We start from the raw sequence: 144,179 nt of genomic DNA, 5'->3' as shown, positions 1-144,179 counted from the left end.
CTATCCAGAAAAAGAAAAGCATTTTCTGTAATTATTATTGACATATTTTATCCTTTATAAAAGTCAATAAAAAAATCAATAACATTTGTCTTCCCAAGAAATCTTTCAGATAAATTTTCAATTTATCAAGAAAATCTACTTTTATAGAATAAGCTGAGTCCTCATTAGGTATAAGTGATAATAAGTTCATTTCTACTGCTAAAGTAATCATCATCTAAAGTAACCATCAAAACCTTAATAAAAGGTATGACTTAACACTCTGGAATCCAGTTAGAATTTATTAAGCTAAAAGAGTTGAGGTGACTCATTAATTCACAGAATATACCCTCTGAAATACTTATTTTATAATCAGCTAAGTAGATTCAACCTTCAAATATACATGTCATCAATCACTCAAAAGGTATAAATAAATAAGGACTTTTTACTTATTGGGTTAATATAAACTTTCATCTGCACGTTCGTGATGCAATTTTGTAAGCTCAAGTCCACAATCCATGGGCAATTTAGAAGTTTCCCTGAGGTGGTAAATGAAAATCTCCAACCAGTTATATTGATTTACCATATATCTATTTTATTTAGTTAAAAATTGGTTTGCTTTATAATCAATATCTACATGTATGTTTCTCATATTTTTCTCTTCTTCATCTGTCCTACAATTACCCTTGTATAGACCTTCATCATTCTCAACTAGATTATTTTCCTTCTAAGTAGTAAAATTCTCTACAGCTTCTTCCCTTCATCATCCACACAGCATATTCTGCCATATCGATCTTCTTAAAACCCTGATTTTAAAATGTAACTCCTCTACCAATGGCCTTTAATTTTATGTCAAAAAAATCATCTTAAAACACTGAAATTATGAAATCATAAACACTTTGGTCGGAAGGAATCTGCGCTATCTAGTCCATCCATCCAAATCATCTCTAGTACATGCTTTATCTATTCCACAAATATTTACTGTATACCTACTATGTTTCAGACATGGGTGTGGGCCTAAAGATACTGTGGTGAACAGAACAGATTATAGTTGCTTCATTGGAATTTACATTCCAGGAGAGAGAGAAAATAATAATCAAGGAAACAGGAAAAATAATCAAGTAGTAATAAGTGCCACGAAGACAAGAAGAAACACGATTGCTTCAAATAAAGAGTGCCATGGTAATTATGTGAAGACTTTACATCCTTATTGCAAGAGTGACAGATGGCTCTTAAGGTTTCGTAATGACTAAGAGGTATGCACACAAACAAGCCTGGAAAAACTCAGTGCAAATTATGTGTTCCGTTACATTGTCCCTCAACTGCAACTCATTTTGCCCAACCTAACGATTCAGAAACCAGTTGAAAGTTCCATTCCAAGCAGCAATGCTGCAGCTCTTACAGAATCAGTGTGCTAAAGCCCTTCCCTTTTACTCTCCCAGGTGAAGAGCAGTCAGCCTCAGGCCAGTACCCATTGACTTAACCTTGAGAATAAAATTCGGTTTAGTAATTAAGCAGCCTCGTCTATCTGATTTGGTCTGGGACTCTTCAGTTTTCCTTCTGTCTCAGGAACCATGAGGCAAGATTGTTTCCAGGATGGGCAAACTGACAACATAAAATGCACAAAAAGCTATCAATGTGGGGAACACTTCGTTACAGAAACAAACAGCCCTGTATAACTTAGCTGTCCCCAGGGTCATCACTGTAGGAGAGCAACTGCAGTCTTCAAATCTGCTGCTTCTCTCTGAGAAACCCCAAATACCTGGGTTTTGAATCTGGCTCTACTACCTAGTAGCGTGTGAATTTATAAAATTTGCTTAATTTCCCTGAATCTTAACTTTGTTTTCATCTGTAAAATTTTAGTAACATCACTTACTTCACAGGGAGATGGCATAATGAGTTGAAATATGTTTGTATTGATTTCTGTCAATTATCATCAATATTAAAATCCACTTTTGCAGATTCTCAGAGAATTTGAGTGCACTGACATCAGTTTTAGGAGCACTGGTTAAAAATAAAATCTGGGGTGGGGGGGCTTCCCTGGTGGCGCAGTGGTTGAGAGTCCGCTTGCCGACGCAGGGGACACAGGTTTGTGCCCCGGTCCGGGAGGACCCCACATGCCGCGGAGCGACTGGGCCCGTGAGCCATGGCCGCTGAGCCTGTGCGTCCGGAGCCTGTGCTCCGCAGTGGGAGAGGCCACAGCAGTGAGAGGCCCGCATACCGCAAAAAATAAAAATAAAATGTAATAAATAAAATAAAATAAAATCTGGGGCGAATGATCCAGGGAAAGGTGTTGCATTACAAAAGAAGGTCATAAATCACCACCACCACCCCTGCCCCCGTCCCACCCTGTCACACACACCCCCGCCGAGGGAAGAAGAGGTGGAAAATGCATGGAACCTTTAGAAGAGGGAAAGAGTGCAGATCTTGAGAGGAGATAGAAAAACTTAACAGTGTCTTACTGAGGGTGGCTGGTCTAAAGGGAATTGGGCCACTAGAGAGACAGTACATTGAGAAGTGATGAAATACAACTGTAGAAGTCTGGAGGAAGGTTGTCTGCTTAGAATTCAAAGAATATCTGTCCACAAAATTAGCTTAGCCTTAGTCTGTGTATGGACGAAAAAACAAAAAGCAGTAATATCAAGGTCAGCTTGAAAAATGGTAACATGTAGACCTCTCTAGATTAATCAATATTTCTGGCATCATCAGTCTGTTTGAGTAAGTTGAGATGCATACTTTAAACTTACCTCAAGTATATCTGATATGGGCCACAACATTTTTTCCACAACAAATATAGGCGAGTTGTGAATTTTTCACTAGCGAACTGTGTAATCTATAATAAGATAAGAACACCATGGGCCAAAGGTACTTCGGAAAAAATAAACAAGAAAAAGGTGCAAATTAAAGATGTTTACGGAGGCAACATTGCCCTGATCTTTCACGAGCCAGGAATCAACCAACCAAACATAGCACCGAACTTGAGAGTCTCCTCTTTGGAAGACTATCCAAAGAAGAGTGAGAGAGACATGTATTCTCAGGAAGGAAAATAAAGAAAGTGTTTGGAGAAGGCATCACATTTTTTTGCGCCCAGATCTTTTTGTGGTCTGCTATTGTGTTATCTAGCATTATGCCATTAGCTAAATTCAGAGCTAAAGGAGAAAATGGTATTACGTATACTTACAATTTTAGTGCCCCAGAGATCCAAATCTACTAAATGAAGTGGAACCAGTCCTGTCTCAGAGACAGTTCAGTAATTTGAGAAAGGCCAGAAGTTCCAAGTGAAATAATGATCACAGAGGAAGGAGGATGAAACAGATTGTGGCCCACAGACATATGGATAGGCTGATTTGTTTTTAACATCACCAATGAATTCAGGATGTATATATATATATCTGAATTGGGAATCATCTGCCTCCTTTCCAGATAATACTCTGTAGATTCTTAAATAATGAAAGTAATAAAATTAATTTTTCATGTATTGGCCCAAGATCAAATAAATTCTATAAAATGACCATAGGAAATCAGCCTAATTGTATTAGCGCTCAGGTTATGCCTTTGGTACCAGGGGCTGCAGTCTTGATACTCCCAAGGCCACAGCTGCTTAACATGCCTTTGTCCCATTCAGTGTAAACTTGGATGCCTTCCCAAGAATGATGTCTGAGAACTTCATTTTCTTCTCCCCTGAGTCCCTCTCCTCTTGAGTAAAACCTAGGACATAGGCAGCATTCCTCTCTTCCTGCGGCATTGTTCAGCATCGTGCTTTACCCCTGAGCTCTCGCCCTGGTCCCACATTTCCATTGTAACTTGAACCCTAACCCTAACTGGATGGTAGGTTTCCATTAATTATCACTTAACTTTGATTTTTTGGAAAGAACCTGGGCTGTAGAGTAATTTCTAACTGGACTGGAACACTATATCTATCCTTTCCTGGCTATGAGGTTTGGGTTAAACCATTTCCCTTTCTCCAGGTCTAAGTGGACCTTCGGTATTTGGGCTCTATTTTGCTTATCCCAAAGGTACTCTGTTAGTGATTCTGGTTTCCTGTATGGCTACCAATGGAACAAACTGGAAAGAAGATGAACATTGTCTCTGAGGGGAAATAATGAGTTCAAGTTTGGACATGCTGAACTTGAATAGACATGAATGGGACAGCCAGGTGAACCCATTATTGTTTGCAGTCATACCTGAAGCTTAGTTGTGGATGTAAAATTGAATATCCCTGGAGTGGTACGTCCATTACCTGAACTTGTTCTATGCTTTAAAACCTTCCATGGCTCCTTGCTTTCTTCAGGCTCAAGTCTAAATATGGCATGAAACTTAAAGCTATCTGTGTGCCTTACCTCCTCTCTCCAGGTGTGGTTATGCAGGGTTTGACCTGGACCTTCCCTTCCTGGAGGTTACAGCATAAAGCAGATACTCACCTGGGTACACACACACAAACCAGAGAAGAAAGGTCCTTGGGAATCAAGGAAAGCAACCCAAGGGGTCACCCAATCCTTAATTTTGAAAAGAAGAAAAATCTCTTATGTTATTCCTTTAAAACAATGATCTATGTATCCTCTGTATTCAACATCTTTGGAGAAGAGTCTTCCATTTGCCATGTATAAAGTTCATTATTTATAATCCTTCTGGGGTACAATGCTTTTACTAATGTCTAATTTAAACTTCTTGCTGTAAGTCTCCTCCCTGCTATACTTAGTGAAATGAGAAATCTGCTTAAATAACATTCCTTCATATGTGTTTATATTATATGAAATAGTCTTCTTGAGTCTTCCACAGGTAAAATCTACAAACCCTATTTCTTTAGCTCAGTAATATAGCTTTTAAAAACTTTTTAGTGGAAGTGTTTCTTTTTATCTGAAGCCTCTATCAAAACCAAGTTATATTTTATTAAAAGTAGATATCACATATTACAGGTAATAAAAAAAGATATATGAAAATATGCCTTTGTTTTCAACAAACAAACAATATTCTGGGGAAGCATGATTTCTCATATTTCTTGTCTATGTGGAACCCTGTGGCCATCCTATGTCTACTTCATCCTGCCTTTTGGTAAAAATGCTAAACTTCCATATTTGTCTTTTCTTAGCCTAATTGTTACACATTTCAAGAAAGCGTTAGTCAACTTTATCTTAAAATCTTGGTCTTTGCATCATTCAAATGTTGGTACAGATGACGTAGGTTCTAAAATAAGCTCGTAATGGTTATCTTTATTATTTAAAGTAAAATTATTTTAAAATCCATTCTGTTATCCTTAATTACAGGCTGGGAAAAGGAAAGTAATCTTGTCTCAGAGGGATCATTTTGATTTCCTCTGCGAATAATGGAAACCTTAATGATTTGTCCAGGTCATTTAGGGGCGTGTGTGTGTGTGTGTGTGTGTGTGTGTGTGTTTCATACTTCTACTTGACATTACGGGAGTCCTCATTTGCTCTTTTAAAATATTGTCCCTAAATGTATTTTGAACTGCCTTAAATTCACAACACACCCATCAATACTTTTGACCTACCCTAGTGTTTCAGATAAATTCTTTATCCTGATGCAAATCAATAATGAAATGCAGTTTAGTTAAGGCTTCCATTAGGCCTGATTTTCGTAGGGATAATGTATGATAAGGTAGTCAACCTCTTGCTTTTGCTTATGTGATACTTCTGGGAGCTGAACAGTCTGCCCTCAGGCAAATGTATCTCAAGCCAAGGAGGGATGCACCCTCATATTCTGTTAATTGATTGAAAGGGCAAATGATCTATAGGAAAAGTTGCATCATTAAGTTAATTGAGGGCAAAGCCTAATTAGAGGGGAAATAGAGTAGACAGAGCCAGAGACACAGCAGGCCTTCATCTGTGATGTCAACAAACAGAGCTTGTAACTAGAACCAGACAGAGACTGCAGGCCTTCATTTACATCTTCAGTTTCAATGTGAAAAAAATCCACTCTGTGTGCATGTGTATGTGTGAGTGCATGTGCGCATGTTTGGCCAGGGGAAAAGCAAAAGTTTACATACTTAGATAGAAATCAGTTCCTCCCAGGTGGAGCTGCCTACTGGGAATCAGTATGTTTTAAACAAGTTAACTGAATCATATGTATTTGAGAGGGTAATCTGAAACACATTTGAACTTGAAATTTGGAGGAGAGATTGATGCTATTCTCACTTATAGAGTGGCCTTAGAAATCAACAGAATAGAAAGATCCTTTTTTCCAACTTGAATGCAGGCAGGTTACAGTGGGAATTTATTTGGGGCCTGATCATACTACGGTCAGAACAGATGTGAAGTATTTGAACACATTTTGATCAACATCAATTTACCCTATAATAAATAGCCTTCCTGAAATAGGTTCAAAATTATACTGCATTACAAAAGGTGAGATATTAATTCCCCTACAATGCAAGTTGAAAGTAAAGATATCCACCTTCTATATTCTGTAACTGAACTGCTTTTTAGCAACCCCTGGTTCTTTGGGGATCTTCTTAGATTCAGAAGCTACAGTAGCATAAGTGGCAGTATTAAATTTTAGATGCTTCTTAAGTGTTTCAAATTTGGGGTTCAGATCTGAGCTGAGAGAGGTGATGATGGTCAGAACATGTGCTTTTTATTCTTTCAGAAAACTTTCCATGTCCAACTTGCCATTGAGTGTACTTTTCTCTGACTGTAGCAATGCAAACAAAATCTTTCATAAGAAATACCACTTAAGAGAAATAAAGAATGCAAGCAGACACGTTTAGGCACTAGTTGTTAAAATACATGGGTATTATTTCTCAATTCAACTGTAGTCCTTGACTTTGCAAAAAACTGGGCCCCATTTCTTATTTCTCATGCATACACAGATTTCTATAGTTAAATAAGAAAGTCATAGCAATGTTAATAAATACAAAAGGATGGCTAATAAAATATTTTAGCTAGGAAAGAGAAAAGGTACACATTAACTGATAATTTGCTGAGCATACCAACTAGGTGCAATAAAATCAGACCTTTTGTACGTAAAGAAGAATCCTTATGACGTTGGACAGGAAACTTACAACAATTTGCACCAGTAGAAACTTAAAATTGTATTGATACATTGTGTTATTAGATCAAGAATGATATTTTCAGACTTGGTTAAGAAATTCTCTTTTTCTTCCCTTTTTTATTGCTCTATTTATTGCTTTTCTGAATATATTGCTTTTCAAGTCAGATTCAGGTGCAAACCACTAAAGATTTTCAAATTGTCAAAACCAGATCAAGAGAAAGAACTAATCACAAAGTTTGTTCTTAGAGGTCATGTGGTCAAAAAGAACAAATCTAGTTGCAGCCACTGATCATCAGAAGAAACACGCTCGCTTTTCTTCCAGAATCTTTTCTTCGCAAGTGCTAAAACCACAAATTTCATCCAAAAAGTAACAAAGGAATCCGTGGCCTATGTTTTGATGATTTCCCTCAACCATAGGTATCATAGGTCTGTGGGCAACTGGACTCAACAGTTGAATAGAGTACTTTTTTTTAATACAGAGATAATTTCCTTTTCCTCTCAGATTGCATTTACTGAGAGATTGTTGAGAGGCAATACAATGAATAATTTTTATAATAATAATAACAGCATATTCATTTTCTCAAACTTAACCCAAGGAGTATTGGCTTGTTATGGTTACTAGTAGTGTTTTCGCTACAAATCTATAAAAATCTTGACAGACTTTTAACATTTTTCTCATCATGCCTTTGAAAGTGAAAATGTAGATCTGAGATAATATTTGAGACTTCTGCTAGAGTGGTGGTTTTCTTTGGTTCTAAATCATACTGCATTTGCTTCTGGAGAAATACAGCTGTGGGCTTTTGCCACCTAAAGGGCCTTGGAAAGGAATGGAAAGTCTGGATCTCCTTGTGGCTTTGATTCTATTGCCTGAGCTGGTAATAAACGCTGGATGGAATTGGGTAACAAAGAATACATGACATAGGCCTTCCAAATCGCAGGAGTCAAAATCCTCCCAGAGTCTTGGGTTCCAAATTATAGAATTCAAACACCATCACCAGCACTATGGAAAAATATCCATAGCTTAAAAGTTTTTTTAATTTTTTAAATAACTGGTCTACATATTGTCAAAATCTATAGGATTCATATTTTTATTTTCTTCTAACTTCTTGATATTAAGTAGTCATAATGCTTATCCTCATATTGGGTCCCCATTCTTGGATTTTAGAGGAAGGGGTTGAGATTTTTTTATTGGGAAGACCTGGACTTGAATCTGAGTGCTGTCACTCTCAAGTCATGTGTTCTGATCCTTTTAAAATTTTCATATGTAAAACTGAAATAATAATATATATACCTCCTTATAAAATTGTAAGACTTAAAGAAAAAGAAATGAGCGGGGGTGGGGGGACTTGGGAGTCAACATTTTATTCTAATCACAAAGTCTGTGTCTCCTGAGTCAAGACCCTTGCCCCCAGACCGCACTGAAGAGACTTAAGGAAGTGGAAAAGAGAGTAAACTGATAACAATAAAGGGGAAGGCAGGGAGTGGGTGTAGTCATTAGCAGATAAGAGATTTCAACAAATTCCGGGAGGTTAGGAGCAGCTGAAAGCTGCTGACCAGAAAAACCAGAGGAACAAAGGCGGGTCTACATTCTAGACAGAGCCCAGGTGGGAGCTTGGTGGACGCCAGTCTTCTTGGCAATGGCACCGTGGGCTCAGAGTTGACAGCACGGAGAGTGGGAGTGAGGAATGAAGCTAAAACGGGGGGAATTAAAAGGACTTCCGCCTGCAGCTCGTTGCACCTCTCCAACCCCACTCCCTCATCCTCACTGCAGGCAGAAAAACTGGAATTGCAGCCCAGCATTTACCTCCAGGTGAAAACAGTGTAAAGCTTTATCTGGAAAAAAGTGAGCAAGTTTTCCGTGTAAAGCTCAGACTTCCAGTGTGGATGAGGGTAAAACTCTCCTCACTGGCCTTGCAAGGCCAGGTGAACCTCTGGCTTTCTCCCTGCACGCTGCCCTGTAGTAAAGTGAAGTCTGTCCAATGAGCTGAAGTACCTTATTTGCATCCTGAGTAGTTTTCCTGTTTGGGAGAGAAGCCCTTGTGGAAGCTGACCTAGCTGCATTATAGCTCCCTATATCCACACTGGCTGCCTAAAATAAAGTAGACCTTCATTTTTCAGTTAGAAGGGAAAACTGCAGATCACCAGACCAATGTGGATAACCAATAGTTTCAAATGAGTAATTACTATATAACAGATACCATTCAAAATCTTTACATTCTTCATTTATTTAATCTTCTTAGAAATAAAATCTCTGTCAGGCAGGCACTATTACAATCCCTATTTTACAACTGAGGAAACTCAGTCACATTAAAAGTTGAATCACTTGTCCAAAGCCACAGAGTTAATAAGTGCTAGAGCTGAGGTTGAAAGCCAGAAGTCTGGCTTCCAGAACCTACGTTCTTTTTTTTTTTTTTTTTTTTTGGTACAGGGGCCTCTCACTGTTGTGGCCTCTCCCGTTGCGGAGCACAGGCTCCGGACGTGCAGGCTCAGCGGCCATGGCTCACGGGCCCAGCCGCTCCGCGGCATGTGGGATCTTCCCGGACCAGGGCACGAACCTGTGTCCCCTGCACTGGCAGGCGGACTCTCAATCACTGCGCCACCAGGGAAGCCCAGAACCTATGTTCGTAAAAGCTATGAAACACTACCTAACCTTTAAAAAAAAAAAAAATTCTTTTAATTTTTATTTTTATGGAGCAAAATAAATATAAATCAGAGAACAGGAAAAAAAGATTCCATCTTTATTCTGTTCAAAGAGATTTGAGAGCTTAATTCATGAAAATAGAAACAGCCAGAGGGGGAAAAAAATGAGTTTTTAGAAATTAAAAATATGATTGCCAAATTTAAAAACTGAGAAATAAAACATCAGAAAAAAAGGAAATCAACACAGAGAATCATTTCAGAAAATCCAAAATTCAATTAACAGTAGTTCCAAAAAGATAAGTTATGGGACTTCCCTGGTGGCGCAGTGGTTAAGAATCCGCCTGCCAATGCAGGGGACGCGGGTTCGAGCCCTGGTCCGGGAAGATCCCATATGTCGCGGAGCAACTAAGCCCATGCACCACAACTACTGAGCCTGCACTCTAGAGCCCACAAGCCACAACTACTGTGAGCCCACTAAGCCCACATGCCTAGAGCCTGTGCTCCCCAACAAGAGAAGCCACTGCAATGAGAAGCCCGCGCACCGCAATGAAGAGTAGCCCCCGCTTACTGCAACTAGAGAAAGCCCGCGCACAGCAACAGACCCAATGCAGCCAAAAAATAATTAATTAATTAACTGATTGTTTTAAAAAGCTATGGAAGATGGATGGGAGAGAAATTATTTAAGATTTATTAGAACAAAATTTCCCAGTAGTAAATATGCAAAATCACAGCATTTACTTTATAACTTTCCTAAAGATTAGCTTATAGAATGCGACTATTTCAAATATTAGAGTTGACACACTGTGGTTTTTGTATTGGTTCATAGGTACTTGTCAATCTTGGAAGAATATGTTATCATGGGAAACATATCTAATTTGGGTCTGCTATTCTGCTCTAAAGATGGTGGTTTAAATATAATGCAGAAGACATCCACGGTCTGGAAGAGTTACAAACCACTAGTCTGCAACAAAGTATTGGCAATTAGAAAAGTTGGATGCTGTTAACGTTTCTATTTGAAATATGACTCTAAAAAATTATCAAGGTCATTCCTACACACATCATTTTTTCAGAGATGACCACATACTAGCTACCATATCTTAGTGAAATACCCTTCAATTCAATTTCATTGTAAGAGGATATAATGAACGTATTAGCTTCCTTTTATTGCTATAACAAATTACCACAAACTTAGTGGTTTAAAACAACACTAATTTATCATTTTATAGTTCTGGAGGTTAGAAATCTGTAACGCGTTTCTCTGGGCCAAAATCAAGTTGTTGGCAGGGCCACACTTCCTCTGAGGCTCTGGGAGAGAGTCATTTTCCTTGCTTTTCCAGCTTCTAGAGGTCTTCTGCATTCTTTAGGCTCATGGCCCTTCCTTCCATCTGCAGAGTTGATCACTTCAACTTCTGCTTCCACTGTCATGTCTCCTCTCTGACTTTTGTCCTCCCACTTCCCTCTTACAAGGACTTTTTTGATTACATTGGGCCCAAAAGGATAATCTAGGGTAGTCTCCCCATCTCAAGAGCCTTAATTTAATCACATCTGCAAAGTCTTTTTTGCCATATAAGGGTAAGATATTTGCAGGTTCTAAGATGTGGATGTCTTTGGGAAACTTTTATTCTGTCTCCCACACTGAAGTATGAAATTAATGTCAATAACAGAACCTAAAGAAAACACTCATCTTGAAAGACACCAATAAATTTAGTCAAAATGAATAAGCCAATGATACACACAGAACCAACCTTATTCTATGACTAACACCGAGAAAAGAAAACATTACTTGACATATAATTATTATATTTGATTGGCATAGTGACTCAGGAGTTCATATTTTTAAGAAATACTTTACCTTTATGGATGCAATGTATTAATGAATATGTGGGATGGAAGAGGAGGATGGAGAAGTTAGGGAGAGAGGGAGTAAAGCATGACTCATTTATCATTTTACATCAAAGTGGCTCATGAAAGTCATAAAATGGAAACTTTGTTATCCACTGAAATAACCGAATTTGATAAAGCAATCCGAAGTAAAGGTCAAGAAAGCAGACCTTTAATAGCATATAGTGGAAAGAGGAGCTTTGGATCCAAGTCCTATGTCTTATATGTGACCTTGAATAAATAACCTAACCTCTGTGAGCTTTATATCTGTTTCTTTAAAATGGGTTCCGTAATATCTGCCTGATGGATAGGTTGTAAGAGTCTGATGTAATTCTGTCAGTCTCGTAGGGAACATGAGTTATATGTGGTCTTCACAATCTCTACCAATACATTAACCCTCAATATAATATATAACCATCCAAGTTTACCTCTCATAAATTATCTGTCTTCAGGAAACTACATCTAGTTTAGGAGTCACTAAACTGGAGAGTCATCTTTATTATTTTTTATGGTGTCATTGATTTTCAACACATATTTCTGAGGTTAATTCTAATCAATCACCCAAAATTAATGTAAAAGCCTGCTGTCTGATTCAGACACATGAAACTTTACTGTATTTGTTTTCACTGGCTGCATGAAAATTTAGGGCTAGGTGATTTTAAATCAGTAAATGACATGATCTTTTCTTCTTGAAGCACTGTTCACCACCATTTCTAGGATTCCCTTCAATTCTCTAACTTACGCCCATATTTACTTCAATATAATACAAGACACATTATACCTAATGTAGTCCGAAGTATACAGTCTCTGCATTTCTTTCTTTAAATTTTTTAGACAAATGAGTATTATTCTTTCTATATGCATAATTGGAAATTATTTGACCTATATCATTGGTTTGGACCTTAAGATCTCAAGTAGATATTCAGGAAAAATACATTCAAATGAAATCATAAAATTTCAGCATTTAGTCCTATCTCTTAGAAATCTCTAAATTCTCCATATGCTGATGGTACAAATGAGTATCCATTTCTTAATGAAATGTGTGATAATTAAGGCCTATTGAAGACAAAGCCTTCTGACATTGTCCATCTAACACACTTTTATAAAATACCACAATTGTGTGGTATTTTAGATATTTCTCAAGTCATACCCAATGTATGACATACTATCTACATGCATATTTTAAAGCTCATTGTAACTTGAAATAAGGAACAAACATTTGCAAATAGGATTTGACTCATCCATCTCACAATATCTGAAATGATTTACCATTTCATAAACCTGTAGTGTGGAAAGCAAATATATAAAGTTTGGTAAATAGCCTTAATTGAGTGTGAGAACTTTGCGAGTGTCTGCCCAGGCCCAGCGGAAGCTGATGAGTTATCAAGTTCGAAGGAATTTGCCATTTCGTCTTGATATTTTAAAAAATTGTTTTCGTTACTCACTGATAATTACATTCATTTCATCCCATAACATTTATATACCCTCTGCTCAGAAGGTAACTAATTCACATATTAAGGTGGATTTTTCAATATCAAAAAAACAACTAAGGCACTGCAATTTTTGTCTTGAGGATTAATTAAAGTACAGTTAAGGAGAAAAATTATCAGAGAGGTTTTTAAAAAATTAAAAACACAGCAGTTTTTCTAATGAATGGGCTGAGGACTGCCAGCAACAGATGACCAAGGGTACTTGTTACAAATGCAGCTCTGGGGCTTCCCTGGTGGCACAGTGGTTGAGAGTCTGCCTGCCGATGCAGGGGACGCGGGTTCGTGCCCCGGTCCAGGAAGATCCCACATACCGCGGAGCGGCTGGGTCCCTGAGCCATGGCCGCTGGGCCTGCGCATCCGGAGCCTGTGCTCCGCAACGGGAGAGGCCACAACAGTGAGAGGCCCGCGTACCGCAAAAAAAAAAAAAAGAAAAAAAAAAGAAAAAATGCAGCTCTGTGGACTGCTAAACCCACTAAATCAAATTATGAAGGTTAATATTAGGAATTCCTGTTTTAATAATTGAATATGATTCACAAGTACACAATAATTTGCAAACTATCCATTAAATCACAAATATTTGGATTGAATACTTACTATATACCAGGCACTATTCTAGGCCGAAGATTGGCGAACTGCGTATGGCCTGAAGACCAAATCCAACCTGCCAGCTGTTTTTATACAGCCTGTGAAACAAGAATAGGTTTTACGTTTTTAAATGGTTTTAAAAAATTTTAAAAAAACCCAAAACATTTTGTGACAGATAAAAATTTTATGAAAGTCAAATTTTAATGTCTATAAATGCAGTTTTATTGGCACACAGCTACTCTCATTAATTTCCATATTGTCTGGCTGCTTTCTTGTTACAACGACACGGTCGAATAGTTGCAACAGGGTCTATATGGGGTGCACTCATTGTTTTCACACTGCTGCTAAGCACAGTACAAACAACAGTGACACAGTTATAACTCAATAGCATTTCAAGTGTCATGCGTGTCACTGTACTGCATTTTATTTTAATTTTATTACCAGTGTAACGTCACATCATAACAAGCAAATAAAAAAGTGGATTTTGAATGTCACACTTTCAAGGCACAATTAAATTTGGATTATTTTGTTATGAAATTGGATGACAAAGCATTGTGTTTATTATGCAAAGACAACATGGCTGTGCTAACAGAATACAATGTGCTTCAACACTACCAGACCAAGCACTCATCCCAATATTTCCAACTGGCAGGAGAGCAGAGATTGGGACAATTAGAAAAGTTAAAACAAAACATCTCATCTTAGCACAATTTCTCCACAAGAATAAGGAATTAAAATGAGCTGCAATGTAGAGAATGGACTTGAGGACATGGTGTGGGGGAGGGTAAGCTCTGACAAAGTGAGAGAGTGGCATGGACTTATATATACTACCAAATGTAAAATAGGTAGCTAGTGGGAACCAGCTGCATAGCACAGGGAGATCAGCTCGGTGCTTTGTGACCACCTAGAGGGGTGGTATAGGGAGGGTGGGAGAGAGATGCAAGAAGGAGGAGATATGGGGTTATATGTATATGTATAGCTGATTCACTTTGTTATAAAGCAGAAACTAACACACCATTGTAAAGCAATTATACTGCAATAAAGATGTTTAAAAAATTAAAAATTAAATGAGCTGCAACCAAAAACATTACATTTGTTAGCCATTCCAAGAAATCTGTTTACTGATGGTGATGTAATTAAATCATGTTTGACACACTAACCAAAGAAACATGTCCAGAGAAAATAAATTTTCTTAAGATTAGTAGCCTATTGGTGAGAATTCTTGGGTAAAGAATTGAGGACATTGAGAGGAGCATCAATAGCCAATTAAAATACAAGGCAAATGACTTTGAATAGTTTTATCCAGCTCTTGATGAATTGACGATGTTAAAGTTGATGCTCAGCTGTTGTTTACTTGAGCAGGCAATGCCCAGTTTGAAGTGACTGAAGAATTAGCCACTATGAATAGTCTTCATTTAAAAACTATAGGCACTCAACACTAACACTCAAAGGTGTTAACAAAATACTAATTCTGTACAACCTGAAGTGGAATCTGCTAAGATGTGTTATAACTAATAGTAGTGAAAATATGAACAGAGCAGAGAAAGGTGTAGTTGGAAAAATTTAGAAAGTTTGTGACAATGCAAAGTGTTTAAAGCCCATGATTTTTCATCAGCAGGGCTTTGCAGAAAATGTATTAATCTACTGTGTGGTTTTGAACCAGTAATGTTGACAGAAAACTCCATTTAGTTTTGTGGGCTAACCAACATCAGTTCCGTGAGTTTTTGTCAGAAATAGAAGCTGAATATTCTGATTTGCCCTACTGCACAGTAGTTTGATGGTTCAGCAGTGACAAAGTTTTATTGTGATTTTATTTTTTAGCTCAGGGCGAAGATTAAAATTTTTCTGAATGACAATTACCCTCAACCACTATTTTCAAATACTGAATGGTCTTGGAAATTAGCTTTTGCTGAAGAATTGATGTTGTTTCTTTATGAACTCAAGCTAAACTTACAAGGTCAAACAACACTATAGGAGAAACTTGTACTGCAATAAAGACATTTCGACAAAAACTAACATTGTTTGAATCACAAGTAATGCCAAGCTACTTTATACACTTCCCATTCTGCCGAATGTTAAAAGTAAGGAGTGAGATCTCCATTTCCACACAAATGTGTCATGGATATATCTTCTGACCTCCAGTAACATTTTCCAAACATGATGTAAGTGTGAAGGAAATTTCCACATTTCAAAATTCATTTAAATGTGTAACTGAGGAGCTTCTATGTAACGTTCTCCTGGAAGTTAATGATCTGTAATGTAATCACATGCTAAAATGCAATATCAAGAGATGAATCTAATAGAATTCTATAAATGCCTTCTAAATGATGAATACACTCAATGGAGGTCAGATGCTAATGGATACCTATCTGTCTGAAAGGACATTTTCAAAGATGACATATATAAAATCTCATACACATTTTACAAATCAGCATTTGTAAATCAGATAAACATTTACAATCAATTTTGATGATAGATAACTAATTTTGAACTAATTTTGAACCCTAATTATGTGAATGTTATCAACCCCTCCAAAAAAGAATTGTGTTCTCCTTGTTTGTAGACTTGTATTACAAAAAATTTACTTTATTATTATTACTATCTTAAATTTTATCGATGCAGAATTTGTAGAAATTTTTACTCTCTTACATAATACCCTTGATTTTGCCACTGCTCACAACATCTAAAATATTTACTATTCTGACCCTCTCTTTTCCCTTTCAGTTTCTAGGTAGTACTTTATCTTCAAAGGTCTTGTCCTCTAGATATCTTTTCCTTAGTCTATTCTCTCTGCCCCCAAATTATGTGCTTGCCCATAGTCTTATCACACTGATGCATAAATATGTGTTTATTCATCTGGTTCCCCTACCAGACCATAAGCTCCTAGAATATATTCAGGAGGAATATGTATCACTCCTTTACACATCCATTTATAAGTATTGTGTTCTCATACTTATTATAATTTCTGGAATATAATTGGTTCCCTGGTACCTATCTTCTCAATCAAAGCTAGGCCATTGTAGGTAGCAAGGCACTGAGCTCAATGGAACAACAAAAGTAATTAATATTTATCAAATGCTTTCTGTGGTTAAAAAAAGAAAAGCCTTTCACAGTTTATTCTCACAGTAACACTATTACGTAGGTATCATTGCTCTTTCTTTTTTTTTTTTTTTTTTTTTTGCGGTATGCAGGCCTCTCACTGCCGCGGCCCCTCCCGCTGCGGAGCACAGGCCCCGGACGCGCAAGCTCGTCGGCCATGGCTCTCGGGCCCAGCCGCTCTGCGGCATGTGGGATCTTCCCGGACCGGGGCACGAACCCGTGTCCCCTGCATGGGCAGGCGGACTCTCAATCACTGCGCCACCAGGTATGACCTCCTTTCTTTTTCTTTTTTTTTTTTTTTTTTTTGCGGTATGCGGGCCTCTCACTGTTGTGGCCTGTCGCGTTGCGGAGCACAGGACCCGGACGCGCAGGCTCGGCGGCCATGGCTCTCGGGCCCAGCCGCTCCTCGCGGCATATGGGATCTTCCTGGACTGGGGCATGAACCCACGTCCCCTGCATCGGCAGGCGGACTCTCAACCACTGCGCCACCAGGTAAGCCCCATTGCTCTTTTTTCACAAGAGAAGGAACTGAGATTAAATTAGGGACTCAAGGTCATATTTCAGGGAAATGTTACAGCTAGCTTCTAAGCTACGTCTGTCAGTTACACCTCTGTGCTCTACAAATCCACCTACAAAGCAATGGACTTCCACCAGAACCTGTTACTTTTTTCCTTGGTTTCCAACTTCCTAAATCTAGCTAATCTCATGAACTAACTCCTACTGTGATGTTAATGGGTTCACATGCTGCCACTCATTCTCACTCCCCAGAGAAAATATTTTGTCAACAAGGAAGTATTCTAGGGAAGATATTTTCCACCAAACGTATTTGGGGATTATTATGATCTTTCCAAGGTTTAAGGCATTAGGAATGAAGCTACCTGGTTTAGTTGGTGGGTTTCAGGTATGTGACTTTACACAAAAATTCACCCTAGGAGCATATATTGACATTGTTACTTATAAATAGTAATAGAGGTACAGTAATGCTCCCCTTATCTGCGGTTTTGCTTCCCACAGTTTGTTACCCTAGGTCAACCACAGTCTGAAAATATTAAATAAAAAATTCCAGAAGTAAATAATTTGTATGTTTTAATTAGGCACCATTCTGAGTAGAGTGATGAATCTTGTGCTGTTCTGCTCTGTCCCACTGGGACTCACCTCTTTGTCCTATGGCCCCCCACCCCATATCCTCTTGCCCCTTTAGTCACTTAGTATCTAGCTCAGTTATCAGATCGACTGTCAACTGTCTTGTGTTCAAGTAACCATTCTTTTACTTAATAATGACCCCAAAGGGCAAGAGTAGTGACAGTGGCAATTTGGATATGCCAAAGGGAAGCCATAAAGTGCTTCCTTTAAGTGAAAAGGTGAAAGTTCTTGACTTATTAAGGAAAGAAAAAGAATTGTATGCTGAGGTTGCTAAGATCTGTGGTAAGAACAAATCTATTCATGAATTATGAGGAAGGAAAAAGAAATTTGTGCTCGTTTTGCAGCTTGCTCCTCTAACTGCATAAGTTACAGCCACAGTGCATGATGAGTGCTTAATTAAGATGGAAAAGGCGTTAACTTTGTGCAGTAAGATATTTTGAGAGAGAAAGAAAGACTATATTTATACAGCTTTTATTAGTTTACTGTTATAATTGTTCTGTTTTATTATTAGCTATTATTGTTAATCTTTTACTGTGCCTATTTTATAAATTAAGTTTTATCATATGTATGTATAGGGAAAAACATAATATACATAGAATTTGGTACTATCCACAGTTTTAGGCATCCACTGAGGGTCTTGGAAGATATCCTCTGTGGATGAGGGGGCACTACTGTAATATGCAAACCTCAGGCATAGTATTTTTTTTTTTATAGTTTTAGCTATTTATTTATTTATTTATTTATTTATGGCTGTGTTGGGTCTTCGTTTCTGTGCGAGGGCTTTTCTCTAGTTGCGGCAAGTGGGGGCCACTCTTCATCGCGGTGCGCGGGCCTCTCACTATCGCAGCCTCTCTTGCTGCGGAGCACAGGCTCCAGACGCACAGGCTCAGTAGTTGTGGCTCACGGGCCCAGTTGCTCCGCGGCATGTGGGATATTCCCAGACCAGGGCTGGAACCCGTGTCCCCTGCATTGGCAGGCAGACTCTCAACCACTGCGCCACCAGGGAAGCCCAAGCATAGTATTGATATATAATCGATACAGTTGGCCCCTGAAACAGAATAAACAAAATTCCTGATCCTCAGACCTGTTTGCTAAGAACCCAGGGAAACTTGTGTAACTATATTAGAGCAAAAAAACTAATCATAGCTGCCATTTATATAAATTTTGTAAAAATAAATGAATAATATTTATTTCATTCTTTGCTTATTGAGCTCCATGTGCTAGGTAACGTGGTGGGCGTTTATTTTTCACACAAACGTATATGAGAGGTACTACTACACAAATTACTTTGAACAAGTATAGGCAAGTTTAGGTATAGGCAAGTTTCCGTTTTAAAATGTGTAAAATTTGTATAAAGAAGAAAATGCCAAGATTCAGAGTCAATGCCTGAGTCCTTTCCACAATTCATGCTATAGGGTCCTAGACTTCTTACAAAATGATGCCCCATCCTCTCCAGACATAACTTGACACAGGGATCAGGTCAGGGATTTTGCATCTTTGGAAGAGGAAGGAGGGGGAATTTCATTTGTGTTTGTGTGCTTGTGTGTGTGTATATGTGTGTGTGTGGAGGTGGAGGGTTGAGGACACAATAAAGAAGCTCTGAAGTAATGGAGTGTGATTGAGGGCAGTGAGGTGATGAGATTTTTTTTTATCCAAACTTCTTCCAGATCCCCATTCTGAGTATGGAGGAGACACTCACACGCTCTCAGAAGTTCAGGGTTATTTGCTGCTGTGGAATGCAGCCAGTACTCTCAGTGTCCTTTTCCACTTTTTATTAGAGGGGAAGATGGAGTGAAGGAAGACTTAGGCCATTGTTGGCAGGTTTCTACAGACTGCCTCAGAGAGAGGATGTGCCCCAGAAAGCACCCCCTTACAGATTTCTCATAAAGCAGAATTAAAATATTATTGAAGATATAAAAGATTTGCTGACACAGACACACATCAAAGATGCAAAGGCCTAGATCACATTTAATAATTATTATTATTTTTAAAAATATCTAAATGAGCAGTGCTTTTTGAAAACGAGCAAATTCTCCCAAGTTATACAAGGCAAATAGTGAAAAAGGTCTCCCCACCTCCTTTCCTGTGTCCCCAGGAACAACCTGTTCATATGCTGATGCATAACCCTCTGGGACTCTTCTGTGTTTACATATGCTTATACAGTTGTATTTTTTTAATGATATTATTCTATACATAGTATTTGCTACTTACTCTTTTCATTCAAAAATGATCATGGACATCTTGCCATGCATCCATCTTCCATGCAGGATCAACCCCTTTCTTTCTCTCTCTTCCTTTTTTTTTTTTTAAATGGGTATGTAGAATCCCATCGTTTGGATATGGTATAATTTGTTTAACTCTCCCTACTGATTATCTGTTTTGGTTGCCGAAAGTACTTTATAATTTTTTAAAAGTCTGGACAGAAAATATTCGAGGATATAACCAAGTACCTGTAGATGAAATTTTCTAACAAGATTAATTCCTAAAAACAAAGAGTATTTGCAATTAAGATAAGATTTTCGAAGTTGTTAATATCAACTGTCTACATGAACATTAGAAAAAGATCTGTGAGAACAATTTAAAGTCCACAAGGATTATTCCTGTGAATATTTGGGGATACAATTTTGATTAAAAAATTTTAAAGAGTGCATAATAAAGATATGTATACAACAATTAAAAACTGAAAACATGGAGTAAATAACTTAAAAATCAAGTCCTTGTTACCATTCCAATTTTTTTCATTCTCATAATCTACTTTGCTCTTAAAAACCTATAGCTTTCATGAATCTTTAAGATTTGATTTCTAAATGTAAGAATAGCTTTTAAATACAGAATATATTCTTGAATATAGTAGTACCACAAATCAAAAATACTATATTTGTATTTTGGAGATTTAGAATAGTACAAACTATATTTGAAAAGATCTCTTTGAGATGATTCACAATATTTATATTAATTTTACCCGAAGAAAAACATTATATAGAAGTTGTTACCAAATCTGCTTAAAATGAGCAAAATATCAAGTATTCTAGAAAATATTTTGTTGGAGGTCTACAGCAAGTATCTAGTTTTTACTGTAGCTACTATGATATTTTGCACATTATTTAAAATTATATCCTTGCTGAAATGTAAATTATTTTCTTATTGTTTTCTTAAATTTTTTTACCACTCCCAATTTCAACCACTGAACTAAATCAAATCATCAAAAATTGCTTTCATTTTTTTTAAAGCAAGAACTGTAGAAGCTGTGTACGATGAAAAGATTTTAACGACTGTTAATGAGAAAAAAGACATTGCGTGGTTTATTTTTAAAGTGTGCGCATGCACGGACGTGCACACACACATACACACACAGTAGAGGAGTTGAAAGGAGAGAAAAAAGAGTAAAAGTTCATTGGAACCTGGTGATTTATAGGGAAAGGCCCAGCGAGCTCACATAAAAACCAGAGGAGGGAAGTGGTCGGACATTGGGTCAAATCTCCATTCACAGGTTGTGTAATAAAAGGCCGACTGTAGCCTTTCAGGCTTGCTTCTAGTCATAGACAATGGCAATTGCAGAGCAAGACTAATAACAGGATTTAGCATAAATCCACCACAGGAAGTGAACAGTTGTACTGGCAAATAATTAGACAGGAAACATTTTATAGCAGCATCAGGATGCGTCCGTGAGCTTTCAAACTCTCAAAGCATTTGTGATCATGAAAACATAATTAGTTCTCAGTGATTGTAATTTTTGTGTGTGTTTGTTATAGGATAGTTCTTTCCCCACTCCTTTCTTTTCTCAAGCAAGCCTTCTTTTTCCTGTCCTAATTTAGCAGCCCCAGCGAGGGTTTTGAAGTCTCAAGGGAGGGGTTTAGAATGTTCTCTTTTTTTCTCCTGCTGATGCTTTTTTACCGCAAGGTGGATGGTGTTTATTTTGCACGGCTAACAAGTGAGTTCAAAGCAACGCGTTGCTCTTGAACTCCTGCCAGACTCCCAAGGCTGAAAGCCCCCCTGCTTGGTAGAGCCGACCTGTACTATCAAAGCCTGACTAATTTGCAAAGGAATGTCAAAATGACTGGTGCACCGCATTTTCCACCACCCGCTTCATTTGACACTTAAAGGAAAGCTAAGTGGGAGTGTAAAAGGAAGGAAATTCATTCAAGGCAGCACACCCAATAATGTGAATTAATTTCACAAGAAAATGGGAGCTCTTTGCTGAGGACTTCCCGTTTTCATCTTCTTTGCTCTTTCTTTGAGCTACTGTTTTAGTAAGGGCTGCTAATAAACATTATGTTTCTGTTCTCACACCATCCATATTAAGAGTAAATGCTGTCATTAGACGTGGCTTGGAAATTCTTTGTGTCAAAGTGTCTGCATGGGGCTGCTTCATCTGATTTAGTCACACCAGTTAAAGAGCGGCCCCATGAAGACAAACCCTTGGTCCAGGCCAGAATTTTTCTCCTTTCAGCACTCTAAAAAAATCATTTCAATCAGAACCAAGAGATCTATACTTACGAATAAATACAAGTTGTTGCTGGAGGAAGGAACACTCATAAAACAAAGTCCTGGACTGGATTTTTGAAAGTGTAATTCAGAGATGATGTGTGGAAATTCGACTCAGCTTACATAAGATGCATCCATGCTAAAACAAAGGGCACAGAGTCAGAAAACCCAAATACAAGACTTTGACTTGATTTAGTCTGATTTTAATCTCTGTGTCCTGTTTGCATTTTATAATCTCGAACTTCATTTAAAACTTATATTGAAAACATGACATTGGCATATTCTCCCCAAGTAAGATCATCTACAAATTATTTCCCTAGGCACCCACCCTAGAACTTCATTAACATTCTTGATTGTTTTCCCAGTGAGCTTGCATGATTTACATGAATTGCCATCGTCACCTAGGTGAACAGTAATCTCACTTTCAAAATGTTCTTCTTGCCTGAGTTTTGACCACACATTTCTTTACGGTTACTCTTTACCTAACACTGAACTCCATATCCAAACATGCTATTGGCCATTAAAAATGGACCTCATCTCTGTTATCAGAATGTGAAGTAATCTAGACGGAAAGCTTCTGGCAGTGCCTCGGTTGCTTGGAAGTGAGTTACTGAGGTACAGTCATGCAGTAGTTGTCCAAAAAGTGAGTTCATGTCAAACTGAGTGCCATGCTGCTAGAGGATGAGGGTGGAATCAGACGAACTTAGGTTTGGACTACAATCAAAGTACTTATGAGTGACGTGAGCAATACTAATTAATGAAGCTTTCAAAGCCTTAGCTTTCTCGTGTACAATGAGGCTAATAATAGCACCTACCCTGTGGCTTATGGCACTCAGTGCTGTAAATGTCAAATAGTAAGCACTCAAGAAATGTTAGCTATTGCAAAGTCATAGCAGCTTGGAAATGAAATGCTGCAAGAATCAGGAATCTCCTCAAGTGGGCATATGAAATAGGAATCACCTTATAGGAACAGGAATCTAGAAATCAGCCAGGTTCCAGGTTCGGTAGTATCAAGTCTTCAGTTTTATCTTGGCAATGCTCTTGGTCCTCTTCTCTGGGTTAGCTTTATCTTCACGCTGGCTCCCTTCATGGGTGCAAAACAGCTGCCAGCACAACTGGGATAACCATCTTCTTTGCTCAAGTCAAGCAGAAGAGATAGAGGAAAGTGCTTCCTCAACCATGAAATAAAACTTCTCCCTGCAGTATGACTGGGGACACCCTCAGCTCTGTGCCCATCACATGTGACATGAGGGCAGTCACCAGGTAGCCTAATTATCTTAAGCCTAGTTTTGGTTCAGCCTAGTTTCTAGCAAGGGGGAAGAGAAGTCAATCAAAGATGTTCTGCTAGAAAGAAATGCATTAATTCAGTCAGCAAATATTTTTAAGTACTGACTGTGAAAGGCAATATGGGGGGTACTTAAAACCTAGAATTTGGAGCCAGTTTCTCTGATTTCAAAGTCTGAAGGCACCATTTACTAATTGTGTCTCTTTTTCTTCATCTGTTTTTTTTTTAAAATAAATTTATTTATTTTATTTATTTATTTTTGAGTGTGTTGGGTCTTCGTTGCTGCACGGGGGCTTTCTCTAGTTGTGGTGAGCAGGGGCTACTCTTCGTTGCGGTGCACGGGCTTCTCATTGCGGTGGCTTCTCTTTGTTGCGGAGCACGGGCTCTAGGCTCGTGGGCTCAGTAATTGTGGCTCACGGGCTCCAGAGTGCAGGCTCAGTAGTTGTGGCACACTTGCTTAGTTGCTCCGCGGCATGTGGGATCTTCCCAGACCAGGGCTCGAACCCATGTCCCCTGCACTGGCAGGTGGATTCTTAACCACTGCACCACCAGGGAAACCCTTTCTCCATCTGTTAATGCTACCTTTCTGATAGGACTGTTTGAAAGTTAGATGAGCTAAAACACATAAAGCACTTCAAACTGCCTGATATTTACTAAGAGTAGAATAGATGTTAGCTTTTCTTATTACCTCGTATTGGGCAATGTGCTGTGTGTTCTTTTAAATCTTATCATCATGGAACTTACTTTCTAGTAGAGGGACATAAAACCTATAAATAAATAAGCACAATAAAATGTTGCAGTGGTATAGTTAAATTTTGGCCATGCACAGATGGGTCAGAGGGAGAAGTAGTCAATTGGTTTAGACCAGAGGTTTATACAGGGGGTAACCTTTGATTTGAGTCTTGAATGAAGATTAGGAATTTGCTGGGCATTTTGGGGTATGGAAAAAAATCATTCCAAGCAGAGGATGTTACATGAAAAATAAAGATGTGAAATCAAAAGGGATCTTAGTGTGACTGAGTCCTAAACATGGGGGAAGAGGAAGGAAAAGGGGGGAAAGGGTTGTAAAAGCTGTAACTGGAAGGACACACTGAGGGAAGATGTCTTAGGTGTTTTGCTAAAGAGATTGTCATCCACTACCACCCCTTTTTTATCCTTAAAGCACCAGGAAGCCAGGGGAACTTTTAAAGCAGGAATGTGACCCAATCATATTTGTATACAGAAAAATTCACTATGGATGGATGATGGAGTTTTGTGACCACTCTTAGGGGATGGAGTGAACAGGGAGCTACTAAAATTTCAAGTAAGCTATGGCGGTAGTCTGGACCAGGGTGCTGGTGGGGAAACGTACGTGGATTCAAACAATACTCAGGAGGTAAAATCAATGCATTGATGACTGATTGGATGAGGATGGGGGAGAAGGGGTTAAGAATGATGCCCAGGTGATACTGAAAGAGGAATAGGATTGGGAAGATCAAAATTTTGTTTTGGAGCCGTGTTGAATTTTTGGTGCCTTTGGGAACTAAAGAGGAGATATCAAATAGACAGTCAAATGATGGCAAATACACCCACATGGGATGAAAATTTGAAACTCAGAGGAGAGGTCTGGGCTAGAAATACATGTTTGTGAATCAATTTTGCGTAGCTGGCAGTTGAATTCTTAACGCATGGAGAAAATAGCAGGGGAGAGAGAGGAGTGTCGGGCAAGAAAGGTGTCGACACTGAGGAGCTACAATGTTTAATTCATGGTGAGTAGAAGAGGGTGAGTTTGTTAAAGGTCAGTAAAGGAGCAGCTAGAGAGGTATGAGAAATACGAGGAGAGTCATCCAAGGGCCGTAAGTAGAATGGAGTTAGAAAATTAACAGAAGAACCTTGAGGACTCTGGACAGAAAGAAGTGGAGGAAGTACTATTAGACAGTTACAGAAGCTGAGAGAGGAGAGAATTTAGACAAGAATTAACGGGTAAAGAGTTTTGAAACATCTTACGTAGCACTTATTTTGTGCTTACCGCACGGCAGACGTTTCCTCAAGCACTTGAGATGGATAGCTCAAGGAATTCTCCAGCAATCCTGGGAAAATCACATTTGTAAAAATGGGCTCCATTCTACAGATAAGAAAACTGATCCACAGAGAATTAAATCACTTTCCCACAATTACACAGCTTCTAAGTGGTGAAGACAGAATTTAGACTCAGTTGCACCTAATTCTAGAGTCTGTAGTCATTGTGCCTCTGTTGCTGCAAAGAATCCTATGATTTGGGCTATTGGAAGGTTTGGGTGACCTTTGCCATAATGTCTTCTTTGGTGACTTACGAACAGAAGTATAGGGTATAATGTGTTAAAAAAGAAATAGCGCAGGCAGTGAAGAAATGAAGATTGTGACTAATTTTAATAACTAGCAAATGGAAACATCACAAATGCTTGGAATAGGGGAATTATTAAAGTAAGAAATGACAGTGTGATGAAATATGGCAAACCTGTTAAATTTAGATTTTTTGAAGGATATTTACTGACTCACAGACTTACTCTGCAATACCAAAGTGAAAAACTAGAATAAAAATGACATATATGATGTGACCCCAATTATTAAAAAACATTTTCATATAAAAGAAATTCCGTGATATGTTAAAAATGATTGTTTACTCTGGATGGAAAAATTTTGAGTGATTTTCATTTTCTTTAAATGTGCATATAACTTCTAATTTTTCTACAGTGAATATGTGCAATTTTTATAAACAGAAAGTAATAAAAGTTACTTTGTAAAGATTGTTTCTTTTTATTGAAATTCTCTGTTAATTTTCTATAAATTATATGTGTGCATATGTACACATATACAAACTTATTCTAAACTATATTTGATGCTTATAACAATGTTCCTGAGATAATTAGGAAGAAATGTTTTTCTATTCAGTTTATGAAGGGTAAAAAGTGCCTAATTTTTTTCTAAGAGGCATTTATTTCAGGAAATAGTTAATATTATTTAAACTCAGTGATTAAGATTGTCTCTATTAATTGTTGTTTTCCCAGCCCTCTTCCAAGTTTACCATACTTCTTCCTTTAAACCACTGCAGGAGCTGTTTCTCTCAAGATTTAGGTTCTTGGGAAAGGATGAACATCTCTACATATACTTCTAATAATCAAGCCCTGGTCTAAATTGGTCTCTTCACAGCAATCAAATACCTAATTTAGTCATTGTTTTCATATGTTTATCCACAGAATTTATTGAATTCATTTCTGCCATATTCAATTCAGTAAGCAATTATTAGATGCCTTTTATGTACCAGCAATGGGATAACAAGATGAAAAAGACAATGCATTATCTTTAAAAAGCTCACACGCATGTAAACAAACGTGGACACATATGTAGTAGTGCACATACAGACAGTTGAATTGGGAATGGGATGAGAATTCAGGAATCAAGGAAAAGTTCAGAACGTAGAATGGCATCCAAGTGATTCTTGAAGCCCGAATAGTAGCTCATCGTGCAAACAAGGTAGAGAGGGATATTTTAGTGGGTACCAAGAGCGTGAGCAAAGATGTTAGACACATAGAAATACATGATGTGTGCAGGAGATGGTGGTGACTTTGGTGAGATCTTGGGCACAATGGGAAGGTGTAGTATGAGGTAAGCACCCCTTGTATTTTCACATTACAAAGTGGGATTTATACACTGTGAGCAGTGAAGACCCATTACCAGTCTTTAATCACCAAATCAGATGATTACAGATTAGATTTTTATTACAGAAAGAAAATTCTGGTGGCACTAGAGGAGAAAACTGGGAAAAGGGAGAGTTTTCCAGAGGCTTTCTGAGAAACAGATAGTAAGAGCCTGAATCAGGATCCTGGCATGGAATAATGTAATAAAAGGGACCCATTTGCAAGATGTTTCTTTTGATGAACAAGGGCAAGGAAGAAGTTAAGGGTGGCACAGCTCTCACTCAACCCATTGCTTCTAAGAGATATCCCCCAATCATGGGGTCAGCTGTACGTACCTGTTTGTGTCTCCCAGACTTACATATACAGGACAGACGAATGTTATCCAGCATCTACCTGTATAACCACCTGGATGTCCCATGCGCACTTCAAAGTCAACAGGTTGGATTAAAGTAGAAATTGTAAACTCCTCTAAATGCATTTCTCAGCTATGTTCTGTTGCTCAAAAGGTGGCCCCTCCCAGGGATCATTTGTGAGTCCTTTCACTCACTTCCACCCATCCACTTAATCACCAAGTCCAGTTGATTTTTACCTTTGAAATATATCTATTTTTTTCCAAATCTGTCCTTGCCTTTCTGTCAATATTGTCACTACCTCCCAGTAATCCATTTCCTTAAACACGACTACCTTTGCTCCATTCAACTCATCAAAAAACCCCTGCCAATGAAATCTCCTAAAGATTTATTTTAATTTCATCTGGCTCAGGCCATCGCCATTTCTCAGTCTGATTATTTTATTGCTTTGTAATCTCCTGACCAGTTCAGTTCCTCAGCAATTTTCACCCAGTCTAGTAAGGGACTCATAGCTGACTCCTCTTCTCACTCAATCCATCTTCCACTCCTTCCCCCAAGCAAGCCATCGAAAACAGATCGGCCCACATATAACACCTCTGCTTACGTTTCACTGTCTCTCTGTCACCCACACCACGTAGAGCTTTAGCAGGGCTGCCAGTGTCCTCTAAGATTCCACCTCCTCCTTCCCACCAACTCCCACCACCCCTGGTTTCACTAAGTAGTTCCTAATTACATACATTAGCATAACCATAAATACAGGTTACCAAAATCAAGGCTATTTAGTCATTTCCCGGTCTTTTATGCACAACCTGTGGTTCTTCAACACCTCTAATTATTGAATTAGAATATATTACAACATTCTCTAAAGCTCACACAGTAGTCAAGTATTCTTGGATAATGATAATTGCAAATGTAATTCTTGGGCTCTGTATTAAGATATTTAAACTTTGATAACATTTCCACAACTGAATTACAGAAAAATTCTTATGGTTCAAGCTAAATCTGATTTATTTTCAACCCTGGCAAATAATAATTAACAATAATAATGATGATGATGATAGTTACCATGTATTGAAGACCCACAATGCCCCAACTGCTGGTAGATACTTCATCTCGTTATCTCAACAGCTCTCAAAGTATACATCACTGTCCCCATTTTACAGATGAATAGACTAAATCTCAATGAGGTTCAGCTTATTCCCCAAACCAGTAATGTTAAAGTGAAGACTGACCCCAAATCTCTGATTCTAAGGTTCATTCTCTTGCCACCATGAGACACTATTTAATAGAAGTTTATTAAATGTATGAATAAACACTTTAATTATAATGATGAATTATATAAAGTTATCATTAACTTTATGCTTAAATGTATGCTTTATTTTCACCTATTTTGCATAAAACAGTTGGCCAATACTTAAGCATTTACAATAACATTCAGGGGATAGCAGTATAACATCTGTAACTTTGCACTTGGCAATTCAGAAATTCCCACTAAATTAATTGGATATTAAAGAACAGTCTTGAACCTACCTAAGCATCTGCCTGTGTCGAGCCTCATGTAAGTCTCCGACTATTAAAAACTCCCTCAGCGAGAACTTTGTCAACTTCCCTCCCCCACCATACACATTAGGTTAGACCCCCTCCTGCGCAGTACTGCAACACTTGGTTCTCCCTTTTTATACCATTTTTACAATTATAATTTGATAAGTTTATCTATAATCATTTATTCAGGAATATCTCCCACAGAGAGGTTAAGAGGAGGGAAGTGGCCTGCCTTCTTCACATTTTCTCCTGTCATCTAACCCTATGCCTGGCACAGTCATGTGCTTTTGCATTTATCAGGTAAATGAATGCCTGCACAAAGGTGGCAAGAAATACAGATATGGGAAAATACTTTCAATGTCAGGAATCATCAAATACAAATCACAGGAACTGAGGAATGGAAGCTGTTGAGAGAGGTAAAAATCCAATTCCAGAGGACCACGGGTGCCACGCTGCGAAGTTATAAACAATAATTAGCAGAAAGTACGATGACTAACACCGCGTGTTGGGCGTAACAGTCTTGTGATGGAAAATAGTAGATCATCAATTTGATTACTGTAAATTTCTAGTTATATGCGCTTTTTTCAATAGTGTGACTGAACAATGTAGAAAATTCTCCTGGTAATTACCACATATTTTGTCACTTACTGCTTTGTAGATAAAAACCTTAACCATGCTTAAGTTCTGAGACACCATTCACATTGCTTTCTCACACAGCTTTTCCAAATCTCTGCACTCAGGGTGTAAAGGGCCTTTGTAGTCACAGCTGTCCATTCTTACAGTTCCTGGTTTGGCTGATGAAACTAGGGAAGAGAGTGTGATCAAAAATCGTACGGGAGGTGTTACATTCTCTACTTGAGTGGTGCCTAGTTCAATGCACAATGATGGGAATGGTGGGCGTGCAGCAGGCCTCATTTTCTGTGCTTAAAAAACTAGCTAGTCGTGGATTGAAAAATATTTCATAGAATCCAGTAACAATTTTTTTAACTTGTAAATTTTTATCATAAGGTAGGAAACCATGATTATGGGGGGAGAAAACGTGTGAAGAGCATGAGATCCTCATGTGGAAAATTTACTGCCACATTCAAAGCCACAAAATCATGTATATGATCTACAGCAAGTCAGTTGTTTCCCAAAGCCTCAGTTGACTTAGCCTTCTAATGTCTGATTGCCTATTGTGGTAGCCAGCCTCCCAGATGACCCCCCCAGTGATGTGTTCATATTCATGTGTAGTCTCCTCATACTGTACCAGGGGAGGTCTGTGAACAACAGCATACAGCAGAAGTAATGGATATCACTTCTGAGATTAGGTTATATGAAAGACTGCGGCTTCTGGGCTTCTGTCTTGCATGATTTCTTCTTCTCCTTCTCCTCCTCCTCCTTCTCCTTCTCCTTCTCCTTCTCCTTCTCCTTCTTCTTCTTCTTCTTCTTCCCCTCCTCCTCCTTCTTCTTCTCCTTCTTCTTCTTCTTCTTGCATCTTCCTCTCTCTCTCTCTCATTCTCTTTCTTTCTTCTGGAATAAGACAGTTTCCATTAACATTGATTCTGCCCATGGGGAGGCACACATGGCAAGAAACTGAAGTCTCTGGCCAACACGTAGTAAGGAATTGAAGCCTCCTGATGACCATGTGAGTGAACTTGAAACTACATCCTTCAACCAGTCAAGTCTTGAGGTGACTACAACCCTAGCTGATATCTTGACTATAACCTCTAGAGAGACCCTAGAGCCAGAACCAACCAGGTAGGCTGCTTCCAGATGCTAGACCCTCAGAAATTGTGAGCTAATAAATGGTTTAAGCTGCTAAGGTTGAATATAATTTCTTACATAGCACCTACTTCGGAAAACTGTTACAAGGGTAAAATAAAAGAAAACGCTCCCAAAAAACGATAATAAAAGTACTATCCAAAGGCCAACATATCATCATGGGAAATTCCATCTCCCAAAAACTCTAATAACAGACAGAATGCCTCAAGTGTCTAAAGAGAAATTTCAGCATAACAAATTCAGCTATGAAATCCTCAAAGCTCAGTAAAATAAAAGATACCTGAAGTATCACAAGCTGTGTTCACCACTATGGACAATCCATAGTTCACTTTGTCCTGCTTTCACAATGAAAATTGAACTATAGTCATTTGTTTTCTTAAGAAATAAAAAAATGAAATGTTTACTATTCCTCACTAAAGAGTTATTGCTCTTTAGCACTAAGAAGATAATAATTCCTGCTAGGAAGCGCCATCAAGGGCTTCCCTGGTGGCACAGTGGTTAAGAATCCGCCTGCCAATGCAGGGGACACGGGTTCGAGCTCTGGTCCAGGAAGATCCCACATGCCGCGGAGCAACTAAGTCCGTGCACCACATCTACTGAGCCTGAGCTCTAGAGCCCATGAGCCACAACTACTGAAGCCCGCATGCCATAACTACTGAAGCCCGTGCACCTAGAGCCCGTGCTCTGCAACAAGAGAAGCCACCGCCATGAGAAGTCTGCACACCGCGATGAAGAGTAGCCCCTGCTCGCCACAACTAGAGAAAGCCCGCGTGCAGCAACAAAGACCCAACACAGCCAAAAATAAACAAAATAAATTTAAAACAAACAAAAAAAACACATCAAAATTACATTCATAATTTCAGCACTCACTTTAAAATAGATCCGATGTGTGACAATGACATATGCATAGCCAGAAATATTCCCCAAGAAATACTTATCTTTTAAGACACTAACTTCTTGGCATGGTTCTTCCAAACTGAAGCTGGTAATATCTTTAATAGTCTGTAGAAAATAATAATAAAGAAATCATACCATTATCTAAAGTAACTTTAGGATGAGAAATTATGATAATGGCCTTTAGTGCTTTGTAGCTTTAAATTCAGGATTGATATATTTCAGAAACGATATAAACTCCAGGATTAATATAATTCTGAAAGTAGTGAAAAGAAAACTATTTCTGACAATAGATGGTCTAAAACAATATATGCCTCATTCATGACTCATTTTCCACATGAAAAAAGTTTTGACAAATACATTTGGAAGAAGCAAAATGTAATAAATAAACCAAAGAAATAAAGGTGCTTTATAAAGCTGTAAAACACCATATAAATAACAGGTATTATAACACTGGCAATGCTACTCCAAAAGCAAACCGTAAAATGGCATTTGGGGAAAAATGTGGACAGTGAGAAAATAAAAGCTACATAAAAGAATGAGGGAGGAAATTTAGACTCAGTCATGTCAAGAGCAATGTCCTTCTTAACTACTGAAAAAAAGCATTTCCATTAGAAGGACAGATTTAAGTGGTTTAACTTTGGAAGACCATAATCTTCTGAAGGGCAGAAATCTATGGAAAGATCTGTGAATAATAAAGGAATTGAAAATAGAATAAAGGGTGGGGGGAGGATGAGGAAGAAAAAAGTAAGTAAAAGGATGCTTCTTAACAATATGATTTGAATTTAAAACTCAGAACATCTGCTTTTTATAAAAATCTAAGTGTATTAACTCATAATAAAGGAACATGTTGACTTGCATCTTCAATTGCAAGAAAGAAATAAAAAGGCTAAAAAAGAAAAAAAAAAAAACCACCATCTCGAAGACAATAAAGTTTTCTCTGATTCAAAAGGGGAGTTTCTAACAGACCAGTGGCAGCTGTATGTACAACTTCTGAAAGGCACTCTTCTGAAAAAATTTAAATCAGCCAATCCATTCATTTATGGTAATAAAAAATTGTGTGTATCTATAAAAAGACGTTTGTTCTATATTTGATCTTCTTTTCCAATCCTAACATCATTTAAGAACTTTGCACAATAAAAAGAAAGATCTCTTTTGCAAAAACTTTAATTGTTTAAATTTGATAGGCTTTCCAAATGTTGTTACAAATACTTAATCTTTTTTAGCTGAAAAAGAAAAATCTGGATTCCAAAGCTTTTTGAACTTCCAGTTTTATTTTTCTCTCAAGGCAATAAATTCTTCTTTTGGTAACAATTGCTAATAGAGTATTTCCTTTTCTGTAAAAGCAACTTTTAAACTGTATTTTCTGGGAATTGTGTGACTTATTTTTATTAATTTCTGGGAATGAAATACATTACTATAAAATTCTTTAGGTTCTGGGAAAAAATGTCTAATATAATGTTTACTTCCTGAGAATATGGCTTTGCCCCTCTCGATGCAGCCACATTCCATTACTCTCAGATTCTTATTAGTTTTCTACATCTGGTTATATTTATCTTTGGTTTTACATCTAGTAAAATTATTATTTTCTAATTTGGTTTTACAAATCACTATGTTTATAATATATCTGAATCCCCTTCCATATTTCATACAGTTTAGAAAAAACAATAAGCTTTTCTAGGATTTGAATATTTTGTGACCACATTATTTCTCATGTGCCTCAGGTTAGCCTAACCTGGGAAAAAAAGATCTGAGTAGAAGGAGATTGCAGAAGAGGGTCCAGACGGAGCCATTGAACCCATCAATTGCAGGGGGGGAAGGGTTTTACAGTTCTCCCCTGTCATCATTTCAGCCAGGCCTACAAATTTCCATCCCTATCCCAAGTATTGCACTGGCTTGAACTGTCTGCTTTACTGTCCAAATCATTGGCTACCTGCCAAACCACAACTCTTCTTTAGAAAGAGCTCCTCAAGTGAAGTGGAGAGCTAAGACAATTATTGAGATAATTCAGTCCAAAAGAAATGCATTGAGAAAAAATCTGCCTTTTTGGACTTTATCAAGATTGGTATCCTCGGACTTCCCTGGTGGTGCAGGGGCTAAGAATCCGCCTGCCAATGCAGAGGACATGGGTTCGAGCCCTGGTCCAGGAAGATCCCACATGCCGCAGAACAACTAAGCCCATGCGCCACAACTACTGAGCCCGCGTGCTTAGAACCCGTGCTCCACAACAAGAGAAGCCACTGCGAGGAGAAGCCCATGCCCCGCAACAAAGAGTAGCACCCGCTCACTGCAAGTAGAGAAAGCCCACGCACAGCAATGAAGACCTAACGCAGCCAAAAATAAATAAAATTTTTAAAAATTGGTATTGTCTACATGGATGAAACTCATTGCATAATTGTCGTATTTTGCATCCACAGACACTCCCTTTGTGTAGACAAGACCTGACTTCAGCTTGCTATCTAATCCTGAGCAGTTCTGAGTTTAGTTGCCTCCTACCAAAGTTTTTCAGAGGCATGTCTGTGTTAACACGCAACAGAGGTGGCTTTTCTGTTATCTGTATAACTCTTTGTGAAGTATTTGATGGAATGGTTTTTGAAAGCTTGGTTGACCATAACAAAGATCACTTATTTTATTTACATTATGTAAAGATCATGTACAGTTCTTTGTGAGAGGATTTAACATTCCATGGAAACAATATCTGATAAGAATATATTCTGAATTCGTGTGTGTGTGTGTGTGTGTGTGTGTGTGTGTGTGTGTGTGTGTGTTTTCGGAGTGATAAAATTGATGTTTCTCCTCCAGCCTCTATTTTCATCAATGAAAGTAAGTCAATAATTATTTAAACATGAAAATTGTCTAGATATATCAATGATTTTGTAAACATGGAAATGAGCTGGAGATAGAATGACATAAATAAAACATAAGAATTCCACATAAGTCTCCTAGAGAATATATTAGCCAATCATGGTCCCCATACAAATTGTTAGTTTTCTAAAAATATTTATTGTATAAGTTAAGTATTTTTAAAAATGTAATTCATATAATAGAGCTTACTCTATGCTTACGTGTGATATAGATCCTCACAATAATCTATGAGATAAGAGCTATTATTATCACCCCACTCCTTCATCAAATACGGTAGTGGTAGTCACTAGGGATGCCCACAGATATTCTAATGCTCCTCCTTCTGGGCACATGGTAAGTTGGGAACAGATGAATGACTCGTTTGGTTAAAGAAATGTCTGCACAAGTAGTCTCTGTCATTTCCATGAAAAAAATGTAATTGCTCGTGTGTGATTCTCAATGTCCCTTTCCTATTGCCTTGATGATCATGGAAGCTCTTATCAAGATGATGATTTCATCAACCTGAGTCCCAGAGTGACTACCATAAGTAAAGCCCACCCCCCAGCCCAGAAGAACAACTTGAATATGTAGAATAATTATAAAAAAAATTTTTGTTGTTGAGTTACTGAGATTTTGGACTTGTTTGTTGCTGCAGCATAATCTAGCTCTTCCTGAATGATAGCCAATTGCTTCTTGCAACTTACTATTGTTAGTCTGGAACACATAAAGCTAATTTCTTTGGAAGGAATAAAAAGGGAGAAGAAATGCCTTTATGCTGCTGCTGCTTTCTCTCACCTTTACTTCTTTCATTTCTCATCTTCCTATGGTAAATCTTGAGCCCTAAAATGATATTTTATAGACCCTGGGGCAGAAGTGGAGGGAGATGTTTACAGATACAGAAGGTAAACATGGAAGCTTTCCATTTAGGACTCGATAGAAATATCCTTTTTTGCTATATTGGGAATATGATAGAAAAAAACCTGCTGACTTCAGAATATCAACTATCTTCTCTTTTTTACTGTCAACTCTGAAGAATTAGCTGGAACCAAGATATTGAAGGTATTTTACCTTTACTCTGAGCCTTTCATATAATGGTGGAAAGAATGCTAATTTCATAAGATACACTTATGAATCATATAGACTGAGAAGCTGACTCAAGGAGATCCTTTTAATAGTGTTATTTCCAGAAATATTTCTCTTTCTATAATATTGATGTCTCCATAGAGGCCTGTTATTTCATTTCATTGTCACAACAACTTTGTGACCTAGGTAGGATAGGAACTTCTCCTACTATTAGTAAGGAAACTGAGGCAGGTGATGAGATGAAGATCACACAAAAGAGATCTGAGGTGACCAGTACTAACTCACCGTATGATACCCAGTAATAAAAGGCTAGATATTTCCTGATGAGGCACATACGTTTTATTTTTAAGTTATGCATGATGCCAAAATAACATTAATGTAAACAGTCTCTTTAAGAAGAAGAAAAGAACTCAAACCAATGAATTACTAAAGTCTAGTTGTTTCAGTGATTTGACTAATTCAGTACAAAATATATAGCTACTTAGATACTATGTCAGCTCTGTCCCTCATTTCTAAACTCTCTCTGAAACAGCTTCATGGCTCAAAATTTCAATTTAAAATGCTCCGGATTAAATTTAAATTTACGGAGCCATCCTAGATCTGAACCTGATGATGTGGTATTTGTTAATTTCATTGTTGTCTTGTTGATTTCCCTTTCTTCACTGTTTTCCAGGACACAAACTATCTCGGTTTTCCTCATCTTCTCAGTTTCCTTTGTTAGTTTATCTTCATCTTTCTAATCCCTAAATGTTGGATGGTCCCAAGGCTCAGTCCTAGAATCTCTTTTTATTTCTATCTGCACTGATTCTCTAACTGACCTCCATTCTCATGGCATTAAATACTATATATAGACTCATAAATTTCAGCTGCAATCTCAACCACTCCCCTGAACTTCAGACTCCTGTATCCAATCACCAACTCATCTTCATCGTTTGCCTGCTTAATAAATATCTCAAGATTAAGTTGTCAGAAATCATATTTCTGACTTCCTGACAAAACTTGCTTCTCCTACAGGCTTCCCCATTCCTCTAGTTGTCTCAAGGCAAAAACTTTGGAAGGAGCTTTGACTTGTTTTCTTCCATACCTTATATCCAAGCCATCAAGGAATCTTCTCAGTTACATTTTTTAAATAAATCCAGCATCCCAGTATTTCCCTCAGTACCATTCCTTTCCACCTCTACCACTTTGAGCCACATTATCTATCACCTGGATGTCTGCAATAATCTCTTAACTCCTTGCTAAACAAGGTTTGGTTTGCACACCACGGGCATGGACACTACCTGGGAGCTTGTTAGAAATGCAGAATCTCTGTCCTTTATCTACTGAAACAGAATCTACATTTTTTATTTTTTAATACTGTTCAAACTACTCTTTTTTGTGTGTGTGTGGTACACGGGCCTCTCACTGCTGTGGCCTCTCCCATTGTGGAGCACAGGCTCCGGACGCGCAGGCTCAGCGGCCATGGCTCACGGGCCCAGCCGCTCTGCGGCATGTGGGATCTTCCCGGACCGGGGCACGAACCCGTGTCCCCTGCATCGGCAGGCGGACTCTCAACCACTGCGCCACCAGGGAAGCCCTGGAAATTTAAATTACATGCCTTCGGTGGAAATGCAGGAGCTTTATCTGAGCTCTCTAGACTTTGAATCTAATCACCTTCCCTATTTTTTCTACCTAAAACTTAAGGGATTGAAGCTTTACATGAGGGGCAATAGACAAAAATGTAAAGGAAAAATCTCTTTTTCAGTGCCTCTCTTCTCTGTTGAGTAACTTTTCTCCCTTTTCAGCACAACTTTCCCTTACTACTCTGTAGGCTCTGGTATTTTCACAATGACTCACCCCTAGGAAGTGAGCCTGGAAAACACATTCACTCTAAATAAGAAGGGACCTCAACCCGAAGGTATAAGAATCCAAAGGAGTAAACTTAAAACAATGAAGTTTGACACTGGGTTAACTGGGTAGTTTTTCGAGGGTTGGACGCTCTCCAAGCCTGCCTATAAATTATGACACAAGAGACGATCTAAACCTAGTCTACAGTTGAGGAATTATTGGTCTCTTGTAATTCCTATAATGTTCTCAGGTTTTGAGAGCTCCCACCACTGTTCTGATAGCCCTGGCTTTATAACCCGGATATCCATAAGTAGCAGGATGAAACAGATTCTCTACTCAAGTGTCCTCAGTCTTTTCCTAAAGAACTGCTTTTGACTTCTACTTGTGAAAATTATGCTGACAGTGCCAAATACTGAATTGCTAATGAGAAGGGTAGTGGGCATAGGCAAGAAGAAAAGTGTGGCATCATGACCCGACTTCTAAAAGTGGCAAATCAAAGAGGGAAGGCTCCTAGATCAGCAGGTAATATCTCAATATGCCCATCTGAGCTCTGCTCTAGATCCTTAACAAGCTAGCCACAGCTTCTCCTGACATCGATCGGGTCCCTAGGAAAGAAAAATCCGTTCAAATCCTTTCCAAGAAAAGGAAAATATTTCCTTGACTATATTCCTTAAAGGATATAATTTATCCTATCCTTGATGACTGTCTCATGCCTTAAAAGCTACTGCCATTCTTCACACTTTAATGTTAAAGGTTATTACTTATTCAAGATTACGGCATAGTTTCCCCAGACTATGGGGAAACTATTATCAGAAAGTCCCAAATAACCCAGAGTAATTTAAACTCCTCACGACTTCTGAATTTTACAAGATATAACTGTAATCAGTATAATTACTTAGGACTCTTGTCAAAAAATGTTTAAACTTAAAGCTCATTTTAGTGAAGGCAATATTTTCCCCACATAATTTAACTATAATTACTCAACATTTTATTTGATTTAAAATTTTTCATTTCCTCTAAAATTTATATGTAAAAGAATAATAATCATATGAAGTTTTAGTCTTTTAATAAATGAGTTTTAAAACTGCACTTAGGGGGCTTCCCTGGTGGCGCAGTGGTTGAGAGTCCGCCTGCCGATGCAGGGGACACAGGTTCGTGCCCCAGTCCGGGAAGATCCCACATGCCGTGGAGCGGCTAGGCCTGTGAGCCATGGCCACTGAGCTTGTGTGTCCGGAGCCTGTGCTCCGCAACGGGAGAAAAAAAAAAAAAAAACTGCACTTAAAAATTAAGAATTATGCTTGGGGGAAAAAAAATTGTCCCTCCCTAATAGTATTTGATGCCGGGTATAGATTTCTACTAACTGCCTTCTTGTGGCAATCCCAAAGCTATAGTGTTTTGGAGAAACTTCAAACTTTGAAGGAAGCTGTCCATAATTTATTGTTTTTAATAATTTATAAACAGATATGTCAGAGACAAAATTTATTATTTTAATTCAGTAATTCTTAGCTTTCATTAAGTTTTCTTTCTCACCTGGTTACTTATTTTAATTGGTGGCATTTTTTCCTCAGGAGAATCTTAATATTGTATATTGTATAATATTGCATATTAGGATGATGCAATATTTTTCTAAGTAGTTCTTCATACATTCTATTATTATACTAACCTTGTGACATAAGCAAAATAAGGTCATTATCCTTATTCTATTAATTAAAAAGGAAAAGAAAACTGCAGAGAAGTTTATGACAGAGAAGAATGTGCAAAGAAGATAAATGACTTGTCCAAAGACAAGGTTAGAGACACATTAAACACTATAATTCAGAAAGAGTGACACATCTCAAAATTTATTAGTGATAGAAAATGTTTACTTCTTCCTGTTTTCACAACACATCCATAGAGAAAGCCCAATATATAGCTAGTCCACTTCCAAAATCTATACATTCTCATCACTCTGACTCTCCTTTCACTTTGCTATAAGGAAATGGGTACCTGAGAGTGAGCGTGTAAAGTTGCCATCAGGCTGAATCAAAAATAAGTGAAAACCATAAAGAGCCAGTTTTCAGCCATCCCTGCCCCCTTCCCCAGTGACCACCACTGGGCAAAAAAAAAAAAAAAATACTAGACAGGCTTGTAAGCACCCAGCTATGGTCACAGAGCTGTTTGATTGCTTAAGCTGGGTGGCCAGACAATAGGACCAGAAAGAATGGCCGCTTCCTTCCTTCCTGTTGAGTGTTCTGCCTGAGTGGGCAAATTCAATAGCACTTTGCTTCACAGCAACACTAGGCTCTAGCACGAGGGAAAATCAACAAAGAGCCATTCTAGGGCATTTCCAACCCCACCTAAGCCAAGCCTCTGAGCTATAGAACCATGGGGGAGGGGGCGGCCAGATTCAGGCCCTCCTGGGGCTCTGTGCGTGAAAGCACGTAAATGCAGGTTATTGTTTATGTTAAGGGCCACCGTTTATGCTACTCCATGCATCTGTAATTGCCCAGTGTCGTTGTTGTCATGTTCCACTTTCTAATCTACCATTCTCTGAAATGTTTCAAAACTTTCTTCATTGTGGCAACAAAAACAAAATTGGTATGGACAACTGTGGTGATGGTAACTCTAGAATCATCTTAAATGCTCTTCCAGTAAGCCATCCTTCTTCCTCCACACACACCCCCCAACCCCAGCCGACAGAGATTCAAAGTGTGAAAACACCTATGTAGATGATAATTTGGCCAGTTTGGCCATTAAGAATGGGAGCCAGAGAAGGTGTGGAACACAGTGAATGTTTAATACTGTATAGTTCTGTTTTAACTAAACCTAAATTTCTAAGTCAAAATTGAAATAATTTTGTTTTCTCTGTAGAAGCATGTGTATATATATGTAGAGTGTATAATTTAAAATGTCTTTTAAATTACCTATGTTGCATTTATAAACAAGGGAAATAACATTGAGGATGATTCTCTTCACACTCTTTTGGTGCTATATGTGCTAAGAACTAGATTCTGCCAACAACCTGAATGAGCTTACAAGATGATTCTCCCCCAGAGCCTCCAAAAAAGGGTCCAGCCCAGGAGATAACCTTGACTTTGCCTTGTAAGACCCCAATCAAAGACCAAGCCAAGCCCACCCAGATCTGTATCTACATAACTGTGAGATAATAAATGGATTCTGTTTTAAGCCAAGTTTATGATTATTTGTCAGGGTAACAATAAAAAACTAATATATCAGTAAAATACCTTGTAGATCCACCCATGTTGTCACAAATGGCAGATTTCATTCTTTTTTATGGCCGAGTAATATTCCACTGTATGTATACACCACATATTCTTTATCCATTCGTCTGTCAGTGGACACTTAGGTTGCTTCCTTATCTTGGCCATTGTAAATAATGCTGCAGTGAACATAGGGGTGCATATATCTTTGGGTGTGTGGTTGGGAGAAATAGGTGAAAAGACTTAAGAGGTACAAACTTCCAGTTATAAAATAAAGAAGTCACTGGAATGTAATATACAGTATAAGGAATATAATCTGTAATACTATAATAACTTTGTATGGTGACAGATGGTCACTAGACTTATCATAGTAATACTTTTGTAATGTATTTAAATGTCAAATCACTATGTTATACACCTGAAACTAACATAATGTTGTATGTCAATTATACTTCAATAATTTTTTAAAAAAACGAATACATCTTTCCTCTTCTTCACTATACTGAATTTTCTCAATTGCAACTGTAATCTTTTGAATATGAAAATTTATTTTGTCATCTTTTGTTGTTGATTTAGAAATAGTTTCTGCCACTGTGATGTCTATAATATTTGAATATTTCTGGCAGTAAAAGTGTCTGTGTATTTATACATGGATGTTTTCACAGCTGGAACTTGGTGGCATCTAACATTGTTATTACAGAGGAATTTAGAGTACATGAAACCACAATATGGTTGAACTAAATTATATTATTCAAGTAATGGACTTGAACTGAAACCTATCTTGTATTCAAAACTGAAGATGAAAGATAAGATTCTTTTTTAAGTGACTAAAACATATAATGCTTCATCTTCCAGTATGAAAAAATCGAACTGTACATGAATGCTAGCTAATTTGTAGTCATTTACACTGAGCTAATTAAGCCCTTTATTTTATTCCATAAAAATGAGTAAGAAAAATAACCTCTAATGAAGAATAATAAAATTTCCTATGAGCCAGAAGCTATGTGAAGTCTCTTTTCATTTAAACTTTAAAATGACCCCTTTAAGAAGTTACTATTATTATAGTTCTTTCATAGAGGAAGTAACAGCAGCTCAGAGAGATTACAGGATTTACCCAAGCTCACACAGTTGGAGCTGGAATTTGAGCTAAGGCAACTTGACAACAGAGCCCTAGTTCTTTTTATTTTTAGCAGTGTAAAATATGATTTTATTTTGAGAGAATTTCAAACATAGATAAGAGCTGCAAGTACAGAACAAAGGACTTTTTTCCTGAACCATTTGAGACTAAGTAGCTGATCTGAAGCCCCATCACCACCAAGTACGTAGGTGTATATTTCATACAAATAAGGACATTTGTATAAGCACAAAATGATCATCAACATTAGGAGTTAACCTTGATATGTTACCATCTAATCCTCAGACCCAGTTGATCCAATAATATTCTTTATGAGAAATGGATCCAGTTCAGAATCACACATTTCATTTTGATGCCACATCTCTTTAATCTTTTTCATTCTGGAACCGTTCCACAGTCTTTGCTTAATTTTCAAGACTTTTGAAAATTATAGGCCACTTACTTTGTAAAATATCCCTCAATTTCTGTTTTTCTATTGTTTCCTCTTGATTAGTTAGGCGTCTTTGACAGCCATATCACAAAAGTAATTCTGTGCTCTGCTCATTGCACCATATTGAGAGCACATAGTGATGTTCACTTTAATCTCTTGATTAATTAAGGTGATGCCTGACAGATTTTCCTGCTGTGAAGCTATTTTTGTTCGTTTATAATTAAAAGTATATTGTGGGGGAGGTTTTTTGGAGATAAGAATTATCCTATTCCTCAATAAACTTTCAGTTTATTCATTTATTAATTTATATCAGTATCATCTCATAGATTTCTACTTTATTCAGTGATTTATAATCCATTCATATCATTATTTATTTGTATTTTTATTTTGGCCAGTGGGAGCCACTTAAGCTGGTTGGTGTGTCCATTTGACACATTAACAAAGGCCCTAGAATCAGCCATTTCTTCATGAACGAGCCATTTCTGGTTCCTTTGTATAAAGAATGATATTTAGCAGCCCAGTTCTGGGTGTTAGGTGTTCTCATTGCTATTAGAGCGCTGTTCCCAGGCCCTTTCACAGCACTAAGGAATATATGTGTGTGTATTCATACACATTAACATCTACTTTTATTTCTATTTATATCTCTCTACATTGAAATCCATGAGTTCACACCAATATCCTGTATTCCAATCCAACATCAGAATTCACTGTAATTTTCTCCCTTTCCTTATCTGTAACTTCCTTGTTAGAAGTAAGAGCCTATCTCACATTATCCATATATTTATACATTTGATCAATCTCACAGTGGATTGATCCAAACTCCCATCACCACTACAACCCCCCTCTCACTATTATTGGGATATAACACCTCTATCTGGGCCATCCCCACATCTAGAAGCCCTCCTCATATGCTTCAGCTCCAAAAACTCCATCAGTTTGTCCACATGGACAATTTCATAACCTTGCTTAGACTCTGCATTTCACCAAGCTGGCCAGCCCTGCATGAATACCCTTCCTAGTCACTGACACCCACCAGACCACCCCACGTGTGAAACTGTGTCACCATACTTGAGCTCCCATAGCGTCATTAGGCCTTTCTCTTGCAGGAAGCTGTCCACACACTAGAGCCTCGTTCTTATGCACTGTCATGGGCAAGGAGAAGAATGAACCTATTACACCTTTACCACATAATGATTTCATTTATAAGTATTGGTACCTGTCCTGATGGGTAACAGCTGCTGCTGAACCTACATGCTCAGGAAAAGAGAGAGAGAATTAGGTAATTCATTTCCCCCTGATTTCTGAGATACCCTAATCAAAATAAACCAAACTGGATAATTCTGTTCCCAGTGATTCCATCCTGCCCAGTCATCTCTCTTTTCCAGGACATGAGCCCCTTCTTTTTGAGTAGCTTCTACAAGGCATTAGGAGATTCATGCTTAATGAGCAGGACAACTTCTATTTTATTCTTTACAGGAAATGGTGAAGCATTCACCACTTTAGTCTCTTATAAATAGCCTAGGCTCTGCCTACATAAAGGATAAATTCCCTTGGTGTTAGCTCAGCTCCATATGTAGAAAGGCACCACTTCTAAGTCAGCCTTCAGTACTATCATATTAGCTAATTGTTTCACTTAACACCACTTTGTGTTGCCAACTAATTTAGAAGTTTCAAGGCCCACATTGTATTTATCTTTGTATCCCTAGTGCCTGAAGCACAATAGGCTCCTAAAAAATTTTTAATGGATGATTGAATGATTGAGTAAATGAGAGAACTTCAGGAGCTATAAAGTGAAGTTTCTTTTGATCCTTCTCGTAACACAAAGCAAATAATAAAGTTTTCATTACCAAACTGTTGGTTTACATGTAAATATATATATCCATGTATGTATGTATTTATATTCTATTTTTTTAAATTTATTTAATTTATTTTATTTTTGGCTGCGTTGAGTCTTCGTTGCTGCACGCGGGCTCTCTCTAGTTGCAGAGAGCGGGGGCTCTTTGTTGCAGTGCACAGGCTTCTCATTACAGTGGCTTCTCTTGTTGCGGAGCACGGGCTCTAGGCCCATGGGCTTCAGTAGTTGTGGTGCACGAGGGCTTAGTTGCTCCGCAGCATGTGGGATCTTCCCAGACCAGGGCTCGAATCCATGTCCCCTGCATTGGTGGGCGGATTCTCAACCACTGCGCCACCAGGGAAGCCCATATGCTATTTTTGTCCTCCAGCACATGCTGCTATGGGGGACAAGAGTTCTCATATTCCTTATGAAGAAACAAGGGGTGACGTGGATCATTATAATTTCAAAGTCACTTTCTTCTCATTCACTGAAACACCTGAGACCAATCCTACCTGTGGTTATAAGATAGTTTCCCTTCATATCTGCCTCTGTTCCTTCCACATCACACATCTGAGCATATAAGATCATCCCCAAAGTATGAGGGTACAAATAAGCTGAACATTGTCATATTTTTGCTTTAACAGACATACACAAACAGTACTGAATATAGATCTGTTAACTCTGGTCCCTAATCTATCAAAATCTGTCATATGCTTTCAATACCCATATACAGTTCTAAACCAAAATATCTTTTAATAGCTATCTATAATTTAGTAAACCTAGTACTCACTACCAAATTTCCACTGATATCTGACATGATTTGCATAGTTAGTGAGTGCTAAACTGGAAATCTTTTAACCTGCAGACTCAGGAATATTGAAATGTAGTTTAAGCTCATTAACATTTTGACTGATTCAAACCACAGTATAACCAAACAAAAATGATGACAAAGCTCATTGTTTCTATTTATGAAGAAAGATTTATAAAGGAAACATATTTATATTATTCAGTTAAAATACCACTTTCAATAATGGTTAGGAAAATTAATGACACTTAAGGTTTACGAGAAGAATTTACTTTAAATTTTATTAAAACTTAGCAAAATTGAATATTCTCAGATGAATTAGTCTATGAGAAGTGTCAGAAATTTAGAGGGTCAGTTATTTGGGGAAATACACACACACAATGTAAACAATTAAGATACTATACATCAAGTGATGCCATGGAAAATGGCAGAACAGGAAGCTCCAGGGATCAGTCTCTTCACCAAAAGAACAATTAAGTTGGGGAAAAAACCTATCAGAATCATCTAATTTGGAACCTGGGAACATGGTCAGACATTTACAACAACCAGAGAAGCACTTGGTAAAGGAAGAGGCTGCTGAACTTTGGTAAGAATGTGACCTGCATGAACCAGCTATGAACCCTTATTCCTCAGCCCACTTTGGCCTTGGAGATGGCAGCCCATACTCCTAGAGCAAAGGGCAAGTGCTAGGGTAGACAGGAAGGACCTTGTTCTCCACAAGTTTAAGGTTGTATGTTTTGGATGGTTTGGCTCTTCCCTGAGAAACAGGTGCAGACTCTTGCCTTTGTTTTGGCCCCCTCAGACTGCAGGGGAGTCCCCAGAAACAGCTTCTACTGAAAGATTTAAAGACATACATAGTTTTTAAAAATTCAGATATTTAAGGAAATAGCTCACAGGCTGACTGAAGAGATAATGGAACTGCAAAAAATGGAATTGCAAAAAAAGAATAAATACCCTAGGAATAAACCTACCTAAGGAGACAAAGACGTATAGGCAGAAAACTATGACACTGATGAAAGAAATTAAAGATGATACAAACAGATGGAGAGAGATACCATGTTCTTGGACTGAAAAAATCAACTTTGTGAAAATGACTATACTACCCAAAGTAATCTACAGATTCAATGCAATCCCTATCAAACTACCAATGGCAATTTCCACAGAACTAGAACAAAAAATTGCATAATTTGTATGGGAATACAAAAGACCCTGAATAGCCAAAGCAATCTTGAGAAAGAAAAACAGAGCTGGAGGAATCAGGCTCCCTGATTTCAGACTATACTACGAAGCTACAGTAGTCAAGACAGTATGGTACTAGCACTAAAACAGAAATATAAATCAATGGAACAGGATAGAAAGCCCAGATATAAACCCACGCACATATGGTCATCTTATCTTTGATAAAGTAGGCAAGAGTATACAACGGAGAAAAGATAGCCTCTTCAATAAATGGTGCTGGGAAAACTGGACAGCTACATGTAAAAGAATGAAATTAGAACAATTCCTAACACCGTACACAAAAATAAACTCAAAATGGATTAAAGACCTACGTGTAAGGCCAGACACTATAAAGCTCTTAGAGGAAAACATAGGAAGAACACCCTGTGACGTAAATCACAGCAAGATCTTTTTTGACCCACCTCCTAGAGAAAGGGAAATGAAAACTAAAATAAAAAAATGGGACCCAATGAAACTTAAAAGGTTTTGCACAGCAAAGGAAACCATAAACAAGATGAAACGACAACCCTCAGAATGAAGCAACTGACAAAGGATTAATCTCCAAAATATACAAGCAGTTCATGCAGGTCAATATCAAAAAAACAAACAACCCAATCCAAAAATGGGCAGAAGACCTGAATAGACATTTGTCCAAAGAAGATATACAGATTGCCAACTAACACATGAAAGAATGCTCAACATCATTAATCATTAATCAATGAGGTATCACCTGACACCAGTCAGCATAGCCATCAACAAAAAGTCTACAAACAATAAATGCTGGAGAGGGTATGGAGAAAAGGGAACCCTCTTGCACTGTTGGTGGGAATGTAAATTGATAGGGTCACTATGGAGAACAGCATGGAGGTTCCTTAAAAAACTAAAAATAGAACTACCATGTAACCCAGCAATCCCACTACTGGGTATATACCCTGAGAAAACCATAATTCAAAAAGAGTCATGTAACACAATCTTCATTGCAGCACTATTTACAATAGTAGGACATGGAAGCAACCTAAGTGTCCATCGACAGATGAATGGATAAAGAAGATGTGGCACATATATACAATGGAATATTACTCAGCCATAAAAAGAAATGAAATTGAGTTACTTGTAGTGAGGTGGATGGACCTAGAGTCTGTCATACAGAGTGAAGTAAGTCAGAAAGAGAAAAACAAATACCATATGCTAACACATATATATGGAATCTAAAAAAAAAAAAAAGGTTCTGAAGAACCTAGGGGCAAGACAGGAATAAAGATGCAGACATAGAGAATAGGCCTGAGGACAATGGGGAGGGGGAAGGGTAAACTGGGAGGAAGTGAGAGAGTGGCATGGACATATATACACTACCAGATGTAAAATAGATAGCTAGTGGGAAGCAGCCGCATAACACAGGGAGATCAGCTCGGTGATTTGTGACCACCTAGAGGGGTGGGATGGGGAGGGTCGGAGGGAGGGAGATGCAAGAGGGAGGGGATATGGGGATATATGTATACGTATAGCTGATTCACCTTGTTATAAAGCAGAAACTTAACACACCATTGTAAAGCAATTATACTCCAATAAAGATGTTAAAAAAAAAAGAGAAAAATGTTGTACTTAGTATTGTGACAGATAGAATGTAGTAGACTTATCATGGTGACTATTTTGTAATATGTAAAGATACTTAATCACTATGTTCTATATCTGAAACTAATATAATATTGTAAATTAATACCAAAAAATAAAGAAAAAGGAAAAACCAGCACAAAGTCAGAAGTGGCACTCTGTCTCTGCCAGCTCTCAGGAGAGTTTGTCATAAGGGGTCTCAATCCATAAGGGGCTTTTGTTGTCTCGACTTTTGTTGTTTCGTTAGTGCTGGAAAAGTCCCATTAGGGACCTGCAGGGTGTCACAGATTAGCGAGTTTGTGACTGGAGGTATCTCACATTCTAATGGGAAACCAGAGACAGCATTGTCACTACACCATTCTTACCTCCTATGACAACAAAGGGCTTTACTTTCTTAGATTATACTTAGCAAAAAATTCTCTGGTTCTTTCAAGGGCTACATTTTTTCAGCCCTCTTTTGGGACACCTCTTATGTTCATGGTTAAGCCATAAGAAGGCTTATCTGTTTGAGTAGCTATTGAGATCTGTATAAGATCCTACTCATCAATGTCCAGATAATGGATACTTTGAATTGGCTATATTTGAAAGAAAAAAGAAAAAAATAGAGAGCTCTCATCCTAAACAACTGTCTTGTTGATACCTATGGAAAGGTCAAGTTAAAAATTAGACACAAAAACCACTTCTCTGGTGGTTCAGTGGTTAAGACTCCATGCTTCCAATGTAGGGGGCGCAGGTTCGATCCCTGGTTGGGAAACTAAGATCCCACATGCCACATGGCAAAAAAAAAAAAATTATACACAAAGGAATGTAACAGAGAGCCTTAGAGACTCCCTTAACAAGATGAAAGAACCTAGAAGGGTAAAGGAAAAATTTTCTTCCCCTACACATATGTAAGCAAGTAGTTGAAACACTTAAAATTTTTGATAGAATTGTGTTCAAAGTATGTGGGGACATGAGGAAACCACAACCAACTATGGTGAGAGGGTTGGAGAAAGTCTCATAGAAGTGATGATGCAATGGAGGGAAAAATATGGGGAGCTTCATTTTCAGTGAGGAAAAGCACCTGTTCAGAGTCATGGATCCTGAAAGATGGTGTCATAAGTGAGAACAGACCTTGAACTTCAAGGAGGTAGTGAGGTTCTGGAGATGAGGCTGAGGGATGGGTGAGTTGAGGCTGGGACGTCCTTATCAGTGCAAAAAGATTGGGAATTGACTTTATAAGCAGCAGAGATGCCATGACATTTGTGAAGAGGGGAGCATGGTTGTATTTGTTGTTTTTAAGGATAATGTGGGCAGCTTTGAGAAGGGTGGACTTCAGTGGGAAAGAGAAAGGAAGTGAGAGTGTGTTTGAAAGGCTATTATAATTTGTATAAACAAAAGTTAATGTGAAACTGAACCTTGTAAGGGGAAGGAAAGCATTGGACGTGGTTGTTTATTAAACTCCCTGAAATTATAATTATAATTAAATAATTATATATAATTAATTATATATTTAATTAAATGATTATAATATAATTATCATTAAAATATTCACATAAAAATATAAATAAAATAAATTACTGAAATAAATAAAAGTCAAAACTACTCACCTAAATGTTATTCTCCTTGTTAAAGGACAGTAACTTCAGCATGTAGTTGGACCACACCATTTACCGTAAACTCTCTCTGAGTCCTGGAGGTGCATGTCCTGGAGGTGCATGGAAACAACCTTGGTTGTGGTGGTCCAACCCTGACCAAGAGATGTGTTAGAAAAGTGAAATAGCTCATTTTCATGAAAGCACCTCAAATAATGTAAAACTGATGGTCATTGACAAATTAAATCTAACACATTTTTTTTTTATATCTAACACATTTTAACGAAAGTTATTCCCTATCCTTGCTAGCTTTTCTAATATCTTTATTCTTGGGGTGAGATCGCATGTTTCCAGGAATCATAATTTGCATACTAAAATGTCTGGGCTATTAGTTTCAGTGTTCGTTGTGAAACTTTCTCTGTCATCTCCAGTGTTTTATTTGGTTTTGTTTTATTTTTGCTCTTTCCTTACGTATTCTCTAACCTCCCGCAGTTTTTTGTGCACACACCGCCGGTTTGGCTTACTACTTACTCTAATAACGTTGTGTGTGTGCCTTCTCTCCTTGGTCACAGTGCCACAGAGGTATAGATCTTCCTTATATAGTACCTAGCACAAAATGTGTTAACAAGTATTTATTCAATGAATATTGGAATAAATAATAAATGAATAGAATGGCCAGTTTTCAGGTCTTTCAATGGAGGAAAGGTCAAATGCCAGACCCTTGCCTTGATCTGACAGGGAAAATCCATTTCAGAGTATTACCTAGACTCCAATCCCAAAACAGACTAGGATGATGAGATAAGCAGCACATTTCTTTCTTGAAGACTATGTTTGTCAAGTTAACCAGAGACTTTAGACCTCAGCATTATTTTCACTTGTTGTGAATTCCTGTATTTGTCATGTACAGTTCATTGGCATCGCAAGATGAGTGCATTAAGTGTGTTCATAGGATGAAAATAAACACAGCACGGGAGGGCAGAGATTACTGTGTAAACTGGGTAAAACTGCAGAGGAAAAGGGAGTAGATCAGCCAATAAATATTTGCACTATTAGTAGGAAGACAATAATCCCCTTTTTGATATTTTTAAGACTATTTAAATCTTTTTTTTTTTTTTTAGCATTTTTGTTATTCTCTCTTTTAGAATTAGCCTAAATTTAGAAATAAAAGAACGGAGCTATAGAGAAGTCAAAGACATACCAAGTCATACAGTTTGTCTGAGGGGCTTGTACTCGATGAAAAGTTTGAATGTTGATTGACCTCTGATTTCTGCTCATTTACTTCAGAACTCTGTTCACTAGTTTGTGATATCCTGAATGAATGCCTTTTTTCCCCTCAAGATCCTTTTGCAATCTCCCTCAGAAAATGTTATAAGGATTACATCTCACAAGTTTTTTGTTGTTGTTGAATAATATGATTTACTCTTACTTTCAAAAAGGACCACACAAACAACCTCTAATAATTACTGATCAGGCAAAGCCAGTGATATTCTACACCTTCATTAGAATTTTGAATTTGGGCATTAGCTGGTAGAGAAATGAAATTTTCCCCTTGTTAGCTGGTGAATTAATACACCTCCATAGTGGGTCAAAGCTGTCCCTTCTGGTGGGTGTTTTGGCACCCCTTATAAGTTAATTAAAAGATATGAGTACACTATTATTTTGTTTTACAAATAGCAGATATACTCATGACATATGTACGCTAATATGTATAAAATAGATAACTAGTAAGAACCTGCTGTATAAAAAATAAATAAAATAAAATAAAAAGAAGTATTTCATTCATTTAGTCTGACTGAATTGTGCCCTCAGAAGTAGAATGAAACACTGGTCTAACTAAATCAGGGTCTTAATACTTTGAAAATATCTGAGATGATTATTTCAGATTTTGTTTCCCATAGTCTATTAACAATGGAGAAAAAAATATTCTTTCTTTTAGTAAAATACTTGACTTTTTTTCTTTCCCTTTTTCCCTCCCCAAAAGCAGTAAATCCATCTTTCTCGATTTATAAGAGCTCTCCTGAGCCATTCATATGCCTTGAAGGTTTTGCACATTATTATTCTTTAGTTATCCTTATAATAACAACATAATTTCCCAAAATCCACATTTCACTTTTGGCTAAACTGTTTGGTTCAAATAGGTATACATGGGAGTTTGAACAGGGTTTCTCCAAACCAGGAAGGCTTTGTTAGAAGCTCTGTTAAGAGGCAATTCAAGGTTAAAATTCAGCTTGACTCTCTGAGCAAACCCAGCACCTTCACTCCCACCCCCAGTCCAGCCCTGTGGTTTCCTCCTCTCCCCTCCCCCAGAGAAGGAGGCTCATCAACATTAGCACACAAATGCAAAATCACCAGCCAAGCCTCTCCCGAGGAATACAAATTAGGGGCAGGTAGTTGAAGAGCTTAGAAAGCTGAAATCGGTCACAATGAGAAGGGTGAATGGATGAGAGACTGAAAGTGGGGTAAAGTGTTTAGCTTTTGTCATTTAAAGTGACGTCTTTAACTCTTTGCCTTCTAGAGACTACCCCTCATCAAATAATAGAGCTTTGCAATCAAGAGTTTCAGGGTAAAAAAAAGGTATCGTGTTTCCTTTCATAAGGTATAATGATAAAATTAGATATTCACTGGGGCCTATGTCTGACAAAAATACCATAGATAGTCTGGGACACTGAATAATTTCCTAGTAGGCTTTTTATTAAAAAGAAAAAAAAAGAGGTCCACATTAGCTGACTAGTGAGTTTCCCTTTTTCCTTTTGGTCACTGCTTTTAGCTCAATGTAAGTAGTGTTTCACTGCATTTACATTTGGCTGAATTTTGATTTGGGAGGTGAGTTTGGCTGGAAGCTTGAATCTTATTTTTTAATTAGCTCTACCTGATCTAGTAATCAATAGCAGAGCCTCGCCACGGCTTTCTGTAACAATTATGAGATCAGTGACTAAGTTTTTTCCTAGATTGCCGAAGCTTTGGATATCCTGAGACTTGGATGTCCCGAAAGAAATACTGGAGGCAAAGCAACCAGCAATGTGCATACACATTCTCAAACTCAAATCTAGATGTTTAAGCATGATGCTATCTCAGTGATTAGAAACAGAACTAGAGACTAGCAAGATGCCTTAGTCATTTTTTAAGGCAACCAAGGGACACAGAAGTAAGTATACAGCTTAATTAAAACTCAGGGCTTCTACTACAACAGTATATTTGACTTAGAACTAAAAGTTTTTATTTTAATTAAGAGTTCATTTCCAGACCACAGGCGCATGAGAAGATGCTCGAAATTGCTAATTATTAGAGAAATGCAAATCAAAACTACAATGAAGAATTACCTAACACCAGTAAGAATGGCCATCATTAAAAAGTCTACAAATACTAAATGCTGGAGAGGGTGTGGAGAAAAAGGAACTCTCCTACTCTGTTGGTGGGAATGCAAATTGGTGTAGACACTATGGAGAACAGTATGGAGGTTCCATAAAAAACTAAAACTAGAACTACCATATGACCCAGCAATCCCACTCCTGGGCATATATCTGGAGAAAACTCTAATTCGAAAAGATACATGCACCCCAGTGTTCACTGTAGCACCATTTACACTAGCCAAGACATGGAAGCAACCTATATGTCCTTCGACAGATGAATGGATAAAGGAGATATTGTCGACTTAAAAAAATGTACAACGTGAGAGTTGCGAGTTAAGTTTTATTTGGGGCAAAATGAGGACTGCAGCCCAGGAGACAGCATTTCAGATAGCTCTGAGGAGCTGTTCCAGAGAGGTAGGGGGAATATCAGTACATATGTGATTTTGGTGAAGGGGGAGTACATAAAATCAAGCACATATTTTTTTGCAGAAGGTTTCTGCTAGTCACGTGGAGCAGTCGTCACTATGAAGGATTTTAGTGCTTTTCTAGACATGAGGAGATGCAAGAATTGGGCTCATAAAATCGGCTCCTGAAAATATCTGACTATCTGAAGACCGGTTCTGCCAGTTTTTCCCAGAGCACAGAGTGCCTCATTTCTGCTCTCCACCCTGAACTCCTTTCAGGAGGTGTTGAAAATCAGCAGCTGCAGCAAAACATGATTTAATCCTTGTAGAGTTATTTGGCAAGTGCCAATTTGTTGTTGACCATATATGTATATATATGGTGGAATATTACCCAGCCATAAAAAAGAATGAAATGATGCCATTTGCAGCAACATGGGTGGACCTAGATATTATCATACTAAGTGAAGCAAGTCAGGAAGAGAAAGAATAATATCATATCACTTATATATGGAATCTAAAATCTGATACAAATGAACTTATTTACAAAACAGAAACAGACTCACAGACATAGAAAACAAACTTATGGTTACCAAACAGGAAAAGGGATGGGCTGGTTGGGATAAATTAGGAGTTTGGGATTAACATATACACACTGCTATATATAAAATGGATAAGCAACAAGGACCTACTGTATAGCACAGGAAACTGTATTCAATGCCTTATAATAACTTATAACGGAAAAGAATCTGAAAATGAATATATACATATAATATATTACATATATAATATATGTATATATATAACTGAATCACTATGCTGTACACCTAAGACTGGCACAGCATGTGAATTAACTATACTTCAATAAAAATGGTTATTAAAAAAAAGAGTGCATAATTTGGAGAGACCAGTTCTTGTTCTAATGATAGAGATCAGAAATCATTACTATAATTATTTATTAAATACCTTCTGTGTTCCCTTCAGATTCATGTTTATCTCTGAGCCTTAAGTTTATGGTAAGACTAATTTGAACAAACGTCGTAATTGCTGAAGAAGATATGTCATTGAAGCAGAGAGAGTTTGTAAAAAATAAATCCTAAGATATCCAAAATAGTCATTTATATGATAATATTGAAAGGGAGAGGGCTGGGAGACAGAGCACATGTTGGGCATGCCTGTAATGGGTTTTTACAGTCTATTATGTCATAGTCACAATGTTTCCATTGCAAAGGAGGGGAAGCAGGGCCACAGAAAGCTTTGGTTTTTATTTTGTTTTATTTTACAATGACATTCTTAACTAACCCTATTCCTCTTATTTCTCCAGATACATACAATTTTTTTGAGAACAGATATGGTCTTTCTTTCTCAGTGTCTTGAATAGTACTGTTTATAATATTAGTGCTTAAAAATTTAGCAGTTTAAGAGCACCACACCAGACACCTGAATTCCCCATAGATAACACAGAGGTATTTATTCATCATTTTTAATTTCACGCCCAGGTAACGCTGGTAAGTTTCTGCTCTGAAATTTACCAATGGTAAAATCCACATATAAAATCCAGGAGACAATCATTAGTATCAGATAAACAGTTCTAAGAAAGGCATTCTCTGAAAATTATCATTTTGTCAAGGAATTTTCCTCGAAAGCTCCAAGGAACTGTCCTTCTCTTTAGGTTGACATTGCGATTGGAGAGTAGATACTTCCTCCCACTGTCTTGTTTTATTTCTTGTTTGTTTGGTTAGTTTTGTACATCTTTAAAGAAACGCTGTAAATCACAGTGAATACAGAGGCAATAGGGTGGAAGTTAGTTGATAAAGATGCAAACTTTAGAATGAGATAAAAGTCTGAATGGAGGCATCTCTGCCATTTATATCAGTTTGACATCTGCGGGCTTTAGTATCTTATCTACAAGCGTAGGATAATATCTGCCTCACAGCAGGTTGTGGGGATTAAATGGAATCATGTTTGTAAGAAGCCTCACGTAGGTGCCTGTATCTGGGAGCTACTCAACCCATGCTGAACTACTGTCTTCAGAGAATAAGAACTTGCTTATTTTGTAGCTGGGTTATTCACCCAGAGGATGGCTTTAGGAAGAATGGGTTGAGGAACTTAGTCTAATATCAATGTGAAGCTCAGCTGGGTTCTGAGAAGGGATCTGATGGAAGATGAACAACACAGGGTAAAACTCAGGAAAGTGCAGAGTAGATTGGTTTGAATTAGAGGCTCTCTGCTGTCACCACATCCCTTTTGCCAACCCCTCCTTTTCAGTAGGTAACAAGCTCCATCTCAGAGGGCTCCACCTCAGGCCTGGAGCCTGAACCTGTATACAGAGGAGCTCGTGGACTCTACCTGCATGTTCCACATTCATCTCAAACCTCTCATGTCAAAACCAAAATGCTCGAACTTCTCCATTCAGTCGGCTCTGCACCTTGGGTTCTCTAGCTTTATGATTGATGTTATTATCTAGCCTGGAAAACCGGATTGCATCGTTAACTTTGTCTATGTCAAGGACATTCAATTAGTCACCAGGTTCTGTAGGAACTTTTACCCAATGTCATTTCTTCTTGATCTTCATCACTACTGATTTTTCTTAAACCCAGGCTTTGATCCACCCCTTAGCCTCAATACACCCAATTCTTCTCACTTGAAATGCTGTTGCCCTCCCTTCTCCACCTCAGGAATAACTGCTCCTATTTCAAGAAACAACTGCACTGCCCCCTCTATTCAGTTCTTCTCAACCCCTTCAGTGGATGTTTGCTCCCACTCCGATCCAGTAGTGTCCATCTAAAACAGGGGTCCCCAAGCCCCGGGCCAGAGGTGGTCCACGGCCTGTTAGGAACCAGGCTGCACAGCAGGAGGTGAGCTGCGAGCAAGCCAGCATCACACACATCACTACTGCCTGAACCATTCTGCCACCTTGTCTGTGGAAAAATTGTCTTCCACGAAACCGGTCCCTGGTGCCAAAAAAAGGTTGGGGACCGCTGATCTAAAAGATGAAATCAAGAACGTAGCCCCATTCATTGTTTATTCTTAAGTTTTCCATTTTATTAAATGTCTGCATTTTAAAATTATAAAACTAAGAGAAAAACTTGAAAGTGTTCCAGTAAATGATTCAGCAATGTATAAAATGTAAGTCCTGGGCTTCCCTGGTGGCGTAGTGGTTGAGAGGCTGCCTGCCGATGCAGGGGACGTGGGTTTGTGCCCCGGTCCGGGAAGATCCCACATGCCGTGGAGCGGCTGGGCCCGTGAGCCATGGCCGCTGAGCCTGCGCGTCCGGAGCCTGTGCTCTGCAACGGGAGAGGCCACAACACTGAGAGGCCCACGTACCGAATAAAAAAAAAAAAAAAAAAATGTAAGTCCTGTATCCCCAGACAAAATCACCACCGTTAACAATTTGGTGTATGTCCCACCCTAAATAAACAGAAACACACACACACACACACACACGCACCAACACACACATATTTCCAAGAATGAGATTTTAAATACAGACCACTCTCTGGTCTGCTTTTTGGATACTTTTCCTGTCTGACCATTAATATAGACATATGGCATCCTTTTTAACTGGCACATGCAATGAAACACTTTTCATTACATAAGTGTGTCACAATTTATTTAACAATTATATCAATAACAATTTAGTTTGCTTGATCGTAGCTATTATAAACATGTGCATTAGACATCTTTAGATACAAAGCTCATAACATTTGTCTAATAATTCCTGAAGAAAGTTTTCTTAAACTCTATTTACAGTATCAGAGTATGCATATTTTTGATATTATTAGTACTTCACATTAGTTCTCTAGAAAGTTTGTACCCATTTTCATTTCCTCAATTATGGACTTTCCTCCCTTTCACCAACAATGGATATCATCTTATTTTTAATCTTTGTCTGTTTTTTAAGGAATAAATAACATCTCATTTTTCTTTCTTTTCCTAAATTTAAACATCTTTCAATATTTCACTTGCACAATTTTTTTTTTACTTATCTCTTTATACTGTTTGCCCATTTTGTATCATTTGGCTCATCTTTTTCCCATAGGTAGGTAAGTATAGGTAGATACATAAGTAGGCAGGTAGAGATAGATAGATAGATAGATAGATAGATAAACTGTCTTTCAACTTTGTTTAGGCCTTTACCATTTAGACATTCAAAAAAATCTATGTAGCCACCTGCCACTATTTTACATTAAAGTTCCTGGTTTTGGTGTTTAAAAAAAGGTCTGTTTTTAATTAAAAGAAAAAACTCATGTATCTTTTAGTTTCTGTTTCCTGTTTTTTATTTTCTTTTAATTTACACATTTGACTATTCATTCCTTTTTAATGTATTTGTACTTTTAAGGGAGCAAACTTATATTTTCCCCCAAAACACTTGTCAATAAACTCCAAATCATTTATTAAACAATCAATCATTTCCTCTTTGATTTTTATTTATTTATTTATTTTAATTTTTTTTCTATTTCTTTATTTATTTTTGGCTGCATTGGGTCTTCACTGACACGTGCAAGCTTTCTCTAGTTGCAGCGAGCGGGTGCCACTCTTCGCTGTGGTGCGTGGGCCTCTCACTGCGGTGGCTTCTCTTGCTGTGGAGCATGGGCTGTAGGTGCGCGGGCTTCAGTAGTTGCAGCACACAGGCTCAGTAGTTGTGGCTCGCGGGCTCTAAAGCGCAGGCTCAGCAGCTGTGGCGCATGGGCCCAGTTGCTCCGTGGCATGTGGGATCTTCCTGGACCAAGGCATGAACTCATGTCCTCTGTATTGGTAGGTGGATTCTTGACCACTGTGCCACCAGGGTAGCCCTCTTCTTTGATTTTTAAACGTCACTTTTGTTATATTAAGGGGATCAGAATATGCCATCCTCAAATATGCCATTTTAGCATAAACTTGTTTTAAGCTGAAGGCAATTAAAAAAACAGCAGACATAGAAAGGGGTCTCTGCCTTCCCCCTATCTGCCTAAAATCAGTGCATAAATTCCCCTTTGTGAAGGTTTACCCCCTCTCCTTTCCCGTACCAAGAAGAGAAATCACAACAATTATCACTGGAGACAGAAGGTAGGCACTGACATGAGCCTGCACAAACAAACCTTACTAAAATCCCTTTCTTCCATTAGTTTACCCCATATATTTACCTTCCCATAATTCACCATCCCTAGAATTTCAAACCTCTTTTTCTTTGTCTCCTCATCTCTCCCCAAATTTATCACCCTTTGTTGATATATAACCCCTTGGGTTTAATGTCTCTTTGAGTCTGTCTTCATTTCTTTTCTAAGAAAGCCTTTGTGCATGTAATAATTAAAATATTAACATCGAATAAAATTTATATATCTTTTCTCATGTTAATCTTTTGTCAGTTTATGCTCCTACTCTGGTCAAAATGCTGTAATACGCCCTCTGAGAAATATAAAGAAGAATGAAACATGATGTTTTCCATCCAGGAGACAATCTAGTTGGGAAAACTTGTTTGGAAGTAGCTCCAATAAAAGTCAGTATACAAAAGGAGTACTAAACATCAGTATAATATCATTCTATGCAGCAAAGATCCAGTCAGTATCTGTATTCCAGGTGCTGTACCAGACATTATTTGTACAAGTACTCATGATCCTTAAGAAGCTGACAATCTAACCAAGAGATTCAGATCTATAAAGTTAACTACACAACAATGAGATCTGTTCATCTACATGAAGAATAAAATGCTGTGTGGACTCCAAAAGAAAGTGAATGGGTAGGGAAATCAGTCATGGGAATGGTTTTACTGTAGGACTAACATTTAGGATAGACCTAGAAGAAGACAACGTGTTACTAGGCATAGCCAGAGAAGAGGATTCTGGACCCATAAGGAAAGACATTAAGAAAACATGATCTTACAAGAAAAGTGTGTTTGCATTGAGTAGGGGAATTGAAGTAGTGGAGAGAGATAAACCCAGAAATGTACATTTAAGCCAGATCATTTAAGCCAGAGTGTCAAATTTTTGAACAGGGTAATAAAGAACTTTAATTTTTAAAACAATAGAGTCTTTAATATACATTAAATCCTCTGAGTGCCCTTTACCTCATCATAGCAAGAGTTGAATTTATTTCATCAAATTTGGAATTTATATTTGAGTTGATGAGCCCTAAAACACAAAGTTCTTGACATACGTTAAGTTTACTTTGGGGGCCATAGGAGCAGCTATCCTCCAGACAGCAAAAAGAGGCTTGTGTGACAGCTGATGGGAGAGAACTAACAACAAAGTCAAATACCATGAACAAAGTGGTTTATAAGCCCTGAGAGCCAATGTTCCAAACTGCAGGCATTGATTTGCAATCCACCTGCTTTTCATTAGCGTTTGTTTACTTAATAAAGACCATTTTTATTGAATGATGATTAATAATTACCCTTTCAACACTGAGGTGTCTAGCCAGTGTGATGGTGAAAATGATAATGATAATAATAAAATAGGAGCTCATATTCGAAGCTTTTTGATAGGGAATTTTTGTAGAGTGCATTTTGTCCTGAAAGCTTTACATGCAATATACTCTTTAGTTGTCACAAAAAATCCTCTGAGGTAGATACTATTTTTATTCCATTGGCCCTTGAAGAAACTGAAGCTCAAAAAGACAGTGTATCTTTCCTAAGGTCGTACGTTGCAAATCTAGCCTCAATATCTATCTGACTTTGGAAATGACATTCTTAATATTGTTCCTATTGTTGTCTTAGAAAGATAATTCTAACAATAAGTGAAAGCCAGTGCTTCCCTGGTGGCGCAGTGGTTGAGAGTCCGCCTGCCGATGCAGGGGAAGCGGGTTCGTGCCCCGGTCTGGGAAGATCCCACATGCCGCGGAGCGGCTGGGCCCATGAGCCATGGCCGCTGGGCCTGCGCGTCCGGAGCCTGTGCTTCGCAACGGGAGAGGCCACAACAGTGAGAGGCCCGCGTACCACAAAAAAAAAAAAAAAAAAGGTGATTCAGGAATATAGCTTAAGTGACCTGGCAGATGATGATATATCATCCAACACAGGGCATGCAGGCCAATGAGCAGGTTCTGGTGGGACACTCAGAGGAGTGGTTGGAACTGAAAATACACATTCTAGAATCAGTTTCATTTCAATAATAGCTAATCCCTAAAGATGACTTTAACCAAGGCAAGAATCTGTAGTAAGACGAGATGAAGAAACAGGCTAGAATACTGGAAAAATCCAAGGTATACCAGTGGTCAACACAGATGCTGTAAGAGTGTAAAGATGGCAGAGTTTAATTCTGACTGCGGACATTAAGAAAGGCATCTTGGAGGAGGTGGGACTTATGGTGGAATATAAAGGTGCAGATGGAGAGAGTAGTGGAAGATGGGAATTCCGGGCTGAGAAAACAGTTTGAATAATAGTTGACGAAAGTCATTTCAGGAACTTTAGAGTGTACATGGGAAGGGTAAAGTTGGGTTGGGTAGGAGAGAAACTGGGTAGTGGTTGGTAGAGCTGGATAGATGATGGGGCAACTTGTAGAGGATGTGAATTGGTATGGTAGAGTTTTGAGCAGGAGAGTTATGTGATCAGTTCTGAGTTTCAGGAAGAAAGCTTGTAGGAGACTCTCCATAGGATATAAGAGGCTCTGACCTTTTCAAGGCCAGATCTCCAAATGACCCCTGTGTTAGGGAACCATGGAAGGGTGTCTTAGGCTTTCTTAAGCAGAAAAGGATGTGAATGAATGTATTTCTTTTTAATAAACCCTAAGAAATCTTTAACTCAGACCCCTAACTGACCCATGAACTAAAGAAAGAAACTCATTAATCATCTAATTATGAAATATCTGGCTTTTAACTTGAGCAAATTTACAAAGTAGTTATGACAGCATTTCAGAAGAAAAATATCTTTCATCATCCTGTAACTTAAAGAACAGAATCTTAAATTATATATTATTTACAGTGTTGAAAATTTGGAAATTGTTCAAAAGTTTGTCACTCTGAAGAATAAATTACTTGTAACTTTATAATTATTTATACTTCAGATATGATATATTTATCCTTATAAATAGATAAAATAAATTTAAAAATATTTTTTCCCTGATTTAGGAAGTTACATAGCTTCCTTTATTTCCATATCTCAGTGATTTATGAAGCTTAGATTTTATGCTGTATTTTATTTTGAAATAAAAAGGAGAAAAAAATGCTCTAAGAACTGTTGTTATTCCTGGAAATAGTTCTGTTTATTCAAGGCTATTAAGTTTTCTTAAAGCAGTTTAAAGAGGTTATTCCATTATATCCTGCTTTTCATTTCATATATTACACATATTTTTTTCAGAAACACTAATATTGAAATACTTTTGAATGTGAATTTCCAGGGGAATATAGGAAGAGTATTACTGAAAAAGCACAAAAAATGAATGAAGAGAACCAGGAAAGATTCCAATGACATTTTAAATAAGAATTTTCAAAAGCCTCTCCTTGTCCTTTGTTATTTGCTGGAAGGGTTAGAAGTTTTGCTAGCTAATGTTGACAGTTGTTCAGAAAAGTTTTTATAGGAGATTGGAAGGAAATGTGACTTTCCCAGGAGGGAAGGGGAACAGGGATTCTGCTGGTCTGACTTTAACCTTAAACTCCAGAGACGGAAATGGAAACTCATTCTTCTGAGAGAGTTAACAGCGGTGTACTGGACTTTGCAAACTCTCCCCTGAAAACTTGCTGGGAAATTAGTGTTCAGCAATATTCATACTTGGTTTATGCTCTATATCAGAAGGTCAAGGGATGTTCAAGTGCATTTATCTTAGCCTAAAGATTTCAGTGAGATTAGAATCCCCCTTCACCTCCCTAATGGAGCCACTGTGCTAATATTATTATTAATAGTAGTAGCAGTATTTTCTTCATTCTTTTCTTTTTGTTTTTTGGGTTTTTTTGCGGTACGCGGGCCTCTCACTGTTGTGGCCTCTCCCGTTGCGGAGCACAGGCTCCGGACGCGCAGGCTCAGCCGGCCATGGCTCACGGGCCCAGCAGCTCCGCGGCATGTGGGATCTTCCCAGACCTGGGCACGAACCCGCGTCCCCTGCATTGGCAGGCGGACTCTCAACCACTGCGCCACCAGGGAAGCCCTCTTTTTGTTTTTAAATTGAGGTATCCCCTGTGTTATTATGATTTGAGTGGGTTGTCCTGGTATCTTTCTGATTTCTGGGAAGCACTGAAATAAAAGGAGGTGCTATGATTAGAATTAGAACTCACGTAAGGGTGAGTTTTCTCTGGACATGGACCTGACACTGAGGGTTTGTATCAACCAACTTGACCTTTAACATTCAGGACATCTAAGGTAGCAGAACAATATTAAGACAAGACACAAATAATCAGGAAGGCAGTTTTTCCAAACCATGTTTTGAGAGATATTCATATGTGTTCCTTAAAAACAAAATGGCTTCTGGGCTCAAATACATCTGAGCAATGAAGAATTAAATAAAATTAAACAGATTCCTTTACTTTAGGAAGTCTCAGAGCTATTAACATAGTAATGTGTTTTGCAAATCTCCAAGAAAAGATGAGTATGCAGCATTGCTCACATTTATACAGACACTTTTCCGGAAAAGTATGTTGGAACACAGTTCGGGAAATTCTGCAGTAACATGAATGAACGAGTGAATATCTAACATGTCAACATCATGCACTTTTAAAAAATACACATACTCATACATATACACACACTTAATCCCCACAAATATCATATGTATTAGGTACTATTAATATTCACATTGTACAGGTGAGAAACCTAAAACACTTTCCCAAAGTCACATAGATAATAAAGAAGTCCTCCTCCAAGTCACTTTCTGAATTTTTCTCTAACTCAGTGATAACCAAACATTTGTTCATGTACCCATCAGTAACAGTTTACAGTGTACTACATCATAACTTACAAATATACAAATATTACTATGTTAACATATTGTGTCTATAATAAAATAGAGCAAAAAATAAAAATTAAAAAGGTTATGATAAAAATAGAATAATGAATGCTTTAAAGTAATCCTTTATCTTATTATTAAGAGCACAAAAATAAATTTACCCTTACTACGAATAATAAAACCACCATCATTGAATATATTTAATTTTAAATTTAATGTTTTGTGACACAGTGGTTTAAAAATCTGATTCTAGGGCTTCCCTGGTGGCGCAGTGGTTGGGAGTCCGCCTGCCGATGCAGGGGACACAGGTTCGTGCCCCGGTCCGGGAAGAGCCTGCGTGTCCGGAGCCTGTGCTCCGCAGCGGGAGAGGCCGCAACAGTGAGAGGCCCGCGTACCCCCCAAAAAAAAAAAAAAAAAAATCTGATTCTAGGTTAGGCTCAGTTAATATTGATAATTCGTTTGGCTGTTGGGAAAGACATGTTACAAAGTGCTGTTATATAAAATAAACACTTAAGGTATGTTTATTGCTCATGCTAGTGAATATGTCCATAGTTTACATACTCTTGTTTTCTTTCCATTTCTGTTCAGACTATCATTCTTTTTTTCTTGTATCTTGACCAATGAAGAACTAGGATTTGGAGTAGAAATAGCAGCTATTTCATTTTCTTACTGCTTATTTGTGCTTGCACTAGTTGAACTAAATTTTTAAGCATTTGTTTAGGCTTTGAGTGTTAGGTTAAACTGGATAATATAATGGGCAAATGCAGTTAACCCAGAACACATAGCTGTCAAATGTTAGCATGGGCTGAAAGCAGGGTGCTAGTGAGAGCTGTGTTAATTCCTCCACTCTCCCTCAGTGTCCTTCTCCCCACGCCTGGGATGAACGTCGCACACTTGCATGAGAACTTTGAAGTCGTTAGTATGTAACCCTAAATTAAAAATTAAGAAAGATTAACTTTTATTATTTCTAAAATAAAAAAAATATAATCTTTCTACAGTCCAGTAGTTCATTATACATGTCTCTGGGGAGTCCCCATCCCACTTTGGAGACTACTCCTCTAAACCGTTCACGCTAAAAGATGAAACCTGATCAGAAATATTATATTAGTTTCAATACAAGCAAAAAACAAACACAAAAAAACCTCTTACTGGTTAGAAAAAACAATTTTGTTACCTCTTGAAAATGAACACTTTTTAGCAGTAGAGTAGCATTTGATTCAAAATAAATTTATTCTCTAAGCAAAAGCTATTCCCTTGAGCAAATGTTCTTTAAATCGTCAATCAGCCTACCTTTATCTTTTTTTTTATGGCATATATAAATGCAGTGTAATGGACTCCATAGGATATCTGTTCATTCTGTGTTGAAAATTTAGTTCACGGACAACAAGGAGGGTTGAGAGTGCACTTTGGAGAAGGTAGGGGTGCTTAAAGACATCAAAGGAGAATTGCTTCTTGGTGACTAGATAGGGAGACGATGTAAGAGCTTAGCTATTGCCAAGTTCTATTTTTCTTTTTCCAAAAAGTAGGACCCATTATTTCTGTAAAAGATTTTAGGGATCATTTAGTATTAATCCACTTCTCCTACTTTATAGGAGGCAAAAATGGACTAAGTGACTTGCCTGCTGCTAAACAGTTAGTGAGAGAATCAGGATCAGAAGCCAGTTCACCTCACTGTAGCTCCACTTGCTCCGTATTTTCTCACTTAAGAAGCATATCCGAGGGGCCTTTTGTAGAGCAATAACCTCGAAACCAAGGTGCAAAGTGCTTGTGCAGCTTATTTACTGCCAATAATTTACCGTATTAAGCAGATGAGCAGAGCATTTCTTTGAGCAATCAAGCAATTAAAAAGAGTTCTGTTTTATAAGGCACCCTTTTCTGATGTGGCATCTGTTGTCCCGGAATTTTATCTGTAAGATATATTTCTGCTGAACTACTTCAAAAAAACTCCAAGTTTCCCCGACATATAACATCCTTATCATTGTCTTTCTTTCCTTTTTTCTTATTTGAAGTATAGTTGATTTACAATATTATATTAGTTTCAGGTGTACAGCATAGTGATTCAGTATTTTTACAGTTTATACTCCATTAAAAATTATTATAAGATAAGGGCCATAATTCCCTGTGCTTTAAATATATCTTGGTTGCTTCTCTGTTTTATACATAGTAGTTTGTTAATCCCATATTCCTAATATGTCCCTCTCTTCCCTCTCCTCACTGGTATAGGTTGTTTTCTATATCTGTTAAGTCTGTTTCTGTTTTGCTACATATGTTCGTTTGTATTATTTTTTAGATTCCACATATAGTGATATCATGCAGTATTTATGTTTCTTTGTCTGACTTATTTCACTAAGCATAATATTCTCTAGGTCCATCCACATTGCTGCGAACGGCAGAATTTCATTCTTTTTTATGGCTGAGTAATATTCCATTGTGTGTTTTTGTGTGTGTGTGTGTGTATCAATCGTCTTTATCCATCTGATTGTTGATGGATACTTGGGTAGCTTCCATATCTTGGCTACTGTAAATAGTGCTTCTATGAACATTGGGGTGCATGTATATTTTCTAATAATATATACCCAGGAGTGGAATTGCTATATCATATGGTAGTTCTATTTTTAGTTTCTTGATGAAACTTGTACTGTTTCCATAGAGGCTGCACCAATTTACATTCCCACCAACAGTGTACAAGAGTTCCCTTTTCTCCATACCCTCTCCAGCATTTATTATTTGTAGCCTTTTTAAAGATGGCCATCCTGATCTGTGTGAGGTGGTACCTCATTGTTGTTTTGATTTGCATTTCTCTAATAATTAGTGATGTTGAGCATCTTTTCATGTGCCTGTCATGTATCTGTATGCCTTCTTCAGAAAAATATTTGGGTCTTCTGCCCATTTATTGAGTTGTATGAGCTGTTTATATATTTTGGATATTAATCCCTTGGCGGTCATATCATTAGCAAATATTTTCTCCCATTCAGTAGGTTTTATTTTTTCCCCCAACCGTTTCCTTTGCTATGCGAAACCTTTTAAGTTGAAATAGGTCCCATTTGTTTATTTTTGCTTTTATTCTTCTGCCTTAGGAGACAAATCCAAAAAAATATTGCTGTGATTTATGTCAAGGAGTGTTCTGCCTATGTTCTCTTCTAGGCGTTTTATATTTTCAGGTCTTACATTTAGTTCTTTAATCCATTTTGAGTTTATTTTTCTATATGGTGTGAGAAAATGTTCTAATCTCATCATTTTACATATAGCTCTCCAGTTTTTCCCAGCACTATATACAATGGAGAAAAGAGACTGTCTTATCTCCATTGTATATTCTTGCCTCCTTTGTTGTAGATTAATTGACCGTAGGTGAATGGGTTCATTTCTGGACTCTCTATTCTGTTCCATTGACCTATGTGTCTGTTTTGGTGCCAGTACTATGCTTTGTACTGTACTCATTACTGTAGCTTAGTAGTGTAGTCTGAAGTCTGTGGGAGGGTGATACCTGCTGCTTTGTTCTTTTTTTTCAAGATTGCTGTGGCAATTCTGGGTCTTTTGTAGTTCCATATAAATTTTAGGATTATTTATCCTAGTTCTGTGAAAAAGTCATGGGTATTTTGATAGGGATTGCATTAAATCTGTAGATTGCTTTGGGTAGTATGGCCATTTTAATGATATTGATTATTCTAATCCAAGAGCATGGGATATCTTTCCATTTCTTCGTATCCTCTTCAATTTCCTTCATCGATGTTTTATAGTTTTCAAAGTATAGGTCTCTCACTTTCTTGGTTAAGTTTATTCCTAGGTACTTTATTATTATTTTTTAAATTTTTATTTATTTATTTTTTTTGCGGTACGCGGGCCTCTCACTGTTGTGGCCTCTCCCGTTGCGGAGCACAGGCTCCGGACGCGCAGGCTCAGCGGCCATGGCTCATGGGCCCAGCCGCTCCACGGCATGTGGGATCTTCCCGGACCGGGGCACGAACCCGTGTCCCCTGCATCGGCAGGTGGACTCCCAACCACTGTGCCACCAGGGAAGCCCACTTTATTATTTTTGATATGATTTTAAATGGGATTTTTTTTTTTTTTTTTACTTTCTCTTTTTAAATTTTTTCAGGGGTTTTCCCTTCTTTCAATTGAGAGTAGTTCCTCTGCTTCTATGAATTTAGGTAAAACAGTCATCTCTTGTGGTCTTGAAGTGGTGATGTTATGTGGGAGCATCCCTATACAGGTGGCATGGGCCTGGTGCCTTCAGTGCGAGGGCTGCATTTGACATGGATGCAAGTCCCCCGCAGACGGAGATCTGATGTGCTGCCTCTGTAGGCTCCCATGTGTCCACTCAGACACAGCCTCAGGTGCAAGTCCCCTTTGTTCCTCACAGCCAGTCACTGCCCCCAGCCTCTGCCAGCCCCACCCCGCTGTGAAACCACTCAGCAGGGCAGACGGGGCCCATGTGGACTCTTGGAGTGTATCGGGAGGTGTGCTGTGGTGGAGTGGCTGCCAGCAGAGACCTGGGCCGCTTCTGGGGCACTGCTTGAGTAAGCACCACCAATGGCTATCACTGCCCCACCCAGGCTCCTTCCCAGGACCAGGTCGCCTTTGTGTCCCATGTCTTTTCCCTGGTCATGGCCGCCCCAGATGCAGTGCCATGTTGCAATGTGAAGTGAACAGGGCAGGAAAATTTGCTCAGCTTGGACTGGGGCTCTCAGGGAGGCAGTTGCAAGAAACTGGCAGCCACTAGATTTCCAGGGCGAAACCTAGCACCTGGGACATAGGGGGCGCTCAATAAGTATTTGAGGAATAAATGAATGAATGAATTTAATAGAGCAAAGATATACTGATGGTGTCTAAGAAAGAAAAAGTATGAAGGAGTAGACATTTTGGAAAATTCGGCTGATCATTTCATGTGGAGTGAATGAGAAGAGAAATCGAACTCTTAAAGGTGAGAGAGAGAGAGAAGCAAATCTGGGATAACATAAGCAAAGTAATGACCTTGGGATAGGACACTCTCTAGAAAGTGTTATCTAGTTACTCCCTTTGCCCATGTTATTTCCATAGACTGCACTAATGGCAGCAGGAACAAAGTAATGTGGGAGGGTGTAAAGAAACAGTGAAAGCTGGTGCAGTTATTGTAGCTTCATTTTAGGTTGATTGTGGCATAAATATATGCCCACCTGTGGTTAAGGACCCCACGACGCCATTGCTTTGCATGCATGGCAGGTCTGATTGTGCTAGATCCCCAGCATCCTCTTGACAGTCCAAAGCAAGGTCCTGTCCCCTGGTGTAGGAGGACATGCTATCAGAAAGGCTGAATTTGTACTCTAAGGACATAACGGTGTAATTACCTCACAGAAAGGGAGGGCTCCCATCATTCGATTTTGCAGAGACTATGCAGGACGTTAGGGTTGCTTGAACTTGGTGAGCATTTACCACCTGATTCTGCCTCAGGTAATGCCAACATCCTAGCATCTCAAAACCAGGGCTGGCTCCCTGATACTGAGCAGTTCAGGGAAATGCTGGTCACCCTGAGAGAAAAAGTATAATTCCTTAAAAGGGATATTGACTTTCATTGCAATCCTTCCTCAAGAGAAGGATGAGAGGGGCACTATAGTAGAAAGAGAATTAAAAGATACTTATTCAGTGTGTCTTAGTTACAAATCTAAAGCTAAAACATCAAAACCATGGGTATCAGGAGAGACTAGACTGTCACATCAGGGATTGATATGATTGGGAGATGTAAAGAGAATTGGAGATAACAAGGAACTAATACTTGTAAACCACCCTGCATGAGCCAGATGCTGTGCTTGAAAATGCACATACCGTATCTTATCATGAATTCTTATAAAATTTGAGAAATAAGCATTACTTTTCCTTTCAATAAGGATGAAGAAACCCAGAGAGGTTAAGACACTCACCCAAGGTCACATGGTTTCTTCTGGCGAGCAGGGACCAAATTAGGGTATTGCAGACTTCGTCTCATGTTCTTTCTGGGACACTGCACAATGAATCAGTAAAACAAATAAATAAATTGGCCTACTTATTTTTTGCAGGAAATTACTCCCTTAGTAAAATAAGCAAATAAACTAATAAATAAAATGACTCATAAGAGTCTTAGTTATAGGTGTGCTCCCTACCAGCACGTATATTCCAAGCAAAGGATCAGCCTACCTTGATGATGTTGACATAATCTATGACAACAGTGCAGCATAATTTGTTCTGGTTCCACAGGGAGAGACAGGAGTGGGGAGTAACTGAGTGAAGGAGAGAGGGGACAGAACTAGGCACCTGGCCCTTCCTGCTGGCTAAGTTACCTGGTAGGTTCATTACCTCATGCTTAGAGCAGTAAGTGCCATTTGCTAGGGAGGGGAGTGTGGGCGGTTCCTATGTTTTCCATTCTCAGAGAGATCCCCTAGAAATTTACTTCCAAAATTTGAAAGTGATTTTTTGTCTATTTCAACATCTAAGCTTTTTTTTAAAACTATCATGATTATACAACAATAAAAAATGAATAAACTACAGTCTCTCCTGTATTAAATGCTCTCATGTTTTTAATACCTGCAGAGCAAACACGAGTCAGATTCAAGGCAAAGGCTGTAAGAACTAGTGCTAACTCGCTTATGTTCATAGAGAAAGGAACGAAACAAATACACGATTTTCTTTTATAAATGCTCATAGTGTCGCTTACCACCAAACTCAGTCACCTTTTTTTAAGTTAATCAATTGTGCAATTAAACTTTGAATTGATAAGACTATCAGGCAGACCCAATTAGTTACTTAGTGATCTACCCTCATTTTCTTCTGCAATTCTGTTTATGAATTATACCTAGGGGGCTGCAAGATGTGTGAGGTCTGGGTCCAGAAAGCAGGTGAGGTGGAGAAGGTTAAGTGAGCCGACACCCACTCCTCCAAGGCCTATCTAAGAACCACTGGGAAGCCACAGTCTGTGAAGTCTTACCTTCTGCTACAGAGGCTGAAGTCAGCCTTTCGATGTGTCTAAATGGGCGATACATTGTTGTCAACAGACATGGTGATTTCGATGTGTCTAAATGGGAGATACATTGTTGTCAACAGACATGGTGATTTAGCATAGTTTCTGTTGGATTTGGGCAAAAAAAAAAAAAATACGCTTCACTACTGAAAAAGGAATGCAAAATTTGAAAATGAAGCTTATACAACCTCGTTATTGCCCAAGAGCAGTCTTTTGAAAGGTTGTCTTTCTTACAGCGGAAGCTGATTTTATATTCCTAATGAGGCATGGGAGACAAAATCTGCTCTTGAAACGTTTCAACTCTCTTCAGTGTCCTCTATTTAATTAGAATTACTCCCTATGCTAATCTCCCCAGCTAGCAATCTAATAGCCATTAGCAGAATTTATTTACTGTTTAAATTGCTACTTAAAGTTTAGGCTTGGTTCCAAGGATTTAGGCAGGTAACTGAGAGGGTGTGGCCTTTTAAGTCAAATCCTGCCCCATCTCTGCCTTCAAAGTATGTATAAGACCTTTGCTTGTAAAAAAATAAACTCGGAGTCTTAGGAAAGGAGGCTGTTTGGGGAGGGGAGGGGGGAGAGGGATGATGGGATAGCAGATAATTATATGTATCTGAATGCACCTGCAAATCTGTTGAACTTGGGAAAAGTTTAAGTAAATTCTTCTTTTTTTCCCCCTTTGGTAAGTGCATTTGCAGATGTGAATCCTAGGGTTTAATGATATATGAGACAGACAACAGATTTAAACAATAAATAAAACAATAATAAATTAAATACATTTAAAACAATTAAATAAATTAACAATGAATTAAAGCAATAAATAAAAATGGATCTGCCACACTCTATAAATCAGCATCATTTCATTTTCTATAGGGAAGAAAAGAAAGCTACAATAGTAACCAACCCAGAATTTGGAAGTTTCACAATTATGACCCCAGTATAGTCCTTCGGCAACCTTTATTTATCAGTTCAATCAAATTCAAATAGAATATGAAATTTAGTGTTTCAGTTTTAAAATTCATAACTCTTTCCATTTTTAGATTAGTATGATTAGAATAATTATAAACTAATTGCATTTTATAGTTATTAGGAAAATCAATTAAAATAAAATGGTATGTTTCCTAATAATAACTGACCAGAGGATTGAATGGCAAATTTTGAGTAAACTATTATATAAATTGTTCTTAAATTCAAGGTCCATGAGGGAACTCTTGTTATTCAACTACTTTCTCAATTCTGGTTCATTAAAATGCAACACAGTAGAGGATAGAAAATATATTTTCATGGCTTTCTCTTTAGATATGTTTTCAAATTAAGTACTTTTCATATAAAAAATATGAAGGTCTGTGTATTCTTTCATTATCTTATAGGATTAGAATTGCTGAGAAGTACTGGATGAGATCTATTACTAATCCCTGATTTGAAGGAATAGTAACAATGGCAATGATAATTACAACAATAAAAATTGTGTTAGACCTCATGTAAGAAGATAGTTTGGAATAGCCTCATTTTAAATTATAATTTGTTGCCCATGTATGAAGACGTCAGAATGAAAAATGTCATCAACGCAGAATGCATTTAAGCTGTTTCTCTGCAAGCATTAATAGAAAGATTCAACTATGATATGATCAAAACATGGGACTTGGAATCAAAAGTCTGGGCTTGAAGATATTTTTACTTGCTTCCTACATGATTTGGAGCAATCCTCTCATCTACAGAAACTCCAACGTCCTGTTATGTAAAATAGAAATATTAATTTCTGTCCTTACAAGCATCTCAGGGCCACCATCAAAAGTCAAAATAAGATTCTGTACGTGAAAGCAACAAGTCAACAGTAGGGTACTGTAATAAATTACTATGATTTGCACAGATGTGGCCCCAATTTGCATATTAAAAACTAGGGGGCAAAAACAGAGACAGGGTACATTTGGTACATAATGATATTTAGTCTAAAATGGTCTTATTTCTATTTTGCTTCACCCTATAAAGAAAGTGAAGTGTCTGCCTAACAATCAAAGCTGCCATTTATTAAGTACTTTGTTTATTGCCATGTAATCATGCCACAAATATTGCAAATGCAAAGGACATGCCAGATACTGGGGATAAAATATCCTCTGCCCCGTCAAGGAGCATACAAACCAACTTAAAGAAGACTGCGAAGATACATCATAGTTTTAATCACAAAACAGTTCACGAAAAGAATAGTTTAAAATCTCTCTTTCATATGTGAGTAAACTGATGCTCAGAGATGTTAAGTAACCACCCTAAGGCCAGTCGGTCAGCAAGCGATGACATCAACATGAGATACCTTCTATCAATTTCTAAAGTAAGTGATTTGGACTGCTTATGTTTGTATGGCATCAAAATCAATTTTTTGGTGCTTTCTTAGAGACCCACTGAAGCTCTAATAGGTAGTTTAGACATTAAATTATTCTCTTATAAAGTTATTTACACACAGTGATATTTTAAATATATCCTTTTTCAGAAGAGAAATATATTTTATATTATTTAATACTAGAGGCTTAGTGTCCCATTTTTAAAAGTCCCATTCTTTTGTCACCATGTAGTGAATTTTTGATGTACTGATGAAGGCCTATAGGCAAAGCAAATCAGACATAACTATTCTGATTAAGAATCAAGTGTTTCCCTAGATCCTTGTTGCTTGTGATAATTTTATGTGTCAACTTGGCTGGGCCATGGTACCCGGATATTTGGTCAAACATTATTCTGGGTATTTCTGTAAGGGTGTTTTTTGGATGAGATTAACATTTAAATTGGTGGATTTTGAGTAAAGTAGATTGCCCTCCATAACGCGAGTGAGCCGCATCCAATCAGTTGAAGGCTTTAATAGAACCAAGACTGATCTCCTCCAAGAAAGGAATTCTACCAGCAGATGCCTTTGGACTTGAACTGCAACACTAGCTCTTACCTAGTTCTCCATCCTACAGTCCATCCTGCAGATTTTGGACGTGTCAGCCTCCACAACCACCTGAGTAAATTCCTTGAAATAAGTCTCTTTTTCTGCGTGCAAGCGCACATGCGCACGCACATACCCTATTGGTTCTATTTCTCTGGAGAACCCTGACTAATACACTGCTGGAGAGTGATCAGCAGACATGCAGGGAATTTGTTAGAAATGCAGAATCTCAGACCCCTCCCTCAAGCTATTGTTCAGAATCTGCATCTTAACAGGGTCCCCAGGTGTTTCATGCACACAGTTAAGTTAAAGAAGTCCTACCCAGGATGATCAGAAATTCAAGGTGTTTTTTTTCTCTTTTTCCTTTTCCTTTTATGTTTGTAAGTGTATTTCTGCTAGATTGCTGTCTGTCTTCAGGGCATTTGAGGGTCCTTTAATTTCAGGCTAGTTGAAGACTCTGGGGCAGTGAGGGATAAGTGAGGGAAATTTTTGCTGGTTCTAGTCGACTACTGCAAAAGTTCAAAAAATTTGATAAAACTCTCTCCAGTTCTGTGATCTAATTCATTGCCACTAGGAAAGCTAGTCCATATTTCTGTTTGGACTGATGGAGTAAATGCAGAGCCTCCGAAAAAAATCTCAGAGTCATGTGTATCTAAGATAAGAGATATATACATATAAAATCATAATAGCCTCATCTCAGTAATGGTTGGATTGTGGTTAGTAAAAACCCATTCATCTGAAATGACATTCAGAGAGCATCTGCTTTGTGCCAGGCATTGTGATAAGTGCTGGAGACAGGAAGATTTCATTCCAGTCTTTAAAAACCTTACAGTCAGTTCCGAAGGATAGGTATGTAAGTAAGTTAGAGCAGTAGCAAGTTACAGCTGCCCTCCGACAAATGGCTATGCGAGGCAAGTTTTTCTTTAACTAAATTCTTTCTCTTCTTATTCATTCCATATGAAATGATCAGCCGAATTTCCCCAGATGGCTACTTCTTCATATCTTCTCTTTCTCAGACACCATCAGTATATCTGAAGTCTATTAAATTCATCCATTCATTTATTCCTCAAATATTTATTGAGCACCTCCTATGCACCAGGTATGGGACTTGGCCCTGGAAATCCAGCTGTAAACTAAATAAAAAAGGTTTAACAGAGAGAAAAATTAAATAATCACACAGATGATTATGTAGCTACATTGATAACACAGACTATGAAAGAAAAAGACTGGATAATATGAGAGAGAATCACCAGGGGACATTATCTAGACTAGGGGTGAGAAGGAACTTGCTTCCCTGGGAGGTGACATTTTCACTGAATCTTAAAGGAGGAGTAAGAATTTCTCAGATGAACGGATGTGAGATGAGGGCTAAGGAAGACGATTCCATGTAGAGGCAATAGTATTTGTGAAGGATGTGTGGAGGGAAGGAAAGAAACTGACGTCAGAAAAAGAGAGAAGGCGGACCCTTGGGGTTAGGGTGGAAAGGGACAGAAGCATAGGTATTGGAGTGGGGAGGAACCAGATCATTCAGGATCCTGGAAGAACTGGAATTCTGTTCCAAGAGCAAAAGGAAGTCATCAAATCTGTTTAAAAAGGGATCAAAATGTTTATAATACACTTTTGAAGGATTATGCTTACTGTTAACTGGCAAATGTTATTGAATGGCCAAAAATGGATTTGGGGACATGTTCGGAGTAAATCCAGGTTCTTTAGTTTAACATTCAGATTCCTCAGAGTTGAGGCCAAATCTGTCTCTCCAGTCTTCATTTTCACTTCTCCCTTACATAAACATGCATTTCAGCCAGACTGGTCTATTCACTCTGCCCTGAATGAAACTTTGCTCAATCCTGATTTTTGACTTTCCAGAACACCTCCTCACTACCTGTTTTCAACAGCCAGACAAAATTTTATCTGTCCTCCGTACCCTGGTTGAACATTGCCAATTTCTCTAAAAGTCCCAAATGACTACCCTGTTTCTGAAAATTTAAGACACCACAGATTGTAAGAGACACCAGTGTTTTTGAACCATGAAGAAAATGAAAGTACTGTTGATAAATTCATAACAAAATCTTAACGTCAGCCTGTTGAGTTACATAAATTGGTCATACCAGCTTAGCATGGCTTTGAAATTTATCTCATCTATTCATTGACTTGTGAGTCTCTCTGTTTCTTATGTCCTATAGGCGTTTATTTGTTTTTTTGCAAGAAAAATCAGATTGGAATCATTTCTCAAATAGCACATTTTTCCTTAGTATTAAATTTAAGCCCAATAACACAATATTTAATAGTTTTGTTTTTGGCGCACATGATAACTTCATTTTCATGCTGTTTCATGAAGACATTTTAAACACGATTAAACTTAAAATGTGTAGAACTAACAATGCATATTAACTCAGTAGAAGTGGATGAATAGCTACAGTCAAGTTCAACCACTGCCAACAATGACAGGTATGTCATGACTGCCGCCTAGCCAATGGCAATTGTAAAACACGTTTGATTGTAAGATGCTCTTAATTTCAGAGATGCATAAACGAGAATAGAAATGTTCATCTTAGAATTGAAGAACTATATCTATACCAATCAACTAATTTTAGATTTTGCCATGTATTATTATTCATATCTTTTCTTTCTTAGGCTCCTTCAGTATACCTTTACTTTCGATTGAATTCATTCATCTATTCATTCATTCATCACATTCTCATGGAGTACCTCCTACATGCCAGTACTGGGCTCTGCCCAAATGCACAACTACCGTTAACCTCCACCTCCCCTCACCAAAAAAGCAAAAACAAAAACAAACCTAAATTTGTAACACTGTGACAAATCCAACTGGGAAGTTATCAATGTAAAGCTGTAGTACTTGGGACTATGCATGAGTTCCTAAATTTCTTCTTTCTGATAGTGTTCTCAAAGTACATTAACATCGGATGAAATGAATATAGCTATTTGTTTTAGTAGAAATATTGCAAAAATCTACATGTGCACACCAACACACACATATGCATACACGCAGTCTCTCTGGAGAAATTGTAGTAAAATGAACACACAACTATATTATTAACAATGTCCATTTAACAGTGTTCTGTTAACAGGTACTTTATTTAAAGAGTAGTATCTCATTTAATTGTCAGACTAGTTTTGAAGTATGTATTATTAGCCCTTATTTGAAGGAAGAAACTAAGAGGTTAACCACAGAGAGGTATGTAACTTGCCCACAAAGATGCATGTCCTATGATTCTATAGCCAATGTTCCTCATATTAAGCCACACAAATTTGAAACCTTTAATATCTTAGAAGTAGTTAATATCTAGCAATAAGAGTTTTACATAGTTCCTTTTCAGACTTCTATCTTAATTATGCATAGTCTGATTTGGAGTTATTTGTCATATGAAAATTTTCATTGCTTTACAAAGGGATTTACCTGTGTCTTTTTTTCAACAGAAGTTTATTTTTAAAGTATACTTCAATGTGTCAACTACTTAGGTAAGTGGGAAGAAAATAGCACCTATCAACAAGCAAAAATCAGTCTAGAAAGAAAAAATGGGGTTTCTGAACAGATCTTCAATTTTAACAACCCCTTAACTAGAGTATTATTTACAATGATTTGTACTTTTACCTTTTCTCCAAGAACTTTAAAATAGCTTAATATGAAAGATAGTATACATGCCACAAATTGATTAAAACTAGAGTAAAGCTGATAATTTCACTTACAGAATCATCCTGGAGTAGGGGCTTCATTTGGTGTGGTTTTTTTCAGCCGGCAAAGGGATGGCACAGTTGACTAAGTTTTGCTACTTGAAACAAATTTATGTCCATTAAGAAATGTCAGAAACACTTCCATCAATAAATTCTAAAGATGCACATCTCTTGAGTGCATATATATATATATATATACATACACACACACAGATTTATTAGAACCCAATTTTCAGAAACTAAAATCTCATAAATCTCTTATAAAGAAACACTTATTTGAAATTTATCAGTCCTTTGGCATCATGTCAATTCTGTTTTCTTCTTTCACAGTCAAGAATGGAATTCTTTCTCTTTTACACCTGGCTGTCTGTGGGCTCCTATCCACCACCTCAGTTTAAAGAATCACTCAAGTTGCTTTGCAGACATCATCCTCTCTGGGAAACTTTCCTAATCCCACATACTACACCCAAGATAGAGTTAATCATTTCCTCTTTATGTGTATTTTAAGTCTGTAATCACATGTATTATACTCTATAGTAAATATTTGGTTTTCCTACAAACAAGTTCTAAGAGGGCGGGAGATACTGTCTTTAGTCTCCAGCATTTAACACTGTGCCTGAGGGAATTAGGAGAAAGAGAAGGAGAAGAAGAAGAAAAATCACCCGAATACAAAATAGTAGTAAATACTTTTTTTAGTACTTATTTTGTACCCATCGCAAGGGTTAATATTTCACACATACCTCTTCAATCTTCACAACTTTTGAGTCAAGAATTATTATCTCTCAGATGAAGACATCAGGCTTAGAGACGTTAAGTAACTTGCATGTGGCTACACAGCTAACAGGTAACAGACAAGGGAATCTGCACAGCGCTTGTCTCCAGAGCACATGAACTTCAAGTACTACGGAAAAGTAGGTGTGTGGACATATATAGATACTTACAAATGTAGGGTGTTTTCCATTAGAAGAATTTCAGAGGTTTAGCACTCAGATTTGAAATTCCAAAATTATGGTCACAGCAGTTCCCCCAGGTCCTTTGACCTCTCTGTCCCTCAACACAGCTGATGGCTGTCCTTGCCCTGCCTCAGAAGGATAAATATATCCTTACTTTCGATTGAATTCATTCATCTATTCATTCATTCATCAAATTCTCATTGAGTACCCCACTACTCAATTCTCATTGAGTCTCCCCACTACTCTCCTAGCTTCCTCTTAGCAGGGTTTCTCAGACTTAGCATTGTTGGCATTTGGGGCTGAATGATTCTTTGTTGTTGGGAATGCTGGCCAGTGGAGGATGTTTAGCAATTTGTCTCTACCTGCAAATGCCAATAACTCCTCCTTTCCACCCCTAGTAGTGAAACCCAGAAATGTCTCCAGACCTTGGCAAATGTCCCCTTGGGGGATCAAATTGCCCAGGGCAGGAAGTGGGTAATGCTACCAATCATTTCCTATGACTAAAAACCTAAGTCCTAGATTATTAGCTTCCAAAGGGCTGTGGGCATCATACTTATTTTGCTAATCCACAATCACAGATCTAATGCTTTCTCCCCACTTACTGTAACATCTCTTACACTGAAGATACACCATAAATATGACATCAGTGACAAGAAATTGCACTCTGAGCCTGTAGTTTTTATTGTTTCCATGGCAGGGCAAAGGCTCAGAAGACACACTGTTGGGTTCGTATCTTGTGATATGATGATTAGAATCAGATCAATGATTATTAGAATCAGATCAATAGTCTGTAAAAGAACCACTGCCAAAGTTTAAGCTCAAAGGTACAGTATAGTGTTAATGAATGTTTGGAATGAAACCAAATTAGGCTGTATCCTAATTGTGTGACATCAAGACCTGAATGCGAATGTTGATCTTGAGATCACTGGTCCTGGAGTTAGTTCCTCATTAGCAGAGGGACGGGTTAAAGACAAACATCTCCCGACACATCCTAGCCATTAGTTTGCCAACATAACAGCTACTAAATGTTGATCCCAAGGCTCTGTTGTGCTGCTGTTCGATGTATGCTGGGCTGCTTTGTCACTAGGCTTTATAATGTTCACAGTGACCCTCAGATATGCATCCCGGAACACAGTTCCGAACTTACAAAGATGACCTTGTAACAGAAATCTCAGGAACAACTTCTGCTATGACTAGCAGCAGATATTAGGGCTACTTTGTGCCTACTTTGGAGCAGGAAAGCTGGGTCTAGGAAGAATGCACTTGAGACTATTAAGAACTTGGAGAAATGAGAGGCGATACAAATATATTTACCAGAGCCTGCTTGACTGTGAGCCCTATTGATGCAAGTCAATAAACCAGATGTTATTTGGAGCACAAAACCATTTCAAAAATGTTAGTTGTGTTAACGTAGTTGCCAGAGGTGGTCATCTGGGCTTTGTGAGCCGTGTGGACCTGGGAAGTCAGGTCTCAGGCATTGTTTTTTGGCAAGGGTGGAATTGCTCCAAAGCTCAACTACTTTCTTTCATACTATCATGAATGCGTTTTTTTCTGTTTCATTATCCCCAATTTGTTCTTCACAAGTATTCATTTTTCTAGGTACAGAAGCAAGCTAAAATTATGGGTTAGTGACAAGAGGGAAACTCTAGTAAAAACTGGAAAAACAAGAATAAACAGATCTTTCCAACTTAGGTCTTAGTTATATATCTTAAAAATGTATTTTTTAATCCACATTTTTTAGGGAAAAGTTTTAATCAATCATGAATCATAAAATTAAGAATAAATACAGCAAATTATAGGTGTCCAAATATTAAACATGTCTACATTTATTTATTTAAAATATTTTTTTTGGCCACACCTCACGCTTGTGGGATCTTAGTTCCCCAACCAGGGATTGAACCCCGGCCCTCTGCCGTGAGAGCTTGGAGTCCTAACCACTGGACCACCAGGGATTCCTCTCTACATTTCATTTAGAATTTAAGATATGAGCATGGTGAACACAGTTTTATTTAATGAGTAGTGGGAATTCTGTTGCCTCTGACTCAGCAAAACACTCTGTGCCTATTTAACTATCTGTAACCATTGCAAAGCCTTGGAGATCAAACCCATCGTGAACGCATCAGTGCTTTACCCATTTTCTGTCTCTCATAGCACCTTGCTTGTGCCTTTGCTGTGGAAAGTCCTGGCTTGCATTAGAGTCGCTAACCCTTTCCTTTTGTACTTCAGCCACTAGCCCTGTGATGGTTGAGGAGTAGGCATTCAAAAAAAATGTGTTCAATTGAAATGCCTAATTTTGGGGACCCAAATTCCATTCCAGGGGTGGGGAGTGTGGTTCTTGCATTCAGCCGAATTTTTCATGTCTTCTGTGTGCATTAGAACTGTTTTGAGAAATTGACTCCTTCAAGGTATGCTGAAGCCTTACATGCCCCATGTAGCCAAGCCAGAGGCCAAGGCAACAAACAGGCTTCGTTCTAACCTCCTTTAATAGTTTATTTAAAAAATATTAGTTGCCAAGTAAGACTGGCTTTTAAAATTTCTTTAGGTCAATCAAAATGCAGTTTTAAATAAAAATGTGAAACATTTGGTAAAGGTTTAAGTGCTAATCTTTTTTAATTTGCTCTGTTTCTATATATTTTTACATTCTCTCTATATAGAGAATATATAATGTGTATTATATTCTATATAACATATATTCTAGATATTTTTCTCTCTTTTTTCAACTACAAGTTAAATGAGTATCTTAAATTTAATTTTGACCAGAGGTGCACTATTAGTGGAATTCGCATTTTATCTCTCATTATTCAAATGGTTGTCTCTCATGATGTAAGGAAGGTGGTGTATGATACCCAAATAAAATGCAACTACAGGATACAGTCTGACAGCTTTATCCTCCCATGAATGGCTAAACCAGTGGTTAAACATTCCAGAGGTAAAGCTTCACTCTAACGATCAGTTCAGGCAAATCAGACAGACCTGATTTTAAAATTCTGCTCTAGTCTTCAATCATTGGAGACCCACCCTTGGCATCTTGCAGAGAAATGAGGCAACTGGCCCAATTAAAGTAGAAATTAACATAACTTGTGTCTTAATGAATATTGAAAACCAAAGAATGGATACTGATACAGTATTGATGTAACTAGTTAATGCCTATTTTTATTGTTCTTTACTAAAGTAGTGTAAAAGATTGCGCACAAGATGACAAACTTAATGTTTTTGATCTACACAGTTTAACCCATTTTCAAAGTTGAGACTTTTGCACGTACATCCTGGTCCTTCTGCATATTTAAGAGAGGAAGGCAAACGGCCAGATTTGGATATAACTACAAGTGAAACTCGAAACCCGTTAAACCCTTGAAAGTTCTGACATATACGTTCAAAAGCATTAAACCCATCAACTGTCTATCCAATACCTCACTGCACTGTGCAAAGAGCAAACTCATTTATCTGACATTATCACTATCTTATATATCCTGGAGGCAAGCAGTCCTTGAGACAAAGGTGTATTGGAGAAAAAAGTCATGCAGAGTTTGGTTGAGAGTACCTGTATTTGGTTTTGGCTTTCTTCTTTCACAGACAATGCCCAGAGCATGCTCCAACATGGAGAAACCTGGCAGGGCCTTAGTCTCCTCCTCAACACACATAAATGACTGTTTTCAGTAACAGCAATCAAGTTGTCATCCTTAAATGAATCTCAATATAGAGAATGCACAGGTTTCTAAAAAAATAAAAAGGTAAGAAACCAGAAAAATATATAGTTAAGAGGCCCCTAAATGCTAAGGGGTCAACTAATGTTGGCTGTATCATTATACTTTTAATCTATCGCAATATCCGAATAATGGCCATTGCATTATCAACTGGTATTTATAATAAGAATTTTCACGAACTTGAGATTAAGAATTTGAGGTGAGGGGCTTCCCTGGTGGCGCAGTGGTTGAGAGTCCGCCTGCCGATGCAGGGGACGCGGGTTCATGCCCCGGTCCGGGAAGATCCCACATGCCGCGGAGCGGCTGGACCCGTGAGCCGTGGCCGCTGAGCCTGTGCGTCCGGAGCCTGTGCTCCGCAACGGGAGAGGCCACAACAGTGAGAGGCCCGCGTACCGCAAAAAAAAAAAAAAAGAAAAGAACTTGAGGTGATTATTCCTTTACCTCAGTGAGATGACCTGGAATATTTAAAAACTCTTTTAACACACTGAAGAGTGAGCACCATCTGTTTTCAATCTGTTTAGATAGAAACATTCTTTATATTCTGAAAATGAATTCTATACTGGTTTATAGACAAATTCAACATTTAATAGTTAGTTAGAAGCTTCTTGAGGAATCCAATTTTCCTTATTTATCTTTAAATAATTTTGATCAAGACTTCATATATACTTACACCAAGTCCTCTTCTAACTTCAGCTGGTTTATCACTATGTTCTACATTCAAACTCGTGAATTATGCTTTACAATGGACTCCATTAAAAAAAAAAAGCTAAATTAGAAAGCAATATCTAGGTCAGTAGTTCTCAAACTGTACATAATCACTAGTGGAATGATTAAAAATGCAAATCCCTAGGCCATACGATCAGAGATTGAGTCCATAACCATGGAAAGAGGTCTTTATTCTACATCTTCAATAAACACCGAATTGCACCTGATTCAATTTGTCTATATAACACTTTGAAAGCTGCTCATGTGGTTTAAAAAAAAAAAGGCCTCTCACAATTTCTACACAAAACAGTTCTCAGTGCGCATGGCAGTTTCTGATACACAGTCAGAAACCGGGAGTCAAAATTTTTGTGCTTTACAAATCCTGAAAACTATGTGATGAATAAGAAACCCTGTCCTATTTTTTTTCAATATTTTAATTCCTCTTAGACCATAATGGCTAGATATGAGTATTAGAATTGCAACATTCAGTATCCCAGAGTTGAAACTTAAGAGTAATTTCTAAATTGATTTACCCTTGTGTTTTTTGGGGGGTTTTTTTTGGAGAAAGCTTAGAGGAAACTGAAGGTCCTTATAGCAATGTCTTGGTTTAGGAGGCTATATAGTTTCTTGAAAGCCAATTTCAAAAAACAAAACAGAAGACAGCCTGTACTAAGAGCTCTTAACCTAAGAGAAGGAGCCTTAGAACAGGAAACGAGAGATTAAACAATAATGTCAGGTAAATCATTTCCTAGACTTCCGGTGATTCTTGGCAGCAAAAGGTTGTGCTTTGGGAAAAAAAAAAAAATCAGCCATAAAGTGACTAATTAATCAAGTGACTTATTACAAGTAAGAAAACCCAATATTTGTCAAGATGGGCTTTTAGCAGCTTGCTGTGTTTGCATAACCGCAAACACTGACTTTTTTGCCATTCTGCATCTTTTCCCAGTGTAAAATTTAACAATTTTCTGGATAATTTGATTAAATAAATACAACAGGGCCTCTCAAGTTGGCCTGCTTGTGCTTGAATTATTAGACCAAGACAGGATGAAATTTCATGATACCCAGTGCCTGAACCAAAACAAGTTATGTTTTCCATGTCTTTTCTAACATAAGGAACTTGGTGTCATGGTGATAAACTTAAGAGTCTAAAAGCAAAGAGACTAGAAAAAACAGAGCCATGATCTGCTAAGTCAAGAAAACATTTTTGCCTCAATTATAAGCATTGATCTGTGTATACTGCGTGCCTGACACACAGAGGACAGTCAATAAATATTTGTTGAAATGAACTCATTTCTCTGGTCTTGAATTAGCCTTATGACATTCATTCTTAATATTGTATATAAAGAAAAAGTCTAATGGTTCATCTTTTAGGGAAGTCTCCTGAATGAATAAGACTTTTTTTTTTTAAACCTGCAAAACAAAGGCTAGTCTGCAAATCAGTAAAACAGGAGCCGAAAATGAGCCCTCATATGATTTATACTATTGAGTCAGGCGCTCAGCTATTTCTCTCCTGATGGCTAGAGTTATCTCTGAAAATCACCAAATCTCCACTCTACTTTAAAGCAGCAACCGTAAGATAATCTCATAGATAAGTGAAACAATTTCACTGAAGTGCTATCCTTGACATAAAATGGTTTTTCACTTCAAAAAACAAAAGAAAAGGTAAAATAAGACAATCCAGCTCAGTTTAATTTCAAACGTTAATATATTTTCTATTTTATATTGAACATATGCATCTGTAACCCCTCATTTGCAGCAACTATCCCATCCTCATAAAAGGGGCAAAATTTGTAAGATGCCTCTTAAAATAAATATTCTTCTTTATAAAATAATAAAACTTCAAATAAATATTCTTTACACTAAACAATATGTTGAAAAAATTAGAAAATAAAGGTAGAATTTTACTGTAACTGTACAATATACATGAAGTCCAAAGGGAAATCAGAGTCTTACAATAAAGGCTTTCTGTAAGGCAAAATACAATCTAAAAACATACTGATTGATTCACATTCTTCCGAATGTACAACATATTAGTATAATATTTTGTGACTGTGCCATATAGTATGGCACAACTTGTTTTTCACAGTTGCAAATATTATTGTATATACAAAAATATAGCACATTATCTCTGGAGAAAACAATGGGGAAAAAAAAGTCATTTGCTAATTTACAAATTTTGCAAGTACTATTCACAAACAAAAACTTTGCCTAGGAGTGTCTGTTGCTTTAGCTTATGCAACATGTAGGTTGCCAAGATCTGCATCACATACTCTGAGCTCCATTAGCTGAATTCTAACACGCGTAAAATGGCACATGGACAAAAAGCATTTCGCTGCAAACAGCAAAGGATATCCCAACCCTCTATCAACAGTGCCAAGATTTCTAACTGTTTAGTTGGTTGCATATGTATGTGTTAAAAAAAAAAAAAGAAAGAAAGAAAAAAAAAGGGAACAATCCTTATCACAGCAATATTCCTGATTAATGATGCTATGTTGGTTTTTCAAAGTTCCTGGGTGGGACAGTGGGAACTTTGCAGCAGACTGTGTTTGAATTTTTACAACGGCATCCAGGCCTGTTCACCCGGTCATAACACCCCTGGCACAATTTAAGGCAACCCTTGGCTGGAAGGTAACACCATAAACAAGGCAAAAAGAGGGACATGACGCCCATGGCCGACCACCGTGTACAACAGTGAGACTGGCTGCAGGAACACGGGTTGTCAGCACAGTTGTCCTCGTCATCATTAGAACAGTGATAGAAGAGGCCTTTCACACAGCACACGCAGGTCCCGTAGTCGATCACGTTCTGGGCCGAGCAAAGGCACTGCTCGTGGCAGATCCAATCCGATGGCAGAGGCCTTGGGTAGGTGCACTCCTTACATTTGCACTTGCCGCAGTCCTCACACCTGTAGGCGTGCAGCCCCAAATCCTCCTTGCTCAGCGGCTTAAGCTCACCTGGCTGGAGCTCTGATTTGGGCTGCACCCGGATTATCCCATCAGCAACAGGCCCCGAGGAGAAGGATGATCCCAAGAGCCTCTGTTCAGAGGAAATGCTGCTGGTACTTGTCCTAGTACTGCTGCGAGACCCCGAGCTGACTGTGCTGACGGACCTGGACAGAGTGGCCCTCGCAGAAGCGTGGGCCTGTGAGTGCTGGGGCCTGGGGGGCTGGCGGTGCTCAGGCAGACCGTGGAGTCTCTCGTGCTTGTGCTGAGCGGAGGGGCGAGGTGCAGGCTTGAGCCCAGGTCTGGGGACCACAGTAGGCCCCTCTGTGTACTCATTGGTGTTTCGGATGGCTCTGATCTGATCCAGAGACAGCACGTGTACCTGCTGGGCGAGGGCGTCTCTGGGGTCGGGCTCCCCACGCTGCCTGCCACCGTCACGGGCTGCCTGCAGCAAGGGCTGCGATCCGCTGCCACTCTGAGCTCTGGCCTCCATCAGGTCTTGGAAGTATGCTCACCCCAGCAGGCTTAGAACACATCTGAATTCCTGCGGAAACCAAGAGGAAGGAGACGGTTTACACTCCAGGATACTTCCCACTCTCCACCCCCTTGAGTTAACTCTTCACTCCCCACCTCCCCCAGAGAAACAGGCTTTCAAGCGGAGTTGCTGTGGAGGGGAGTTGCTGTGGAGGGTATTCGGACAGCCATCTGAGCCACGCCTGTACCAAAAAGTAAAAATTACGGCTGTGCATCAGCAATTCTTCAATCCTGTGATGTGTGGTGACACCAGGCTGATCTTTGTTTCAATCGCGTAAGTAACAATTCCTTACTCAAATAAGCATAAAATCTGCAAGGTTCAGGTTCCATGTAAAACACTGTGGGAAAGTAGTGTTGGAATATAACATTGATACTGACATTTTCAAAAGTTGAATACCTTTTCAGATTCTGAAACAGGTTTAAACTTATGATGGTCATTTTTGCCTTAAACATCAATAAATACAGCCTAGAAATTCTTGGTTCTTAATTAAGTCTGCTTTTGCATTAAATACCTTGAACTATTCTGTAACTTTATAAAACCTCATAGGATGAATCTGACATGCAAAAAACTAAATATCCCCCCCCCAGGAATAGTTATACATTTTATACAACAATCATGAATTATCATTAACTACACAGTAGCACAAAGTAATAGATTTAAAAACACACCAATTCAAATCCTGTCAGGTGCCAGGACTACAATAAAGCAAACTTACAACCAGGAGCAACAAAAAGACAGGAACTTATTTTCAACTTCCCAACAACTTGAGAATCACATATTGTACAACCCGAGAGCCTGGGAGAACATTTTAAATTCTGCCAAAATCTTAACTACTTTGCGCATTTCCAAGAACCTAATAAACTGATTGGCGGTAACAGGAAGTGTTTTAAAAATTCAAGTGTCACGTCTCAAATCTATCATCCTGACAAGTAACCGCTTAAATGGCCACCTCTCTGTAAAATTTCAAAACTACCACCCCCTTTGCCAACCAAGTCTACAATGACTAAAAACGCGCAAAAGTGGACCTTCATCCAGTCTGGCTTTTTAGAAAAGAGACACAGGCAGGTGACACACGCCTTCCAATTCGGAAAAAGGCAGAGCTGGAGACCGGATCTCAGTTCCAACAGAGAGGCTAGACGAGATCGCGCTGCTCTTTGCTTTCACTCCGTTTATCGGCTCTATCTGCGCCCCGACACGGTCCCCAGCAGGTGGGACACACAGTCGGAGCCCCAAGGGACTTTTTTCCGGGAGGACTGACGCAGCCCAGAAGCCAAGCTGGCCCCCCTGCGCACAATTCCGAGACGGACAGACAGGCGGGGGACGCGGGCGCCTCGGAAGGGGACGTGCCCTGAAACGCTAGAGCGCGCTTCCCCCCCTCTTCATTCGCAGATAGAATCTCCCCCACCCCAGAGAACTGCCTCCCAGCTCCAAGAGGGAGCCACTCCACCCTTAGGCGGAGGTCACACCGCCCATTGCAACACGTTGCGGCCAAGGCCCTCGAACACGGGGCACTGGCCCTGCCTTGGACATAGAGCCGGTACTTCGAGGTCTAACCCATGCACACCGGGCGACTCCACCCTGCGCTGACCGAAGGGGCATTGCCTGCAATCTGCAAACGCCTATATATTGAAAAAATATATATCTATATACATGTATATACTTCTTAAAGTCAAATAAAAAATGCTTTTAAAAGAAAGAACATTTTCCAGGGTCCCACGCCGGGCGTGCAAGACCCAGATCCCCAAACTGGAAAGTTTCCGCGCAGATTTGCTTGCAGTGCAAAGTAGCATCTTTGCGGGTAAGGAGGTTTACTAGAGAGATTTCTGCTTATCCCTGGCCTCCTTCGCAGCACCCCTCCTTCCCCCGCTCCCTCGCCCCCGCCCCCCCGCCCCCCGCTTTGAAACCCCCATTAAGGACAGTGTGTGATCAGACTAAGGATTAGGGGGAAAGGACTTCAGCACAAGCAAGGGTGGGGCAAACCGACACAGAAACCGCTTTGTAAAAACGCACAAGATTCCGAATTAAGAAACAGCAGCAGCAACAAAAAAGTGGATCAGCCCATCAAAGGAAAAGGGAGGGAAAAAAAAAAAAACACCTTAGCCACTTTTGCCACCTACTTTCAGGTAATGGAAAACGATCGCGACCGCTTGATGACTTTCTTCCTGTGCTGGGTCGGCCCAATCTTCCAAAAATAAAAAAAAGCATGACCCAAGCCGACCACGGCGAACGGAAAAAAGAGAAAGCTGCACTTCCGAACCGCAGAGACGCGGCGCCAGGCAGGGCGACGCTCCCACCCGGCTCCGTGCTCGCCTGTGTTCACACCGAGCAGAGGCGGAGGCTCCCTCCACCCGGCACCCTGTCCTTTTTTCACCCGCGAGGTCTAGCTGCCCCCGCGAGGCGAGCTACCCACGCTCCCTCGGTAACCCCGGCGCCCCTGCCTCGGGACAGCCTCTCTCAGGACGTGCCTTCCCCGGAGAGGAACAGGTTAGCAATGCGGGCGCCTGCAACGGCGACCTGGAAAACACAAAGTGTTTTCCCTCCCTCTCCCGCTCTCAGCGCCTAATTCGCGGCCAGTGCACCGCCGGGACCCGACTCGCCGCGAGCCGTCCGCCACCCCAACCCCCCAGAGCGCGGGCGCGTGGGGTCGGGGACACTGCACCCGGCGCGCACTGCAGCCCCCGCCGAGGCAGACAGAGCCCGAGGCGAGGCAGACCCGCGGGCAGCTCCCGGGTTCCCCACGGAAAACCTGCGGGGTTAGAGAAAGGGAGGCCGGAGGAAAGACAGACCCCACTCCCGGTCCGGCTGCACCTACTCCATGTTGCCCACAACGCGCCGGCCACGGAGCCAGGACGGGGAAGAGCCAGCCAAACGCGCCTCACCGTGATCGCGGCTTTGCACCAACCCCTCTCCGTTGGATTCTCTTCTTCCTGCGATGTGCAAATAAATCCAGCCCCGATGCAAACTTTTTCCCCTCTTGCTTCTAAACTCTGCTTCAGCCTAACTTCCGAGCAATCGGCTGGACGAGAAAAGGAGAGGAAAATCCGGAGCGAAGTACCCAGGCGATGAACACTCTGGAGTTCGGGGCTGGAGGCGACCCCCTTTCTAAACGCGCACGCGGAGTATTTCCTCTTTTTTCTCAATGAACTGGAGGCCAAAGCGCCAACGGCGAGTCTCCTTTCTTGGCAGATGAGCGAATGAGAAAAGAAAACGGCCTTACAGGGAACCTAAAGCCAGATGGCCAAGTCGCGCGGCCGCGGCCGCGTCCGAGCGGAGGCGGCGCGGGGGTGCGGGGCGGCAGGGCTGCGGGCCGGGCGGGCGCGGGGGCCTGGGCGCTGCGCGCTCCGCCGGCCCCTCTCCTCCGCTCGCGCTGCGGCGCGCAGCTCTCGGCGGTGCAGACTGGGCGTTGTGGAGGCGCGGCGGCGAGGCCGAGGCGGGGGCGGTGGGTGCGAAGGAGGAGGAGAAGGGGGAGGGTCTGGGGCCCGGACGGGGGGGCCCGCCGTTGGCTTGCGCCCTCGCCTTTCCGGAGGAGGCAGGGAGCAGCTCTGCGGCGGCCGCGGCAGCAGTAAATGGCGTCATGTGGATCCGAGGCGGAACAGAGCAGTTGTTGTCCCAGAGGATATATCGCATCCGGTCCCAGCTCATTGGCTCCGCGGGGCTACATTCACTCACACTCCAGCGCCCGCCAGCGCTCCGAGCCGCAGGAGGCATTCAAAAGGGCAACTGCGCCGCCCCGCGCGTCCCTAGGCTGGTCCTGCCGCCCGGGCGCCGTCACGCGGGGTGCCCGCGGGGCCGGGCTGGGCACGGCGGGGTCAGTTTATCTAGTTTCAAGGAAACACTGACCTTAAGGTTTCCCCAGGGGCCATGAGGACGAGCCTTAGTTCGGCTGGCCTTAGGGAACTTTCTCCCCGCCACTAGGAAAAGGCAATGAACATTTCAAACTAATCCGGGCCACGCAGCGTTAGCATTAAAAGCAAGTTGCAGGTTTTGAGACTTTATTCGGAATCCATTGCAAGCCAACCTCTCCCCTTTTCTGTTCCCCCTCGAGGGGGCGACGGGGAGAGAAGAAGGGGGAGGGGAAGGGGAGCGGGAAGTGAGGTGGGAGGGCTATTGGTTTATTCTTTGTCTACTGGATTAACCCGATTATACACCAGGCACCAGCACAAACCGCCACTCCCACCTCAGAGCTGCGTACGAGAGGAACGGAATGCAGATTCGAGTTTCAAGTGCCTTCTCCTCTTGCCGGGATTTGCTTTTGATTGTGTCGTTTTTCTGTTTAATATTAGATTTTAATTTTAAAGGGGCAGTTAGCTACAGATGGAGGCTTTCTGAAGATCTTTCTTACTGTTTTGTTTGACGCAACAGCGGAAGGAAACTGTACAATACAGGCCTTCTTAAAATTAGTTAATTCAGTCATACACACATAAACGATTACTAAGGGCGACATCACGGGCTTCTGAAATGGGAGGGGGCACGCTGTTTCACTGCAGATGTCCTCCTCCACTCAAAGAGTCACCCTTCATTTCCGACTCTCCTTGTCACGTAGAACATTTCCCAAGAAGATCCTATTGTCCATTTTGAAGATGGTCTGTGTTTTCCCACTTTAAGAAAATATGTATACGTATATAAAGATAGAAAATGCATACATATGCACTGCTCTAACTGCCGTTCATTTACTAAGCAAACGTGCTTGCACGTGAGAGCACCGGTGGGAAATTAACACCCCTCCCAACACACTCCTAATGTTGGATTCTAATGATTTACAGAACGGTTTTACTTTACAGAGAAGCACGGTCAAAACTCCCGAAGAGCACCTGCGATCTCGCCGTGCTGGGGTTAGAGTTCTTGAAACAGTGCTAGGAAAACGTGGTTGGTGCTAGATTTCCCGGGTCCGGCTCCAGCCCACATCCGTTCACAGCTACCCTGGCACTCGTTGCCTTCTCCCGAGCTCTCGTGCTGGAACGTCCCCGGACCGTTCCCGGCCGCGCTGCGCTCTCGCCCTGCCTTCTCCATGTTTCTCTAGGGCTCTCTCTCCTCGCCCGAGGTTTGGACCCAGAGGTGGCAGGGGAAGTGGCATGCGTTATTTCCGGGCGCTGGCCTACGTCCCCCCACCCCTCGGGTGAGGGTGGACCGGGCTACGTCCGCCTGCTCCACGGCGTCCCCGGGCCTGAGGACACGGAACGACTGCCCCCCACCCCCACCCCAGCTCTGGCCGCTCGCCCGACGCCCGAGTCTTTTGAGCCTCCGGGTGAACTCAAGCGCCGCGGCGCTCACGGCCCGTCGGGCCACCAGGGGGCGCCCGCCCGCCCGGCGCGGGGCTGAGGTGCTTTCTTACCCGGGACTCAACGAAGGCAGGCGGAGGTGCCTTCCAGAATGTACCTTGGGCCGACTGGTTCACAATGAATAAAAAGACATTTATTATGTAAGTGCAACAGCAGGTGGCTTTCCCTACCCTCTTTTCGGACACATTCCTTTTGAATGTGAGATGAGGTACCAGGTGCAGAAGAACCCCGGTTTTTACCGAGGGGACGGACTTGGGGGCCAAAACCAGGGTGTGCAAGGCTGGTGGGAATGCGCTGCCTGAATATGGCCAAGTCTCCGGCAGAACAGGTGAAAGAAACGCCTTCTCTTCGCTTCCTCAAACCCCTGCACCCGATGGCTGCTTCTTAGGAGACACTTGTGCCCAGGCTGTGCTCCCAGCGCTGCAGGAACTCTGTGAAAACACGTTGTTCTGGTTCAAAGTATAAAATGGAATTTAAATTAGAAGCCTCCGGCTGCTGAGAGTACCTTCCATTTTTACTGAATCAATAGAGAAGAATCTAGGAATTTATACTTATCTTTCATGAGCTAGAAGGAATCCCATGTAATCTAGCTCTTCCTTCTTCCCCAGCAGCCTCCTGTTTGCAAGCTGGGAAAACATTTACCCTTTAACTTAAGAACAAGGTAAAAACGAGAATCTATTGGAGTCTTTCTAATTTACTCCTTACTATTTAATTTATTATTTATTATTACTACCTTTCAGAAGTGGTGTATAAAGCACTATATTCTGCCTGCAAAGTTTACTTAGTTGTCATCCCAAAGAGGAATTATGCTTCCAGGTATGCGTGTGCATGCACACACAATGAAGTGTTTGGTGCAGCTATTGTAATGTGTCCCAAAATTGATTCTCATGTTACATGCCAAAATTATAACTGGGGTTAATTTTGGAAGATACTTTAAATTTTGAAAGGATGTTATGTAAAACTTCACAATGAAGCCCATTTTCAAACGTGCTGTGGAGGGTTCTAGAGAGGCAGCCCTGATGTTTGAACACGTGTTCCTGTTCCCTGATGTTGAAAAATGTCCAATCCTTGGAAATGCCTGCTACACTGGTACTCACCTCTAAGTTCTCTGGAGGGACCAGGTAACATGCCTTCTTACTCTTACTCTAAACTGACATGAATTTTGCCTCCCCCAGTCTTTGGTAGACACTGTGGACATGCTTCTTTACCAGTAGGTCTGTTGGCCAAGTTAAGTCAGATATTTTCAAGGTTGCACGTAATCATCTGAGCTTCTGATTTATGTCTTAGTAATGGGAGAATGTAGTTTTAAACAACTCTATTTCCAGTTTCTTTGTGAGATTGACCAAACCACTTGGGCTTACTTGGTTCAGGCCCAGGTTTGATAACCAGAGAGATATCTTGCAGTGATATGATGTGTTTTTAAGACAAAGAAGAATATTGATTACTTGGTTATTTTATTTTATTTTTTTTTAGTTTTATAACCAAGGTGAATTATATATGTATTCGTATTTAAAGATGGCCCAGAATACAACAGCGTATACTGCTTCCACGAGTAACAATTTAGTATCCCAATTGCCTTAGTAAACAATTTATGCATGGACTCTTCTGGGAGGGACCTTCCTAAGTTAAATAAATGGTTTTGCAATAATGACCTTTTGATTTGACAGCCAGGACTGTAGTCATTTTACTTTTTTGAATTGCTTTGAATCTCCAAATCTATAGCTGCTACCTTTTGGAGGGAACTGGAAGTGGCTGCAATAGGAATTCAAAATAGAACACTTGAGTTCTTATCTACATCCCTAGGAGGACTGGGGACAGCTTATCTCTGCATCTGACCTTCTTTGGTGATGTCCTTTCATCTAAACTGGGGGAAAGATCTGGAGTTATCCCTGGGTAAGAGAAGTGGTTTGATGAGTTGATCTTAAACCAGAGGCTCTGATTGGTCGGGTCTTTTTTCAGAGATCTTATATTCAACCTGAATCCACCTGGTGGTTTCTACTGGTTAATCAGTCTTCCTGCTGGCTCCATGCACTTTATTACTACAAGTTATGCAAAGTCAGAAGTGGACTGAATTTCTGTAACAAGGCAAAATTTCTCTGCAGTCCAACATGATTTTTCTCATTATATTTTCAATATATTTATCCGTTGACCTTACAGTCAAGCTTCTTTCTTTGTAGCACTGATGTGTGCAGAGAAAGTCTAATCAGTGAGACCACAGCATTGTTGCTTTGCCTGTCCCCAAATAGCCCTAGGTTTATTAGTTTTATTCTGTTTGTTTTTAACATTTGATCCCTTTATTTTGGAATCTTTTTAACCCAGATGCTAAAGTGAAAATCATAAATTGAAATGAGTATTTGGATATTACTGGCCAAGCTTAGTAGCAGTAGGAAGATTTTAGCCTCTGAATAAATAGGAACTTTGGGTTTTTTTTTTTTTTTTTTTTTGGAACTTTGGGTTTTATACTTCCCATTATGTGGACCCGTGATCAAAAGGGCATAGGAAGTTCATCCTGTTCTCTAAGGAAGATTTCATCAAACAGATTCCACGACAGCCATTCTTATGATCCAGAAGACATAAAATCCAGGCTTCCAGCCAGCCCTGAATTAATAATCTCAGTTAACAGGTCAGGTCTAAAAATCTTCAATATGGTAAATGGAATATGGGTGCATGCAGATTCAATTTGTTCTTCCTGTCCTGTTCCTTTGCACAGGAAGTATTTCGAAGTTTCAGTGAATTGTGAATCATTTGAGAATATTGTGGTGTTATATAAACCAGCTTTTCTATACAAACTGTGTATTGGGTGTGACTCTTCGAAAGGCTAGACTGCTCCAAGGGTCTGAGGGAGTCTATGTCAGGACTGCCTTGGACTTAGTGGGCTGGAACTGAAATAGAAAGGTTCTTCACCATCTTATTCTTTAAAAAAAATCACTCTAAACGTTATCCACTCAATAAGTGCTTTCCAATAAATGAATGAATTAATGAATGTAATTAAAATAAGTAAATATTTTTTGCCTTAATTTTCTTTCATCTTTTTTTTGTTAAATTTATTTATTTATATTCAACTGTGTTGGGTCTTCGTTGTTGCGTGCGGGCTTTCTCTAGTTGCAGCGAGCGGGGGCTATTCTTCGTTTTGGTGCACGGGCTTCTCACTGTGGTGGCTTCTCTTGTTGCAGAGCACAGACTCTAGGCATGTGGGCTTCAGTAGTTGTGTCACCGGGCTCAGTAGTTGTGGCTTGTGGGCTCAAAAGAGCAGGCTCACTAGTTGTGGCGCACGGGCTTAGTTGCTCCACGGCATGTGGGATCTTCCTGGACCAGGGCTCGAACCTGTGTTCTCTGCATTGACAGGCGGATTCTTAACCACTGCACCACCAGGGAAATCCCTTGCCTTAATTTTCTTAAAGCAAATAAAGAGTTTTTGGATTTTTTAATGGCAGAACTTGAATCATTCCGTTAACCTGCAAATTACTACTGTGTTTTGTGTAATTATTAGGAAGTGACTGAAATAAGTTTGTTCAGACCATGATTTTTAACCCCTGAAATAGTAAATACTATAAAGTTTCAAAAGAAATCTTAAAAAAAAAAAGAAATCTTTATGGAAATTTTATGTGTTTGGAAGAAAATCCACATCTATTCTCAAACTATATAATAAAGAAATTAACAAAAAGGCTGATCATGGGGGGCTAAAGAATAGGTAAAAGAAAACTCATGAATTTTTTACTGAAAAAGTCCATTTGGCAAAAGTCTAAGTATATTAATAATTAAAATTAAGTACTAATCTGTAGTTTCAAATTAAGAAGTTAGCACTTTGCTAACCTTCAACAAAGCATTTTTAAAATAGCTTCAAGAAAGCCACCAAATAGTGAACCATTTTCGCCTTTCATGTTCTATGTGAAAGTCCCCTTGCAATTTTGAGAAATATTCTTCACACCCTGTTTACAGTACAGCAACATACCTGCATTATACCCTAAAAGATGTTAAAATCATGCACGGGCAAAATTAGATCTAAAAAAAATTTTTTTTTTAGCCGTCATTCCTAAAAAAAAATGATACTGAAGGTTAAACTGTTAAATGTCATAATAGGTTCCAGAGACGCTGGGAGTTTAAGAAATCTGGAATTAGGTTCAGGCTAGGTCATTTGGGGCCAATCTGATCGGGATGCCCTGATGCTCAAACCCCCTCCCCCGGCTTTTCATTATTCCTGGATTAAAGATCTCAGTCCTTAACCCAACTTCCTGGTCCTACAGTCCAGCCCCTTTTCCTTCCCAGCCTCCTGTTACTGCACACCCCCTGCTTTCTGCCTTGCTGCTGTGACTATTACCTCTGTATATGCAATCTCCCCTTTCACTTTTCTGGCCTTTTGCTGTGTTAACTCCTACTTATCTTTCAAATCTCTGTTGTCTTTTTCTCAGGAAACCTTTTTTCTGACCCTTTGACTAGGTCAAACCTCCCTTGTTCCTCTCCTGACCTTCTCTGCTGCAAACATACATATAATTGAGTGATCATTTATTAACTGTCTCCTTCGCTGTATTCTAAGCTCCATGAGGGCTGGAATCCAAGTCGGGTGTTGCCTGCCATTTTACCCCCAGCACTGAAGGGTCTGGCACATATAAGTAACTCAAACGTTTTAAAGTAAGATGAATGAATGAATGAATGAATGAGTCAGGCAATTAACCTTAGTGCCCAACTATAAAAGAGTTGCTGTTAGGATTGGATGATATGAAGTATCTATGAAGGCTAGCATATGGGAAGCTCTCAGTAAGTAGCAGTGATAATTTCAGTTAAATTGGGCTTGGTAGTTTATTTGGTAAATGAATATGGTAAATGAATATTTAAATATGGTTTTGCCTCCATATTTTCAAAAAGTTTTAAAATTACATAGTAAGCACAATTTGATTTATGTGTCTTATTTGTTTGTGCTTATGTAGGGATAAAAATAGAGATTTAGAACACGTTTTGACTGTTATTAGCTATATTCAACTATTAATAGTATTTCAAAGAAACTTTAACCCTACACTGATTTTTGTTTTCATGTGACCTTCTCAAAGTAGGTAGAGAACTTTAGGGAAGATGGGACTTATTTAGCTGATGTGGTTGTTTCTGACTGGAATGTCTCCTCATTGAATTACTTGTTCAGGAAATCTAGAGGCTTGAGAAATGCGAGTTCCTTCTTATTTGAGAGTGGCTTTGACATTTGGGCTCTTACCAACACTGAATTTTTCAGTGTATATTTTGGGGATGGAGCCCTGTGTCTGAAATGGTATTAAAGCTCTATCCTCTGTTAGGAAGAAGATGCACATTCACTTACATTAAATGGTGTGTGGCAGAGGTATTTGTTGTACACTGGAAGGCTATGATGTTCCGTTGTTCTAAATTCTTCAGGTTATTATGATTCTGTGAAGGTGAATGTGCAATGACTCAGAATAATAATATTTAGAGGCTTGAACTATATAACAAATCCTATTCTCCAGCATTCTGGGGAAACACATGTCAACCACTCTTTCTTATTGAATATCAACATAGCGTGGCCTTCTGGAGGCAGAATTCCTCTCTTCATGGCCTTGGCCTGGGAGCCACTGGTTCTATCACTATGCTCAAGGGTTTGAGAGGAGAACCAGCTAGTTTCTGGCTGCAAGGAGCTGACAGTCTAAATGGCAGGTGAGACAAATAGCCATGAAAATACTGAAAAGCCATTCAAGGGCATCTACTAAGTCAGTTTTCAACTGGCTGACATTGGTGCTTGAGGGTTTGTTGGCTCAGCCGAGTTAAGGAGGATCCCAAAGGAGGCAGCCTCTGAGCAGGGCAGTGGGCCAGTTGTTAGCTGTCTTTGGGTCTCAGGGTACAGGTCTATCATTCTCCCATTTTGGCAGTACATTTTGAGTGGTTTTTTTTTTTTTTTAACATCTTTATTGGGGTATAATTGCTTTACAATAGTGTGTTAGTTTCTGCTTTATAACAAAGTGAATCAGTTATACATATACATATGTTCCCATATCTCTTCCCTCTTGCGTCTCCCTCCCTCCCACCCTCCCTATCCCACCCTTCCAAGCGGTCACAAAGCACCGAGCTGATATCCCTGTGCCATGCGGCTGCTTCCCACTAGCTATCTACCTTACGTTTGTTAGTGTATATATGTCCATGCCTCTCTCTCGCCCTGTCACAGCTCACCCTTCCCCATCCCCATATCCTCAAGTCCGTTCTCCAGTAGGTCTGTGTCTTTATTCCTGTCTTACCCCTAGGTTCTTCATGACATTTTTTTCCCCTTAAGTTCCATATATATGTGTTAGCATATGGTATTTGTCTTTCTCTTTCTGACTTACTTCACTCTGTATGACAGACTCTAGGTACATCCACCTCATTACAAATAGCTCAATTTCGTTTCTTTTTACGGCTGAGTAATATTCCATTGTATATAGGTGCCACACCTTTTTTATCCATTCATCCGATGATGGGCACCAAGGTTGTTTCCATCTCCGGGCTATTGTAAATAGAGCTGCAATGAACATTTTGGTACATGACTTTTTTGAATTTTGGTTTTCTCAGGGTATATGCCCAGTAGTGGGATTGCTGGGTCATATGGTAGTTCTATTTGTAGTTTTTTAAGGAACCTCCATACTGTTCTCCATAGTGGCTACACCAATTCACATTCCCACCAGCAGTGCAAGAGTGTATGCTTTTCTCCACACCCTCTCCAGCATTTATTGTTTCTAGATTTTTTGATGATGGCCATTCTGACTGGTGTGAGATGATATCTTATTGTAGTTTTCATTTGCATTTCTCTAATGATTAATGATGTTGAGCATTCTTTCATGTGCTTCTTGGCAGTCTGTATTTCTTCTTTGGAGAAATGTCTATTTAGGTCTTCTGCCCATTTTTGGATTGGGTTGTTTGTTTTTTCGTTATTGAGCTGCATGAGCTGCTTGTAAATTTTGGAGATTAATTCTTTGTCAGTTGCTTCATTTGCAAATATTTTCTCCCATTCTAAGGGTTGTCTTTTGGTCTTGTTTATGGTTTCCTTTGCTGTGCAAAAGCTTTAAAGTTTCATTAGGTCCCATTTGTTTATTTTTGTTTTTATTTCCATTTCTCTAGGAGGTGGGTCAAAAAGGATCTTGCTGTGATTTATGTCATAGAGTGTTCTGCCTATATTTTCCTCTAAGAGTTTGATGATTTCTGGCCTTACATTTAGGTCTTTAATCCATTTTGAGCTTATTTTTGTGTATGGTGTTAGGGAGTGATCTAATCTCATACTTTTACATGTAGCTGTCCAGTTTTCCCAGCATGACTTATTGAAGAGGCTGTCCTTTCTCCATTGTACATTCCTGCCTCCTTTATCAAAGATAAGGTGACCATATGTGTGTGGGTTTATCTCTGGGCTTTCTATCCTGTTCCACTGATCTATCTTTCTGTTTTTGTGCCAGTACCATACTGTCTTGATTACTGTAGCTTTGTAGTATAGTCTGAAGTCAGAGAGCCTGATTCCTCCAGCTCCGCTTTTCGTTCTCAAGATTGCTTTGGCTATTCGGGGTCTTTTGTGTTGCCATACAAATTGTGAAATTTTTTGTTCTAGTTCTGTGAAAAATGCCAGTGGTAGTTTGATAGGGATTGCATTGAATCTATAGATTGCTTTGGGTAGTACAGTCATTTTCACAATGTTGATTCTTCCAATCCAAGAACATGGTATATCTCTCCATCTATTTGTATCATATTTAATTTCCTTCATCAGTGTCTTATAATTTTCTGCATACAGGTCTTTTGTCTCCTTAGGTAGGATTATTCCTAGATATTTTATTCTTTTTGTTGCAGTGGTAAACGGGAGTGTTTTCTTGATTTCACTGTCAGATTTTTCATCATTAGTGTATAGGAATGCCAGAGATTTCTGTGCATTAATTTTGTATCCTGCTACTTTACCAAATTCATTGATTAGCTCTAGTAGTTTTCTGGTAGCATCTTTAGGATTCTCTATGTATCGTATCATGTCATCTGCAAACAGTGACAGCTTTACTTCTGCTTTTCCGATTTGGATTCCTTTTATTTCCTTTTCTTCTGTGATTGCTGTGGCTAAAACTTCCAAAACTATGTTGAATAAGAGTGGTGAGAGTGGGCAACCTTGTCTTATTCCTGATATAAGTGGAAATGCTTTCAGTTTTTCACCATTGAGGATGATATTGGCTGTGGGCTTGTCATATATGGCCTTTATTATGTTGAGGAAATTTCCCTCTATGCCTACTTTCTGCAGGGTTTTTATCATAAATGGGTGTTGAATTTTGTCAGAAGCTTTCTCTGCATCTATTGAGATGACCATATGGTTTTTCTCCTTCAATCTGTTAATATGGTTTATCACATTAATAGATTTGCATATATTGAAGAATCCTTGCATTCCTGGAATAAACCCCACTTGATTATGGTGTATGATCCTTTTAATGTGCTGTTGGATTCTGTTTGCTAGCATTTTGTTGAGGATTTTTGCATCTATGTTCATCAGTGATATTGGCCTGTAGTTTTCTTTCTTTGTGACATCCTTGTCTGGTTTTGGTATCAAGGTGATGGTGGCCTCGTAGAAGGAACTTGGGAGTGTTCCTCCCTCTGCTATATTTTGGAAGAGTTTGAAAAGGATAGGTGTTAGCTCTTCTGTAAATGTTTGATAGAATTCGCCTGTGAAGCCATCTGGTCCTGGGCGTTTGTTTGTTGGAAGATTTTTAATCACAGTTTCAATTTCAGTGCTTGTGATTGGTCTGTTCATATTTTCTATTTCTTCCTGATTCAGTCTTGGCAGGTTGTGCATTTCTAAGAATTTGTCCACTTCTTCCAGGTTGTCCATTATATTGGCTTATAGTTGCTTGTAGTAATCTCTCATGATTTTTTTTATTTCTGCAGTGTCAGTTGTTACTTCTCCTTTTTCACTTCTAATTCTATTGATTTGAGTCTTCTCCCTTTTTTTCTTGATGAGCCTGGCTAATGGTTTATCTATTTTGTTTATCTTCTCAAAGAACCAGCTTTTAGTTTTATTGATCTTTGCTATTGTTTCCTTCATTTCTTTTTCATTTATTTCTGATCTGATTTTTATGATTTCTTTCCTTCTGCTAACTTTGGGTTTTTTTTGGTTCTTCTTTCTCTAATTGCTTTAGGTGCAAGGTTAGGTTGTTTATTCGAGATGTTTCCAGCTTCTTAAGGTGGGCTTGTATTGCTATAAACTTCCGTCTTAGAACTGCTTTTGCTGCATCCCATAGGTTTTGGGTCATTGTGTCTCCCTTGTCATTTGTTTCTAGGTATTTTTTTATTTCCTCTTTGATTTCTTCAGTGATCACTTCGTTATTAAGTAGTGTATTGTTTAGTCTCCATGTGTTTGTATTTTTTACAGATCTTTTCCTGTAATTGATATCTAGTCTCATGGCGTTGTGGTCGGAAAAGATACTTGATACAATTTCAGTTTTCTTAAATTTACCAAGGCTTGATTTGTGACCCAAGATATGATCTATCCTGGAGAATGTTCCATGAGCACTTGAGAAAAATGTGTATCCTGTTTTTTTGGATGGAGTGTCCTATAAATATCAATTAAGTCCATCTTGTTTAATGTATCATTTAAAGCTTGTGTTTCCTTATTTATTTTCATTTTGGATGATGTGTCCATTGGTGAAAGTGGGGTGTTAAAGTCCCCTACTATGAATGTGTTACTGTCGATTTCCCCTTTTATGGTTAGCATTTGCCTTATGTATTGAGGTGCTCCTATGTTGGGTGCATAAATGTTTACAATTGTTATATCTTCTTCTTGGATCGATCCCTTGATCATTATGTAGTGTCCTTCTTTGTCTCTTCTAATAGTCTTTATTTTAAAGTCTATTTTGTCTGATATGAGAATTGCTACTCCAGCTTTCTTTTGGTTTCCATTTGCATGGAATATCTTTTTCCATCCCCTTACTTTCAGTCTGTATGTGTCTCTAGGTCTGAAGTGGGTCTCTTGTAGACAGCATATATATGGGTCTTGTTTTTGTATCCATTCAGCAAATCTGTGTTTTTTGGTGGGAGCATTTAGTCCATTTACATTTAAGGTAATTATCGATATGTATGTTCCTATTCCCATTTTCTAAATTGTTTTAGGTTCGTTATTATAGGTCTTTTCCTTCTCTTGTGTTTCTTGCCTAGAGAAGTTCCTTTAGCATTTGTTGTAAAGCTGGTTTGGTGGTGTTGAACTCTCTCAGCTTTTGCTTGTCTGTAAATCTTTTAATTTCTCCATCAAATCTGAATGAGATCCTTGCTAGGTAGAGTAATCTTGGTTGCAGGTTTTACTCCTTCATCACCTTCAGTATGTCCTGCCACCCCCTTCTGGCTTGCAGAGTTTCTGCTGAGAGATCAGCTGTTAACCTTATGGGGATTCCCTTGTGTGTTATTTGTTGTTTTTCCCTTGCTGCTTTTAATATGCTTTCTTTATATTTAATTTTTGACAGTTTGATTAATATGTGTCTTGGCATATTTCTCCTTGGATTTATCCTGTGTGGGACTCTCTGTGCTTCCTGGACTTGATTAACTATTTCCTTTCCCATATTAGGGAAGTTTTCAACTATAATCTCTTCAAATATTTTCTCAGTCCCTTTCTCTTTCTCTTCTTCTTCTGGAACCCCTATAATTCGAATGTTGGTGCGTTTAATGTTGTCCCAGAGGTCTCTGAGGCTGTCCTCAGTTCTTTTCATTCTTTTTTCTTTATTCTGCTCTGCAGTAGTTATTTCCACTATTTTATCTTCCAGGTCACTTATCCGTTCTTCTGCCTCAGTTATTCTGCTATTGTTCCCATCTGGAGTCTTTTTCATTTCATTTATTGTGTTGTTCATCATTGTTTGTTTGCTCTTTATTTCTTCTAGGTCCTTGTTAAATGTTTCTTGCATTTTGTCCATTCTATTTCCAAGATTTTGGATCATCTTTACTATCATTATTCTGAATTCTTTTCCAGGTAGACTGCCTATTTCCTTTTCATTTATTAGGTCTGGTGCATTTTTATCTTGCTCCTTCATCTGCTGTGTGTTTTTCTGTCTTCTCATTTTGCTTATCTCACTGTGTTTGGGGTCTCCTTTTTGCAGGCTGCAGTTTCGTAGTTCCCGTTGTTTTTGATGTCTGTCCCCAGTGGCTAAGGTTGGTTCAGTGGGTTGTGTAGGCTTCCTGGTGGAGGGAACTAGTGCCTGTGTTCTGGTGGATGAGGCTGGATCTTGTCTCTCTAGTGGGCAGGTCCACGTCTGGTGGTGTGTTTTGGGGTGTCTGTGGACTTATTATGATTTTAGGCAGCCTCTCTGCTAATGGGTGGGGTTGTGTTCCTGTTTTGCTAGTTGTTTGGCATAGGTTGTCCAGCACTGTAGCTTGCTGGTCGTTGAGCGAAGCTGGGTGCTGGTGTTGAGATGGAGATTTCTGGGAGATTTTCGCTGTTTGATATTATGTGGAGCTGGGAGGTCTCTTGTTGACCAGTGTCCTGAAGTTGGCTCTCCCACCTCAGAGGCACAGCACTGACTCCTGGCTGCAGCACCAAGAGCCTTTCATCCACAGGGCTCAGAATAAATGGGAGAAAAAGTAGAGAGGAAGAATTAGTAGAAGTAGGAAGAAAGAAAGAAAGGAGGGAAGGAAGGAAGGAAGAAAGAAAGAAAGAAGAAAAGAAAGAAAGAAGGAAAGGAAAGAAAGGAGGGAGGGAGGGAGGGAGGAAGGAAGGAAGGAAGGAAGGAGGGAAGGAAGAAAAAAGAAAGAAAGAAAGAAGATACAGTAAAACAAAATAAAGTATAATAAAGTTATTAAATTAAAAAATAATTATTTAAAAAAAAAGGGACGGTTAGAATCTTAGGACAAATGGTGGAAGCAAAGCTATACAGACAAAATCTCACACAGAAGCATACACATACACACTCACAAAAAGAGGTAGAGGGGAAAAAAATCATAAATCTTGCTCTCAAAGTCCACCTCCTCAATTTGGGATGATTCGTTGTCTAAAGGAGGGAAGGAAGGAAGGAAAGAAAGAAGGTAAAGTATAATAAAGTTATTAAAATCAATTATTAAGAAAAAATAATAATAAAAAAACGGACGGATAGAACCCTAGGACAAATGGTGGAAGCAAAGCTATACAGACAAAATCTCACACAGAAGCATACACATACACACTCACAAAAAGAGGAAAAGGGGAAAAAATCATAAATCTTCCTCTCAGAGTCCACCTCGTCAATTTGGGATGATTTGGTGTCTATTCATGTATTCCACAGATGCAGGGCACATCAAGTTGATTGTGGAGCTTTAATCCGCTGCTTCTGAGGCTGCTGGTAGAGGTTTCCCTTTCTCTTCTTTGTTCTCACAGCTCCCAGGGGCTCGGCTTTGGATTTGGCCCCGCCTCTGCGTGTAGGTCGCTGGAGGGCGTCTGTTTTTCGCTTAGACAGGACGGGGTTAAAGGAGCCGCTGATTCGGGAGCTCTGGCGCACTCAGGCCGGGGGAGGGGGGGGAGGGGCACGGAGTGCGGGGCGGGCCTGCGGCGGCAGAGGCCGGCGTGACGTTTCACCAGCGTGAGGCGCGCCGTGCGTTTTCCCGGGGAAGTTGTCCCTGGATCCCGGGAACCTGGCAGTGGCGGGCGGCACAGGCTCCCCGGAAGAGGGGTGTGGAGAGTGACCTGTGCTCGCACACAGGCTCCTTGGTGGCGGCAGCAGCAGCCTTAGCGTCTCCCGCCCGTCCCTGGGGTCCGTGCTCTTAGCTGCGGCTCGCGCCCGTCTCTGAGGTCCGCGCTTTTAGCCGCGGCTCGCGCCCGTCTCTGGAGTTCTTTTAAGCAGCGCTCTTAAACCCCTGTCCTCGCGCACCAGGAAACAAAGAGGGAAGAAAAAGTCTCTTGCCTCTTCGGCTGCTCCAGACCTTTTCCCGGACTCCCTCCCGGCTAGCCGTGGTGCACTAACCCCCTGAATGCTGTGTTCACGCCGCCAACCCCAGTCCTCTCCCTGCGCTCCGACCGAAGCCCGAGCCTCAGCTCCCAGCCCCGCCCGCCCCGGCGGGTGAGCAGACAAGCCTCTCGGTCTGGTAAGTACTGGTCGGCACCGATCCTCTGTGCGGAAATCTCCCCGCTTTCCCCTCCGCACCCCTGTGGCTGCGCTCTCCTCCGTGGCTCCGCAGCTTTCCCCCTCCGCCACCCGCAGTCTCCGCCCGCGAAGGGGCTTCCTAGTGTGTGGAAACTTTTCCTCCTTCACGGCTCCCTCCCACTGGTACAGGTCCCGTCCCTATTCTTTTGTCTCTGTTTTTTCTTTTTTTTCTTTTGCCCTACCCAGGTACGTGGGGAGTTTCTTGCCTTTTGGGAGGTCTGAGGTCTTTTACCAGCATTCAGTAGGTGTTCTGTAGGAGTTGCTCCATGTGTATATGTATTTCTGGTGTATCTGTGGGGAGGAAGGTGATCTCCGCGTCTTACTCTTCTGCCATCTTCCCCTCTCTCGAGTGGTTTATTAAGGCGCTAAAACTCTCTGAATATATACCTAGAGTGTGGGTAGAAAAAGACCTTTATGTCTCTAGTACTGTAACTTTATAATGGAATTCAGATAAGATAGTTCTAGACAGAAGCTGAAATATTTGAATTTCCCTAAAGAATTCTATAAGTATATTCAAGACATCAGAGGAACAATTTCAACCTCAGGGAGGGCCAGGGTTTGTGGCAACAGACAAATGATTTTCTTCCCATTATTTGGCATCCTTTTCTCATGAACATTACACAACTGTTAAAATAATTTGCTTTTATGCCTTACCTTTTAAGCTACTTTTCAAGTTATTAGTGGATCATGATACTTCTGAAACCTAAGATAATACCAAATGTTCTGGGCCCACGGTGCCTGAGAGGTAAAGGGCATCTTCTATGTGGCAGTCATTAGCATTACAGTTCAGCAGGCATTATAAATTAAATCATCCATGATTGGGAGGGATTTAACATGTTTTCAGTAAGACAGTAGAGATTTTACCAAATGTACTATTACCCTACTTATTGGGATATTTAGGTTATTCAGAATATTTTTTTTAGAAAAACTCTATCACGTCCTAAAGATGACCCACATTCTAATTTGATCTCCACAAAGGTTTTTTTTTAAAAATTAATTAATTAATTAACTTATTTTTATTTTTGCTGCATTTGGTCTTTGTTTCTGCACGCGGGCTTTCTCTAGCTGCGGTGAGCGGGGGCTTCTTTTTGTTGCGGTGCGCAGGCTTCTCATTGCGGTGGCTTCTCTTGTTGTGGAGCGTGAGCTCTAGGCGCGCAGGCTTCAGCATTTGTGGAGCACAGCTCAGCAGTTGTGGCTCGCGGGCTCTAGAGAGCAGGCTCAGTAGTTGTGGTGCACGGGCTTAGTTGCTCCGCGGCATGTGGGATCTTCCCAGACTAGGGCTCAAACCTGTGTCCCCTGCATTGGCAGGCAGATTCTTAACCACTGCGCCACCAGAGAAGTCCTTCCACAAAGGTTTTTTAATGTACGATGAGTGTCTGTACAGCCGAGTAGAATTATGAATTGAGCTTTATCCAAGATCTAACATACAGTTAACCTCATTCAATTGGAAAGTTGTATTTTTTTTTTTTCAGATAACAAGGGTTCTTGCTTTATTTTCTAGATCAGTGGTTCTCAACCCTGGCCATACATTAGCATTACTTGGGAGATTTCTTTTTTTTTTTTAATTTTTATTTTATTTTATTTTTTTGCGGTACGCGGGCCTCTCACTGTTGTGGCCTCTCCCGTTGCGGAGCACAGGCTCCGGACGCGTAGGCTCAGCGGCCATGGCTCACAGGCCCAGCCGCGGCATGTGGGATCTTCCCGGACTGGGGCACGAACCCGTGTCCCCTGCATCGGCAGGCGGACTCTCAATCACTGCGCCACCAGGGAAGCCCACTTGGGAGATTTTTTAGAAATGAGATGACAAGATCCTTCACACAGAGTCCATTTTAGGTTGGTCTGAGAGGGGGCCTTATATAAATTTCTCAGTTGCCCACTGCCTTAGTTTCTTCACCCATAAAGTGGGGATAAAATTATTTTCTATGTCCAAGCATCATCATGAGGGTTAAATGAATAATGCATGTGGAGTTTTAGAAGTCTGACTTGTAATAACTCTTCTATAAATGAAAGTCATTATATTATTATAATGAAACCATAATGGAGATTCATAGCTCACTGAGAACAAGAATAGAAAATGCAGTAGACACTAAACAGAGCATGGGTAGATGAAAATGCTAGAACAAGCTCACGCTTGCATGCAAGAGCTGATTATGGGTATCTCTTCTCATCTCCACATTTAGTGACATTAGATTTGAAAATCAGTCATGGTGAGTTTATTTACAACACAGAAATCACCAAATGCTGAAATCAAGGGTTTTTTTTGTTTGTTTTTTTGTATCCCAGAGATCCAGTTATTAACAATATCACCACAAGAGAGGATTGAGGCAGCTGGCAGGGAGGTCTGGGGTGAAAAACATCATACACTTACTTCATGATTTAAATGGCCTGGGCTTGGACCTGGGGCCTAAGTTTTGAATCAAGAATCACCAGAGTGTGATTGAATTCTCAATCAATCATTAGTTCTAAGTGTTGGGGCAAATTATTTAATCCTGCTCTCAAAAACTTAAGGATTTGAACTCATAGAAACAGAGAGTAGAATGGTGGTTGCCAGAGGCTGGTGGAAATGGGGAGAGGTTGGTCAAAGGGTATAAACTTTCAGTTATAGAATGAATAAGGATTCTGAGGATTTAATGTTCAGCATGGTGGCTATAGTTAATAATACTGTATTGTATACTTGAAATTTGCTAAGAGAGTAGACCTAAAGCATTCTCACATGCCCACACACAAAGTAACTATGTGAGGTGATAGATTGTTAATTAACTTGGTTGTAGAAATCATTTCATGGTTTATATGTGTATCAAGTTATTATGCTGTACACTTTTAAATATATTACATTTTTAGTTGTCAACTGTACCTCAATAAAGCTGGAAAAGACAGAGCAACTAGGGATTTGTGGGGATATAGCAGGGGCATAGGAAGCCACAAGATAAACCTGGTCCACCTGCCTTTATTTAGATTCATGTACATTCTTAAAACCCAAGCCCAAAAATGATGATGATGATGAAATCCCCCTGAAGTCTACTTTAGGTTAGTTTTGGAAGGCTCCAGGAGTGTGTTCATCATCCTTTGCCTTTGTTGCCTACTCAGGTGGAAACAGATGGAAAGTACTGGAGGGTCTCCACACCTCAGTTTCTTCATTGGTCAGAGCAGGATGGTTGTCAGACTGGTAAGAGATAATGGATTTTAACCACATAGGGACTGTAGTTAGTGCCTCAGTTTTCAAGAACGTTTGCTAGGTCAGTTTATGACTTAGGAACTTAGAGCTAAGTAAGCATCCAGTCCAGAGTCTGAACTTTGACCTTGGACTTCAGTAGCCCTAGAACTCCCTCAGACTGCTAGTCCTAATACAGTAGTCTCCAACATTTTTTGGCACCAGAGGCCAGTTTCGTGGAAGACAATTTTTCCACGGATGAGGGGTGGGGGGCAGCGGATGGTTCAGGCGAGCAATGCGAGCAATGGGGGGCGATGGACAGCGGCAGATGAAGCTTCGCTCACTTGCCCACCGCTCACCTCCTGATGTGTGGCCCGGTTCCTAACAGGCTGAGGACCGGTATGGGTCCTGGCCCCGGGGTTGGGGACCCCTGTCCTAATAGACTCAATGGAGGCCGAGCTAGAGTCCTACTACCTGACAATTTATTTTTGCTGATCTCTAAGTAAATCAGCATTTGTTATTCTTCACTTTAACCTTTATTTGACTTGCTTTAACAAAAGAGACATAGTAAACATTTTCTAATAACGATTGAAACATTCTTCACTTATAGAATTACTTTGGTTCTGCATTAGATTAAAATGTGCAACACTGTTATTTTGGATTATTTTCTATAATGTATAAAATCATGCATTAGAAATTCAATATGATACTTTTGGGGACTTCCCTGGTGGCGCAGTGATTAAGAATCTGCCTGCCAATGCAGGGGACATGGGTTCGAGCCCTGGTCTGGGAAGATCCCACATGCCGCGGAGCAGCTAAGCCCGTGCACCACAACTACTGAGCCTGTGCTCTAGAGCCCGAGAGCCACAACTACTGAGTCCACGTGCCACAACTACTGAAGCCCGTGCGCCTAGAGCCCGTGCTCCATAGCAAGAGAAGCCACTGCAGTGAGAAGCATGCACACCGCAACAAAGAGTAGTCCCCGCTCAACTGCAACTAGAGAAAGCCCACGTGTAGCATCGAAGACCCCACGCAGCCGAGAATAAATAAATTTTTTAAAATTCAATATGATACTTTTAATTTCTTAATTAAGAAAAGCCAAACAATTGTATTATTTTAGCAGGAAAAAGAAAACTCATAATACTTAGCTATACAGTTAAGTTAAACCAGAAATTGATATTTGTACAATTTCTACTCCTTGGAAGCAGCAGGTATATAAAATTATTATATATTGTATTTATGCTGCATGCACAGAAAATTGACTAGAGACCCTGAAAGTAGGCAAGCTCTTTGGAACCCAGACTGGATTACCAAGCTGAGTACCCCTGCAAAACAAACTCTCTGTCTGAACATATGGAAGGTACCAAAAGAGAGTGAAAACCAGTTTTACTTTTTTTTTTAACTTTTTTTTTAATTTTTGGAGGAGAACCAGCAGTGGAAGAAAAGATCACTTCCTCTGTAGACACTATGGGTTTCGGATTCTGTAAACTCTGACATGTAACTTGACCCTAAAGCTAATGAAATCCTGTTAGACTTTCCCTGCCCTCCTTCCTGCTTCCATCTTTTTGATTGTCTCACCTTTGAAAACCTCGATTTGTACTTGTATACATGTGTGATCCTCCTGCCATTGTTTGGCTTTTTACCCAGGCACTTTTCACCTACATCCTCTCCTCCCTTCGTTTGACAGTCGGTTGGGCTTCTTCCTGCCTTGAATACCACATTCCCGAGTTATTCAAGCTCAGTCATTAGCACCCTGTCCCCCTACTAAAATTATGAATGAAAAGCCTTGTTGTTCTTTACAAATAACTCAGGCTTCCTCAGTCAGTCAAATTCGAATGGAAGTGACTGCCGGACAAAGGGGTGGGATGACGGACAGTCCTCACAGCGAGTCATCAATGCCCACAGGAAGTTTTTTAAGCAACAATCTAGGTAGAGAGGGTCGGGCGCTCCCGGAGGACAGGCCTACAGAGGGGGGCTGGGGGGTGCTCTTTGTGTCCATTTGGATCCTTGATATTTGCAATAAATGACAATGCCATAATAGCACATATAAAAAAAAAGTCCGAGAAGACCAGAGATGACAATGCACAGAGTCAATTTTGCCCTTGCAAGAACTTAAGAATCCTTCCATGGAGACATCTACCTTGCAGTAATGCTGGTTGGAACTGACACGCACAGACAAAAGTGAAGGCACTGACCATTTACTGGGCATTGAATGCTGAACCGTGCAGGAGTGGGTTACAGACTGGGAGCTGCACGACTCCCCGCTGGGAAGTTGCATTGTCCTGGGCCCCTTTTTCACAACAGGGGAAAAGGTAATTGACAGGCTGATTGTTTGCCCGGGAACCCCGCTGTTTTAAAATCCTGGAAGGCCCCAGTCACACTGTTGTCAATAATAGCCATCGGAGGTGCGGAGTGAAGGACTGTTCAGGAAACAGTTTGAGCCCTTCAAGTGGACAGGCCTCAGTGACTTTTCTTGCACTCTGGCTGCCACAAGCAACTCATTCAAAAATAACCTTCAAGTAATAAATCAAACTTGTTTCCTGAACTATACAAGGAACAGCTGGTTATTTTTCCTCCCTTTTTTTTTTTCAAAGACAAAAAAAAGATTTTTACTACAGGAAATCAAGCATGTCAAAATTTGGCAAAGCAGTTTGGATGATTTAACAGCTAAACACTTCTCTTTTTAATGTTATGCTTTCATCGGTCTTTTTTTATTTTGGCTTTTCATTTTTGCATTCTGTTTGCTGCCGTGAGTGTCCCTTATCTGTGCTTTCCTCCCTTTTGAAAGGAAAATGAGTTTAGTATCTTGTCCTTAGAATATCTTTGGTAATTTCTAATGTGTTGGTCAAGAGGCTCAACTTATTGTACAGCTAAAATTTGTTTTCTTCTACAGAGAGAGTTTGGATTTAGACCTATAGCTCCACATATCTGTTTCTCGTGGGATCCATATATTTTGGAGTTCTGATGACAAGGCAGTTTTTCTTCAGTCTGCTGATTTAGGAACCCCAAGCTAGTGCATATGTCATAACTGAAGTAGTCTGCTATTTTAAGAAAGCACATTTTGAGCGTTTTTGGTCTTTTTGTGTCTCTCTTTGTGCCTGTTTTTGTGTTTTCTTTGTGTGTGTCTTTCCCTCCTTGAATATGTTTGCCCTTCAGATTTTGGAAAAATCTGCCAACCTCTGACTGACCTTAGCGATAATTAAGTATAAATATAAGTATAAATGATTAACATAAAACAATTCCCTTCTGTGATGATTGTTTATCTTTATTTTATAGATGCTTGATATTTCAAATAGAAATCCATTCCAAATGAAAATATTTTATGATCTATCATTGTGTACCTTAGAGATTAGCTTTTCACAACTTGTGGACATTTAGAATTAAAAAAGAAATGTATTTGAGAATCTGTCAGATTTCAATGCACTAGGTCTATGTCAATCAATTTAATTATAATTAAACAATAATGTTAGGATTAGATATTAAGATTATGTAAAACATCTATTTTACAGGATATTTTTACTACTATTTAATAAACAAAGACAATTATAATTTAGCATTAAATGAGAAATTATAAATTATACTTTGGGATTTGGTCCTTTAATAAACTTTTTATTTATTTTGTTGCAGAGATTATTTATAATAACACACTTGTAATGAAAGGTATGTTTACAGGAAGATAATAATGAAATACAATTTGTAGTAGACTTAGGTCATTGTAGGCTTCTTTTCTATTTCTCTTTTCTTTTTTCATTTCTTTTCCTTGATATTTGCAATAAATGACAATGCCATAATAGCACATATAAACCCATCTTTGTGCTACACGATTAAACTTACACACTTTGTATGTATACAAATGTCTTGGCTGATACGAGTGTGAATTTAGCAGTGGGTGTGGTTTCCCTGTAAATGTTTCTTCCATATATGGCTGATATTCATACCGAACCTGTTTTGATGTAACATTTCTTTACTTTCAGCATTTAAGCTTCGAACATGTGATACGTGACTGGATGGAATTCCTGGAGAACTGTATTAACACGTTTCAAAGAGTTGAATCCTGAGGTTAGTACCATGTCAGAAAATTTGAGGATTTGCACAGTTATTTATATGTAGGGTTCATAGATGATTGTATAATATCATTCATAAGTGAATTAGAATATAAATATTATATTTAAAATAATGTAAAATACTCAGTTCTGTACATGACTCATTTCATATTAAGGCACAGGCTTTTGTCTCCCTCAGAGGTGCTCAGGAATCGATGAGTTAAGTGGACTTTGAACCTTCTGATACCTTCCCGCAGCCTCACAACTCCTCCCCATGGCCCTGTGGGCTCTGGCCACAGTAGGGGCAGGTGAGATGGCGGGTGTAGACTGAGAGTGCTCTGTACAGACTTGCTTTCTGGCCTCCTGTTCAGCTGCCAGTCTCACAGCTTGCCCTGAGAATGGACTTCCTGTGCTGTCATTTACACTCAGTATCACACTAAGCACTCTTTGTCACTCAGCTTTTGAGACAGAAGGGGGCGAGATAACACATCTAGACTGTTTGTGTTGACTTTGTGGATAAAGTCAAGGGCTGGAGTCAAGAACCCTGGGTCTTATCCTCATTTTGCAACTGCCTTTCCTGTGACATTGAGCCAGGCTTTGGACCTCCCCATTCCTCACTTTTTCCTCTTCTATCAAATGAGGATCAGTTTGCAGTGTTCTCTTATTTTATCAGGAAGGTATGGTTGTTGAAAGATTTTCTAAATGCTTGAAGCCGCTAGCAAAAGGAAAAAGAAATCTGCTTTTTGGAGAGAGATGGAAAGGAAACCACAGCTGGTTAATTACTCCTAGAAATAATTCATTTTCCAATCCTGTAGGTAGGGAATTTTCCCTCCTACTCACGTCAGTTTTTTCCTCATCCTTTTCTTTTGCTCTTTTCCTCTCTCCCTCTCTCTTCCTGTCTCCCCCTACCCTTTTTTTTTTTTTTTTTGCGGTACGTGGGCCTTTCACTGTTGTGGCTTCTCCCGTTGCGGAGCACAGGCTCCGGACGTGCAGTCTCAGCGGCCATAGTCACGGGCCTAGCCAATCCGCGGCATGTGGGATCTTCCCAGACCCGGGCACGAACCCGCATCCCGTGCATCAGCAGGCGGACTCTCAACCACTGCGCCACCAGAGAAGCCCTCTCTCTGCCCTTCTTGTCTGTCTCTTTCTCCCTTTCCCTCTACCCCTGCAATGTTTCCTTCATAGCAACATGCTGTGAGATCAAGGTGTGTAGCAACTAGCAAAGCTGAAGAATACCTCTAAAAGGCTTTGTCCGCTGTGGGTGAGCGGAGACACCGGAAACACAAGGAGGGCCTTCTGAGTTGACTGGGTGGGGAGTGACAGTAAGGGCTATGGAAGCTTTTACAAATATATGGGACTTCAGAGACAGTTACCAGCTGGCAAGCTGGGTCTCTGGGGCCTGGGGCCACTTATTTAGAGGTTCTTTTTGTGAAGAGATGGGGTTGGAAAGGGGTTGGAACGTATAGTGAAATTCAGGGATTCTCTCAGTGGGATAGGATGGAGGGCCTCTTCTGGCCACAGCTGTGGCTACATCCTTTTCCTTTTTCACTAAATTATACAACTGAATAGAGTGTAGCTTTGAGTGGAAAGGAATTTCATCTCCTACTTCAATTAGAGTGTATGAAATATCGTGAATTGTAAAGAGTGCATTTTAATACATTTCACTTTTTAAAAACCTTTCGTCGTTGAGTTTTATGGCTGTTGTTTTATTTTGTGAAGACCTTGGTAGTATAAATTACAAACCAGATATTAATTCACATAGTATTCCTCGTGGCATTTTAAGAAGGGTGTTGTATATTCTGGCTTGCTTATTTGATATTCCAGATCCACAAATCCATTCATATGTGTTTAGATTTTTCATTCAGAAGGACAGCAGTATCATTTTGGTGGTATATGCTTTTGATCTTTTGTACATACATGGTTTTTATATGGCCTGACATTGTGTTTATTTGATATTTCTTATTGAATCCATTGTATATTAATGGATGTTTCATGCTATTTTGCTACCTATTGATAAGCTTTTTTAGTGTGACTCCCCCCATTAAAAAAAAAAAAGCAAGAAAAAACCTACTACATGGGGGATATGTATATATATATTTATATATATATAATATATATGCATAAATATATACTATATATTAAAATATAATTTATAAGTATGTATATTTTACTTGTTTTAATAAGAAGGATATGAAAAGATACATACCAGTGTGTTTATAATACACAGGATCTGAAGGGGAGGCAGGAGCTTATTAACTTTTTAAACTTTTTTCCTGATTTGTTTCACTTTGTACAACAAATATGTATTACTTTCTTAATTAAAACTTTAATAGAAAGAAAATGTTTCAATACTGATTTAATATAAACACTTAAAAAGGAAATTTAGTAGTCATAGATATAATTTGTATTTTACAAGGTTTTCGCCAATCTTGGTAAAATGTCTAAAAATCCGTTAAGAAAGCACAGTCCCTTTTGTTTTTAGAGCACACATACAAAAAAGCAATGGTTGGTGCTCCCTCTGCTGGTTTCCCTACAAGAATTAACGGGCCAATTTGGGAGGATGAAAAGATAACAACGAAAATTATGCTGAGTCTTTGATCTTTAAACACCATTTCCACATACACATTTTATCCTTGACTGACAGCAAGTGTCAAAGCAGTTTGTGAAAATGGGTTCTCTCCTGACATTTAATAGTGATACTGAAGTTGGGCTAGATAATTATAACCCTTTCTAAAAATGAATTTCTCCTTTTTCATATCATAAGCTAGGATGTAAAACACAACTATTCTTAATTTATTGGGAATTTTTGAGTGGGGATTAATCGTACATAACTGTCAATAACGGGATCTAGTAGTTGGCTATTTGAACATTTTCACATTAGTAAGCAAAACTGATGGGGGAGTGACATTATCATGGAGCATTTTAAAAATTTAACCTTGTTATATCATTACAGTAATCTGTACATTCTTATATAAAAGATACTTGAAAATTTCTTAGTTTAGTTAATATTGATATCCAAACTATAACTAGAGATTCTTAGAACTCATTGAATTCATCAATTCCCCCACCCCCACCCCCACCTAGGAATCCTGACTTTCTTGGATCAGAGTATATTGAGCCATATATACTATCCATTTATCAAATATTAGTGTTAAATCATTCCTAAATCTTTATTGGATTCTATATTATATATAATACGGTATTCTCTGTCTTAAAGGTGTTTAATGTGAAGATTCTGTCTGTACATATTCAACTCCTTCCACTAGCTTTTGCCTTTAGGTAGGTGTCAGTTATGGTATTAACTGCTAGAATATATGAAACTATTTCCCTTAGGGATATATGCATTTAATAGGGAGCTCTGGAGAATCTATAAACTTTCAAAAGGAGCACTTTTTTTTTTTTTTTTTTTTGCGGTACGCGGGCCTCTCACTGTTGTGGCCTCTCCCGTTGCGGAGCACAGGCTCCGGACGCGCAGGCTCAGCGGCCATGGCTCACGGGCCCAGCCGCCCCGCGGCATGTGGGATCTTCCCGGATCGGGGCACGAGCCCGCGTCCCGTGCATCGGCAGGCGGACTCTCAACCACTGCGCCACCAGGGAAGCCCCCAGAAAGTCCCCAGGAAGCCCCCAAAAGGAGCATTCTTAATGGTAGGTTTCAGGAAGAGAACTTTTGTAGTAAGACAAAGTAGACCGGAGAAGGGTCACCTCTGGAGAATGCACAGGCCCTTGGGAAAGGAGTGGAGAATTAAGACAGCTCCAAACAACAGGTAGTAAAGAATGGGGAAGGTGCTGTTGATCAGGAAACAGGAGCTGCATTTCCTTGGTAAGAGAACTGCTCTCCTTTTAAAAAGTCATCTCTGTGAGGGCTGCTCAGGGAATGGCGAAGGAGAAAGGAAATAATAGGGTAGAAGGCCAGATCTCGTAAGTCAACTTTACCCATCACTGATGAGCCAGATACCATAGTCAGATCAGCCTAATACCCTGGAAAACACCAGGTAGAGATTTAGGCAAGTGACAATGTTAGGGACAGGCAGTTTCACGTAGCAGAGATCCAGTCACACTCCTGGTGTTTAAGCAAGGGAATGCTAGGCTCTAGAAAGAGTGGGGAGGGTGATGAGTGTTGGGGGTTCTGGGTATATGGAAGGTGCACACACTCCATATACTCCAGTGCTGGAGGACCTGGAGTACCAGGCAGTGCCTGGTTGGACTCTAAGGTCAGGAGGATTCCTGGCAGGATCCGTGTTCTGGATTGTGGGATGTGAGCAGTTAGGGTCAAGGCTGATTTGATAGTGACCCCAGTGTACTAGCACATTCCTTCATCCTGAGTCTGGAGAGGGTTTGTATACGAGCACATGTTCAGTTAAGACCTACAAGCCACACAGATAACGGTCCAAAGCAGGAATTTTAGGAGATATATTATTGGATGGGAGGTCATGCCCCTTGCATCTCAAGCCATGATATATGGGCCAATGCACTCTTAGCCTACTTATAAGGTCACTGTGCATTAGAGGTTAGGGATTAAAGAGACCAGAACACCTCTTTTTCAAACAACTTTTATATTATATTTACCATCAGTCCCTCATAATTGTTCTCTAATTTTTTATGTCTTTGTTTTTAGTAGTGTCTCTTCAGATGATATATTTTAAGTTTCTTAAATGCAGGACTGTTTTTTTTCAGATCTTTTCCATTTCCCTAAGAGCTTTAACTTAATTTTGTACGCAGATTATTCTAAATGACAGAGATGTTAGGGCTTTGTTTGTTTGTTAGTTTTTTCCAATATGCTCTATAGAGCAAATTCCCTGAGTTTCTACATGAAGGTGGGGAGGGAAGGGAGCTTTGATTTTACATATTTGGCTTTTATATAGTATTTCCCTTGAAGAAAGAATTGCCCTAAAAATTTTCAGAAAACTCTGAGTGTGTTTGGTTGATGATAATCAAATTGATACTCAGAAACAACTGAATGTAGGGAACTTTTCCTAGAAGGCCTACATTCTAAAATGGATTCCTTTTTAATTGATTTCTTTATGAATATATTCTTTATGCATTGTTAGTCCTATATGAATCAACTTAAAATTAAATGTGTTTCTTTTTCTTGTTTTGTTCATGAAAGTGATTTCAAAAGCCATGCTTCTTATTATTAGAAGAACTATTAGTCAAAGAGTGCTCATGTGTTCATAAACCTTATAGTCCAGGAGAAGTGGTTTGGAAAGAGAAAACTCTTATATATTCCCCAGGAATTCCCCAACAAATAGACGATGTATTTAAATGGATGTACATTTTCCCTACCCTTGGACCACATCAAATCTGACACTAGGCAAGGAATTATCTAAATCAGGCTAGGAAGCATATAAAGGCTAGTAGATTTATTTCAAGACCCTTTTTAACCAAAGCTACCTTTTTGCTTTATTTATATTATCTGAGAGAAAAGTGTGAATTAGGTACCTTCTTCCTTGCCTTCCATTCTCTTCTGATCAGAGAGATAGAATCCTTTAGACCTACCTACCCTGTTAACAGTAGCCATTAGTCACATGTCGCTATTGAGCACTTGAAGTGTGCTGTAATATATACACTAGATTTCGAAGCCTTAGTAGAAGAAAAAAAGATGGCGAACTAGCTCATTTATATATTTTTTATATTATACATTGAGATGACAATAGTTGGGTTAAAGAAAACATTATTTAAATTAATTTCTTTTAATTAACTTCATTTCTTTTTACTTTTCAGTATTCAAAAATGTTAATTCACATATGTGGTTCACATTTCTGTTGGACAAAACTCCTGTAGACCAATAGTTCTTAAACTTTTTTGAATAATAATGCGTTCCTTTGAGAATCTGGTAAAAGCTCAATAAATCATAGAGAGATAGATACTGTCAGTTCTGCTATACCTAACATATGTGTTCCTAAGACTCACCGTACTGTGCAAAATCATATGCTAAAAGCTACAGGGCTGGGATTGGAGTAAACACTCAACAATTTTGTCAGTGACACATAAGAAAGATAGCAACATAATAAAAATGGTAGCACAGTTTTATCCATGGTGAATGGTAAAGAAATATGTCAGTATTACAATAAATATGGCACTTGACCCTGAAAATGTCTCATTTGTCTGTCGGGGTGGGAGCTCCTACGAAACTGCCCCCCTTCCAAGCCTGCCTTGTTCCCGTGGCTGCCACCCTGTGTGCCAGAGGAAGAGAACGTTAGGAAGGTAGAAAAAAAGTGAGGGAAAGAGAAATAAAGAGAGAAAAATAACAGAGAACAGAGGGGAAGACCACAAAATAGTCTGAGAGGAAAGGGGAAAAAATGAAAGAGAAGGGAGGGCATGAGGCTGAAATGCAGGGTTGCAGCGTATGAGTGATGGGAAGGAGGTTACCTGAAATCAGATGGAAAGTTGGAAGAGCACATGCAGAAAGTTGGAGCAGTAAACGGAACAGCAGATGTAGGTAGAGCTCATTGTCCTTGAGAGGTGTGTGCATTTTGTTGATTTGTGCAAAGCTCAGTTCAGCTGGGTGCAGTTTTCTGCGTTGGCCTGGAGATGAAATTGGCACAAGCAAGTCCAAAATTACTGTTGTGCTAAAATTTTCCCTAATTTATCAGTCACGTTGGAACAAATTCACGTTTTCAAAACAAGCGTTCTAGCAGAACTGACTGTAGAAACTTACACCATGATAGACTGTCATGCACAGCCCACGTTTGCAACCTCCAGACTGGAGGAGTGTCAGAGCACGCCAAGCATTAGGAAGCAAAGCTGAAATGCCAGCATTTGGTTTTTTCCAGGTGTTATAGTCACCTTGGATTATGGATTATGAGAAGGGGGGCCTGGTGAGCAGTTTGTGGTGAGCAGTTTGTGGAGTGCTGAGTGGGGTGTAGGGAGTGAATGCATTATGGGTGTGGATCCATGGGGGTGGAAGACGTTGAATTCGAGATGAAGAGAAGGTACCCTTTCGATACCAACTGAGGATGATCTATTTACACAAGCCTTTTCTAATCTATGCTAGAATTGTCCAGGAACTATCCCAGTGACAGGAAATGAGTGCTTGGTGAGAGGGAAATTCTAACAGGTAGTAGACAAAACGAGCAGATACTGTCTTAATATTCGGCTTCTGTTTATTCTGGGCTTTAGTTGCAATTCAAAGAATTTGGTTCCTGTGAATTCACAGAAATAGGTCTAAGGATCTGTCAAGGGGAAGTGAATTGAGAAGATCTTCAAGTCACTAAGAGTAGTGAAGTAACTTTGAAAATTAAATCAAACCATTGGAGGTGGTTGCCCATTAAACATAATGATACTAATGAAGATGAGGATGATAAGCTAATATCTACTGGGCTCTTAGTAAAACTGGGGACTATACTATGTGTTTTATGTGGATGATTTTATTTAACATTCAAAACATTTTGAGGAAAGAGTTTTACCTTTCTTAGGTACCTCTTTTTATGGATTGAAGTAACTCAGCCAACATCACACTGAGAGCAAGTAGCTGAGTTGGGGCTTGAATGTAGGCAGTCTAAAGCCAGTGTTCGTGTGGAAACTACCAGACTCTCGTCTTATTAGTGGTCTTGCTGGGGACTTTCCTTGTCTACTGTTGTATATTCTGGTACTGTTGAAATTTGTGTAATGAAATGCTATTACTTAGGTTATTTTTAAAACAGGAGAAAAATACACATACACAGACGGGTTTAAAAGAGAAAGCCTAGAAAAAAGAAATAAAAAAAGAAATAAAAACGATTTTAAAAAGTGAAAATCAACTTTTAAATTCTACATCCAACATTTTATAATACATGTATTTGGGTAGCATGACTTGAAAATGTTGTTACTTGATACACATGTGCAGGGGGCTGTCTATCCATTTGTAGGCCCCTTGGGGGAGTTCCCGTTGCCATCAAATGTACACAGGGTTGCCAACAGTAAATTATAGTAAGAGTGGGTAGTATAATCAATTTTAAATTGCTGTTCAGTTTTATAGAAGAAATATTTAATATTCAGCTATTAAAATGTTAACAAATGCCATTCATTATTTTTCAGAAATGGGTAGAAGTAATCATTTTTCACATGTCCAGTTAAATTGTCTTGTGTGTCTGATACAAGGATGTTACGCTATACCAAAGGTAACATATTATTGTAAAACCCTAAGTTGCATGTTTGTTCAAATTATTTCCATTTGCTTATCTTTGCTCTAGATTCTAATTTATAAGACGTATATAGTAAGGTATTTCATATTTAAGTTACATCTTTTTTTTTTTTTGTGGTACGCGGGCCTCTCACTGTTGTGGCCTCTCCCGTCACGGAGCACAAGCTCCAGACGCGCAGGCTCAGCGGCCATGGCTCACAGGCCCAGCCGCTCTGCGGCATGTGGGATCTTCCTGGACTGGGGCACGAACCCGCGTCCCCTGCATCGGCAGGCAGACTCTCAACCACTGTGCCACCAGGGAAGCCCCTTAAATCTATTTTTAAATGAAAAAAAAATTTTTTTCTGTAAGTAACAATGGGTAGTGCCAGATTTTATTCTCTTGTTTGATAAAAAAGAATAAAATCTATTTATCTATTGTTTATTTATTGTTTTTCCAGATACTTGGTTCTTGTTAGTGGATTAGAAATGGTAGATTTTAGAATGAAAGTAGTGTTACCAAACCAGACTTGGGTCTACTTGCCCACCTGCAGTAAAGCCAATCTCCTGACCCCGGGCTGTGGTGAAGGAAAGTACAGCATGTATTGCAGGGCACCAAGCAAGGAGTCCAGGCAGCTAGTGCTTAAAAGGCCCCAACTCCCTGAAGGCTTTCAGAGAAAGGTTTTTAAAAACAGGATGAGGGAGGGGGTTTTTGGGGGGTGTTATCAGCACATGGACATTCTTCTGATTGGTTGGTGGTGAGGTAATCGGGAATCAACATCATCAGCCTTCTGGTTCCCACAAGTCTGGGGGCTGCGTGCCTGTGGGCAGCATACGGTTAACTTCTTCCACCTGGTGGGGGTTTCAGTATCTGCAAAACGGCTTAAAGGACGTGGCTCAGAATATTATCTAAAGCGTTTGAGGAGGAACTTAAAGTCCTTGGCTTTGTTTAATGGCTAAAGTATTATTTTGTCTTGTTTAACTGTTTTCCTGTCTTTCTGCATTTTCTCACTTCTCTGATTAAATTTACTCTTTGGAACTTGGGGAAGGCCTAGGAGGCTAAAGTTTTTTAACAGATAAGAGGCAGGCGTAGGACATGGTGGGGCAGCAGGGAGTAGGTTCTGGGAAGGCCCCATAGGGTCCTGCTCGGATACAGTAGAAGACCATCTCTCCTCCGCACTCCTCCCAACCCTTTCAATCCTGAGTTTCAAATGTTCCATGACTTGGGAGATGTCATGTCACAACATTTTTTTCTGTCCTCTGTTGTGTGAGAGGAAATAAGAATACACATTTGCAAATGAGATTTTTCTAAAGAACTCTGTTTTTTTTTAGAATCACAGTAGGAACACATTTTCTCCTATTATTGGATAAATACCCAGTGAGGTACTCTCTCTTCCTCAGATTCCTCTTCAGACTTCCCTGGAGGAGAACTATGTACCTAACTTCGTTCTCTGCATCACCTTACCAGGCCCCCCAAACGTTCCTGGCTGCACTTCCCAGAGAGATGGAATGTTTGGGACTGCTCAGGGGGGCCTGTCAGGGACAGCTGCTCTGCTCTGCAGCACTGGCCACAGCTCAGCTGCCCTGAAGGGAGTATTCCTATGGCTTCTCAGGTGGTGTAACTGCACAGCTCCTGCCAGCAGCCTTGGCCAGGGGCCAAAGGAGAGAAAGGAGGGTGGGGAGAGTCTCCTTCACTAGCCTAGAGATACCTTCCTGAGCTGAGGGCCTCAACTGAGGATCTAGTTCATTCTCTAGTGTTACGGAGGAAAAGTAAGAATGATGGGTGGGGCTGATTTTTAATAAAGCAACATGCTTTTCTGAAAAATATGATACTGATCATTTGTAATAAAGGTTTGAGTTCTAGTGCAGCAAAGTTGATGCCCATGTATTTGTGATATCAGGCAAGTGGATATTAGACTGGCAGTTTCCCTCTGAGTCTGGTGAAAAGCGTTTCTCTTAGAGGCTGAGTCATCTTTCCAGTCTTGATCATGAATGAAAGTATTTCTTGGCTGCCCTGGCATTTCCATGGAGCTTGTCCAGGGGACCAGGAAAATGGCGCTTGACCAAGCTCTTCCCTTGGCTAGGGAGAATAAGCTGCTGATTGCAGTGAGGGCTGATTTTCCTCTCTGACCTCTGTTCCTCATCCCCCTCCTGCCCTCTCTGCCTCTCCCACTGGCTCCAGTACATGCTCACACTTAGGATAAGTGCCCCAGGCCAGGGGCGGACAGAAAGCAACACACTTGTGCTTGGCAGGGCGAAGCCCTGCAAATCCCGGCAAGTGTGCTTACAAGTCAACTCTTGCCCCCGTCACAAATGGCTGGGGAGGGGACCGGGGTTTATACTTTCTTCAATATCTAAATATCAATTTGCCCCAACCACCTTTTGGAAACAAATTTTAAACATACAATAATAACGCCAGCATCATTCTTCCACCATCCCAGTGGATTGGAATGGAAAGGATAAAGGGGAAATGGTTTTCCAGGTCAACTTCTGTGTGCACTAGAGAAAATGAAAAGCCAGTGTGCTAATTTAAAGTCAGCAGGCATATCAAGATAGGTAATGTAGAAGAAGGCAGTGAGTCTTGGGGTACTTATTAAATATTTCATCCTACATCTTAACTATTAAACAAAGCACACAGACCAAGCAGAAGAATGTGAGTTTCTGAGGCTGGACGTTGTGAGGCTTAACGCTGTGAAAGACGCAGCCTGTAGCAGGCCCCCTGGTACTTTCCCCTGCCCTTGGATAGACCCTCCTCTTTGAGAGCATGAGTGTATCCTGCAAGAATGCCGGGGACCTTGCCCAGCTGTAGGTCATCCACTTTCTAGAGGACAGTGGGAGGCCAACGAGGTTCTGGGGCCAACCCAAAGCTTTGGGTTTTTTAAGGGTAGTGTAAGAGAAAACTTAATTTTCCTCCTCTACTCTCAATAACTCTCTGACACCAGAGGTGTGGATTTTTCCCACACCAAGTAATTCTCCAATTCTCAGTGGACATTGACTGAGTCTCCTATAAATTTAACTCAATTCTGACACTATCTACCTGGAGATAGCATCAGATCCCACAAGTCAAGGGCTCAGTCCCACAAGACTGCCCCCACCTCAGATGTCAGCCGCTACATCCAGATTGCCACCTGTACTTCTGACCAACCAGGGTTTCCATGACCCCCTCCTCAGGTTTGATAACTTGCTAGAATGGTTCACAGAACCCAGGGAAGTGTTTCCTTACACATGCTGATTTATTATAAAAGGATACAACTCAGAACCACCAGATGGGAGAGATACATAGATGCATATACATGCCCCATGTACGGGGCATGGGGTGTGGACCTTCCATGCCCTCTTAGGGTGTGTCACCTTCCTACCACCTTCATCTGTCTACCGCTCTAGAAGCTTATCAAATCTTGTTGTTCCTGAGTTTTTATGGAGCTTAATCTCCAGCCTACCACACTCCCACCTTTGGGGTGGGAAGCTGAGTTCTCCCAGACCAGGAGGGTACCAATCACAACAGGTATATGGTACACATCTCTGTCATGTGTCTCCAGTCCCATGCATTGAGGTGGTTTCCTGTGTCTAAAGAAAATATTTGAAGACCTAATAGAAATTAGACTGATCTAGTTATATAGAAAGCTCTATAGAAATCAGACCTCAAGCCTAGAAAAGATGAACGGCATTATTCAACAATGGCCTCAAGATAACTCATCCCACGTGAATGGGTAGGAGATCCAGCGCTCCCTCTCATGGGAATTGAATTAGTTTGCTAGTTCTGCTCTAGCAAAGCACCATAGACTAGACTGTTTTCTTATACAACAAAAATTTTTTTTCTCCCATTTCTGGAGGCTGAAAGTCCAAGATCAAGGTGTTGACAAGGTTGATTTCCTCTGAGGCCTCTCTCTTTGGTTTGAAGATGGCCACCTCCTTGGTGTAGTTTCACATGATCTTTCTTCCGTGTGTGTACACTTGGGTGCATGCGTGTCCCTGGTGTCTCTCTGTGTGTCCTAATCTCTTCTTATAAGGACTCTAGTCATATTGGATTAGGGCCCACCCTAATGGGGAATTACCTCATTTCAACTTAATGACCTCTTTAAAGGCCCTGTCTCCAAATACAGCCACATTCTGAGGTACTGGGTTTAGGGCTTCAACACGTGAATTTGGGGGAACAGAATTCAGCCCATAACAGGAATAATTTCTCTTTGTTCCTCATTTAGATCACCTGAGCAGTAGTTGACCTAGGCCTGGACTTTTCTTTTGAAAGGCAGAATGGTATTCTTGGAAGGAGCATGGACTATGAAATTAGACCTCTAACAGTGTGAATCCTGATTTGATCACTTACTCCTTTTTCACTTTGGGCTCTCTGGGCCTCTGCTTTCCCATCTGTAAAATCTGTGTAACATCTGCTTGGGGATTAAATGAGATAACCTGTGCGAAGTGCCCGGGGCAACAGTGTAGGCGATAAGCTTAGTTCTACTTCTCTCCCTTCAAAAATAGGTAAAAGCTTCTGTTACTATCAAGGGAAGACATTCTTCTCTGGCTCCTCTAGTGGGATTCAATACATTTCTCAAAGGGAAAGGAAATGGCAAAGTAGGTAGTTGGAAGTAGTTGGAATACTGATTTTAGGTGTGCCGTGTATTACTTAGGCTTTTGTGGGTTGGACTGGGGATTAATAAGCATTTAGAGCCCTTTATTTTAGGGAATAGTATTCAGTTTGGGAATAGGAAATAAGGTATCAAGGGCTAGTGCTTGCTGTTAGCAGATACAAGAGTTGGGTATGGAATTAAGGACCCAACTATATGATTACTGAATAAACAGCAAAGCTAGTCACTAGGATGGAGCAAGCATTGCTTGGGTTTGAGGAACAGCTACAGCTCAGTGGGTTTCAAAGAAAACCACATTTGGGGCCACAAGACAACTCTTAAACCTATTGGTGGATCTAGGACTTAACGCTATATTGCTAAGCAGAACTGCGGGATGTTCACTTGCATTGTAAGCCTTTAGAATTTGTTATCAGAGTGAGGCAGGGAGAGGTAGGAGCTGGATCGTGGTCTTCTTCTTGAGGGCAATTAATAAGCATTTTCTGAGCATAATTATTGCTCCCACACTTTGCCCATTTATGTCATCATAGAAATAACAAACTGGACAATGTATAATTTATAATTTATCAGCATGTTTCTTTGACTCTTAGATCACTTCTAGAAAACATGTGTGGTGATACCTTTTTTTTGCTATCACAATGCTTTACAGTGCAGCTGCATGAAGAAAGAATAAAGAAATAAAGTTAAGCAGAGAATTCAAACGCACTGTCTGCTGGTAATTTTCCACTACTTAAGAGAAAATGTCACTTTTCGCCCAAACAACTCAATCCTTACTCTTATCACCAATGTACATAACATGATTGATATTGCATATCTGCTATGTAAACATTGCTTTAATATTTTTCATTACTTTTGCCCAAATGACCCTGAGTAAATGTAGTATCTGGCACAAGGTGCTGGAGTCGTGACACTGTTTCAAAGCCAGTGGCTTTGTTGCACAACATGGAACTCTCAGAACTTTGGCATAGCTGGAGTTTTTTCTTTTTCTTAAAAAAATTTCATTGGTGATTTCACCTTTATTATCCATGAAGCTCTGTTGCCTAGTAATCAGACACTAAATGCTAAAGGGAAGGAAACATATACTTTTAACTCCTTAATGGTGTAACGATAAAAGTTTATATTGATATGTGACTAGCGTCCAGTAGTTGGCAAAACATTTTCATACACACACACACACACACACACACACCCCATTTTGGGAAGAAATAGGAATTCATTTTGGCAGGAATAAAGTTACACACACCATTTTGGGAAGAAATAGGAATTCATTTTGGCAGAAATAAAGTTTATCTTCTAACAAAAGAGGGGAATGTTATCCCCTCATTATCTTTCTGTAAATGTCCTCACATTCACTGATATTAATATTTGGACAGAATTTTTAATTTTTTAAATTATTTTTTAGGCCACACCATGTGGCATGTGGGATCTTAGTTCCTAACCGGGAATTGAACCCATGCCCCCTGCATTGGGAACACAGAGTTTTAACCAGTGGACCACCAGGGAAGTCCTGGAGAGAATTTTTTAAACCTTCTGAATCACAGTTGTATTTTTATTCAGCAAAGGCAAGCTATCTGAACTCTTCCTACTGAGTCAAGCAAATTTCAAAGATGTCTAGATTTCCATGTGATACTACATGGAGCTGAAGTACACAATTTTTTTGTTATAGTGGAAAATTAATTGGAGGAAGCTGTTTTGACCCCATCTTTAACAGTTCTATTTAAAAATAACTTATATACAAAAATAAACAAATAGAACATAATCAAACTTATAAGATGTTGCACAGCAAAATAAACCATAAACAAAATGAAAAAGCAACCTATGGACTGGGAGAAAATATTTGCAAGCCAATATATTTTGGCTTAATTTCCAAAATATACAAATAGCTCATACAACTCAACAGCAACAAGAAAGACAACCCAATCAAAAAATGGGCAGAAGACTTAATAGACATTTCTCCAAAGAAGACATACAGGTGGCCAATAGGCACATGAAAAGATGCTCAACATTGCTAATTATTAGAGACATGCAAATCAAAACTACAATGAGGTATCATCTCACACTGGTTAGAATGGCCATCATTAAAAAGCTTACAAATAATAAATGCTGGAGAGGGTGTGGAGAAAAAGGAACCCTCTTACACCATTGGTGGGAATGTAAGTTGGTGCAGCCACTATGGAGAACAGTATAGAGGTTCCTCAAAAAACTAAGAATAGAGTTGCCATAGGATCCAGGATTCCTACTCCTGGGTGTCTATTCAGAAAATAAGAAAACACTAATTTGAAAAGATACATGCATCCCAAAGTTCATAGCAGCACTATTTACAATAGCCAAGACATGGAAGCAACCCAAGTGTCCACCAACAGACGAATTAATATAGAAGATGTGGTATATATATACAATGGAATATTACTTAGCCATAGAAAATGAAATAATGCCATTTGCAGCAACATGAATGGACCTGGAGATTATCATACCAAGTGAAGTAAGTCAGAGAATGACAAATATCATATGATGTTTCTTATATATGGACTCTAAAATATGATATAAGTGAATTTATTTACAAAACAGAATCACAAACATAGAAAACAAACTTATGGTTACCAAATAGGAAAGAGAGTGGGTGGGGGGGTAGAAATTAGAAGTTTGGGATTAGCAGATACAAACTACTGTATACAAAATAGATAAACAACAAGGTCCTACTGCATAGCACAGGAAACTATATTCAATATCCTGTAATAAACTATAATGGGAAACAATATGAAAAAGAATATATATATAAAACTGAATCACTTTGCTGTACACCAGAAGCTAACACAACATTGTAAATCAACTATACTTCAAAAAAACATAAAATAACTGTTATATCACCTCTCTATGTCAAAAAGAGATGAGTGTATATATGGAATGATCCTAGCTCTTTTTTTTGGCCATACCACGCATCTTGCTGGACCTTAGTTCCCCAACCAGGGATCAAACCTGGGCCCCAGCAGTGAAAGCGCCAAGTCCTACCCGCTGGACTGCCAGGGAATTCCCAATCTTAGCTCATTTAAACCAGTTAACAGAGTTTTCCTATGCCTACAAAGTAGATTATGATAATTTTTCCAAATAATTAATTTTTAAAATGAAAGCTTGAGTTATTTAAAGACATCTCTTTAATGTTAATTTGTAACGCTCACAATGCAATCATCAATTTTGTGAGACAAAACAAAACAAACAAAACAGTATTTAAACAGGTTGGGCATAAATTTCCATGATTGGAAAGCTAAACAGAATCACACAAACACATTGGCAATAATTGACAGTTATTTTAATCTCCATCATCACCATCACTATCATCAGGATTCATCACTTTAAAAAAAAGTCCTATTGAGCAGAACTCTTCAAAAGAAGTTTTCTCCCTATAAAAATATCCCCCAGTCCTCATAAAATCCAAAGTAGTCCAGTATTCTTCATGCATGGAGGCCATACTGTGTATCACAAATTTAATGAGATCAACTGAGAAGAGTTTGAATAAGAGGCTAAGGCACAAGCTGATCCAGTGGAACTAGAGAATGATTGAGTAAGAGTCTCACTGCCTGGCTTCTAGCGCTGAGTTTGCCACTTGAAAGTTGTTTGATCTTAGATAAATCATTTTACCCCCTACATCCGCTCTCAGGGCCTTGGTTTTTACATCTATAAAATGCAGACTCAATACTTGGTCCTGCGTACTTCGTAGCATACTTCTGGGATCAGATGAGATCATGTGTGCAAAGTGCTTTCAATATTTCCGAGTGTCATGAAAATGTAAGTGGTTATTATTATTTTTTGAATAGAGTTGCAAAGCTTGGTGGACTTGCTCAGAAAACCTGAGTCCAAGTTTTCCTTCCACTTACTAGCTAGGAGTTCTTTGAGCATATAAGTGGACCTTTTTCCTTACCTCCAAAAAAGGGGTAAAAATACCTACTTCACATATATAATATATAAATATACAATATATAAAGTAGCTATAAAATCCAAAGTAGTTATCTTCATGTATGGAAAATTGTTACATTGTCATGAATGCAATCAGATAAATTAAGAAAGAATTTGTGTAAGAGGTAATATGCAAACTGTAGTGTTTTTTAAGCTGTAAAAACGGTAAAAAAAAAAAAAAAAAAAGAGCTTTTTGAAATTGCAAATCTTCTTGAAAATGTTAAATCCACTTGTTGACAGCGGCTGATTTTTTCTATAAGATGAACCAGCAGTGAAAGCAGGCTTGAAACATCATCAGCATAGGAGTTTGCCTGAGAGTGAGCAAAGACCAGTAGTGCTTATCAAGGGACTGGAGGGACAGACTTCCTACAAGGTCACCAATTCCCTTTGCTGCTGCTACTGGGACCTTCTGTTGAAAGCCAGGCAGAAGGACCTAGGATTTCTTTGTATGAAAGAGTCAAATCTGGCTCATCAAGAGATGACATAGAAAACAATGAATATGTAAGTGAAAGTCTTTAACTTACTTATAAAAACTAAAACAGACTTTAAGAACTTGAATGAAAGTGACTTATAGGAAATAGAATATGCAGTCATTAATGATAAAAATCAACACAGCGGTTTCTAAATCTAATTATTAGTATATCATTGCTCATATCTAATGTTGATTTTTGATATTGGTAAACCACTGCTAATATTGCTTCTGATATGGTAACATGGGAAGGGAATGTGTGCCAGATATATTGGAGCAGCTCCCCACATTTGCACTGATTTCAAACAGGGTTACAAATGCTCCACTGCTTTCTTGGCTGTTTAGTTTTCCTGAGAAAGTAATTCTCATAGCTCTCCTGTTCTGTAGTCTTCCTACTTCAGCTCTTTAAATTAACTTTGTGGCCAGCAACCAGCCTACTTTTGGCTGTTGGTATGTTTTAATAAATATTGTGCTGTTGGGTGATAGAAAGCAGGCAGAGTCAGAAGATCATCAACCAGATAGCCTTTTAGGGTTGTGAAAATACCACTGCTACTGCCTTTTTTCTATTTTCTGTTTTTGTGCTGTTTCTGATAAGAATGACTAAAGTGAGAGCAGAATTACCAAGAACCCCAAAGATTCAGAGTTCTGTAGAGACCCAACTAGCAGTTACCAGTGGGGAGAGGGAAAGGTGGAGGGGCAAGATAGGAGTATGGGATTAAGAGGTACAAACTACTATGTATAAAATAGATAAGCTACAGGGATATATTGTACAGCATAGGGAATACAGCCAATATTTTATAATAACTATAAATGGAATATAACCTTTAAAAATTGTGAATCATTTTGTTGTACACCTGAAACATATAATATTGTACATCAACTATACCTTACTGAAAAAAATGAATTTTAATGAAAAAATGAATTTTAATGAAAAAAAATAAAAATTCAAAGGAATCCTATCTGTGAAGCTCAGCACAGAAGAGGTGTCTGGGGAGCTAGTCATAGCAGTCTCCCTACTTTCTTGCCGTAATTCAGCCAATGCAGTGTGCTTGCTGCACCACAAGGGTACCCCATCCGAGGTTCTGTGTTAACCTCCTCTGCAGGATTAACGTGATGACAGATCAGCAGATGTAGTGCCTGGAGAAGAACAAACACTTCATTTTCTGGTGTTTTGAACTCCTCCAAGAAGAGTGACATAAATGAATGAATGAATACATGAATAAATAACAGTGAATGCCAGACAGCATTGATACTTCTGACTGGGAAAGATACTTACAAATCAGTCACTAGCTGAGGACACTTTCTTTAAGGTTCCTCAACAATCATTGTCCTGTCCTTTTTTTTTTTTTCTGGTACGCGGGCCTCTCACTGTTGTGGCCTTTCCCGTGGCGGAGCACAGGCTCCGGACACGCAGGCTCAGCGGCTATGGCTCACGGGCCCAGCCGCTCTGCGGCATGTGGGATCTTCCCAGACAGGGGCACGAACCCGTGTCCCCTGCATCAGCAGGCAGACTCTCAACCACTGTGCCACCAGGGAAGCCCTGTCCTGTCTTTTTGTAATAGCACTTTAACTGTTATAATTTTATAATTTCAGTACACTATCCATTTTGAATAATTTTTTTATAAAGTATGACGTTTGGGTCAAGTTTTATTTTTTTACTTATTGACATCTAATCGCTCCGCTGTCATTAGTTGAAATGGATATATATATCTATCTATCTCCATCATTGAACTTCTTCATGGGTAAAAGTGGAATTCATAGTTTCATTTTACTAGGCATATTTTTTCCTTTAATGCAGGGAATTTTTTTCTATCATGCTTTTGCATTTTTTTTATTCCATTTATTGATTTTAGGGAGAAATACAAATCACCAATTTCTGATATATCGATCAATGTAGAGGTAACTTAATTAGTGTAATTTAACCCCTTAACTTAATCTATCCCAGACAGCAATCAGTGATGCATTGGAGGTCTACACTTTGGATGAAATAAATTAAACCTGATTGGCTTGGTTTCCACTCTTTTCCTTGTGAGGCATAAAAGTCTGAGGGAAGCAAGAACCGGGAAGCAGGATAACTTCTGCTTTCCATGCAGTAGTTCCTCCTGGATCAGACCACCCACCCCCCATCACAAAGAGTAGAGCTCTCATCAGTACTGCCTATATCTGAATTAATTAGTCTGCCTAGTTCTAGGGTTCAGTTAGCAGGCACATTTGGCTGTCAACTAACTTGCATCCTCTAGCTTCGCCTCTATCAATCATAAAGGTGATATTTTGGTTGCCTAAGGGCTGGTATGTCTTTTTTTTTAATTATCTAATAATCTCAGCAGGAGAGAGGGGTGCTATTTATCAAGGCCCTCTGAAATTCTTAGCATTTGGTGTATAGGTTAGAAATATTGCTAGATATAACAGAGAATAGAACTTGCCAATAAAAATTACACCCAAAGAAGATTTTGGTATAGCTTTAGACACTTGATTTTTTTAAACCTTTTTTTATAATCTTTTAAAAAAATTTATTTATTTTATTTACTTTATTTTTGGCTGCGTTGGGTCTTTGTTGTTGCACGCGGGCTTTCTCTAGTTGTGAGCGGGGGCTACTCTTCGTTGCGGTGCGCAGGCTTCTCATTGCAGTGGCTTCTCTTGTTGCAGAGCACGGGCTCTAGGTGCACGGGCTTCAATAGTTGTGGCTCATGGGTTCAGTAGTTGTGGCGCACAGGCTCTAGAGTGCAGGCTCAGTAGTTGTGGCTCATGGGCTTAGTTGCTCTGTGGCATGGGGGATCTTCCCGGACCAGGGCTCGAACCCACGTCCCCTGCATTGGCAGGTGGATTCTTTTTTTTTTTTTTTTTTTGGCTCACGGGCCCAGCCGCTCCACGGCATGTGGGATCTTCCCGGACCGGGGCACGAACCTGTGTCCCCTGCATCGGCAGGCGGACCCTCAACCACTGCACCACCAGGGAAGCCCTAGGCATTTGATTTTAATGTGTATGTAGATTGTTTTGACCTTGGCACTTTGTAGAAGTTTATATTGTACTAACTTTCTACTGTTTTAGGTACGTGGTATTTGACTTTGGTCTGTGTATTAGTCAGCTCAGGCTGCTATAACAAAATACCATACACTGGGGGACTTAAACAACAGATGTTTATTTCTCATAGTTCTGGAGGGTGAGAAGTCCAAGATCAAGATGCTGGCAGATTCAGTTTGTGGCATGGACCTTATTCTTTGCTTGTAGATGTCTGCCTTCTCACTATATCCTCACATGCAGAGAGAGGAGGCTCTGGCATCTCTTCCTTTTCTTATAAGGACACTAATCCCATCATGAGCACCCTACCTTCATGACCATGTCTAAACCTAATAACCTCCCAAAAGCCCCTCCCCCTAATATCATCACGTTGAGGAGTAGGGATTCAACATATGAATTTGGGGGGGACACAAATATTCAGTCTACAACAATCCTCAACTGTAACTTACAGAGGCTTGATGCACAGGTAAGTGATAGTTCTAAGATTCATGAAGCACTTCAGGATTTAAAAACAAAAACAAAAAGAAAAAAACCAAACAACTACCCATGGGCTATTTGCTTCCTTATCAAGAGTGTACAGAGACATCTTAGTTGTCAAGTGTGTGCAGGGCTATGAGACCGTAGGCTTATGGGAACCAGAGTTTCTTGGCAAGAGCACACAGGCAAAGTGGGCCTGGAAAAAGGTGAATAGATCCTAGCAAATAGACTGTGAATTGTCATCATCAAATAACAACCACTTAGAGGGCCAGAACCAAACCTGTGAGCAGGTTTCAGAAATGGTCTTAGAGTGCAGACTGATACAGATTTTTACGCACTTAGCTTTTCCTAAGCACGTTGGTTGAGGCGTGATATATTAACTGCACTAGTGGTCCCTATTTTCTGTGCCATCTGTATCTATGCCCTTTGATAGTGTTTTCCCTATCTGATTCTGCACTTGCTCACATGACTTTCTTCAGCCAATGGGATAGTAGCAGACACAATAAAAGCAGAGGTTTGGAAATGTATTTGAGTGATTCTACTTCCTCTCTTGAAATCCTGCCATTGTCATGAAAACAAGTCTGTGTAGTTTGCTAAAGGATAAGAGACCACATGAAGCAGAAATGAGTCGCCCCAATAATACTAGCCTAGACCACCTGGCTGCTGCTCTACTTTTTCAGTTGACCACAGACATATGGAGGAATCCAAATGAGAACAGCTAAACACAACTCAACAAAACAGTTACACTGATATGTAGTTTCATAATAAATAATGTCTTAAGCCTCTACATTTTAGGATGATTTGTTACACAGTGATAACTGACTGATACAAGAAGCAGAGTTCCAAAGATAGAGAAAAGAGGTTCTTTAGGGGCCTTTTAAGTATTTTTGGCCATACCTCTGCCCTTGTAATTGGTTCTCTTGAATTTCAAGGCAGCTGAGATTTTGGGTTTATATTCTTAGTTTCAGGGCCAAGTAGTCAGTGCTAGATAGACTGACACAAGTTCAGCTGAATCTTCCTTAGAGGATTAGAGGGGAAAAAGCATAATTGAGAAAAAGACATTGGAGGAAGAAACACATTTTTGAGGCCTGGAACATTGCATGGCACTGTTCTTTATTAGGACCCTGAGGGCTCAGTCTTAAGAAATATAAATAGTTGCTTCATATTAGGAATCTGGTAAGGATGATTTTTCCAGCTAAATGTGGAGACAAGATGAAAACTTAATTAGGTGGCTTTTAAAAAAATGCCTAAGCCATTTCATAACAAAGAAAATACCCATTGAGGTATAAGGCTGAAAATGCCTGGTCACAAGGATTTGTGGGTGCTGTCTCACCAGAGAGAATTGATACTAAGTTCAACAAATCGGGTGAACAAAAATCAAGAGATTTTGAATGTACTCGAAAGGATAAAAAGGCACCTGAATGAGGCCAGGTGACTGGGGCTGACTCCACTGTAAATTCCTAATTGTTGCAAGAAAGTAGCATACACATCTGGATGCACTAGATTGTGGTGCAGTAACACACAACTCCAAATCTCAGGGCTCTTCAAACAACACAACACAACAGAACACGACACAACTTTACAGTATTTCTTTCACTTGCTAGATGTTCTACATGGGTTAGAGGGCCTCTGCTTGTTGCAGTCTTTCAGGGATGTAGGCTGGTAGGCACTCCATCTCAGCACATCCATAATCACCGAGGCATAATCACCAAATGTAAAAAGGGAATGTGGTGAATTACATACTGGCCTTAGCGCTACCACATGGAAGGAACATGTGGCACTTCCATTCACGTCTTACTGGTTTAAGCAAGTCACACTGGAGAAGGAAATACCATCGTCTGTTTTGCCTGGGAGGAGAGAGGAAGCAGAACACACTTTAATATCTTCCACAGTTGTTCTATGAAACACAATATTTGATTCGGTCTTCTTTTTATGTGCAAAATACATTTATTCTCACCCCAAGGAAAACAACCAAAAAGCCCCACAGAGTAAGGAAACCAAATGCAAAGTCTAGGGTATCTAGTGATGTGCTGTACTCTACAGCAGGTTTAGAAATGGTGCGTTTTGATCCAGAGACTTTAAGACTAAAGTGGTAGATTTTCTCTTCATTACACATCCAATACTCAATGACGGTTTCGGGGTAGGGTAACTGCTGTAAACATTCCCACTCAGAAAGGGGATGATTGGGAGACACACAAGAGAATAATTCTAAAAATCCCACCGGATAGACATTTTGAGAGCCCTTCCACTGAGAGTGAGCGCTAGCCGTCTTATAATGTGTGCTCAGTTAGTGTATCTCATAGCCTCCGTCCACCTCTTTACTCTCTGTGTCCTGAGAAGTTAGAGTGGCATATCACTGATAATTTTGGAGAAATAAATTAGGGATGATTAACTCAGCTCTACCCCTCTTCCTCATGGGAGTGAGCAGTCTTTAGGAAGCAGACATTCACCTCTGTGTTGTCAGGCTATCCCTGATTAGGCACCCTGTCCTCCTACCTGTCAGGTGAGATGTCTACCCCTATTCAGCGTTGCCTAGTGGATAAGGTCAGCATGCCAACTACTGCGATTCAGATAGCAGCTCCATTTAGCTACACAACTAAGCTACTCGCTTAGGCTTTATCAAAATAACAGTGATATTTTGATTCTATCACTGACCTACTTTTTTTTTTCTCAATTTTCTCAGATGGGAATGATTAAACAGGTTTCTCTCAGAGAATTCAACAGTTAGGTTTTCTATTTCAGAAATCCCTGGTAGCCTTATGTTGGAATGTCTTTATCATCAGTATTTATGTTCTTTTCCTTAATTGCTTCGATCTGTTTGTCTTATTGTATTCATTCATGGTTATTTTTCAGGACTTAATGTTGGAAATTATATTTTAGCATGCATATTCTATTTCTGTTTCTAATTATTTTTAGTTCTATAATAGTGTTATTTTCATACTAAATGGATTTTTCTGCAGACTTCTCTTTTATGTTACTTTGCTGATATTTGAATATAGTTCAGATAGAGAAGAGAGATTAGTTCATTTCTGCAGATCTTGACCAACTGAATAAGGGAGATGAGGGAGGTAGAATAACTGAGTGGTACTAATTGCTGATATAGAGATTTCAGCAGGAGGAAAATATTTTGATTTCGGAAATAAATTCCTCCTGCACATTGGACCTGATTGCTTTCGCAGTAACACCTCAGACCTGAAGAATTAGGAATTTTCACAGGACAGACCTGAGTGAGTCTTCAGTGGGAGGGAAGGGAATTTAAGAGACATATAAACACTGAGTTTCAACAGAGAGGGTTTCCAGAATGTTAGGAAGCAGTGCTAAAAAATGATTGGAAGAGTGACAAAGACTAACTTAATACGTTCCATACTTATCTTTTAAAATGTCTTTTAAGTATTCTTTTGAGGGGATGAATGGTTGGACACTAAGTGGTTTTTAATATTTTGCCATTTTAAATAATACTCTTATGAGTATATAAATATAGATGTCTTTCTTTTCTCTTGGATTTTTACATAGAATTAAGTTCCCATAAGGAGGGTTTATTTAGTAGAATAATGAATACAATTTCTTTTACTTTGTAATGGCAAATTGTTTTCCTAAAGATTGCACAATTTATGTTGCCAACAATACTGTGTGGGTATATATTGTCAACCCTGCATTACCTGATTTTAAAAGCAATAACTAGGCACTTCCCTGGTTGTCCAGTGGTTAAAACTCTGTGCTTCCAATGCAGGGGGTGCAGGTTTGATCCCTGGTTGGAACTAAGATCCCACATGCCTCATGGCGTGGTCAATAAATAAATAATAAAAGTCACAATTAATAATTATTATTAGACAAAAGCTAGCAGATAATTTTAAAGGCAATAATTGTTATTAGGCATAAAATATCTTATTGTTTTAAAATATTGCATATTTTTGTTACCGGTGAGACCTTTAATATTTTATTTATTTACTCATATTTCCTTCTATGTTAATTACTCATCCATATTTTTGGTCAGTTAAGTGTCTGCCTTATCATTTTACTTTTGGTTGTTCCCTAAAAAGTTTCAGTTTTTGTGTAGTTAAGTTTGTTAATTATTTTCTTTTGTTGTTTCTATTCTAACCTTAAAAAGTCATCACCTCACCAAAGATCTGATAAATATAAATTTCTCTTTTAGTTTTCTATGATTTAATGGATTTATAAAAGGCAATGTACTCATTGATCCAATAGAAAATATTGTTGTGTATAATGTGAGGTATATCTCTACATTTTGTGTTTTGCGAAATTTTTAACTGTTAATGCTACGAGAGATTTTTATAGTAATAAGAGCAGTCTAGGAATCAGTGGTTTGCTATTTCTAGAGTGGGGACCATATACTGGGCACTCACCCTGTTCTGGGTGTCAAGTTTCAAATGGATTGAGTTGGAAGATGTTTTAAGAACTCTTTCAAACTTGAGGTTCACAGAAAAGATGAGTTTAGAAGGGAAAATAAATGTGTCTATTTCTTATGTATGGGAGATTTCCTGAGAAGAATAAACCCTTCATTGCTGTCCAAATGATTACTAACAGAGGACTGTGATGAAAGGTAATTAAAAAAAAACTAAACTAATGATTTCTTTTATTAGAAAGTAATATTCTTTTAAGAAGAAGTAATTGCCTAAAGTCACAAATCAAACTCTTCACACTTGATCTGATGTTAGTCTTTATAAGAGACTCTTTGAAATACTCATCATTATCCCCGACTGCTTTATTTGCCACAGAGAAGTGGTTAGTGATGTATCTTCTGGGCATTTAGAGAGTAAAACTTCTTTGGTCCTCTAATGAATTCTTTCTCTTAGTCAGGTACAAATCTCTCTTCAGTGTAAAATAGTATTCAACCGTCCACAGTCTGAAGCAATTCCTGATAGAATTTTTTTACAACCACTTTAAATTCCATGTAGAGTGCCATTGCGCCATGCCTGTATTTCCTGTATCTGGAAGCAGGATGGGGCAAAGATAAGATAATTTACTTGTTGGAGACCACTGTGATGTAAGAAGCACTAGTTATTATCTCCCTTTACCAACAAAAAACCCTGAGTTTTGAAAGGCTAAGATCTGATCTTTGCTGTCAGTAGCAGAATAATTTATTTTATTGAACAAACATTTATATAGTGATTATTACATGCCAGATGATAACCCTATTATGAAATGAGTATTATTTTTATCCTGATTTTAAGATGAGGAAGCTGGGGCTCAGAGAGGTTAAAGTGACTAGCAAAAGTAACACAGCTGGTAGATGACAGAGCCAGGATACAAAGCCAGGCATTCTGGCCCTGGAGAGTGTATCGCTCACCACTTAATAAGGCCAGAACTGGGAACAAAATCTCCTGACTTGTGATTTAGTCCTCTTTCCAGTAAACTAGGTAAGTACAGATTGATTCAGTTATCTATTGAGTAACAAAAGCCAGATCCACATTTCTGTCCAATGAAACGCCTCTATCAAGTTTTCATCAAGCATTCTTACCAATCATATCCCTTGCACTAGATCTGTTGCCGGGTTGTTTTTTTTTTTTTTTTTTTTTGCAGCACGCGGGCCTGTCACTGTTGTGGCCTCTCCCGTTGCGGAGCACAGGCTCCGGACACGCAGGCTCAGCGGCCATGGCTCACGGGCCCAGCCGCTCTGCGGCATGTGGGATCTTCCCGGACCGGGGCACGAACCCGTGTCCCTTGCATCGGCAGGCGGACTCTCAACCACTGCGCCACCAGGGAAGCCCTGTTGCTGGTTTTTATAAGTGACTCCACTACAAAAGAAAACCAACATTAATTCCCTTCTGTAAGGAGCGGAACCATTGATTCATGAAGCCCTAATGTACTGAAAATTTGCACCTGAAGTACTGAAAATTTGCCTTCTTTAAAGGATACAGTTGTTAAATTAGGATTTCTTGCTTGGCTGCTTCAAAAAGATAAAAAAGGACACCAGACACAAATGTGGTCAATCTAAAAGGGATTGGAAGATCCCAATGCTTTCTCTCTTACAGGCAGTTGAAGGACACCAGCTCTGTTCTCATCATTGTACTTGTTCACAGATGATACTAGGGCAAGGTCAACCCCTGAAAAACCAAGAGAAATAAAAAGAGTTCCTAACACTATGTTATGTCACAGACTATGCAAGAGAGTTCAGATAATCAGTACAGTGATTTTTTTCCCACTTCTACTTTAATCTGGATTTGACTGCTGCAACTATAAAGTATCAGCTAGCTTAGAGAGGGAGCCATGAGGTTATGAATATTGTCCTCTAGACAGATTCCACTGGATTCCTCACTTCCTTCTTGAATGAAGTGCAAATCTGAAAGCATTATGCTAAAATGTATCATCAGGTCAGGTTTCTTTGAAATATCTAATTTTTAGGTTTTTCTGAAATAAACAATAGGAGAAAATGGAACATTAGTTAAAATGTCAATGATTGTAACATCCCAGAGGTATCAATATTGTTATTACAATAGCATACCCTCTTCTCATAGTAAAAGATTTACTTCACTGTATAATGAGCTCAAGCATTTCTTTAACCAGAACTTTGAGCTGCTTCCTTAGGAGAAATGCAGCATATGGTTTTCCTCTTCCACTTTTTAATATTTTGGTCTCCGGTGAATCCGCATACAAAGGCTTCTTTCCTTTAGCTGGAGTCCACAAATGAAAGGCTTTTCTTTTTCTGATTGTAGATTAGCCTGCCAAGAAACAAACACGAGCTGGAGAACATCACTTTAATTTATTGATGGGATACAGATGACAAGGAAGCCCGTCCTCTTCTAGGCTTTTGGGAACACTGCAGGCTGACCCAGCACAGCCGAGTTCCTACGGCAAAGACAGATTTTGCCAAAAACCGAAGCCAATAGTCATTGCAAACCTCTGAACCAAAACATTCCTTTAGTGCTTGAATTTCCTTATAATTTGTGTCGATTCTTTTTGTCAATGAAGCTAGCAGTGGATAACTAGCTTAGTGCAATCAGACAAAACAACTGTGCCATTCATTCAGTAATTAGATGATAGCCTTACTGCATGCTTTATGGTTTCCGTTCTTCATTCTTTCCTTTCTTTTCAAGTCCTTGGAGACAAACTCTGGGATGTTTGGCAAAGCAGAGGCCCTGGTTGAAAAATATCCTGTCCTTTTTTATTTTAGGGTTGCTAATAAGTTCTATTCTCAGAGGCAAAACATTAGATGCACACAGCAGGGAGGATCGGCCAAGTTAAAAAAAAAAAAGGTTTGGTTCTTCTGTATATTGCTTTTTGCCTCGCTTTACAGTTTTGTCTTACTCGAGACAGAAGACGGTTTTCCTCTTCTTTTATCTATCAGTACGCAAATGAATTTGATACTCGAGCTAAATGCTTGTAGCAGATCTTACAGAAATCACTTTTTAAACTTTCAGATGTAAAATTTTTATGAGACGTGAAGCAGAGACAGAAAGATAGGAAAAAGAAAGGGAGAGGAGGGCCGCACGATTAGCATTAACCCGCTTTGAAGTGTGCACAGCCGATTACATTTCTGCCTGGTAAATTGGGCTAAGCATTGTTGTTGTACTAATACTTTTGCTTCTTTTTTTCAAACTTTTGTTTGTTTGTTTATTTCCTAAACCATAAGAAGAGAAGGGAGGAAAAGCTTCTACGAGAAAACAGGGATGGTGTTTCGGGTTCTGTTGCCCTCATTGGCTTGAAGATGTAGTGGTGTCAACATCCACAGAATAGGTGCCCTTGGCAGCCTTCCCTGAAGATTATCTGGGCCTGTTTGTCAGGAGTCTTGGTTGCAGGGGATACAGACTGAGCTACTTGAAGGAAAAGGGAACATTTTTTTGGCTGCTCCACCTACACTACAGAAGGATAGGAAAGGGGTATCTTGAGGGGTGACTGGAATCAGGGACCTAAAGCCTTATCAGGAATTTTCTTTCTCCTTCTTCTTCTCATCTCTGCTTCTCCTTTGGCTTGATCTCTCTCTCTCTCTCTCTCTCTCTCTTTTTTTCCTGGGCCACCTGGAACTGCAGCTAGAAATGTGTTAAAAGATAATAATCTAAAAAATAATGCAAATGAATCTATATACAAAACAGAAACAGACTCACAGACACAGGAAAGAAATTTATGGTTACCAAAGGGGAGGGATAAATTAGGAGTATGGAATTAACAGATACACACTACTATATGTAAAATAGATAAGCAACAAAGATATACTATATAGCACAGGGAAATGTATTCAACATCTTGTAACAACCTATAATGGAATATAATCTGAAAAAATATCAATATATTACTGAATCACTTTGCTGTATACCTGAAACTAACACAATATTGTAAATCAACTATACTTCAATAAAAACCCTGAAGTATATTGAACAGTTTATGTGAGCAAAACTCAATTGGAATAGGGCAGCACCAAACCAGAAGTGGTTAGAAGTACTCCTCCAACAGCAGCTCAGGGAAAGACTTCTATAGACAAAAGGCAGGAGCAAAGTAAGGAAATTATTGATTGGCTAAATCTTAAAGCCTAGTTGGCTGTTTGTGATTTGCTGTCTTTAGGTTTCAATTTCATAACCTTGTGGCCTTACAGGCTTAGGATTTGGTTTATTTATATGGCCCTCCTTAGTCTAATGACTTTCTTGTTTAATTAATTTAACAATAGAGAATGGAATTTTTGGCCTCAATTACAGTTCTTAGATCAAACTGTTGAAAAAAACTACTCTCTTCTCAAACTTTGGTTTACCGAGGGACATACTTTGATTTGCCTGGTTTGGGGCTTTTCCCTCCTCTTGGAACAATCATTTTGGACATTGGGATGAAGATTTATAACTGGTGCAGTCTAGGTCACAAGCCCGTTCTTGATCCTGAGGCTAAGGGCATGGGCCATGCATCCAGAAGAAGGTAAGAAGGGTTGAGCAGACAAAAATAAGAGCCACTGTGTTCCTCAGTTTGTCCACTTGAAAAGCATATTTGTATTTGGGAATGCCATGAGTAGAGATTCTCTCCTGACAATATACTAAAAGTGACTATACCAGGTAGATCTTAGTTGTACCATTGCGGGAATGGGTTGGGTGCTGGTGGTGGTCAGTTGAATTGCAAGGGAAATGATGTTTATGGTTCTTTGTCTGACATATGAGCACAAAAAATTTTATGATTGCATTGGGGTTAAGCTCCCTTTCTACTCCAAGGAATATTTAAGAGTTTTTTTTAAGTATTACCCCATGGAAAAATAGTACACTACTGTTAAATGAAAGTCAAATTTTTCTCATTGTTAAAATGGGAAACAAGTCAGCTTGAAGGTGGTGTGTAGTGTGTAGGGTGTGAAGGGGAGCACAAAACTGTCACCTTGCTCCAGAACAGGGAGCAGCAACCTTTTTCTGTAGATGGCTACATAATAAATATTTTTGCCTTTGCAGGGTAGCCAGTCTTTACTTCAGCTACACAATTCTACACATGCTCTTCAAGTGGGAAAGCAGCTATAGACAATCTGTAAATGAGCAGGCATGGCTGTGTTCCAACAAAACTTTATTTACAAATGCAGCATGTGGGCTGTAGTAGTTTATTGACTCTGACATGTACAGTATAGGCCTAAGAGATGTATAAAGTGAAATATTAAGTAAATCCTATGCGTTACTAGCATTTTGAATGTTCTTGAGTAACCTAAGAGTAGATTTACAGAAGTAGCTGGATCAGAAGCTTGGTATTAAATAAATACGTTTAAAATGGTAATTCTTAAGTAAAACATAACCTCAGTTAAACTACTTACATTACTGAAAAGTGCTTGCAGATTCACTGTTTATTTTATGATGTTAAACAATTTTTCAAGAATGAATATAGCAGAAGGCATCAGAGCCCCTGGATGATTTCGTGGAGTAGAGCCACTCATCCACTCTGAACAACTTGCCCACCTCCAGAAAGTGATGTGAAAGAGAAGACCCAGGTGGAAGAGCATCGGCACAGGGGCACACTTTTCTCCTGGTGCAGGAAGGAGAACAGGAAGCCGTGTGGCTGACAGGGTCTTGTTGCTCCGGCCGGGTGTCAGGCCTGAGTCTCTGAGGTGGGAGAGCTGAGTTCAGGACATTGGTCCACCAGAGACCTCCTGGCTCCGCATAATATCAATCGGCGAGAGCTCTCCTAGAGATCTCCATCTCAACACTAACACCCAGCTCCACTCAACGACCAGCAAGCTCCAGTGCTGGACACCCCATGCCAAACAACTAGCAAGACAGGAACACAATCCCACCAATTAGCAGAGAGGCTGCCTAAAATCATAATAAGTTCACAGACACCCCAAAACACACCACCGGCTGTGGTCCTGCCCATGAGGAAGACAAGATCCAGCCTCATCCACCAGAACACAGGTACCAGTCCCTTCCACAAGGAAGACTACACAACCCACTGAACCGACCTTACCCACTGGGGGCAGACACCAAAAACAATGGGAACTACAAACCTGCAGCCTGTGAAAAGGAGACCCCAAACACAGTAAGTTAAACAAAATGAGAAGACAGAGAAATACACAGCAGAGGAAGGAGCAAGGTAAACCACCCCCCCCACACAACCAAATAAATGAAAAGGAAATACACAGTCTACCTGAAAAATGATGCAGAGTAATGATAGTAAAGAGGATCCAAAATCTTGGAAATAGAATGGAGAAAATACAAGAAATGTTTAACAAGGACCTAGAAGAACTAAAGAGTAAACAAACAATGATAAACAACACAATAAATGAAATGAAAAATTCTCTAGAAGGAATCAATAGCAGAATAACTGAGGCAGAAGAATGGATAAGTGACCTGGAAGATAAAAGAGTGGAAATAACTACCACAGAGCAGAAAAAAGAATGAAAAAAATTGAGGACAGTCTCAGAGACCTCTGGGACAACATTAAATGCACCAGCATTAGAACTATAGGGGTCCCAAAGGAGAAGAGAAAAAGAAAGGGATTGAGAAAATACTTGAAGAGATTATAGTTGAAAACTTCCCTAATATGGGAAAGGAAATAGTCAATCAAGTCGAGGATGTGCAGAGTCCCACACAGGATAAATCCAAGGAGAAACACGCCAAGACACATATTAATCAAACTATCAAAAATTAAATACAAAGAAAAAATATTAAATGCAGCAAGGGAAAAACAACACAGAACATACAAGGGAATCCCCATAAGGTTAACAGCTGAGCTTTCAGCAGAAACTCTGCAAGCCAGAAGGGTGTGGCAGGACATATTTAAAGTGATGAAAGGGAAACACCTACAACCAAGATTACTCTACCCAGCAAGGATCTCATTCAGATTCAATGGAGAAATTAAAATCTTTACAGACAAGCAAAAGCTAAGAGAATTCAGCACCACCAAACCGACTTTAAGCAAATGCTAAAGGAACTTCTCTAGGCAGGAAACACAAGAGAAGGAAAAGACCTACAATACCAAATCCAAAACAATTAAGAAGATGGTAATAGGAACATACATATCGATAATTAGCTTAAATGTAAATGGATTAAATGCTCCAACCAAAAGACACAGACTGACTGAATGGATACAAGAACAAGACCCGTATATATGCTGTCTGCAAGAGACCCACTTCAGACCTAGGGACACATACAGACTGAAAGTGAGGGGATGGAAAAAGATATTCCATGCAAATGGAAATCAAAAGAAAGCTGGAGTAGCAATTCTCATATCAGACAAAACAGACTTTAAAATAAAGACTATTACAAGAGACAAAGAAAGACACTACATAATGATCAAGGGATCGATCCAAGAAGAAGATATAACAACTGTAAATATTTATGCACCCAACATAGGAGCACCTCAATACATAAGGCAAATGCTAACAGCCATAAAAGGGGAAATTGACAGTAGCACAATAATAGTAGGGGACTTAAAACACCCCACTTTCACCAATGGACAGATCATTCAAAATGAAAATAAGTAAGTAAACACAAGCTTTAAATGATACATTAACTAGGATGGACTTAATTGATATTTATAGGACATTCCATCCAAAAACAACAATACACTTTCTTCTCAAGTGCACATGGAACATTCTCCAGGATAGATCATATCTAGGATCACAAATCAAGCCTTGGTAAATTTAAGAAAATTCAAATCATATCAAGTATCTCTTCTGAACACAATGCTATGAGACTAGATATCAATTACAGGAAAAAAGTCTGTAAAAAATACAAACACATGGAGGCTAAATAGTACACTACTAAATAACCAAGAGATCACTGATGAAATCAAAGAGGAAATAAAAAAGTACGTAGAAACAAATGACAATGAAAACACTACGACCCAAAACCTATGGGATGCAGCAAAAGCAGTTCTAAGAGGGAAGTATATAGCAATACAGTCCTACCTCAAGAAACAAGAAAAATATCAAATAAACAACCTAACCTTACATGTAAAGCAATTAGAGAAAGAACAAAAAAAACCCCGAAAGTTAGCAGAAAGAAAGAAATCATAAAGATAGGATCAGAAATAAATGAAAAAGAAATGAAGGAAACAATAGCAAAGATCAATAAAACTAAAAGCTGGTTCTCTGAGAAGATAAACAAAATTGATAAACCATTAGCCAGACTCATAAGGAAAAAAAGGGAGAAGACTCAAATCAATAAAATTAGAAATGAAAAAAAAGAAGTAACAACTGACACCGCAGAAATACAAAGGATCAGGAGAGATTACTACAAGCAACTA

General features: G+C 39.3%; 2 protein-coding genes across 3 annotated transcripts; one reads left to right on the top strand and one right to left on the bottom strand.

Annotated features, from left to right (window-relative positions):
• Positions 1-82,070: 82,070 nt before the first annotated feature.
• Positions 82,071-88,688, bottom strand: SPRY2 (sprouty RTK signaling antagonist 2). 2 transcript variants are annotated; one of them, XM_027116007.1, is made up of 2 exons: positions 88,254-88,688; positions 82,071-85,383 (listed from the first exon to the last, which is right to left on the bottom strand). In XM_027116007.1, the coding sequence occupies exon 2, from the start codon at positions 85,330-85,332 to the stop codon at positions 84,385-84,387; it is 948 nt and encodes a 315-aa protein (XP_026971808.1). In that variant the 5' UTR covers positions 85,333-85,383; positions 88,254-88,688; the 3' UTR covers positions 82,071-84,384. The 2 variants fall into 2 exon arrangements, with proteins under 2 accessions (XP_026971808.1, XP_026971809.1); XM_027116008.1 differs by lacking the exon at positions 88,254-88,688 and adding an exon at positions 87,492-88,244.
• LOC113625303 (atherin-like) lies at positions 87,578-119,181 on the top strand. The gene is made up of 5 exons (XM_027115726.1): positions 87,578-87,858; positions 87,949-88,127; positions 88,566-90,793; positions 110,858-110,942; positions 118,943-119,181. The coding sequence occupies exons 1-3, from the start codon at positions 87,578-87,580 to the stop codon at positions 89,237-89,239; spliced, it is 1,134 nt and encodes a 377-aa protein (XP_026971527.1). The 3' UTR covers positions 89,240-90,793; positions 110,858-110,942; positions 118,943-119,181.
• The last annotated feature ends 24,998 nt before the right edge of the window (positions 119,182-144,179 follow it).

The sequence above is a fragment of the Aethalodelphis obliquidens genome, unplaced genomic scaffold (assembly GCF_003676395.1).
Source record: "Aethalodelphis obliquidens isolate GAN/ISIS:26980383/991018 unplaced genomic scaffold, ASM367639v1 scaffold15, whole genome shotgun sequence".
NCBI classification, from domain to species: domain Eukaryota; kingdom Metazoa; phylum Chordata; class Mammalia; order Artiodactyla; family Delphinidae; genus Aethalodelphis; species Aethalodelphis obliquidens.
Note: the sequence above shows the minus strand (reverse complement) of the source record. Positions and strands in the feature narration are given on the sequence as shown.

Coding starts and splice junctions, on each gene's coding strand:
- SPRY2 (XM_027116007.1), bottom strand. CDS start 85,332: ATGGAGGCCAGAGCTCAGAGTGGCAGCGGATCGCAGCCCTTGCTGCAG.
- LOC113625303 (XM_027115726.1), top strand. CDS start 87,578: ATGACCCAAGCCGACCACGGCGAACGGAAAAAAGAGAAAGCTGCACTT. Junction 87,859..87,948: donor CCTTCCCCGGAGAGGAACAG/GTTAGCAATGCG, acceptor ATTCGCGGCCAG/TGCACCGCCGGGACCCGACT. Junction 88,128..88,565: donor CCCCACGGAAAACCTGCGGG/GTTAGAGAAAGG, acceptor TTGGCAGATGAG/CGAATGAGAAAAGAAAACGG.